This window comes from Drosophila suzukii, chromosome 3 (assembly GCF_043229965.1).
Source record: "Drosophila suzukii chromosome 3, CBGP_Dsuzu_IsoJpt1.0, whole genome shotgun sequence".
NCBI lineage: Eukaryota > Metazoa > Arthropoda > Insecta > Diptera > Drosophilidae > Drosophila > Drosophila suzukii.
In genome coordinates, this window is record NC_092082.1 from 65,086,664 (window position 1) to 65,218,390 (window position 131,727).

The 131,727-nt window shown below is 42.8% G+C and overlaps 28 protein-coding genes, 1 long non-coding RNA gene and 2 other non-coding genes across 52 annotated transcripts; 19 read left to right on the forward strand and 12 right to left on the reverse strand.

The window, feature by feature from the left end:
• Nucleotides 1–7,257: 7,257 nt before the first annotated feature.
• Sodh1 (Sorbitol dehydrogenase 1) lies at nt 7,258–9,116 on the forward strand. The gene is made up of 6 exons (XM_017080137.4): nt 7,258–7,404; nt 7,465–7,498; nt 7,764–8,233; nt 8,434–8,652; nt 8,712–8,833; nt 8,887–9,116. Exons 1-6 carry the CDS (start codon nt 7,351–7,353, stop codon nt 9,068–9,070), a joined length of 1,083 nt encoding a protein of 360 aa, XP_016935626.3. The 5' UTR covers nt 7,258–7,350; the 3' UTR covers nt 9,071–9,116.
• On the forward strand, nt 9,110–13,696 carry LOC108014111 (cylicin-1). The gene is made up of 5 exons (XM_070996800.1): nt 9,110–9,758; nt 9,816–11,821; nt 11,855–12,148; nt 12,284–12,592; nt 13,385–13,696. Exons 1-5 carry the CDS (start codon nt 9,248–9,250, stop codon nt 13,430–13,432), a joined length of 3,168 nt encoding a protein of 1,055 aa, XP_070852901.1. The 5' UTR covers nt 9,110–9,247; the 3' UTR covers nt 13,433–13,696.
• Nucleotides 13,697–15,117: 1,421 nt separating this feature from the next.
• On the forward strand, nt 15,118–16,403 carry dj (don juan). Its single transcript, XM_070996801.1, is given in 3 exon segments — nt 15,118–15,373; nt 15,435–15,815; nt 16,017–16,403. Coding segments are annotated over 3 exon segments (843 nt in total). The 5' UTR covers nt 15,118–15,249; the 3' UTR covers nt 16,355–16,403.
• Nucleotides 16,404–16,814: 411 nt separating this feature from the next.
• Nucleotides 16,815–17,997, forward strand: djl (don juan like). The gene is made up of 3 exons (XM_065865537.2): nt 16,815–17,057; nt 17,113–17,419; nt 17,468–17,997. Exons 1-3 carry the CDS (start codon nt 16,961–16,963, stop codon nt 17,913–17,915), a joined length of 852 nt encoding a protein of 283 aa, XP_065721609.2. The 5' UTR covers nt 16,815–16,960; the 3' UTR covers nt 17,916–17,997.
• A 1,116-nt stretch (nt 17,998–19,113) lies between these two features.
• On the forward strand, nt 19,114–21,318 carry Mst84B (Male-specific transcript 84B). Its single transcript, XM_017080138.4, has 2 exons — nt 19,114–19,424; nt 19,541–21,318. Exons 1-2 carry the CDS (start codon nt 19,235–19,237, stop codon nt 21,211–21,213), a joined length of 1,863 nt encoding a protein of 620 aa, XP_016935627.4. The 5' UTR covers nt 19,114–19,234; the 3' UTR covers nt 21,214–21,318.
• LOC108017132 (arrestin domain-containing protein 17) lies at nt 21,302–25,061 on the reverse strand. The gene is made up of 4 exons (XM_017084110.4): nt 24,846–25,061; nt 24,069–24,224; nt 22,220–23,065; nt 21,302–22,080 (listed from the first exon to the last, which is right to left on the reverse strand). The coding sequence occupies exons 1-4, from the start codon at nt 24,958–24,960 to the stop codon at nt 21,926–21,928; spliced, it is 1,272 nt and encodes a 423-aa protein (XP_016939599.4). The 5' UTR covers nt 24,961–25,061; the 3' UTR covers nt 21,302–21,925.
• A 938-nt stretch (nt 25,062–25,999) lies between these two features.
• On the forward strand, nt 26,000–30,011 carry LOC108017126 (PAX3- and PAX7-binding protein 1). 3 transcript variants are annotated; one of them, XM_036818977.3, is made up of 9 exons: nt 26,005–26,336; nt 26,395–26,696; nt 27,204–27,444; nt 27,505–27,687; nt 27,791–28,444; nt 28,519–29,067; nt 29,129–29,321; nt 29,387–29,710; nt 29,766–30,011. In XM_036818977.3, exons 1-9 carry the CDS (start codon nt 26,117–26,119, stop codon nt 29,815–29,817), a joined length of 2,718 nt encoding a protein of 905 aa, XP_036674872.3. In that variant the 5' UTR covers nt 26,005–26,116; the 3' UTR covers nt 29,818–30,011. The 3 variants fall into 3 exon arrangements, with proteins under 3 accessions (XP_016939581.3, XP_036674872.3, XP_036674873.2); XM_036818978.3 differs by lacking the exon at nt 26,005–26,336 and having other exon boundaries at nt 26,559–26,701; XM_017084092.4 differs by lacking the exons at nt 27,505–27,687; nt 27,791–28,444; nt 28,519–29,067; ... (1 more) ...; nt 29,387–29,710; nt 29,766–30,011 and having other exon boundaries at nt 26,000–26,336; nt 26,395–26,701; nt 27,204–27,342.
• Nucleotides 30,012–30,086: 75 nt separating this feature from the next.
• On the reverse strand, nt 30,087–33,166 carry Ufl1 (UFM1 specific ligase 1). The gene is made up of 5 exons (XM_036818979.3): nt 33,007–33,166; nt 31,935–32,935; nt 31,294–31,765; nt 30,496–31,154; nt 30,087–30,409 (listed from the first exon to the last, which is right to left on the reverse strand). Exons 1-5 carry the CDS (start codon nt 33,081–33,083, stop codon nt 30,270–30,272), a joined length of 2,349 nt encoding a protein of 782 aa, XP_036674874.3. The 5' UTR covers nt 33,084–33,166; the 3' UTR covers nt 30,087–30,269.
• A 1,250-nt stretch (nt 33,167–34,416) lies between these two features.
• On the forward strand, nt 34,417–37,475 carry LOC118878001 (uncharacterized). Of its 3 annotated transcripts, none has more exons than XM_036819004.3 (2): nt 34,417–34,567; nt 36,589–37,475. In XM_036819004.3, exon 2 carries the CDS (start codon nt 36,619–36,621, stop codon nt 36,973–36,975), a length of 357 nt encoding a protein of 118 aa, XP_036674899.3. In that variant the 5' UTR covers nt 34,417–34,567; nt 36,589–36,618; the 3' UTR covers nt 36,976–37,475. The 3 variants fall into 3 exon arrangements, with proteins under 3 accessions (XP_036674899.3, XP_070852899.1, XP_070852900.1); XM_070996798.1 differs by lacking the exon at nt 34,417–34,567 and adding an exon at nt 36,457–36,525; XM_070996799.1 differs by lacking the exon at nt 34,417–34,567 and adding an exon at nt 36,516–36,535.
• A 99-nt stretch (nt 37,476–37,574) lies between these two features.
• Nucleotides 37,575–40,085, reverse strand: Ref1 (RNA and export factor binding protein 1). Of its 2 annotated transcripts, none has more exons than XM_017084116.4 (4): nt 39,661–40,083; nt 38,953–39,154; nt 38,631–38,828; nt 37,575–38,091 (listed from the first exon to the last, which is right to left on the reverse strand). In XM_017084116.4, exons 1-4 carry the CDS (start codon nt 39,904–39,906, stop codon nt 37,934–37,936), a joined length of 804 nt encoding a protein of 267 aa, XP_016939605.4. In that variant the 5' UTR covers nt 39,907–40,083; the 3' UTR covers nt 37,575–37,933. The 2 variants fall into 2 exon arrangements, with proteins under 2 accessions (XP_016939605.4, XP_036674898.3); XM_036819003.3 differs by lacking the exon at nt 37,575–38,091 and adding an exon at nt 38,375–38,535 and having other exon boundaries at nt 39,661–40,085.
• A 438-nt stretch (nt 40,086–40,523) lies between these two features.
• On the forward strand, nt 40,524–41,637 carry Dpck (Dephospho-CoA kinase). Its single transcript, XM_017084120.4, has 3 exons — nt 40,524–40,727; nt 40,812–41,103; nt 41,221–41,637. Exons 1-3 carry the CDS (start codon nt 40,616–40,618, stop codon nt 41,525–41,527), a joined length of 711 nt encoding a protein of 236 aa, XP_016939609.3. The 5' UTR covers nt 40,524–40,615; the 3' UTR covers nt 41,528–41,637.
• Nucleotides 41,633–44,687, reverse strand: Tailor (tailor). Its single transcript, XM_017084118.4, has 9 exons — nt 44,446–44,687; nt 43,985–44,122; nt 43,502–43,934; nt 42,976–43,200; nt 42,811–42,917; nt 42,619–42,754; nt 42,389–42,565; nt 42,131–42,332; nt 41,633–41,980 (listed from the first exon to the last, which is right to left on the reverse strand). Exons 1-9 carry the CDS (start codon nt 44,542–44,544, stop codon nt 41,779–41,781), a joined length of 1,719 nt encoding a protein of 572 aa, XP_016939607.4. The 5' UTR covers nt 44,545–44,687; the 3' UTR covers nt 41,633–41,778.
• Nucleotides 44,688–47,117: 2,430 nt separating this feature from the next.
• Nucleotides 47,118–49,440, forward strand: alphaTub84B (alpha-Tubulin at 84B). The gene is made up of 2 exons (XM_017084112.4): nt 47,118–47,249; nt 47,837–49,440. The coding sequence occupies exons 1-2, from the start codon at nt 47,247–47,249 to the stop codon at nt 49,184–49,186; spliced, it is 1,353 nt and encodes a 450-aa protein (XP_016939601.1). The 5' UTR covers nt 47,118–47,246; the 3' UTR covers nt 49,187–49,440.
• Nucleotides 49,441–54,860: 5,420 nt separating this feature from the next.
• Nucleotides 54,861–55,613, forward strand: e(y)2b (enhancer of yellow 2b). The gene is made up of 3 exons (XM_017068139.4): nt 54,861–55,060; nt 55,129–55,267; nt 55,324–55,613. Exons 1-3 carry the CDS (start codon nt 54,984–54,986, stop codon nt 55,414–55,416), a joined length of 309 nt encoding a protein of 102 aa, XP_016923628.1. The 5' UTR covers nt 54,861–54,983; the 3' UTR covers nt 55,417–55,613.
• On the reverse strand, nt 55,477–87,209 carry Alh (coiled coil domain containing protein Alhambra). 13 transcript variants are annotated; one of them, XM_070996209.1, is made up of 14 exons: nt 86,657–86,810; nt 84,307–84,785; nt 83,980–84,176; nt 82,485–83,920; nt 81,958–82,048; nt 63,652–64,147; nt 62,721–63,072; nt 60,335–61,046; nt 59,984–60,158; nt 59,749–59,913; nt 58,321–58,789; nt 57,134–57,662; nt 56,453–56,698; nt 55,477–56,389 (listed from the first exon to the last, which is right to left on the reverse strand). In XM_070996209.1, the coding sequence occupies exons 2-13, from the start codon at nt 84,659–84,661 to the stop codon at nt 56,657–56,659; spliced, it is 5,019 nt and encodes a 1,672-aa protein (XP_070852310.1). In that variant the 5' UTR covers nt 84,662–84,785; nt 86,657–86,810; the 3' UTR covers nt 55,477–56,389; nt 56,453–56,656. The 13 variants fall into 13 exon arrangements, with proteins under 13 accessions (XP_070852310.1, XP_070852309.1, XP_016923622.4 ...); XM_070996208.1 differs by lacking the exon at nt 86,657–86,810 and having other exon boundaries at nt 58,321–58,693; XM_070996210.1 differs by lacking the exons at nt 55,477–56,389; nt 86,657–86,810 and having other exon boundaries at nt 56,454–56,698; nt 57,358–57,662.
• Nucleotides 76,152–80,661, reverse strand: Mlp84B (Muscle LIM protein at 84B). The gene is made up of 2 exons (XM_017068136.4): nt 80,590–80,661; nt 76,152–78,488 (listed from the first exon to the last, which is right to left on the reverse strand). Exon 2 carries the CDS (start codon nt 78,407–78,409, stop codon nt 76,922–76,924), a length of 1,488 nt encoding a protein of 495 aa, XP_016923625.1. The 5' UTR covers nt 78,410–78,488; nt 80,590–80,661; the 3' UTR covers nt 76,152–76,921.
• Nucleotides 87,210–87,724: 515 nt separating the features above from the next.
• On the forward strand, nt 87,725–90,296 carry LOC139352155 (secernin-3). The gene is made up of 3 exons (XM_070996223.1): nt 87,725–87,999; nt 88,067–88,251; nt 89,208–90,296. The coding sequence occupies exons 1-3, from the start codon at nt 87,853–87,855 to the stop codon at nt 89,932–89,934; spliced, it is 1,059 nt and encodes a 352-aa protein (XP_070852324.1). The 5' UTR covers nt 87,725–87,852; the 3' UTR covers nt 89,935–90,296.
• A 187-nt stretch (nt 90,297–90,483) lies between these two features.
• Nucleotides 90,484–92,147, reverse strand: LOC108017137 (ELMO domain-containing protein 2). The gene is made up of 2 exons (XM_017084114.4): nt 91,684–92,147; nt 90,484–91,213 (listed from the first exon to the last, which is right to left on the reverse strand). The coding sequence occupies exons 1-2, from the start codon at nt 91,931–91,933 to the stop codon at nt 90,513–90,515; spliced, it is 951 nt and encodes a 316-aa protein (XP_016939603.2). The 5' UTR covers nt 91,934–92,147; the 3' UTR covers nt 90,484–90,512.
• Nucleotides 92,148–92,504: 357 nt separating this feature from the next.
• LOC108017113 (uncharacterized) lies at nt 92,505–93,666 on the forward strand. The gene is made up of 4 exons (XM_017084073.4): nt 92,505–92,928; nt 92,987–93,167; nt 93,227–93,398; nt 93,462–93,666. The coding sequence occupies exons 1-4, from the start codon at nt 92,765–92,767 to the stop codon at nt 93,644–93,646; spliced, it is 702 nt and encodes a 233-aa protein (XP_016939562.4). The 5' UTR covers nt 92,505–92,764; the 3' UTR covers nt 93,647–93,666.
• A 281-nt stretch (nt 93,667–93,947) lies between these two features.
• On the forward strand, nt 93,948–96,232 carry LOC108017109 (uncharacterized). Its single transcript, XM_036819072.3, has 4 exons — nt 93,948–94,085; nt 94,151–94,203; nt 95,071–95,259; nt 95,318–96,232. The coding sequence occupies exons 1-4, from the start codon at nt 94,043–94,045 to the stop codon at nt 95,783–95,785; spliced, it is 753 nt and encodes a 250-aa protein (XP_036674967.2). The 5' UTR covers nt 93,948–94,042; the 3' UTR covers nt 95,786–96,232.
• TRNAG-UCC (transfer RNA glycine (anticodon UCC)) lies at nt 94,383–94,454 on the forward strand. The gene has a single exon. It is a non-coding gene; the product is annotated as a tRNA-Gly (tRNA).
• On the reverse strand, nt 96,019–96,090 carry TRNAG-UCC (transfer RNA glycine (anticodon UCC)). The gene has a single exon. It is a non-coding gene; the product is annotated as a tRNA-Gly (tRNA).
• Nucleotides 96,233–98,456: 2,224 nt separating the features above from the next.
• On the forward strand, nt 98,457–99,638 carry LOC108017148 (uncharacterized). Its single transcript, XM_017084145.4, has 3 exons — nt 98,457–98,792; nt 98,843–99,025; nt 99,084–99,638. Exons 1-3 carry the CDS (start codon nt 98,712–98,714, stop codon nt 99,555–99,557), a joined length of 738 nt encoding a protein of 245 aa, XP_016939634.3. The 5' UTR covers nt 98,457–98,711; the 3' UTR covers nt 99,558–99,638.
• Nucleotides 99,399–100,509, reverse strand: LOC136117152 (uncharacterized). 3 transcript variants are annotated; one of them, XR_011604178.1, is made up of 4 exons: nt 100,376–100,509; nt 100,153–100,307; nt 99,790–100,102; nt 99,399–99,536 (listed from the first exon to the last, which is right to left on the reverse strand). It is a non-coding gene; the product is annotated as an uncharacterized lncRNA (long non-coding RNA). The 3 variants fall into 3 exon arrangements; XR_010654469.2 differs by having other exon boundaries at nt 99,790–99,867; nt 99,925–100,307; XR_011604177.1 differs by having other exon boundaries at nt 99,790–100,307.
• Nucleotides 99,928–100,825, forward strand: LOC136117151 (uncharacterized). The gene is made up of 3 exons (XM_065866668.2): nt 99,928–100,058; nt 100,109–100,291; nt 100,352–100,825. The coding sequence occupies exons 1-3, from the start codon at nt 99,978–99,980 to the stop codon at nt 100,823–100,825; spliced, it is 738 nt and encodes a 245-aa protein (XP_065722740.2). The 5' UTR covers nt 99,928–99,977.
• Nucleotides 100,826–103,856: 3,031 nt separating this feature from the next.
• Fer1 (48 related 1) lies at nt 103,857–110,781 on the forward strand. 2 transcript variants are annotated; one of them, XM_036819070.3, is made up of 5 exons: nt 103,857–104,143; nt 105,089–105,494; nt 105,543–105,723; nt 106,694–106,838; nt 110,297–110,781. In XM_036819070.3, the coding sequence occupies exons 2-5, from the start codon at nt 105,304–105,306 to the stop codon at nt 110,545–110,547; spliced, it is 768 nt and encodes a 255-aa protein (XP_036674965.1). In that variant the 5' UTR covers nt 103,857–104,143; nt 105,089–105,303; the 3' UTR covers nt 110,548–110,781. The 2 variants fall into 2 exon arrangements, with proteins under 2 accessions (XP_036674965.1, XP_036674966.1); XM_036819071.3 differs by having other exon boundaries at nt 103,858–104,143; nt 105,558–105,723.
• A 1,314-nt stretch (nt 110,782–112,095) lies between these two features.
• On the reverse strand, nt 112,096–112,969 carry LOC108017101 (uncharacterized). The gene is made up of 2 exons (XM_017084060.4): nt 112,782–112,969; nt 112,096–112,727 (listed from the first exon to the last, which is right to left on the reverse strand). The coding sequence occupies exons 1-2, from the start codon at nt 112,800–112,802 to the stop codon at nt 112,305–112,307; spliced, it is 444 nt and encodes a 147-aa protein (XP_016939549.3). The 5' UTR covers nt 112,803–112,969; the 3' UTR covers nt 112,096–112,304.
• Nucleotides 112,970–119,247: 6,278 nt separating this feature from the next.
• On the forward strand, nt 119,248–126,059 carry LOC108017131 (GPN-loop GTPase 3). Its single transcript, XM_017084109.4, has 3 exons — nt 119,248–119,380; nt 119,444–120,102; nt 125,831–126,059. The coding sequence occupies exons 1-3, from the start codon at nt 119,336–119,338 to the stop codon at nt 125,979–125,981; spliced, it is 855 nt and encodes a 284-aa protein (XP_016939598.3). The 5' UTR covers nt 119,248–119,335; the 3' UTR covers nt 125,982–126,059.
• On the reverse strand, nt 120,731–125,731 carry gfzf (GST-containing FLYWCH zinc-finger protein). 2 transcript variants are annotated; one of them, XM_017084105.4, is made up of 4 exons: nt 124,948–125,731; nt 122,277–124,228; nt 121,465–121,612; nt 120,731–121,402 (listed from the first exon to the last, which is right to left on the reverse strand). In XM_017084105.4, the coding sequence occupies exons 1-4, from the start codon at nt 125,410–125,412 to the stop codon at nt 120,842–120,844; spliced, it is 3,126 nt and encodes a 1,041-aa protein (XP_016939594.4). In that variant the 5' UTR covers nt 125,413–125,731; the 3' UTR covers nt 120,731–120,841. The 2 variants fall into 2 exon arrangements, with proteins under 2 accessions (XP_016939594.4, XP_065722733.2); XM_065866661.2 differs by lacking the exons at nt 122,277–124,228; nt 124,948–125,731 and adding an exon at nt 121,842–121,977.
• Nucleotides 126,060–126,126: 67 nt separating the features above from the next.
• Nucleotides 126,127–129,058, forward strand: Sas-4 (spindle assembly abnormal 4). The gene is made up of 2 exons (XM_017084124.4): nt 126,127–128,068; nt 128,128–129,058. Exons 1-2 carry the CDS (start codon nt 126,203–126,205, stop codon nt 128,983–128,985), a joined length of 2,724 nt encoding a protein of 907 aa, XP_016939613.4. The 5' UTR covers nt 126,127–126,202; the 3' UTR covers nt 128,986–129,058.
• Nucleotides 129,059–129,316: 258 nt separating this feature from the next.
• MAGE (necdin, MAGE family member) lies at nt 129,317–130,294 on the reverse strand. The gene has a single exon (XM_017084070.4). The coding sequence runs from the start codon at nt 130,170–130,172 to the stop codon at nt 129,474–129,476; it is 699 nt and encodes a 232-aa protein (XP_016939559.3). The 5' UTR covers nt 130,173–130,294; the 3' UTR covers nt 129,317–129,473.
• Between the last annotated feature and the right edge of the window lie 1,433 nt (nt 130,295–131,727).

Consider the following 131,727-nt stretch of genomic DNA (forward strand, 5'->3'; position numbering starts at 1 on the left):
ATAAGGAAAATCCTGTAACCTTTAAGCCGGAATTACATTTTTTTTAAATCTGTTCTGAACATTTCACAGTATTTTAAAACAAAATAATCGCTTGCTGAGTACTTCTAGTTTCTGTTATCAAAATTTTAACCTTAATAATTGATCACTTAAATAACCTTTATTTTACTGATTTAAATAGAAGTACCCCAAAAAGTTTTCTAAAAAAAGCTTTTACCCCAGCATCGACACATATTATTTAGGTGGATTGGCACTAAGCTGCTCATTTGAATTGAGAATTCCGGACATGTTTTGGTGCACCTATTGATTTATCTGGCCCGAGAACATATATTTTCCATTTACGTATGCCCCGGCCATGAATGAAACTTTTGCAATTTCAAATAATCGCCAGCGCCCAATAATGAGGCCGGAGAGTGCGCGTTTGTTGGCCAACACACGCACGCATGGCTAAAAAACGGGTGGTATTCCAAGTGGGTGGATGATTTCAGGGGGTCTTTTTGGGATTCTGTTTGGACCACCGTGGAACGACGCCAGTCGAAGTAACCACACCACAAAGAGGGGAAAAGAAAAACTTTCTTATTGCCAAACTGCCAAAGTCAGAAGCTGCCACTCCCACTTCCCCTCCCTTCCACTTCCACTTTTGCAACCCTGCATCCTGGGTCTTGAGAAGGGGCCTTGAGGAGGAGCAGGAGCCGGAGAAGAAGCCAAGACGACGCGGCGATAGCATGAGGGATTACAGCGCGTGATTTATATGGGATTGCGAAGAAATATGGGCGAAATGTGTCGGCAATTTTTATTGGACATTTTAAAAAGGCGAGTAAGATGTTCCTCCTAATGTTGTTGCTGCTGGCTCCTGGGAATACGGAATATAAGGAACTGCGGCAAAAGGAGCTTCTACAAAGGGGGTTTACGGGGAGGTTGGAAAACCCTGGCCGCACACATTTTCCGCGGCAGCTGCTCCCTGAGAAATTTTCCCCACTTGATTTCGTGCGTAGTTAGTAAGGAAGTCGCGTTCATTCGTTCGCAGCTCTAACGAGCCCCGGCGAATATTTATGATCAGCCTGGGCTCACCGCCCCCTTACCAGCCCCTGCCCCCCTTCCTTCTTCATCCCCTCCGGCCATGCCCCGAAAAACAACAACAAGCTGGAGAAGATGGTCCAGCTAAAAGTTTACCCAACAGCTTTTTTGGCATTTTCAGCGGTTTTGCATTAATTTAAATTTCGAATGCAAATGAGCCAATTTCACTGAGTGCCGAGTAGTGAAAATGGCTCTTGCAACCCTTCAAAAAGCGTAGACAAATTGCAAGACGCCTACCAGGATATATACTCCACGGGTAGTATATCTCCCTTTCACATCATCCTCTGACTTCTGAGAGTGTGAATTGTGACGCGACAAAATGATTTAGTTCCCTGTCACTTAATTTAATCGCGGAACTTGGCAACCGAATATTTTAAAATATATATCTTTAGCGCCCTTGAAAATCTGCAACCCATGGCACGTTGTAATGGAAATTAATTAGGCAAGTTCTCCTTTTGTCGGCTCCCCTGACAATGCCCGCGATGACTGTGTAAATTGCCTTCTCTATATCATTTTTAATTTAGTGGGCGCCCCCTCCTCGGGACACTTTATTTAATTTATATCGGCGATGTGTGAATTAACGAGCCAAAGTCACCATGAGTTTATGGGCTTATATGAACTGATGGTTGAAACTGGCTGATTGTTTTGCTAACAGACTATTAAATGTTTTGAAGGAATGTTTTGTGGTTGACACAGCTGTTCAATATGTTCAACTATCCCAAACAATCGCAAAGATTACAGTTGATTACAGAAAAAGCGGTCGCCAAAAAGTGTACTACGATTTTTACCTTTGCTTTTAGATATTCTATCGTCCTTATGTTAGGCTTAAGACAGATTAAAGGCGCTACTTTTCTTTACATTTTCACGGGTTAAACTTACTTTTAGTTGGTGAGAAAACGTGCCGTGACTTTTACCAAATATGTATAAAATTGGTATTACAGGGACAATTAAAATAATGTTATCATTGATAACATATCAACCACTTTTATAAAATGTCTTTGCTATGATCAATTGTTAAAAAGATAGATAACACATGTGTGTACTCCATTATCCAGAATCTTAGGAACACACTTTTGTGTGAGAATGAAGAGTTATTTTGTTGTTTCCTTTCGGTATAACTTATCTGCTTTTTTGGGTATCCCTCTTCTGACAAATTCACAAATTATTTGAATACTTGAGAAAACTTTCGCAAAAACCAAACAGTTACGCAGAAGAAACCCTTCTTGGCTCCCTAAATCAACAAAACTCGGAGACCACAAGCTGAGCTGAGCTCGGAAAAGCTAAACTTAGCTGATACTGAGACTGAGCTGAGAAAGGAAAAACTATTGGCGTCATCGTGTTGTCGTTGGCGAGGCATTCATCTTCCTCGCGCCGGAAGCACCAGAGGAAAACTCAGCAGCAGTGAAAAACTTGGGTGCAGCAAAACGAAAATCATCAGAAGAACCAACAGACAATACAGAGAGGAAAATGTTTATTCTAATCATTTATTAATATGATGGCAGTTTGTAATGAGAACAAACCTGAGAATGCAACCAATTTCTGAACGTATATTCGTTAATAAAAATTAAACTCTTGTCAGACCCAAAATAAAAATTAAGAAATTTGTAATTGATTTATTAAGTTAAAAAGTTTCTAACTTAACCTATCTAAAACGATATCTATGATTGTAGCTTTTAGCCTGTTCTGTTAAACACATGTATTGTTAACAACGTAATATTACATTTTCTTCTCTGTTAAAACATCTAAGCCGAGAGCAACAGTGGACACAGGATCCCAGACGAGGATGTTTTTCTGCCGCCTTGAAATTTAAATAAAAAACGAATATCTCATTTCGCTGCAGTTGCGGCTTGTTTGCAGATTGAATGGAGTACTTCCGACATCCGGTCGCACTTTTTTTGCCATCGCTGCACTTTCGTCTTGAGAGAGATGCAGCGCCAGTGGCTGCGAAAAACTTGACTTACCAATCTTCCCCTTCAGCTGTTATGTCTTGGTTACTTTGACTCACATGTGACCCGGCCAAGTTTCCACCATTGCTCAACTTGTGTGCAGTTTTGGCCGGTCTTGCTGCTCGGCAAACAGTGGGGAAAAGTGCAGTTTGCAACCGAGATGGGACGGACGATACACAAAGGCCCGCAGAATTCGCCTTGAAGGCTCTGACCGAACCGCAGACACTTTGTCTGGCTCCCGGCCATAAATCTAAGGCCCGCGTCCTGTCCTCCACTGTTCTCCCCGAGTGTCCGGCTCCCTTTTCTGCTGCAGCTGGAGTGGAGGATATAGAAAATGAAATAATTTTTGAAACATCAAAGTGTGGCGAGTTTACAGCACACCAGCTGAGAGTAATGACTTTGTATCTCCTGTTATTTTGGGGGCTTCAGGAGCTGACGGGTGTTTAAGAATTAAAGCCGAGTCCTGGCGGAAGTGTATTAGCAGACGAAACGGAAACGTATTTACTGATCGCATATCTCATTCTCCATTGGTCAACACCATCTCCCCGCGCCACAACCAACACCCAATTCCCTCCGTCCGGCAGCTGGCGCCTGGTATCCTTCGCATCCTTCGTATCCTTGGCCCGGGGCCATGGACATGGCGCAGGATGCGCCCTTAATTTATGGCATCGAACTTTTATTGGGCAAATTTCGGTTCATCTCCATGCGTGTATTAAGACTAATGGCCGAGAGCTGCCGGAAGTTCTTCATTGACAAAGACAGTAACGCAGGATATTTCAAAGACAACATCTTTGGCTTATTTATTTTTCATCGCTTGTGGAAAAATACTGCAGAATTGCGACAACATTGCATAGTTTTAGGCTTCCGACGAAAGTAAATGTCTGATCGCAACATTTGCAGAAAAGCTGCACACATTATATTTATATTTCAAATAAATATCTCAAAAACGATTTTTACTGTTTCTTCCTATGAGTACCAACAGAAGTTATCATTTAAAATATATCTTTAACATCTTAGTCATAAACTTAAATAAAATAAAATTTTAAAATTAATGTTTGTATTAAGTACCGTATTTTAACAATTATACAACTTCATTAATTTTGCGCATTTGTCATTGCACAGTTTTCGAAAATTTAAAATGGCAAACGGAATTGCGCCAGCCAAGAGAACAGAAACTGGCATCACATTTTAATAACACTGGTTCGACCTGTAGAGTTCCTCGGATTTGAACAACCATAAGATAAGTCTGGTTTTAATTGCTAATTACCAATTTAAACACTTTACAATACCTTATTTAGAAGCTGTTAAATTCATTATTGAAGAAAATGCAAACATATTTAAAAAAACGTCACAAAATTTTTGTTACGTTTTTTTTATATAAAGTTTTTGGATTTGGACGACTTTTTGTTAGGTTGAATACTAGGCCTAAATAAAAAAAAATATTTTTATCTGGGGTGTCACAAAAATTGTTATAAGGCTTAAGAGAAGGTCGATTTATAAATCAAACAAAAAATCTATCGGGGTCACATAATCTATGGAGTTTAGTATGCGATTCGTTTAAGTCTCCATGATTCTGGTACGGTTTCTGTGACACCCCTGTGAACATTATTATTTAATAATTAAGGCTTGAACATTTAAAGAAGTGAAAACAGTGTTTGGGTGTTTTATATAACCACATATTTTCTCAGTGACCGACCCCCAATAGAAAGAGCACAAAAGGTCGAGAGGATCGGTGCATATAGTGGCCGCTTGGTGTTGGCGCTGCAAGTGCGTTTATGGTTTGATGATTTACAGTCACGCCCATAAATATTCGCACGGCCAGTGTGCACATTATTCGCGATTTATGCCGTTTCGTTCATAACTCATGCAACAGCACATGTAAAATTTATGCAATTATTAATTTAACACGCCTGCAACACTGCCACGCCCGCACCCACGCGACGCCACCCACTCAACCCCAGCCTTCATCGCGCTTATTTGAATCCGATTCCATTCCGGAGGGTTTATCACTGGGCACGGAACTAATATAGATCTAATCTGAGCCGGCTAAACGTTTCGCGGGTATAAACCGGACAGACTGTGGCAGCTGGGGAGAACGATATCGTAAGGGAGGAGTTCCAGAAAAATAAGGCACCAAAGGGTCAGTGATGGGAAAGCTTCTATATTCCATTAAGGTACCAAACCAATATACGATTTGCCATTGAAATATTATATTTAAAATTAATAATTTAGTCTACAGGATTCAATAAATCTGAATTAATTTGCCACTCCATCAATTTTTATTTATTTATTTATTATTTATTTACTTTCATATAGCTAGAACTAAAGGGTTTTAAAAATGAGTACCTACCACAGCAAACCAGGTACTTCCCATCTCTGGTAAGAGCTAAAGCTTTGGTTCTCATCCACCCGCATTGGACCGCCATAATTTACTCGACGAGCAAAAACACTCACGAAAAATAATAAATGTCCAATATGTTAGCCCGTCCTGGCAACACATAGCGAAGCCAAAAGAAAGCAACACCCAAACATCCTGCCTGCACAAAATCGACATCAGTGACAGTGGCAGTAGCAACAACTAAAACAAAAAGACAACAATTCTCAGGGACTGAAAACCTTGAATACCCTAGACTAGAGTAATTAAAATTTTTGACAAATTGCGGGGCTGTGATCCATTTTTTTGCAGAAGATATAACTTTTTATCTTACAATCTCCGAGACATCATGAAACTTATGTTTCAGTTCCCCAACGTAAAGATTGATTACTTTATTTAATGTTTTTATATAAACATAAAAACATTATATTGACAAAAAAATTAAACTATTTTTTATAAAGGAAGAGATTTCTAATGCGTAAAATATTTTGTACAGCGTTGTAAATATTGACCAATACCCTATGTTAGGGTGCTCCATAAAACATGTTTATTCGGCATGTGTGAACCGAAGGTTGATAAGAAGAAGGGAGGCGGACTGCCTCCGAGGGGGTGGATTTGGATGGGGTGGGCAGAAGCTGGGGCCACCTGCTAGGCTCGAGTGCATGGACTGAAGTTCCATTGCGAACATGGGCAGCATGTCGCTCCATTAATTTGCCATAAAACAGAAGTGGACTAAAATTTGTTTGTCGTTGTTTTTGTCCGAGCAAAAAATTACAAATGGTTCAGTACCAGGAGAACCAAACGGATTCTGGTGGGGGTGGACGGGAACTAGTTGTGGGGTCAAAGTTAGGGTCTGCTTATTTATGGCGCAACCACTTTTGATGTTCTGTTAAATGTCCACAATGACACATTGAGGACATCCCCTATTTGTACTAAAGTACATGCCTGACATAGAAGGACATTGGTGGGGTGTTGTGATCTGCTCTTCATTCCTAAATGGATGTGTCAGGACTTGGAAACCATTAGTAATATATCCCTACAATGTCCTCCCGATAAATGTAAATAAATAAATAACAATGCAACATTTTAAAATATATGACTTATACGCAGAGTTATCTTAAGTTAAGAAAAATATGGGTATCTAGTCTGAAGCACCATTATAAATCATATTTAAGAATGTACACTTTCTCATAAAGCATATTTGTTTAAGTTAACTAAAAAAAGTTCCTTTAAATAACAATACCTTCAAATGTTTAGTTATTGTCTACAATATTACTCATACGCCAAGTGGACGTAATGGATTTTAAGTAGGGTCTTGCCATTAAATAAGACCGTACTGGGTAACTTGATAACATACAATAAAATCAACTTACACCTATGTTTTTTCAAGCGCTGTATATATACATAGGTAAGCCCGACCTTAACCTTGCCGCTCCGATGATAGCTTTAATCAAGATTCAAGATTCAATATATGAACACCGGCCACATCTGGTGCTTACAAAATTACATTCAGCCAAATGACAAATCGTATAATAAAATGTAAGTACATGTTACATAACTTACATTTTCAAATAGAACTAGTCAACAAATTAAGTAAGTTATATACAAAGTTAATCTTGATATAGATAACAAATATTATAAAGTGACTAAAATTCTTATCTCTGTCCTAGTCAAATCCAGAGTACCACTTTACTACACTGCACTACAAATGTAAACAAACACATGAAAACAGCTGTGTTCAAGTAGTGATAGTATTTGACCTTAAATGAGGGTGGGTGTTGAGTCGATTAAATTCCTATCGCTATCAGCGTCTCCTACGTCACAGAGACTGATAACTGATAACCGCGAATCGAGAGGTCCACTAGTGTAAGGTTTAAAATGTTTAATTCAGTTGCGAATCTGCTTTTCAAGCGTCTGGTTATTGGTGCGCATATTTAGTTCGATCGAAGCAAGGAAATGGCAAAGGATAATCTTACGGCAGTGCTGCATGGCATTGAGGACATGCGATTGGTAAGCTTAAAAAGGATGATGACGCGTTCATTTTCTCAGCATACCTAATCTTCTAAATAGGAACAACGTCCTATTCCAGAGATAGCCGATGATGGTAAGTTGTGTATGACTGTGATTTAATTTAAGTTACGAAAATAAACTTTCCGTTCGTGTTTTTCACAAGTTACACGTTCAGGTCCATATAGTATTTCTTATCACTGATAAGCTATCAGATTCATGTCCCACTGCCTTAAAAAAACGATTCAAGGTTAAATTTACATGATTACACGAAAATATTTAATAATATTATTTATTAATATATTAGTTATATAAAGTCAACAGTGCTCAACATAGTTTTTCTGTTATTTTCCCCTATCTAGAGGTTCTGCTGGCCATGGACAGTGTCGGCATTTGCGGCTCTGATGTGCACTACCTTGCCCACGGACGAATTGGAGACTTTGTGCTGACCAAGCCGATGATTATTGGCCATGAATCCGCTGGCGTGGTGACGAAGCTGGGCAAGAAGGTGACCACCTTGAAGGTCGGCGATCGTGTGGCCATCGAGCCGGGAGTACCCTGCCGTTACTGCGCCCACTGCAAGGAGGGCAAGTACAACCTTTGTCCCGAGATGGTCTTCTGCGCCACTCCCCCCTACGACGGCAACCTCACCCGCTTCTACAAGCATCCGGCGGACTTTTGCTTCAAGCTGCCTGACCACGTCAGCATGGAGGAGGGCGCCCTGCTCGAACCGCTGTCTGTGGGCGTACATGCCTGCAAACGGGCGGAGGTCACCCTGGGCTCCAAAGTTCTCATCCTGGGAGCAGGACCCATCGGCCTGGTCACACTGATGGTATGTTAACCTTACTTAACTTCCTATTTTGCATCTAAATTTAACAAATTAGGAAATTATTTTGATTATTTAACTACTTTTTTACATTTCTAATTATTTTGTGATTGATTTAAACACTTGGTAAGCTTAAAAGTAATCTGGGCCACGTAACCTAACATTGAGGTCCAATAATGAAATCATACATTCTCTTTCTCTTGCAGGCAGCTCAAGCCATGGGTGCCTCAGAGATCCTGATCACGGATCTGCTGCAACAGCGCCTGGATGTGGCCAAGGAGCTGGGCGCCACCCACACGCTTCTGCTGAAGCGGGACCAAACCGCCGAGGAGACAGCGGAGCTCGTCCGCCAAAAGATGGGCGGTCAGCCGGACAAGTCGGTCGATTGCTGTGGTGCAGAGAGCAGTGCCCGCCTGGCCATCTTTGTAGGTCATCTAGCAGGGTCAAGCTGAACTGTAGAGTTTAATTTGCGATTCCTTTGCAGGCCACTCGATCCGGAGGAATAGTTGTGGTGGTGGGCATGGGAGCTGCTGAGGTCAAGTTGCCTCTGATCAATGCCCTGGCCCGTGAAGTGGATATACGTGGAGTTTTCCGCTACTGCAACGAGTAAGTGTGGAGTTCCTGAAAAAGATCCTTTGATTAACCTTGAATCCTTTCAGCTATGCCGCTGCTCTGGCCCTCGTAGCATCTGGAAGGGTGAACGTGAAGCGACTGGTGACCCATCATTTTGACATTAAGGAAACGGCAAAGGCGTTCGAGACCTCGCGAAAGGGACTGGGTGGCGCCATCAAGGTGATGATCCACGTGCAGCCCAGGGACACCAACAATCTTCAAAAATTCTAAACACTTGTATAAGCCGATAAATATATGTAGCATAGAAAACACAGTACACTGTTGCGACTATATTCAATACACAGGCTCTAGTCAAAATCTAACTTTTGGACACCCAGTATTTTAAAAAAACCAAATTCGTCGAGTTCCCGGTAGTGTATCAGTCGACCCCCTTTTTTCAGCAACCAGATGGCCGGCTTCGTTTTCGGCGGTATCGCGGCCTGTCGCCGAACCACCCACTGCCTCGGTCTGCTGCGCTCCTCCTACCGACCCCTCAGCCTTCATCCGTCCTTGGCGCCACTGCACCAACGACGCCGGCGGCACAGCAGCTCCTCGCGATCCGGAGGTTCCGGCGAGAGGCAGAGCCCGTATGAGGTGAAGGATCAAACCAAAGAGCCAGGCCACAGTGCTGGTGGATTGGAGACGACAGCAGCGCCTCCTGATCGTCCCAAGGCTCCTGGAGAGCAAAGACCCGAGTCGCCCAACGAGGTCCGGCCAAAGGTACTGCCCATCCAGGATCAGCCACATCGCTCACAGCCCTCGCCTGCGGAGGTCAAGCCCCCAAACCCACACACTATTGTCTGCAGCTCAGACAACCAAGATTTATCGGGATCTCCGGACAATGTTTTTGGGAAAAATGAGAGCTTTGAAGACAAGGTGGTTGAGTTAGGGTCTCCCGTTAAGATAACAGAAACTAAAGGTGAGCAATGCTAGGATGAGTATTCAAAAGGCTAAGCCCCAAACCTTTACCCTGCAGACTTCGAAACAAAATCTGAGTCTCAGATTTTTCCAACATCTACCGTAATTGATCTTATAGAAAGCCCCAAGTATCATTCGTTATCAGCCGCTGAATCAAAAGATGATCCCAAATTTGAAAACTTATTGGCAATTGAATCTGAGCTCAAGTCCCTCACAGCATCCATATCTGAAATTATTGAACAGCCTAATCAACAAACCTTTTCTCCAATTAAAGCAGAGCTCAAATCCGTGGACTCGCCCACAACTAATAAAAATTCTCAAGGTGTTACGAGGTCTCCAGAGTTGCTGTCGCAGCGAAGTTCCTTTGTAACTCCATTTGAGATAAAGTCTAAAGACTCGAACCCGTCTAAATCAAAAGATAGGATCCAGTCGAAAGAATCTCAGCCTTCAACCAAGTCAAATCCGAGACCGGCTTCTAAGTCTTCTGATTTAGGTGGGAGCCTTGATCTTAAAGTTATGACCAGTCCATTGGCCAAACCCCAAACTGAAAAGGCAAGTGCTCAGACTGAAAGTTTAAAAGGAAGTTCTGAGCCAAAAAACAGTAAAACAAGAACTTGTGAAGGGGCTACGAGCACCACTTTTAATATGCCTGGGGAAAACAAGATTTCTGGGATCAAAGTCGATTTAGAAACACTTAAAGACAGAAGTGAAGAATTTGGCCAGCTGTTAGATAAAGTTCAAGAAAAGAGATTCGGAAAAGTCGACGCTGTCAAGGAAAAGCCGGCTAACAGAGATGTCATCCAGAAATGGGTGGAGCATTTTAAGTTGGCAGGCAAAAAGGCCGCATCTGCTAACGAAACCAAAACATCAGGGGCTATTTCGGCACCCTCAGAACGTAATAACGAAAGGAAGGTTTATTTCATAGAAACGCTGGTAAAGGAAAATAACATATGGGTACCTAAGAACTCAAGGTCTTCCAATACCATTTCACATCCCTCTGGCAAAAATATTACCGCAATAGAGCCAACCAAAAGCCCAAGATTGCCATTGCCATTAAAAATCGTCCCCGAGAATGAAGCTCCAACTGCGTTTAAGAAAACCGTCAAACCAGTTCCTTCATCCGAACTTAAGTCTAATAAAAATACTCAGTTTGATGTCGCCAGTAAAGCAACTAAGCCCACTGAATTTATTCTAGGTCAGCCTCCTTTAACGAAAAATTCTTCATCGGTCGATTCCAAGAATTCAAATGCAGTACTAAACGCGACGAGTAATAAAAGTAGTGTCATTGATCAGGACAAGCGTAAAGGTCAGACCACAGAGGAAATAGTCGCAATGTTTAAGGAAGACAATGAAAGTGACCAGGCTAAAATTGAGGAAGGCAGAGTCAGAGAATTGTTCAACACACTAGAAAGATTTAATGATGGGCCGGGTTCTTGCAAGACACTGTCAGAACTCTCTTCAGCCACTAAGAATAATCAATCGGATGTTTTGGCCATGCTTTCATCAAGGTCCGATAAAAAAGGAGGAGGTACCATAAATGAGAAAGGACACCTCGATAGCACTGACTCGGGCAACAAAACAGAAGATACCTTTACTAAACTTGGCGACTTAGACTCGACGATCCGAGAAGAGGAATATGTTGATGCTCAGAGAACGAAAGACAAGCACAACGAAGATTATTTCGCAAAACTTAGTAACTTGGATTCGACTATTCGAGATGAAAGCAGTGACAAACAGAATAAGCAGGGCGAGTCAAAAGAAAGCGAAAACAAGAATGAGAAGAATGATGAACAGAAAAAATTTGATCTAGCACAGAAAGTTTCGTCTTTCATGAAGTCTGCCCAAAAACCACAAAGATTTGAAAAAATGGATTCAAAGACCAAAAGCAAAGTAGAAACGACATCTGAGCTAACACCCAGTGATTTGTACGACCCAATAGCCCCGGAGGTTTCCTCCCCAGCTCCTGTGGAATCGGGCAAAGCCGATCTTGAAGATATCGAGGAGCCCAGTCCTAGCTTAGAGGCTCCAGAGGTCAAGCCCAAGAAGGAGGAAGCCAAAGTCAAGGCACCCACGGCAGCGGATGAAAACAAAGTCAAGGCACCCACGGCAATGGATGAAACCAAAACTAAGGTCGACGAAAAACCTCCACTGGAACAAAGTCAGCCGAAAAAAGAAAAGCCGCAGCTGGATGATGGGGAACTGGCCCTCAAGTTGCTAGACAAAGCTACAGGGGAGATACCAGCGACGGCGCAACCGACGCTAAAACCGCAAGCCGAGAAGAGTTTCTTTCAACACCTCTTCGACAAGATCTTGGGCAGGGGCAAGAGCAACGAGGGCAAGCGCCAAATGTCCTCCTATACAGGTCGACGTCACCTGAGCACCAGCTCAATGGTTACATCTCCAATGCAGACCTATCACAATAAAACCAAGGTTCTAAGGACAAAAGTTGGGTATAGGACATTCGTCAGTCGGGAATCGGCCAACGAAATACTAAGTGAAGTGCATGAAGATAAAATGGATCCACAGGAAGAATCCCCTGTAGTAATTTGCCTGCAACAACCCGTGCTGGAACCCCCGACACTTGAACTTTTTGCCAAGAATGATGACACTGAGATAAAAGGAGGCTCGCCCGAATGCTCTTCACCCAAAAAGTCGCCGCGAGAGCTTCTGCGGGAAAAGCAACAGACCAGGAAGATCAAGATCCTGGGCGGATCCGAGGAGTGTGCCAAGAAGATGAAACGACTCAAGGAGCTCACGAAGGAAAAGGACGACGACGACGACTGCGGCAGTCGTCACTTCTCCAACAGCGTATCGCGCTTTTGCCGCCATCTCTGGGTAAGTTTTGGGTTCGCTGAACCGATAGCGCTTGACGACAGTCTTCAGCATATAGATGTGAAACTATCAGACCTAGCCAAACTAGGGTACACTCAAATTAATTAATTGGTTATAAGGTGTAGATACCTTAGTAGGTTATTTGTTCGTATATTGTTTGTTTAACCCCGTGTGTTTTTAGCCGCCTTATATACTGAGCACTTTCCGAATAAACAGCTGGGAATTTTTAGAGTTGATCGTTATTTAAATCCAAATTGTGCTCAATTTAAAAACTTTCCAGTAAGAACGATCTTAAAATGTTAAGCATGAATCGTTCTTAGATGAAAATTGTTTGTAATTGATTTAAGCACGGTGTTTTTTCCGAGTGTGGCAATAAAATATCAATTTTACTTTACTTTTAATACTTGGTAGTGCTAAAAGTGCCACCGAACTTAATTCTTCTACCAATTTTGGGAGCAATCGGAACGGAAATATACAGCGTACTATTATCAGAGACCTTTTTGAATGTCATATCGAGGTGATTGACGCCCAGCTAACTGTAGTATATATTGTAGATTAGCTCCATTTCGCACGACATCGTAAGAAACGAGGGAATTATTCAGAGTCAATTAAAATTTTATACCACCCTGGGGTCTGATAAGGTGTCGCAAATCAGCGTCGGCTCAACTTTGATAGTAACAATTTAGCGACTACACAACCATGCAATGAAAGCATTCAGAAGTATAAACAAAACTCTGGGAGGCGACCTAGGTTGTTTGTAGGTCAAGACTAAAATCTCTAACCGATGGGGCACAGTTTTCTATTATTCCAGAGGCGGCAAACAACTCGAACAAAGTCAAATAATCTGCCAATCTTGCCAATATGAGCACGGAGATGTCGATACGATAACTGGATACCAGGTTTGACTGAATCTTGAGACCACATGAAAGGGGGTTGATCTGATGACTTTCTGGAATTTAACATAGTACTGGATCTGGTCAAATCAATGCGGAGCTACTAATAATATAGAAACATCTTCTAGTAAAGGATTTAGGACTTGGTTAACTAATATAATTTATTGGCAATAAAATGACTTATTGAACAAATAAAATAAATGGGTATTGAACATGGAGATGGTCTTATTTCAATAATTTACAGTGTTGAGAATTCTTATATTTATACCCGTTACTCGAACTTTATGCGGGTAAAAAGTATAAAACAGGTAGTAGAAAGCGAATCCCTATAAAGTATATATGTTCTTGATGAAGACCGCCAGCAAAATGGATCTAGCCATGTCAGTCAGTGTAAGCGCTGTGATCTCAGAAACTATATGAGCTAGATGGTTGACATTTTATATTTATTCGATTTTATTCGGCGTTCCCACTCTAACGTCCACAATCCACCCAAAACTAACTGTCCGTACGTCCGTATGAATGCCGAGATCCCAGAAACCATAAAAGCTACCCATTTCGGATTAGGCATGCAGATTCTCGCACGTTTTTATAAACAAGGTGACGACTAAATATAACAAACCTTCAAAAACGGTGGTGCCCACAGTATTGATTGTAGAATACAACTTTTTAATGAAATTAATTGGTTCCACAAATACCGATCGATTGGCGTAAAAAAAATTTGACTTGCCCACTTAAATATATACCAAAATTATGTAAAAAGCATTTGCGCTGCAAGTGTGTTAATATGTATGTTTAATCAATACCATGCCCGGACCCATGGGAGGGATTAGGGGATAGATCCCCCCACCAAATCCGTAATATCAAATATTACCTTCAATTATTAACACAGTGAGTGTTTTGAGTTGTTGCGAAAAAAACCGATGTCCAATAAAGTTTGTCGAACAGAATAAAGATATTTTATCAAATGTGACATTGATGTCAATTGATGGCGTTAAAAAATCAAATTGTTACTGTCGCCCCCTAGTGTTCTAAGTTATCTTCACTTAAAGCCGTTTAGTCGCTAGGGTCACAAACTATCCTTGCCCCTTAAGATAGGATCCGAACGAGATAGGAACGAATACAATATAACTTTTTTTAATCATTGGCCATGTTCTCTTTGCAATTACTTAAAATTAATTTCTCATATAAATAACACTACATTTTTAGGTGTACTCATAAAGAAGTTTGAAAGGTCAAATGCTATAGCGAAAAAAGTGACTCAGCACAAAAGACTGTTGCACAATCTAATTAGGTAATCAAGACATTTCAATTAAGTACAACTTTTGTCCTGCTGTTTTTTATTTTTTAAATTTGGCTGACCACTTTTTTTTCGTTTTTTGATAAGTTCTGCTTTTAAGTTGGTTGCCAGAGTGCTAATAGGAGTAGGATTACTCAAGGATCTCTGTTTACAAGGACCTACTGATTGCAATTGAGGATCGATACCCTGTTTCAGTCGGTCTCAACTGACCATCACTAAACTCAACTATGGATTTTCAATGGACACGTTAAGGACACTAACATGATTTCTTACTCTGTTTCGATCTTTGATATCCCCGGGTTATCTTCGATATTAATGTCAGTGAAATTTCAAATATATTGGGAGATATGTAACATATAAAATTCAGTTTAGGCCTTGTTTTCACAGTCTAAGCAGCATACATTTTTTGAGGTGTTTTTTTCAAAATTCCGTGTTAACTTTTTTCTAGAAAAGTATAAAATTGTATCAAAATGTTTAAAAGATCCGCGTTAATTCTAGGTCGATGTGCGAAGGACTGCTTTTGCAGGAGATGCGTAAAGCCCACCTTTATACGGTCTCACCATCTCAATGTTCTTGCAAACTTAAAAAAGGAAGGTTGGTATTGAGCTTACGTTTCTGATTACAATAATGGTAAAACCCTTTGTTTCTGTCATAGGCATCTCCAATCCCGATGGCCTTTTTAATCGGAGTCGCAAAAGATTCGGTAACGGTTCGATAATTAACGTCCAGGAGAAAGATTTTTCTGAACTTGCAACCACGATGCAACGACAATTCCTAGAGGATCTGAATCAAAAATCCCAAAGGATCGAATCGAATCAGTGCCTTAAAGAAGAAAAGCAAGAGGATCTCGAAAAGTTGAAAAAGGAATGTCTGAGGCTAGCGAAAGAAATCTCCATAGCTGGTAAAGATGGCGACATTGAAGAGGCTTGCAAGAAACTAGCTGAAAAAGAGAAGTGCAAGAAGAAAGAATTAAAGAAAAGGTGCAAGGAGCTGGCAGAAAGGGAAAAATGTGAGAAGAGGAAACTAAAAAAGAAGTGTAAGGAAATGGCGAAAAAGGGAAAAGACGATCCTTGCAAAAAGAAAAAGGATCCTTGCAAGAAAAAAGAGGATCCCTGTAAAAAGAAAAAAGAGGATCCTTGCAAGAAAAAAGAGGATCCCTGTAAAAAGAAAAAAGAGGATCCTTGCAAAAAGAAAGAGGATCCTTGCAAAAAGAAAGAGGATCCTTGCAAAAAGAAAGAGGATCCCTGCAAAAAGAAAGAGGATCCATGCAAAAAGAAGAAAGATCCTTGCAAGAAGAAGGATCCATGCAAAAAGAAAAAAGAGGATCCATGCAAAAAGAAAAAAGATCCTTGCAAGAAAAAGGAAGATCCATGCAAAAAGAAAAAGGAGGATCCCTGCAAGAAAAAGGACGGCGGTGATCTAAAAAAGAAGTGCAAGAAAATGGCTCAAAAGGAAAAGTGCAAAAAACTGGCAAAGAAAGAAAAAATGAAGAAAATGATGAAAAAGTGCAAAAAGATGGCTGAGAAAGAAAAATGCAAGAAGTTGGCGAAAAAAGATAAATGCAAGAAAAAGTAAATGACCGATCTCAGTTAACGCGGATTAAACGATTATATTGACAAACGTTTTTAAATAGTTTTGAATCGGTGTGGTGGGGTTTTATTTCTAAAATCCATTGGCTATTGTGGTCAATTGAGCGAAGTGAACTGAAGGGAAGTGAACTTAATGCTTGTTATACCCTTAGTTTGGCATTAAAAAGTCTTACAATTTAAACGCAATGTTGTACTGGTTAATAAACTAATCATTTTAACCGATTATTGAAATACTTAGCATAAGGTCAAACCGACGAGTGTCTTGGCTAGCCTGATAAAACGCTTCCTACCTGTAATATTAAAATATAAATACTCAATTATTGAGTTTTGGGAATATTATTTCTCCATATATCAGTATCCGTGAACTTCGATATGATGCATTGCATTAGCATTCATTCTGTTATTGGATATTTTTAAATATTAGAAATTTACCTTTGGTGTTAACGTCAGACTGATTCCCAAGTAATATGAGTTCTTCGATTTATAATTCAGTTAAGTCCCTTTACCTATAGTCTAAACATCAAATATTTGTAGTTCCTTTTTCAAAATTTCATGTGACTTTTGGCTACAAACGTTAAAAATTTTCCTTGAAATGTTTAAGAAATCCGCGTTAATTCTAAGTCGGTGCACACACTCTTCCTTTTTTCGCACCCACCACCTCAAGGTCCTTGCAAATATACAAAATGAAGGTATGTCCTGATCTTATAACTCTCGTAACAATGGTAATAATATTTCATGGCTTAGACATCTGTAATCCCGATGGACTTTTTAGTCAGAGGCCTAAAAGATTCGGCGACGGCTCGATCGGTGTCATCCACGTCCAGGAACAAGAATGTTCTGAACTCGCCAACCCGATGCAACGACATTTCCTAGACGATCTGGAGCGACAAAAGGACCAACGGATCGGCTTAAACCGATGGTTAAAAGAAGAAAAGAATGTAGATTTCGAAAAGATGAAAAGAGAGTGTCAGAAGCTGGTCAAAGAGATCACCATGAAAGGTCATGATAGCGATGTAAAGAAGGTCTGCAAGGAACTGGCCCAAAAAGAGAAGTCCGAAAAGGAAAAAATAAAAAAGAAGTGCAGGGAACTGGCGGCAAGGGAAAAGTGTGAAAAAGATAAACTTAAAAAGATGTGCAAGGAACTGAACAAAAAAGATAAGGGCAAGAAAAAGGATAAATGCGAGAAAAAAGATCCTTGTGAGGAGGAAGATCCTTGCGCGGAAAAAGATCCCTGCCCAAAAAAAGATCCTTGCGCTAAGAAACCAAAAAAAAAGGATCCTTGCGAGAAGGAAGATCCCTGTAAAAAAGTGGATCCGTGTGATGTAAAGAAAATTGATTGGGATAAAAAGTGCAAGAAAATAGCCAAAAAAGAAAAATGCAAGAAAATGGCCGAGAAGGCAAAGATGAAAAAAATGATAAAAAAGTGCAAAAAATTTGCCGAGAAGGAAAAATGCAGAAAACTGGCCGAGAAAGAGAAATGCAGGAAGAAGGCTCAAAAAGCACAAAAGTCCAAAACACCTCAAAAGGACAATCGCAAGAAAAAGTAATCAACCGAACTCAACGCGGACTTAACGGCAAATTCAATCAATATTTTTAAACACCTATTTCTGGATATTTCAGCTCGAAAAAAGGCAGAAGTATGCAGAAAGAAATTTTTTTTTTTTTACTTTTAGGTTCTGTTGTAAATAAAGTATTCTAAAAGTATTTACACTCGGTATAACCTTAACCTCATTTAGGCATTCAGAGGGATATTCGAGCACCCTGAACCCTGGACTGAGAGCAGTCAAGGAGTGCGAGGGAAATAGGGATATATGTACAAGTTATAAGCGTCCGTTCCCAAGATTGCACACTTAATGTGCTTATAACTGTTTAGTGAATAGACCGAATTGAAAAATTTTTGACATGCAGTTGGACATTGATAATCAAAGCATTTAAGATCAAGAATCTACATGCAAAACCCCAACTTTATAGCCTTTATGGTATCTGAGATATCAGCGTTAATACGGACGGACAGACAGAAGGACATGACTATATCGACTCGGCTGGTGAGCCTGATCAAGAATATATAGACTTTATGGGGTCTGGCAAATAATTTAACAAAAGAGATCGTACCTGTTTTAAATTTCAATTAAAAATACAATTTCGCAGCATCTCATTTGCGAAGGGTAGTGGTACCTTTAACCATGCCAAAGCCTGTTTTACTTAGTAAAAACTTTTAAAATAATAATGGGATTGGTACTATTCTCACCACTTTGAAAAGTATTGATCAATAAAACCAGTTTAAATTTCTGAAACAACCCCTAGAGTCTATATGCTTAATCCCAACATTCTAGTGTCCGAGATCGACTCGGCTAGGGACCCCGATCAAGAATCTAAATACAACAGTTGCGGATCCGGGATTTGGTTGTGAGGGGAAAAACAAGAATGAATGCTATAGTCGACGGTCTCGACTATCAGATACCCGTTACTCAGCTAAGATCAGTGCGACGGAGATGGAGATATGCACGCAGCAAAGCAAATTTTACCAAGATTGCAACATCGTCCCCTAAATGAGTCTTTTTTTTAACCTGAAGATCAATCGTTACATTGAATTATATCAGTAAGGCAATTTTCGGCATCAGCAAAAAGTGCTTGGAATTGGGTAACCCCAAAGCCAACTGACTCTATGAAACCCACGGGTAAAATCTGATTTGTAAATTCCACAGGCTCACTGTGATAATAACGTCAAATACAGGCCCATTTTTTACAGGCCCAGTTTATGGAGTATAATGGCGCAGATCGGGTCAGAATTTGTATAGCTTTTGCGTTTTAACTCTTTTGGCTTTAAAATTATCCGTTGACTTTTAGGACTTAAATTAAGGAAAGTATGTTAAAACGAGCCTCACTGGCTTTGTGCCACTACCCGGATGCTTGCTTCCGTGCCTGCAATTGTTGCAGATGCATGCAGATATATCACGTGGCTAAGCTAAATGACGACCTGAAAGCTGTGCAAAAATCAAATCAGGACTTTAGGAGAGCACTGCTGAAGCTGCGAAACGAGTTGATCTCCCAGGAAGGTGGGTTATTAATAGGAAAGCTTTTATATTTCAAGTTAACCATTACCAATATATGGCGACATAATACTCATAGTTTTGGTTTTATATCGCACTTTAAACGTGTTCTATATTTTTAGGTACTTGTAATATTCCTTGCCCACGACCCGATCAGCCGTTGCGATGTGCGTTCCTGGCAGATCTCGAGCAGCAGCTGAAGCAGAGGATCCTAAGAAACGAGTGTTTCGACCTTGACATGTCCTTGAAGCGGAAAGTTTATCCGGAAACAGCCTCCTCCGCCGACGGGTGCGGTGCTGTATGTGGGGAAGGCAAGAGCGTCGGTAAAAAAAATCGGAAAAAGTGTGGCAAAGGTGGTGGAAAAAAAGGTGATGATGGAGAAGACGATACGGAGAAGCTTAAGAAGCAGTGTAAGCAGTTCAAAGCCGAGAAAAAGCTTAAAAAGTGCAGGGAAATGGCTGCGATGAAAAAATGCAAAAAAGAGGCCAAGGCGAAGAAATGCCAGAAAATGGCGGCTATGGAGCAGTGCCTGAAGTGCATTAAAAAAGAAAGAGGAGAAAGTGAAGTGGAAGAGAAGGAGGAGCAGAAAGTGGAGGAGGAAGAGGAAGGTGGCGAGGACGAAGGCGGCGAGAAGAAAAAGAAATGCCCAGATGAGGACGAAGAGCTGGAAAAGCTGAACAAACAAATCCAGAAATTGGCCGATCAAATGAACTGTGAAAAGTTGGCCAAAATAGAGGCCATCAAAAAAGCCTGTCGCGAGCAGAAAGAAAGGGAAGAGTGCGCCAGAAGAGCCGAAGAGGCCAGAAAGAGAGCCGAGGAAGAAAGAAAGCGGGCTGAAGAGGAGGCCAGAAGACGGGCCGAGGAGGAGGCCAACAAATCGCCCGAGGAAGATATATGTGAGCTAAGGAGACAGTGCGCTAAAATGGCCAAGGAGCAAAGAATGAAAGCGCAGGCCGCTCAGAAAAGACTCAAGGCTATTGCCGAAAAAGCCAAGTTCAGGAAAATGAAAGAGGAGTGCAAGAGAATTGCAGCAATCCAAAAGTGCCGCCAACAGGCCAAAAAGGACGAGGCCGCCAAGGCGAAGGCAGAATGCGAAAAGGCCCAAAAGGAAGAAGCCGCCAGGCTTAAAGCTTGTCGAGAGGCTCAGGAGGCAAAAAGAAGAGCCGAAAGCGAGTTGAATGCCCGAAAGAAAATGTGCGAAAAAATAAATAAACAGGAAAAACCAAAGGAAGTCGACGTATGTGCTAAATACAAGTTCGAGTTCAAGAAAAAAGATTTGAACAAAGCCTCCGCAGTAGGAAAAGCGGAGGTTAAACAAGAAATCAAAAAGGGGGTAGAAAAAGAGATCAAAAAGGACGTCAAGGAACTAAAGAAAGGGGTCGAAAAAGAGATCAAAAAAGACGTCAAGGCGATCAAAAAAGAGGTCGAAAAAGAGGTCAAAAAGGACGTCAATGAGATCAAAAAAGAGATAGAAAAAGAGGTCAAAAAGGACGTCAAGGAGATCAAAAGTGAGGTCCAAAAAGAGATCAAAAAGGAGGTCAGTGGAACACCTGCTCCTCCGCCTCCGCCAGCACCCAAAGCTACACCCCCACCCCCTCCACCACCCAAGGCCGATCCCAAGCGACTCTTCCAGATATGCAAGAAGATAGCCGAAAACAAGATAAGACAAAAGAAAAAGAAGATCAAGGCACTAAAGGCCAAATGCATAAAAATAGCCCTTAAGGAGCAGTGCAAGTGCGAGAAAAAAGCAAAGAAGGCCAAGGAACTGGAGGAGTACTGCAAGAAAAAGAAGTAGAGGTTCAACAAGTACCGTGGATCTAAACTCTCAGATCTCCAGATATAAATTAAGCTCCTCAAAGTTAAAGTCTTTGGCTGTGCCCTCGTAACAATTCTTCATCAATTTGTGTGTTTTATTACGATTATAGTCGTACATCAGTTTCAGGCACTATTGCAGGCTTATAAAATGAGAAAAAATAATTTTGAGCAGCGCAATTGCATTTTTAAATCGGAATTGACTAAATTGTGCGTGTATATACGATTATTTATTCAGATGCAGTCAAAACAATAGAGATTAAAATCTCCTTTTAACGCGCAAAAGTTTTTTGGATATACAAAAACAAGTTTACATGATATAACCGAAATGTCACCTTTGGTTTTGATTTAAGAAAGATTAATTAAAATCTTCTTATTAAACATTTTATGTATTTAATTATCAAAAATGTATACTATAACGAAATTAACAAAGAAATCTGAATTGCAATAACGTATTAAGCACTGTTGAAACTTTGTATTATTTTGACTGCAACTATTGTATTTGGGCTTTCGTTTTGGACGGAAAGCTATCATTTAATAAATGCAAGCCGATCAAAATTACGAAAGAAAAGGATCCCCTTCAATATCATAAATCTAACATCACCTAGGGGTAGCTAGAAAAAAATGAGTACAACTCTTGTTGTTCGAGTTATTAGAGTTAAACTATTGTAGAATATCATTGTTCAGAGATTCGTTCACTGGTTCGCTGGCGGTGCAGTGGCATTATTGAACTGGAAGGTCGGATAGCGGGGAGCGAAGGCTCCGTCACCCATTATCTGCGTATGCTCGGAGTCGTCGCGTCCAGCGATGGTTGGCGCCTTGTACTGGGTCTCCACAAACTGCGGTGGCGCTAAAAAGTAATACAAAATTTTATAAGTCTTTAGAAAATAACAAATAAAAATGGAATTAGCCTGCTTGATTTAATTTTCAGACATAAGAAGATTCCACTGTCTTTTTGTTCATAGACTGAATCATAGATTCATACTCACGTATATTGGGATACAGGGAGCCACCACCACCAGTGCTGTCAGCCACGTTCCAGCCCAGTGCACCGCCCACGCCATCGCCGCCCGGAGGACTGGCCGGACTTACTGGCTGTGTGGGCGCCAGCGATGGATCCTCGGACTGGCCGGTCGACGGAGCATCCGTGAACTGCGTGGGAGGCCTTACGCCCGCCAATGGAATGGTGCCCAAGGTAATTGGGACCTTGCCGGTAAGATTGCGGTGCGGACCGCTGACATCGCACTCCACGTGCAGGTCGTAGCCCAAAGCGATAATACCGCAGTTGAGAAGGTTGGTCGGTGGCAGCGCCGGTATTTCCATTTGCTGCGTAAACGTGTGCGACTCGCCGCCGTTGACTGGACCAACACTCAGGTTGGCTATGATCACCTTGGACTCGCGCTTCTCGCTCCGTGGCTGATTCGTGTGGAAGGTGACTAACTTGCGCAGTTCAAACTTCACTGCGGTGAGATTCACGTTGCTGGTGTTGTCCACCTCGCAGGTGATAGGCAGCACCTGCCCAGAAACGAATCCTGTTTGCGGTATGCTCGTGATCACTGCCAGCGGCCCCGAGCGACAGCAAAAACAGCAGAAGGACTTTTCCAGCTCAAGCTTGAACGGTTCCTTGACGCGTGGATTCAGATTCAGATCAACAGGTGCTATAACTGTAAAAGCCATTTTCATGTCCTGATCGAATTTCCAGGGACGATCGAGCGTAACCTTTATGGTGAAGCGCACGTGTCCGAATTCACCCTCAAAAGAAGAGGGAAGATTAGGCGGCAGGGCGCAGGTGAATGGATAAGTGTGTGTGCCAGGCGGCAGCTCCGTTTCAGAACCTAAATAATTAAAATTTATAATTAACGTCTTTAAGTGAGCATTCAAAACTTTAAGCTACCTATTTATTTAAAAGAGAGGAAGATTTTTAGAAGATTAATGCATTTCAAACTTTTTATTTAAACTTTCTTAAACTTTAAATTGCATTCGTTGCTAAACTTACAGATAAGTTAATTATAATTTGTTTAGTTATGGGCATACATTTTTAATGCTATTTGAAATGCCCAAAAAAGGAAAAGACCGCTTAACGTTTATAATAATTTTCAATCCATTTTAATTAGAAGTTTATTTACTTTCATTTTCCATTACATTTTATGCGTTTAACTTAATAGCCTATCTTCAAATTTAGTTTCAACAATTTTAGGGTTTTGGAATGTAACCACAGTTTGAATTTCAAGTTCTGTTTGCACTAATCGAAACGAGTAAGACCAATACTTTAGATACGCTCGCATTTGGATTTAAAAGCGATGTAAAAATCCCAATTACGATTATGATGTTTAATAAGAAATGCTCAAGGACACCGGTAAAAATTAGTACAATAGCTTTTTCCCCTTTCAAACTATGGCTTTAAGTAATTTTGATCCTAAAACCAGAATACATATATTTTATTAGCTTGGGAACGCTACCTTTTACCTGTTATATATTTTTTGACGAACACAATGTAACCTTTTAGTCTAGGGGTATTATAAATGCAAACCTATCCAGTTCTGTATTTCTATAGCTTCCAATCTAAGGTTTCTAAGAAAGTATCGCTTTTTAATTTGTAAGACTAAGACGGTCCCAAGCTTAGTTTGGAAAGTTGTAAGAAACAGCACTACTACGATGTCTTACAGCATTGGATCTTGTATTTTTCTATAATCTTTACTAGATCTTTGTAACGCAAATATACATTAAAAAAAGAGACATCTGAATTACAAAGTGTCAATTCGCAAGTCCGACGTCTACACCTCCTAGCCGCCTTAAGAAATATCTGAGAAAATCACCGATCAGTTTTTGTGTACTTACTGTTCTTTCCGCCCAGCAGATAGTACTGGATCTTGAAGTATTCTTCATGCCCCTTTAACTGAGTCACCTCGTTCTCCGTCTTTCCCTCGCTGGTGGTCACACTCTTCTCCTCTGTCCACTCGGTGTTGGCTTCTCCCAGGAACCGGATGATGATTCCTACGGGAATCAAGTAGCTGTATTTACTGAATGACAATCTACGACGTCACCGTCGCGTTTTAAATTTAGCTATAAATAATATGAAAAGCTCGCCACGGCATATTCAACGGATGACATCATCGCCACCAGACAGCATCGCTCGCCCGTGTTTGGTGGCCTCAAAATTTGAGTGTTGTGGAATGTTTGTCACATTCATAGGTTACATACTCCCCCTCCCTTTAGATCTATTTATTTACTTTCTTTTGTGTTCACACTTGCAGCTATTTATAGTTTGTTATCGCCGAACTGGGGAGAGGAGAAAGTGCATTTCTTGGAAGGGTCAATAACCACAACTTATGTGAAAACAAGGTCGTTTGGAAACTAAAGGGCCAACACACATTTGTGGGTGGGTACCGGCTTTTTGTAAAAGGATTTCTAGAACTTACAAAAATAACAACAACTGCACATCATAAACAATATATGTGTGTAGATGAATGTGGTTATATATATATCTCAAACTCCAATTAATCACTGACCCAAACAGAGGTGTCGTCACTTCTATGAGTAATACATAGAACGCAGCTGGGTTTTTAATTAACATTTACTTGCACTGCCCTCTAAGGTGATTTAACTCGCACTTACCTCGTACTTTTTTGGGCGAGTCAAATGTGAATATCACCTGGCCGTTGACCGTCTGACCGGCGTAGTAGGTGTTCCATGGGTTGTCCAATTGTATTTCACAACCTTTAAGGCCCATTTTTGAGATTCTGTGGCTCAAAGCACCGACAAATTAACGACAATTTCGGTCTGTTTTTAAACGCCGAATTCAGAGATTAGAGATGGGCGTTGCTGGTCTCTAGGGATGAGGAAATAAAATAAATATTGTCCGATATTTTAGTATTACCAGTTCCAAATGCTGCAGCCCTGGTAAAACTAACTAACTTGATTGATATGTAAATTTATAAACATTTGTATAATTGAGCAATTTGAGTCTTTGAATGCACAGTTTTACTGCTTTAAAAGATTAGGTCTTCGCACAAAAAAACTTATGCTTACTCTTGATTCGATAAAACGCGCAACTTTGCCCATTTTCATTGCCAATGTATTATAATTCAGTTTTATAACTTTAAAAAATAAAATAAATTTTAGAAGATGAATTCGATGAAAAGGACTCAGAAAAATTAGTATGGAAAGGCTAGTTCTCAGATACATGTTCGCTCCTGGAAAAATTGGTGTACTGGCGTGGATCCAGGGGAGGGAATGCAGGATGTCCCACGCCCCCAAATAAACTCGATTTCCATACAAAATTGTTAAATTAATTTAATATTTTCAAAAAGTTTCCTTTCAGAAACGAATATTTTTCGCAAAGAGTTGCTCCACAAGAGAGTTCATAAACCTGACCTTATTTTTAATATACTGGGCTTGTTAACAATCAATCTGTTGCAGAAGCGACGTCCGTTTGAACGAGGTATAAACATTAATGGGTCATGGCAACACTGTAACATTTTAGCATGACCAGTATTTATTTTAAAATCATATTAGAATATATATTTTAATTCTTATGCTTACTTATACTCTGAAAAAATAATTTTAAAAACTACTCACATCTCTTCGAAAATTTAACAGGAACCATTTAGAACCTTTTCCTCAATTGCAAAAATTATTTTTGAATATTAAACCATTCGACTGGGGAATACCCAGAATATTTACGAATGCCATCTTTATAAAATTGTATCAGAAGTAGCAGTTTTGCCCTCCCACCACTACTCGTGACTCACGGGACACAAGCACGACATCCAGTTCCAGCACTATTACAATAAGACAGGAAGAAGAAGAAGTTTTGCGAAAATTCTCTTTTTTTTCCGAGTTTTCATTGATTAAACAAATTCAAAAGTAGCATTACCCACTTGGAAATGTCGCTCTTTCGCAAACCGAAGAAGATCCAACGACGCGTGTTCTCCAGCAACGCGGACGAGGAGGAGGACGGGACATCCTTGGACCCGGACGCCGAAATGGAGGCCCCTCCGCCTCCCATAATTTCCGGCAAACGGGAAAAGGAGAAGAGAGGGAAGGCCATTAAGCCGCAGGAGGACAGCAGCAAACCGAAGGCGCTGCTCAGCTTCGCGGATGATGGTGAGCTATGGCGGAATACGAAAATCAGAAGGGTTAGTAATTCGCAATTCCCTTGCAGAGGACGACGGCGAGGTCTTCCAGGTGCGGAAATCGTCGCACAGCAAGAAAGTGATGCGCATGCTGGACAAGGAACGCCGCAAGAAGAAGCGCGAGGAGCGGGCGGAAAACAGCGGACATCCCGGTGGCGAAAATGGTAGTACACAGCATTTAGAGTCGTCCGGTGGCCCATCTTCGGGCCCAGCCAATTCCAACTCGAATCCTGCCAATGCTGGCAGATATAAAAGTGCCAGCGATCAGAGTAAAAGTAAAAAAAGTGATAATCATATGATCCAAACCGAAATACGCACAGACGACTTTGTGGTAAGGTTATTATTATTCAATTTCTTCTACCATAATACCGTTTAACGAAATTTCAACATCAAAAATTAAAATTAAATTATCGTAGAATAATTAGGAGCAAAGATTACACACGACTAGCATAAATGAGTTTAATTGTGTATTTAGAGTTTACAGTTTAATTTTATGATCTTTAAGCGCCATTTTTAAAAAGAAGTAGCTTAGACTTTGCTTTGTTTGCCGTTTAAATTAATCAGTGATGGGAAGTATCTAGGTAGTAGACAACCACAGTCAATCACTTTAGAATAGGGAATTTTGAATGTATTCTTAATCGACAAAATCTACAAATTTATTTTACAAAAATACCAATAACAAAACCTTAATCTACCTAGTTATAAATCTGGTACTTTTCCCACCATTGACTATGATCGCATGTTTTCTTTCCTACAAGCAGCATGAAAACTTGAGCCTCACTTTAAACAAAATCCTCTTGAGATCCCCAATAACATAGTTTTTATTCATTGTCCCCAGCTAGTGGTAAAGAAATCTGAGACCCCCGAGGGAATTCTGAATGGTCGAGCTGCCCTCTGTGCTGGACGAGATGATATGGACGACGAAGACGACCAGCAATCCGAAGATGGTGGCCACGACAAGACGCGCCACCGCTTCTCAAAGCCGGAGCATTTGAAACAGATGCTGGAGAGCGGTTCCATTCCGGATGCAGCAATGATACATGCTGCCCGAAAGCGTCGGCAGAGAGCCAGAGAACAGGGTAAGATCGTTGGTTTTGCACTTTAAACATCGACTCATCTATTCCTGTTTCTAAATTTAGGAGCAGGCGACTACATACCCGTTGAGGAGCCTAAGGAGCCGGCCAAACTGAGCACCCGCCTTCCCTGCGAAGACGTTGAGGGGGATCAATCGGATGACGAGGAGCGCATGGATATGAACGACATAACAGGACGCAAAGAGCGCGAAGAGCGGCGCGAGCAGTTCTATGCCGTCGAGAATGATTGTATGTAGAGGGGGCCCAGTCCGATTTGCGGCCAGAAACCGAGCCAGGCCAAACACAGGTGAAATTTGTTAACTATTGCTAACCCTTGTTCAATCCTCTGCAGCCACCGACGAAGACTCTGACCGCGAGATGAACGAATGGGAGAACCAACAAATCCGCAAGGGTGTCACGGCTGCTCAGTTGGTGCATTCCCAGCACGAAACTGTGCTCTCCCGTTTCATGATCAAGCCTGCTACACCAGGAGGTGGGTCTGGAATGGACGACGGAGATTTAACGACGCAACAGTCCACGTCCACGCTGCTAGAGCAGGCCTATGCTAAAAATGCCCTCGACCGCAGCAATTTGGCGGCAGCAGTTCGCTCATCTGCGAAGTCCAAAAAGGAGAAAGCCAAAGCTACTGCATTAAGAACTCCGCAAGAAATCGTTGCCGCTATTCAGTCGCGTCTAAGCGAGCTCAAAGAGCGATCGGCGGATCACACCGCCAGTATGGCGAGGATCAGTATCGAACTGAAGTCACTAAAGCTCCAGCAACTGGAATGCCAGCAGAACGCACCAACAGCGGCGGCAAAGTACAAGTTCTACCAGGAAGTAAAGTGCTATGTAAACGACCTTGTAGACTGCCTCTCCGAAAAGACGCCAGTGATCAATGAACTTGAAAAAAGGGCACTGCAACAGTACGGAAAAAACCAGCGCTATCTGGTGAATAGACGGCGGCAGGATGTTCGGGATCAGGCCAAAGAAATTGCCGAAGCAGCAAGTATGAATCGTTTTTTATTATTGCCAACAATAAGTTCAAGACTTACCGAATCTCAATACATTTTTTTCCTTCAGAGCCCGCATCAGCAGCATCCCGTCGTGCACCAGAATACGAAGAGCAAGTACGTCGTGCCGCGGAAAGGGAGGGTCGAAGGACACGTCGCCGATGCGAACGCGAGCGAAACGATCTACTCTCCTCCCACCTGGATGGCATGTCCAGTGACGATGAGATCGCCGACCAGCAGCAGGAGCAGAGCGTAGTGTCCACGGCCCAGATAGAATCCGAGTCTGTGGAGGCGTTTGACGATGTTACCGAGGACTTCAGCAAGATTGAGCTGATCCTGATGAAGTTTTATGCATGGCGAAAGACGGACATGTCTTCGTATCAAGATGCATTCGTAAGTCTGTGCCTTCCAAAACTCTTGGCGCCACTGGTGCGCCACGAACTGATTCTTTGGTCGCCTCTGCTGGATGAGTACGCGGATATTGAGAATATGCGGTGGTATCAGGCCTGCATGCTTTATGCCTACCAGCCAGATGAAACTGTCGAGCAGCTAAAGAACGACCCGGATGTCAATTTGGTGCCGGCGCTCATCGAGAAGATTGTCCTTCCCAAGGTTACAGGTGAGTTTTAGTCATTTCTACGACGAGGGTGGGGTCTTAAAAATATTCAACTATTTCGTAGCTCTGGTCACGGAATGCTGGGATCCCTTGTCGACCACGCAGACCCTCAGATTGGTGGGATTCATCAATCGGTTAGGCCGCGAGTTTCCGTTAAGCGGGACCAATAAGCAACTTAACAAACTTTTCGAATCCATCATGGAACGGATGCGGCTAGCCCTAGAAAACGATGTTTTTATACCCATCTTTCCCAAACAGTAAGATATACTTTTCTATAAATGTGAACTTGTAGTTGTTTAACCTTTCCTTTCCTTAAATTCAGAGTGCAAGAAGCAAAGACGTCGTTCTTTCAGCGACAATTCTGCAGCGGCCTGAAGCTGTTCCGCAACTTCCTAAGTTGGCAGGGCATCCTGGCTGATAAACTGCTGCGGGAGCTGGCCATTGGAGCGCTGTTAAACCGCTACCTTCTGTTAGCTATGAGAGTCTGCACACCAAACGATGCCATCAATAAGGCTTATATAATTGTGAATACTTTGCCGACGGTCTGGTTAGTGCCCAACAGCGAGACCCTCAAGAACTTGGAGCTTTTCATAGGATACATTAAACAAACTATAGAGAGCTGTGATGCCACCAATCCAGTCTTCATGTAATGAAACAATTTTTTATAGTTAACCACCACTAATTTCATGTTCTTTCTTCAGGCAATCCAGCGATAAGGCCAAACAAATTCTACAAAGACTACATAGTATATAAAGTGCAGGGACTACCATTTACAGCTCACATCAATCTAACAATCAAATACTCGTTGTAGAACGCATGGAAAGCACAACTATCTGTTTTGTTAGCAATCTTGTAACTATAAGACTTCAAACAATGTAAATAAATAGCAAGTGCTCAGTAAAACATTTTCTAAATGCAAGCTTGAGCTTACCAAACTTAATTGAGAATCGCCCAATCCAATCAATTTTTAATCGTTTTCCTATAAATATAAAACCTTGAAAGTGATAAAGTTTGGAACTCTGTTTAAGGCTCATCGTTTTGTATCTTTACTGATTGTATTTAGGCGACTCGCATGCATAGCAATAATAAAAACAGTTTATAAACTATGAAAATTTAACAATTTCGAAATCTATTATGGACCAGAACCAATTAAAATAAAGATACAAAGAAATGCTTTGGGAAGCTTAAGCGATGCGGGAGCATCATCAATCAGCCTTGGAAACCGAAGCGCGTGTAAAATTTTGCGCCAACTCGACGACTTCCGTTTGCATGGCTTGCAGTTGTTCGTAGGCGATCTTTGACTCGCTGCTGTCCGGCGTTGCCTGAAGTACTTGTAGGACCAAATCTAAAAATATTTAATAACAAACAATTATTTAAGAAACAGGTGAGTTTTTGTACATTTTTTTAAATCGCAATACAATAGAAACTCACCGTGATATCGGAGCAGCAGAGCGTTCTGTGACTCATTCAGAGATCCGCGAATGTGCTGCAGGATAGCAGATACGAATTTCCCGGACGCATGCAAAATATTACCACTGATCGTGGTAAAAAGGATCAGTGCGGCCAGATGCAGCAGCAGAGCCGGCTCCCGGCACTCGAGCAGCTGTTCCTGCAGTTTCTTCTTGTGGTCCGCGATCAGCAGGCGATCCTTCTTCTTGTCCACCTTCTTGATGATCATGCTACAGGTCTTGAGCACAGCTTCCGTTGCCAATTCAAAATCGTCAATGGACTTGTTCAGGGCTTTGTTTTGTTCCAGCAATGCAACGCGGTACTGGGCATCGCACTCCTGAGCCAACTTGTTACGCTGGTCCACATTAAGGTTGGTATTTTTCACAGTCAGATTGCACTCGCTGGCCACGTACAGTGAAAGTTCGTTGCAAATATCATTTCCCAAAGATTTGAGCAGATATTTAACCAACTGGATCTGCGTGTCCTGGGGAAAAAGCTTCAAACCCTTTTCGTACAGCCTTATATCTATCAGCAGCGTATTGATTCGATCCTGGATGGCAGCATGGGTCTGGCGGCGATTTGTCTGCGGTGTAGCTTCGAACAACTCCTGGGCACGAGTTAAAGCCATCTGATTAAATTGGCTATAAAGAAAAAGTAAAGTACACTTGTAGTTGTCAACTCAGGCACCGTATCCGTTCTCTGATATGCATTTTGAATCTAGGACCAAGCGTCTTTGCTTCGATCTGCTTTATTCGATATGGATAAATTTGCTTTACTTACTTCGTATACAGGGCAGCAATAGATCTCGACAAATGCTCCAAACCCTCCTCCTCCAGGCTGGCAGTGATCAATTTAACAATGTCCGCTGTCTTGACCAGTTCCAATGGCTTAACTGTCTTCTTGTTTCCGCCACCGCCACCTCGAGAACCTTGCTGCACATCGTCCTCATCATCACTGTCGTTTTGAGCTGCAGCCTTGCCTCGTTGGTGTTTCTTTGTGGACTTCGTCTTGGTCTCACGCCCCTGAGAACCGCCTCCTGCTTTGCCAGAAGACGCTTTCTTTCTTCGCTCGTCGCGCTTGTCCACCTTACCATCGTCCTCAAGCTCTTGGGTCGAAACGTTTCCCTTCTGGGCCAGAGTCTTCTCCACGATGTACTGCTGGTAGACACCGCTGTCGATGGCCACCTTTGCCTGAGACTCAGCCAATGCTTGACAGGGCTGAACCAGCTGCGCGAGATACGGTTGCGAAAATACTGAAATTAAAATATGAATAAATATATTTTTTATCCATAATTTTCATGCTTCCCATGCTATGGAAACTAATTAAATAATAAAGACTTATGCACAATCATACCATTCGTGTTTTGGTTTCCTTTATATATTTTAGACAAATTAGAACTCGAGCTCGAGCCAATTACTTACCGATGCTGTCCAGGTACACAAAGTTGCTGGGATTGCTGTGCTTTTGGGCCATAATGGCGCCGAAAACCTCCTCAATGTCCTCTTCCGACAGATTGGAAGGGAGGACGGTAGACAGATCCAGGTACTGCTTGGTGGCACTGCACTCGTTCAGCGCCGTGACCACCGTGAGCTCCACAAGTCGAGCGCCAAGAGCCACACGCTTGAGGAAGAGGAACTCTTCGCTGGGGAACTGCTTGCGGATGTAGGACTTCGCATCCGAAATGCCCAGCTTTTGAATGGCATCGTACTCAAGGAAGCTGTTTTGCTTGTAGAACGAGTTCACCCAGTCGGCCTGCGTCTTGGCGTAGATGTGTGGCACATACTGGGAGTTGGCCAGTTTGGAGGTAACCTGGCCCGCTGGCGCGATCTCGTCCAGCAGAGAGTGGAAGATCTTCTCCTGCACTCCGATCTGCTGCAGGATCACAGCCACATTCGTGGGCCTGGTAATGGCAGTCAGTGCTCCACGAATCTTTGCCTTGCAACGTTGGATGTAGGCCTGCGTGAAAAACACACGCGGATTGGTGGCATCCTGGCGACCCTTGATGATTTTGCCAATGTGCTTCTCCACCACGTCGTGTTGCAGGAAGTCCGACGGTAGGTCGAACTGGGAAGCCAATTCCGATATGGAGACCTCTCCTCGAAGCGCGAGCTTCTCGTTAATCTCCTGGGCAATGTGGCTAATGTAGTCCTCGTCGATGAGCTGTCCCAGTACAAGGTGTATGCTCGGGTTCTCTGCCGCTATCCGCTCGGCTAGGCCCACGATTCGGGACAAATCCACATTCAGTGTTTTGCTGACCTCCACCAAGTTGGCACGTCCTCCGTTAACATACAGTTCGTCCTGGATCTCGCGCTCCAGGTGATCTGGGGTGATGTACTCCTTGCCATCGTTGGTGAACACCACCTCCAGCATCTGCTTCTCGAGCAGCAGCGTGACGATCTCCACGCAGTTTCGCTCCGAGAGCCTTCAAGAATGGTAATGTAACAAATGGAAATGGTTAAATTGAAAATGCGTGGGTTTGCAGGCGTAGCTCACTTCTGCAGAGTCGACGTCAGCTGCGCCTTTTGAAAGTCGGCGGCCAAACGCTTGATCTCGTCCCAATCACTGCCCATCTTTGTTATCAATCGGTGAGATAAAGATATGAAATAGACTCTGTTCCAGGTGCAATCAGAAAAAGCTGAAACGTCAACAAAAGTCCAATGTAACCACACCACGGATTTGCTGGTTTTGTTAGCGGTTGCTGTCTTGGCATGGGTTAAACACTTCGCTAATAGTACTATTAGGTCCCGTTTCCTTTACGGATGCGTCGCGTTTGCTTTTACTTAACGTTCAACTTTTTATGGTTATTAGGGACAAATGTTAATCAAAACCGCAATTTATATAAAATATGGTAAAAATAAATTTTTGCTTTTGAAAATTTTAATTGAACCAAGAACGGAAAAATGAAAGCCTTTTATTAATTTTGTTAAAACAAAGAAAAAACATAAGAAGAACTTATTCCAAAGATACGAACTTTTCGTATAGGTCAAGTTTCAGCAGTTGGTTCTGAAAGATTTTCCTTTGGTTTGTCGAATGTTTAACTGTCTCTGCATGTTCATGATCTTGCGTCTTTTTTTTTTGTATTGTGTGATGTTTTTTTTTAAGTTTTCCCTTGTGACCAGAAGAATTTTGGTTTTCTTCTTCATACTTATGAACTTCTTTTGTCAACGTTTTAAAAGCGTTTTAAAAAACTCTCCGGCGTTTACTCTATTATTTACTATTTCTGTAACTTGTTTTTATTACTCGAAAAAAATTTGACTGCATTTTGAAAATTTGAAAATTTTTATTTTTTGTTCGTTTAAACAATCAATCTTGTAGAAATATCGCAAAAAAATTGCAGCTTTCTAACAATACTAGAGAAGAAATCACTGATTTTTGGCCAAATAAACAAACTTTCTGGACCAGTGTTAGACAATCTAAGTCTTCTCTGTACAAAATATAATTTCCAAGACATTTTTAAAGATTTTTTTGCTTTAAACGTGTTACAAGAATGAATGAAGAATGAACATAAAACATCTTAAGAAAGTAGTGGATATTAGTAGAAATATTAATATATTGCTAGATATCCGGATTAATATAATCACAGTGTACCAGGGCTATTGGCGAACCACGTATAAGTAACCTTGACATAAGCTCTACCTGAAGGTGGTATGGAAATGAGGTTTTCAATTTCTTTACAGGTTTATTATGCGAACGAAAGTTCCATACCACCGATTAGAATTAACAAATAAATTAATAATTTTAACAAAGAAACTGTGCATTTCATCAAGATCGATTCATATGATGAAAAATAAACTAAAGAAAGGAAAAGTTTGAATCTTAACAGAGCTGTTAAAAACGGCGTCTCAGAAAATGTTGAGACCCGACAGGTGTGACCAGAGTTAAAAAACTTTGGAAACCAAATAATTTGTTGGCGAAACTCTGAAACTCAGCCACGGCACTCTACATTTTGAAATCAACGTTCGTCGGCGAGTGCGCGTCGTTTTCCACAGCGAATTTCCACAAGATTAGAGCTTGACAAGCTTCGAGTAAAGCCGAATTCCAGAGCCTTTTCAAGGTAAGCGTGACTGTTGGGTCGCCCCAAAAGGTTAGACCCTCCGATAGTTGTCCGATCCCAGGTGCCGAAATAAATCAATAATTTTCACAGACCAGCACTTTTCACTTGTGTCATGGAATTTTATACACCAAGCGCAAGCGCTGTCTGTGTGTGTGAGCGTGCAGCTGCTTTTGAATTTTATTTAGCACAGCTGCCATATGCCTTATAAATAACACATCCTCTGTGGAAGTGGAGAATCGCCTGCCTGGCTGTTTTGGGCCCCACTCCGGTGGATTCTCTTTGCGGCTCTCCTTTTTGGCGGCCATATTAGTCGTGTTTCGCTTTAGTCTGACGATTATTGCATGCACCTAAAAAAAACTAGCTGGAAGCAGTTTAAACCGAATTTTAGTTGCTGCTCTCGAAGTTGTTTTTTCTTTCTGCTCTGCCAGTTTCCGTGTGCATCGCCGTTTAAGTCTAAGTCGAAGATACATTTTAAGTAGGTCTCTGCCGAAACTGGATTTCCGTCTAATGTGTTTTGGCCATATTTACTTAGTCAACAAGTCGGCGAAGGCAAAGGCCCACAGTTTCAAGTTATATCCAGATTGCTCATTACTCATAATTTCAGCACACACACAAGCACACGGGCACAGTTAATGTGATTTACCCGTGTACGTGTGCTTCTGTGAGCCGGCAATCGCCCTAGGGAAGCAAAAACAACAAGTACAGTGGAAAGGGAACACGGCAATCAGCCGCTATTATTGCTTTTATGCACAGTGAGAAAAGAGGTCCAATAACAAAAAATACGGTGCCATTTTTTATATACAAATTAAGTCGTTAGTTGGCCTGAAATTGCTAAAATATCAAAGCGATGAGGAAAGTTGTAAATTGCTATTAAATCGAACTCGGTGTTTCCTGCTGTGTACTCTAGTATTTTATTTGCCCAGGTGGAAAGCGCTCAACTATGGGAATCGGAATCGCTACAGAGCCGTCTAATCTAAAGATCTTTGACTCGCTGCGGTCATTCACTTCGCTTTGTTTTCCCCATGCCCCAACAAAATTGCCAGTGTGTGTGGCCCGGGCTTTTTGTTGTTGCCAACAGCCACCCCAAAGGCGCTACACCCCGGGGGAATTAGGGTGGGGGGAGTTGGGCGGAAAGTGCCTCCCCAGCGGATGACGCATCATTACAAATGCTTTACAGCACTTGCTGCAGATGTCATCGCCTGTAAGGCGACCTCTTTTTCGCTATGAGCGGAGCATAAATAGATGGAAAACACTACACAGATACAGGGAGCAAGTTATAAATACACATGCTTCGCAAAAAAATTGCAAAATGTGTCATTTGCATTTTGGATTCGAAGCATTTAAATAAAATACACCAAAAAACGGGGTTTTTATACATAGTTGGCAAATTAGTCACTATCACTAGAGATTCAACAACAGTAAATATCAACTTTTCAGTTCAACTGCCTTTAAAGATTGAGCATTTCATTAAATTAACTATGTATAATTATACGTTGCTTATGCCTTTTATTAGTAATTGATGTAATTGTGAAGAGTAATCCTATTTTACAAATCGCTATAAGTCATTTTCACATTATCGGTACCCAGCATGTTGGTAACTATAGTCAACAGTCAGCTTTTTCCTAAGTAATAAAATTTCCGCCCCACTGTGCGAATACTTGACACCAAAACGGAGAAATGAACAACGCCAAAAACAACAACGAAAGTGCGACAGCCACAAAACGCGCAATTACAGTTAACGGCAAAGTTAAAAAGTTAAAGAGAACGCAACCAGCAAAAAAGATAGAGGGAGCCGATGAATTTCTATGTGTAGAGAAACAATCAAGAGGGGGCAGAAGGGCAGAGCGAAAGGGTCTCGTTTTCACTCCGCTCCACAAAGAGTTTCCCCAGTGGGGCGATGTCGGATGACGGGCGTCATTGTGCCGGGCGTCACATCCGCATGTGGCGTGACTGAATTTGTATTCTAGGGTACTCGTATTTCCGACCGCATCTGATTCACTTTTCATTGTTATGCATTGCAGCCAGTAAAACCGCAAAAAAGCAGTGACAAAATGACTTCCACCGAGCTGAAAATTGGCCTGACCACCAGTGCCCGTCCCTCCAGCCGAGTGCTGAAGCCACCAGGTGGCGGTCACACCAACATCTTCTCGGAGCCCGATGTGAACGTTCCCGCTCCTCGAGCCAAGTACAACCAACAGAACTCCTCGAACCTCAACGCCTGTATGGGCTCCACCGATCCCAACAAGGTGGTGGAGAAGATTCGCGAAGAAGTCACCACCCAGAAGGATGAAGCCAAGTCCGCCCCGCCCAGCCAGACGAAGGAGTCGGCGAACAAACAGGCGGCCACGAACGGAGAGGCTCGTGGCCGAGTTCCTCCTGGCGGATTCTCGTCGGGCGGATTCTGGTAGAGGGAGTGTGCCCTGGAGCAGAAGCAGCTGCCAAGCATTTAATGACTCACCATCACATCCTCAGACCGACATAAAAACATAAACCTATAAATATAAATCGCTTATAACATACTTATACACACATACTTAGAGGCGCATACCTATATTAATCTGCTGATCAGCCGGAGAAGGGAAACTCTGAATATATTTTGCAAGCAGCACTCCAAGTTGTTCTTCCTTTCGTCGTTTCATTTTCATCCCTCTCACTATGTCCTATCGTCTAAGTAAATCGTTTAACATGTCTAACGCAATTGTTGAAATTAAGTAACTCGTGATTCCGCCCCACAAACTTGGATTATATGGATTAACTTGCTAAACTCTACCACCTACTACCGAAGCCTAACTTAGCATTTGTACTTAAAGTGTCCAATCGAAACTACTTATAGTCTGTACAATTTGTCCAAATCGAATCCCTTATAACCATCGATGTATTATTCAAAAATAAAACATTTAATTATAAATTATCGGTCTTTTATTTATGCAAATTGGTGGAGATTCTTCGGAGTCCGCCTAGTAGCTAAACAGTACTCCTAACTTAGTGAGTCAGTGAAGACAGCTCGTTTTGGTCACGAAATTAATTCTAGTATTTATTACACTTCAGTTTAGAATTACAAGTGTCCATTAATTCATCGTCGATCTTTAAAGCGTATTACTATTTATATTAAATACAGCATCAAATGTATTTCAGTTACTCGACTTATCCCAACAGCCGCCAGATTGATATAATTAACAATTAAATGGATACATGCGCAAATGGGATATACATAATTCTTGATGTTTGAAGTGCTGTTCCTTGGCGCGGCGTTGTCGATCCGGATGCGTTTATTAACCATGCGGAGAGTGTTCATATGGTAGACTTAAGACTAGGGATTGTGTTTTTCTTGTTTTCTTTGTTAGGCTAATTCAGACTATTGGCTATTTAGATCTTCATGTCGTTGATGTACGAGTCCAGTTCGGCGTCCAGCTCCTCGGCAGTGGGTGGGGCCTTGCGCTCCCGTCGGGGGCCGGCTGCCGCCGGTTTGCCTCCGGCCGGACGTTTGAAGCTACCACGACGCGGAGCGCCACCAGCTTGACCACCTAAAAAACAGTTTGGAATGGCAGTGTAAGGATTGGAGCTAGGGATAGCCGTCAGGGACCGTAATCAAAATCATTCTTGGTTCCATTGCAGAAACAATTGTTTGAAAGCTGAGCTTTTGGGTCTGCAAGCATTCGCACAAATCTTTCAAGAGTGAATCTGAACTGTAAAATATGTACACAAGTTATGTTATACTGATCAATGAGAAGAAAAGTTTGAGTAAGTACACAAATAATAATAAATATTGTGTCAAGATGGTGAAGACTCAGTCCAGAGAATGAAGTATTTCGACCGGAAAGAATTTAATTAAAGTAACAAAAACCATTTGGGGTAAAAGTGAAAATAACAATAAATAATAAATAAAATCTTTATCTTTAAAATTCGTTGTTATCGATATAAATATGCATTTAAAAATCTTTGTGGAAGTGCATAGATCCAAAAATGATCTGAAATGGTTTTGAATGAATGATGTTTGAGGTAAAAAAAAAAGAACGAATATGGGCATTATTCACGGTCCCTGGTAAAATATTCGGATACGCACCACCACGCTTGAATGGAGCAGATGCGCCACTACCCACACGACGCTTGACATCGGTGGAGGCTACGGGACGGGTCAAAGCGGTAACGTCGGAGACGGCCAGCTGAATGGTCATAGGGCGTCCGTCTAAAGGCACGCCATGGTACTGCTTAATGGCCTTCATAGCATCGGCGCGACGCTCGAATATAACATCTGCGGTGCCTGCAACGGAAAGCGGAAAACATTAAATGGTGATCGGTCAACGATTTCTATTCTATCCAAAATTCGTATTTCTTTTTTATTAAGTGTCAAAATAAATGCGAAAACTATTGATGAAAAAACTTACCCAATGAGCGACCTGAGCGATCATAGTGCACTGCCGCCTTCTTCATCGGCCCGAAGTCGTTGAAGAGCTCCTTGATGTCCGTGTTGGAGACGCCGTAGTCCAGGTTGCCGACGATGAGGCGGGTGGGCCCGGATCCGCCGCCGACGGCTCCCCTCTTCGGTCCGTCATACATATCGTGCTTCCAAGCGCTGTTCACATCGCCCTAGAGGGGTAGTATTAGGTAGAAGGTAGATGGGTATGTCTGTTGTTGGTTCGAACGCGAGGCGTATCGACTATATGTATTTGGCGGGAGTAGCCGTGGCAGTAGCAGGTGCATCGTATCCTAGCCTCAAGAGGACAGCCATACCGAGCGGAGACACTAGAAATGCTTGTTAACTGGGTAGGGTTCACGGGGAAAACGTGAGACGAGGGGGGAAATAAGTTAAGGCACAGGATTCGTTTGTTTTCGTACTCTGTAAGAACGGGGTTAAAGGAGCTTGAGGCTTGGCTTGGGCTCGAAGAATTGTTCCGTCCGTAGGAAGGCGCAGGGTGGCCATTTTGATTTTGCTTCCCTTCCTTGTACTTTTACTTGCACTGTTTTACTGATGTACTGGTGTGTGTGGGTCATGGCTCGCAAGACACTTGCTTGGTAATATTGTCCTGGTGAGCTGAACACAGGGATATTCTGCTCCGGCTGCTCCGTTTGGCCATTGAAACGCATTGAATTACCCGTGGGAACTTTGCCTTCTGAACGGCTCCACCGGCCACTCCTCCTCGGGGGCCCTTGAGCGCGCTCCCTGGCTTCCTGGGCGATCCGCTGGCACTGGCGCCACCGCGACGAGCTCCGCCGGCAAAACGCTGCTGGCCGCCCGGCCTCCGTGCGCCACCGGGACCTCCGCGGGCGGCTTGCGGCTTTTTTTGCGAGCGAGTGGACTTGATGATGTCGTCGAGGCTCATTTCAATTTTGTCCACCATCCTGCTGATTGCGTGTTTTTCTGACGTCTGTGGAGATCTTTGAAGTGCGTGGAAAGGATGACTATCTGCTGGCTACCGAAAGTTGCGTTGAGAATTGTGTTCGGTTAAAGAAGCGCGTGGAATTTCACAAAACCCTGCAAAAACGACGCACGAAAAATTACAAAGTCGCCATCTTGGATCTGGGAAAAAAGTGTTGAGCAGCGCCGTGCGTCAAGGTAGCGTCGATCGGCCACCAACGAAATGAAACAGTGGAATCGGGTACATGGATGGATTTTTATTTTTTAATTAAGAAGGTAACATTTAAAAACAAGTTATATTAAAAAAAAGCTTTAAAAACACACAGTGCTTTTTTGAGCCTTGCTTAAAATGGAATTCCGTAATTATAAATAATCTATGCCTCCTATTTTTTGCATACTTAAATATTACTTGCAAGTTTTTATTTCATAAATATATGCATTTTAGTAGTTTTTAAAAGTTAATAGCAGCTCCAGTAAACTGATGTATGTTTTAAACAATTTGTACATTTAGTGTTTAAATTTATTTACAGTTTTCACCGGAATGGCCACTGTGCCTAGACACTTTAGTATTTTTAACAACGGTATGTTTAGATTGAGTTAGCCTTGGTCACTCTGCATATTTAGAAAAAATAAACGAATAACGATAAAAAACATTCCAGTCCCTCCCCGAACTAATTTAACTGCCGTAAATAATGTTTATTGTGGCGGTAACTGGTGGCATTGCCACGGGAAAGAGCACCGTCAGCAAGGTGTTCGAACGCCAGGGCATTCCAGTCATCGACGCCGACAAGATCGCCAGGGAGAGTGAGTTCAAAAAGTGGAGCACATCCGCTTTGTGCTCCGTAATTAACGACCATTTCCGCTAATTGTCTGTACCTAATCGCGCAGTTGTGGAACCAGGTCAGCCGTGCTGGAAGCAGATTCGGGAGGTCTTCGGGGATGAAGTCCTACTGCCCAGCAAGGAGATCAACCGCGCCGTCCTGGGCAAGATGATCTTCGAGGACAAGGAGCTGCGCGGAAAGCTGAACAAGATCACCCATCCGACCATCCATCGCAAGATCTTCTGGCAGGTGTGCAAATTGCTGGTCACGGGACATGCGTGGATCGTCCTGGACCTGCCCCTGCTCTTCGAGACCGGTGTCCTGATGGACTTCATACACAAGATCGTCTGTGTATCGTGGTAGGCTGGGTTCCTTTTGGGGTTTCGCATGGGAGTAGTGGAAGGGGTAGAAAAGTGAAAGCATTTAATCCTTTTAATTTCGAGATTATAAAGATTATCCTCATCCTCACATTCCAGCGATTCGGACAAGCAGCTGGAGCGATTGATAGCCCGCAATGAGCTCTCCGAATCCGAGGCGCGGCATCGCGTGGACTCGCAAATGCCGCTGGACAAGAAGTGCGAAAAGTCTCACTTCGTCATCGACAACAACGGCAGCGTGGAGGAGGCGGAGAACTCTGCCATGAGCATTTACAACATGATGCGCGACTCCAAGCAACACTGGCTCAACCGCATAAGCTTCCTGGGGCTGTTCCTAATCGTGGGCTTCACAATATACATGCTGCTGAAGGTGTTCAACCGGTTGCCTGAGTCCTGGCAGATGTAGTCCGTTCAAATGCGTGCCATACGACGCTATCTTACGTGTTAATGCAATTGAAACCAAACCAATTATACAATCTAAACGCTTGTTAGTGAAATATACAAAAGTCACTTATACTTGTATTGTGTATTGTATATTGTCGAGACGTGCCAAACGCTCAAAATGTACAATCAGTCGAAACCCGAATTAGTCTCTCGCACACACAAAGCATAAACCAGCGACGGAAGTGAGATTGGATGGAGGACGGTGATCAGGAATTAAGTACTGCGCTGGCGCCAATTGGTCGACGGCTCCTCCAGCAGCTCAGCTGTCTGCTGGCAGTAGTCCACAAACGTTTGCAGTCCGTATTTGGTGACCGCTTTGGTCACGTTGTGGTTCAGCTGTATGGGATCCTGGACCACCATCGGTTTTCGTAGCTGGAGCAGACAGTCAGGGTTCTCCAAAACATATGCGGAATACCTAAAAAAAATAGCGATCAATTATAAGTCAAGATTTGAAAATTTAGTTGATTAACTATTTACAGTATGCTGACAACTTCTGATCATAAAAACTAATGGCAAGTTACGTTCTTCCTTCTAATTATCACTATTCTGAAATCATAAATCTTACCTAGTAGGCAGTATATTCTCAATGCTTTGTATCTCTGCTCCGGCCTGGCCGAAATATGGGCAGACCAAGAAATGCTCATAGTCAAATCTGGCATAGTACAAAAAGAACGAACGAAGATAGCCCTTCACCACGGGGACAGTCACTACTACTTGCTGCAGTCCCAGCTCGCTGGGCGATTTCTGTGCGAAGTTGACAACCCACGCTGAAATGAAAAAATAATCTGGTGAATCCCCCTAAAAATGGCACAGATAAACTTACGTCCCACGAGCACGCCCTGATTGACTGACTCATCGATTTGCAGCAAGGCTATGGGCGGCAGCAGGTGCTGAAGCTGCAGGAAGTAGATTACCATCAGGGTAATGCTGTACGTCGATATCTGTTCTGTCAGCTTGCAGCGCTCCAGCCAGTTCTTAACATATATGCACATATATTGAGCTGCAGCAAAAACAAAGAGATTATGTGGACCTAGCTCGATCGTTTCTGCTTACTCAGAGGCTGCGATTCGAATATGTATTTCAGCAGATTTGTGTTGCAGAAGCCCAAACTGTTCAGGCAAATATCGCACTCGATGCCAGTGGGCAAATGGCATGTCTTGATGATGGGAACACGGGCCTGCTCAATGACCTGCGAAGGAACATACAGATTGTAATTATGGATCCTTTAGCTAGAGAATCCCTCACATTAATAATGCGCCAGTCGTCGCTGCCGCAGAAGAACTTTCGCATCGCCCGCAGCTTGGTGATGGTCGTATTGGAAGCACGGTGTTCAAAGGTGTGAAAGGTGTTGCCTGTCAATCCGAAAGTCAAGATACAAAGGCTCGCTTTGCGACCAGAGATTCTACTTACCAATATCCACAAAAACATCGAGATCCGAAGACCGGGAACCAATGCCGGTAATGCGAGAGCCAAACTTGTAGACGCGCAGCGGTTGCTTGGGAAAGCCCGGAGATAACAGATTGCAGAGGGCCTGTTCGATGATGTCGTACTCGGGAATCACCTTCAACTTGTCCGCTATGGGGTACTTGTCCTTAAACACATTCGTGATCTCGCCCACAATCATTGCCTTAGCCTCTGAAATAGACAACGTGACAGGGTTAGCCGAGCAAGAATTATTTCGAAGAATGTTTTAGATGGCGAGCTCCAAGAGTTTACCCATTTCTATATGAATGATGCGAAACCCTTTTTTCATACGAACTTTTCAGCTTAGCTGACAAGACAAATTCTATTTTAAATGCAGTTATGTTCTCGGACTATAGTGACATCTGTCAGACCAGAACCGATTTTACCTTCTGGTTTTCACATTAAGCATTAGAAGTATCGAAAACCCAGATATGGTTTACTTATGTCATGTTATAATGAAATAGTGACCTACTCTTGGGCAGCCGAACCGCCATTTGCTGACGGGCCTTCGCCGGGGCCTGCTTCTTCTCCTGCTTGGACAGGGGTGCCGGCTGTGGCTGGACTGGCTGATTGTTGGGATTGGGGTTGGGGTGCTGCTCCGAAAGGTGGGCCACCGCCTTTGCGATGGAGGTGCCCACGATGCGGTTGCTGCAGGCACTGCAGTTGAAGGTGCGCTTGATCGTCTGCAGTTCCCTTGGCTGGACGAAGACCACACCCTCGCCCGGGGCGGCCTTTTCCTGGGGCAGAACGTAGGTGGGATTCCTGTCCATGTAGGTCTCGATGCCCACCATAATACGCTCCAGCAGCTTGGCCAGGTGCGGATCCAGCTGCGGCGGATTGGCCTTCTGGTTCACCGAGTTCAGGGTCTCGAGGAAAAAGTTGGCCTCCATGGTCAGCGGATTCATCTGCAAGATCGCCGGGCTTTAGGCCGGAAATGGCAAGGCACCATACTCACGTAAAGCAGCTTGTTTGGCGGCTCCTTCTCGGCCATCGTCTTGTTTTTCTTCTTGGCCTTCTTCGAGGGGGCGGCGATGTTGGGGGCGGCTATGGTCGGCGCGCAGGCAGGCGTTTTCAGGGGAGCGGGGCCGGGAAGCTGAAAGGTGATCTGAATGCGTGAGCTCTCGCCGCCTTTGTTTGGCTGCCAATAGAAATGTTGATTCGAATAATCGAACCAGCTGATTTTCTTAGGGTAGCCACCTACAAACGAAGCTTGCCGGCTGGTCAAGCGAGCGATTGCTTGAGCAACCAAACCACATCGCGACATATATGAGTGTTCGAATACGTATGTATAGTTGTCGCGCGTTCAATATAAATAAATGCGATCGGAGGGCTCCGGCCCTTCCGTTAAAAAGTTCCCGCCACAAAAACGATTATTGCGAAATTGGCCGAATTCTTCGAAGGTCAGCTCCTACTCACACTGGTTTTCCGCCTACTGAGCGTCTCGTAGTACTGTCTTTCTGCACTGCAGCAGACCGCCTTTTCCAGCCAGAAAGAATCCTCTGCCTCGATTCGCATTGTGAATGTGTCTGAGAGACTGCCTTTGAATAATTGTTGCGCTATAATTAATCGCTAGCGTTAAAAACAGCGTTGAAAACACGTTCAGGGCAAAAACACAAAAACAAGTAGTGATGGCACTGAAAACCATCGGTGGGTGTGTGTACGCGCTATGTTGGTCCCCCTAGTACTCGGATCGGCTAAGAGTTTCACTAGTCGAAAAATCTTATTCTTTGTAGTGTGACCAAAGTTCTCAAAGTTCACCCGCCAAGCATGTGGCATGGTCTTACTGTCAAGCAGCTGGGTTTGTTGACAAACGGAAAACAAATCAAATGGAGCAATTTAAAAAAGAAGAGTCTGCTGGTGCACAAAGATATTAAAATAAAAATAAATGAAATGTTCAACGAATGTTTTTATTTATGTAAATGAGAAGTTTAAGGCTTCCTTCTCGTCCCACGGATGCTTCGCCATCTTTTCCGCGCCACCTTTAGTCCAGCTCCGAGTCCCAATAGGCTGGCCAATAATGGCTGGTGATGGCTCCTCCAGCTGTCCCTTAGCGGGCGACCTTATTTTCTCCTCCCTACAGAAGCCGGCGCGTCCTCCAACTCCGCCTTAGCTGTCAAGTAGCTGGTGGAGGTGGAGTCCTCAATGGAGAGCTGGTCGGAGATCGAACGATGTCCCATATTCCTTCACACTGGGATTCTTTAGTGGATCTCCTCCAGCGCTTCAACTATTCTGCGGATTAGGCCCGTTGTGGTATTGCTTCCTGTCGGTCAAGTCCCACAACAATGGGCAACAGCTTGGAATAGGCGTCCTTTTTCATCTGCACTGACCTCCCTTAGCCGTTTTTGGTGTTTTTCTTCCATTTTTAATTTTTAAATTCCCCACCGCTTCTGCACGAACACCGCCAAAGATTACATTTTTTATTCTTTGGGCCAGCGGCGTTCATCGAAAATTCACTCGCGAAATCTGGTATTTTTTCTGGTATTTCCACGGTCATCTGAGTACCACGCTGAAAAACAGACCCGACGAAAACCTTTAGCCGCCTGTTTGCCTCTCGCTCACTCCTATGGTTAGCTCGCAGTTTTCGTCGATGTGAGTACTAGGCTTTACTATCAATATTCGTTTTTTTTTCTCTCTCAAATTCGGGGGAAGTAAAGATTGAATAACGATTTCTAACTTTAGCTATCACACTTTATCCAATTAGCACACCCAAAAAAAACCATACTTTGTAGTGTAAGTGATCTACCAAAAATTATAACGCGTAAACCTGTAGTGTTATTGTTAAACTAGTCTTATTCGACTATTTAGTTTATTATTTATACTTGTGGTTTCAACAAAAACAAATTAAACAAGGAAGAACGCTATAGTCGAGTACCTCGACTATCAGATACCCGTTACTCAGCTAAATAGAGTTATGCAAGCAGCAAAGCGAGATTAAAATGCGCCACCTACCGGCGGTATACAGATTTAAGCGTTATGGGCGTTAGAGTGGGCGTGGTAAATTTTTTTTTTTAACCAATCGATAGGTATTGACGAGATCAATACATTTCAGTTAAAATTTTTTTATCTAGCATGAAAATTGTGGGCGTCACAGGTTTTCGCGGTTTGTGGGCGTTAAAGTGGGCGTGGCAAACTTTTTTTTGGGTCAATCGATAGGTATTGATGAGAACAATACATTTGAGTTAAAATTTTTATTCTAGCATCAAAATTGTAGGAGCCACAGTTTTGGGCGGTTTGTGGGCGTTAGAGTGGGCGTGGCACTGTGCTGAAACAAACTTGCGCTGCGTAAGAAGCTCAGGAATCTGCACGCCAAATCTGAATAGCCTAGCTCCCATAGTTTCCGAGATCTCAGCGTTCATCCGGACGGACAGACAGACGGACAGACGGACATGGCTAGATCGACTCGGCTAGTGATCCTGATCAAGAATATATATACTTTGTGGGGTCGGAAACGCTTCCTTCTGCCTGTTACATACTTTCCGACGAATCTAGTATACCCTTTTACTCTACGAGTAACGGGTATAAAAATAGTAATAGTAGTAATAGTAAACGTTGCGAGGGGGACACGGCTAAGTTAGCAAGGACATCATTTCAACGTAACCGTTTGCAAACGGTTATAGTTAGAGTCCGCGCTAAATCACACCATCTGACCATTCGCCAACCGCTGCGAAATGTAGAAAACAAAAATACCACACTATCGAGTTAAAAAATTCCACGATATAAGTATTTATTTTTATTCAAAAAATATCGGTATATCGTAAGCCACCGTAAGTGTCAGTGAAAAAGGGAGATAGCCTCAGCGTAAGTGTCAGTGGAAAAGGGAGATGGAAGATGCGAACGTACACAAGGCAAAAACACAAAAACAGTAGTGATGGCACAGAAAACCATCGGTGGGTGTGTGTACGTAGAATGTAGAATGTAGAAAATAAAAACACCCCACTATCGATTGAAAAAATATCACGATATAAGTATTTATTTTTATTCAAAAATATCGGTATAGACTTCGAGATATTTTTCACATCCGGACCTGGCCATCCAGCCCCAGCACCTATATAAAGCAGCCCGCGCCCGGCAGTTCATATCCGATTTACGTTTGTCAAGCCTCATAGCCGGCAATTCGAACGTATTCGCTCTCAGAGTCAGACCTCGATACCGTAGCTCTACACATTTTCTGTGAATTTTCCTTGTCGCGTGTGAAAAACCCCCACTAAAAACTCAATATGGTGAGTACATTTCTGTGAAAAAAAAGTAGCGTAGAAAGTAAGGGGCATAATTTAATGGGCGAACAAAGCGAAGCGTTTTTTTTCTACTCAAAATGGCGGCCGGTCTGCATTTTTTCTCTAAAAGTGATGACGTCATGTTTTTTTTCGCAAAGAGAAAACGCCGTGGAAAGCTATAGAAAATTTCCGTATAATAAGGGGAACAAAGTGAAAAGCGGTAAATGCTTTGCGGAGAAAATTAAGAATGTAAAGTAAAGGGGATTTCAAATACATTTCCGCTACTTCAGTCAAAAAAAGCAACAAAACGAAAATTTCCGTACAAAATAGAAAATAGATAAATAGATTAGAAAGTCTATTTAAAAATTTGACGCATAACACGCATAACTGTAGATTAAGAGAAAATGGCGACTGAGTAAAATTCCGGCATCGGCAAAATAGAGCAAAGCCGCAAAAAATTCTGTATACCATATAGCTATATAGCTATCTCGCTCGCACACAGGGCCGGCTCAAGTTGGGCGCGGCTCTGCGGCTATCGATTTTCTTGGGGCGTGGAACTAATCATCCCTTTCCCTCCTCCCTTTCGCCCACAGCGTGAATGTATCTCTATCCATGTCGGCCAGGCTGGTGTCCAGATTGGAAACGCCTGCTGGGAGCTGTACTGCCTGGAGCACGGCATCCAGCCCGATGGCCAGATGCCCTCCGACAAGACCGTGGGCGGAGGTGATGACTCGTTCAACACCTTCTTCAGCGAGACCGGAGCCGGCAAGCACGTGCCCCGTGCCGTGTTCGTGGATCTGGAGCCCACCGTGGTGGACGAGGTCCGTACCGGAACCTACCGTCAGCTGTTCCACCCCGAGCAGTTGATCACCGGCAAGGAGGATGCGGCGAACAACTACGCCCGTGGTCACTACACCATCGGCAAGGAGATCGTCGATCTGGTCCTGGACAGGATCCGCAAGCTGGCCGATCAGTGCACCGGTCTGCAGGGCTTCCTCATCTTCCACTCCTTCGGTGGAGGTACCGGCTCTGGCTTCACCTCGCTGCTGATGGAGCGTCTCTCCGTGGACTACGGCAAGAAGTCCAAGCTGGAGTTCGCCATCTACCCAGCCCCCCAGGTGTCCACTGCCGTGGTCGAGCCCTACAACTCGATCCTGACCACGCACACCACCCTGGAGCACTCTGACTGCGCATTCATGGTCGACAACGAGGCTATCTACGACATTTGCCGCCGCAACCTGGACATTGAGCGCCCCACGTACACCAACCTGAACCGTCTGATCGGCCAGATCGTGTCCTCGATCACCGCCTCCCTGCGGTTCGATGGTGCCCTCAACGTGGATCTGACTGAATTCCAGACCAACTTGGTGCCCTACCCCCGTATTCACTTCCCGCTGGTGACCTACGCCCCGGTCATCTCCGCCGAGAAGGCCTACCACGAGCAGCTGTCGGTGGCTGAGATCACCAACGCCTGCTTCGAGCCAGCCAACCAGATGGTCAAGTGCGATCCCCGTCACGGCAAGTACATGGCCTGCTGCATGCTGTACCGCGGTGATGTGGTGCCCAAGGACGTGAACGCCGCCATTGCCACCATCAAGACCAAGCGCACCATCCAGTTCGTCGACTGGTGCCCCACTGGCTTCAAGGTCGGTATTAACTACCAGCCACCCACCGTGGTGCCTGGAGGAGATCTGGCCAAGGTGCAGCGTGCCGTGTGCATGTTGTCCAACACCACGGCCATCGCCGAGGCCTGGGCCCGTCTGGATCACAAGTTCGATCTGATGTACGCCAAGCGTGCCTTCGTCCACTGGTACGTCGGTGAGGGTATGGAGGAGGGAGAGTTCTCCGAGGCCCGTGAGGATCTGGCTGCCCTGGAGAAGGATTACGAGGAGGTCGGCATGGACTCCGGAGACGGCGAGGGCGAGGGTGCTGAGGAGTACTAAGCGTGGCGCCACTCCAACGCTCGGTGGGAGCGTCATTGGTGGGCGGGCCAAACCGTCGAAATCAGTGTCCACGCTTCCAATCGCAACAAAAATTCACTGCAACACTGTAAAGCGTACGAAAACAAAATATGTAAGAAGAACCAGATAGTATTTTATCCACAAAGACACGTATAGCAGAAAAGCCAAGCTAACTCGGCGATAAGTTGTGTACAAGAATAAAATCGGCCCGACACAGTGTTGACAGCAAAAAGAAATCCCCAGTTCGTTTTTCTTTGGTTTCCTTCCCCAGCGATCGTTTGTTCCAGCGTGAAAGGGGTCAATGGACGGAGTTTTAGTTGCGGGAAAGCAGAGCAGCCGCTCTCTTGGTCTATAATTAGCGCTTTCTATTTTCCCCCGATTCGGGCCACTGCTGCGCTTTTCCGCTGCTGTTTGTGGCAAGTGCAGGCTGTACCAGGCTGTGTGTGGCGTGCACCTAGCTTTCCACTTTTCTAGTATCGATTCTCTGGTGGCGGTGAGTCATTCCCCAGCATAATCGTTGCCAGCTCGGCAAAATGATGTCATCGTTTCTTAACTGCCGACAAACATGCCACTGCGAATGTGAGTTGACTAAGTATGTATGGAGGTACATATACTTGATTACAGCGAAGGTCAAAATAATAGCAAGACAAATGTGAAGTTCTAGTAGCCATAAATGGGAAGATTTTATTATTATTATTATAAAATGTTCGACTAAAATGTAAAATTTAGAGGCGAACTTAAAAGCTTAAAAGCTAGATAACAAAGGGAAGATTTTAAAATCCTTGTATTGCAGTAAAAATCGTCTTGGTTTAAGTGAGATTTATTTGTAATGAAAGGTCATATGTTGTTTGTAAAAAGGCTTAAATATCCATGTATAAAAAAAGATTAGGGTGCGGCTCAGAGGATTTGCCAACTTTATGACGAGTGTTTTAGTGCTATACGAGTGACCAGTATTGTACATATGTACATATGCATGTCTGTATGTATTCTTTGTTCCGGCCTTTTAAGGGGGTTGATTTGCCCAAAACGAAATCGAAGCCTAGGTAAACCGGCTTGTTGTTGTGTTGTATAAGCCGCCTACTCTGCCTGCGCCCAATGCGGTATTTTCAAGGAACAGGCCGAAGAGGCAGCTGCTGCAGCTGCTATCGAATTTCCAGAAAGACCCAAACAAAAAGGCAGTAAATGCAGTAGAGGGCCATGTGGCCTAAAAATGTGTACTCGAATGTACTGTAATGACAGGAAACGCACTTATATACAAACATACATACATATGTATGTATATATAAATGCATTTAGCGGCACAGACCGGCGCCCTTTATTGAGGTTATGTCTGATGTCATTTACTAGAATTTCCCGAAGAACCAGCTGTATCTTGCCCTCAAACTAGATTAAATATAAAGTTTACTTAATGTCACAGACTTAACCCAAATATGAAAACGTTTTGGAGCTGAATTTAGATTTTTAGGCCGAAAATAAAAACAGTTGGCTTCATGAAATCATAGCTGGCAAACAGATTTGTATGACTATATTTGGACATGGAAGGTGCCAAGCCAACGCATTTTTATATGACGACACTTCGGAACCGGCTCACAGAGACTTTTTCAGACAGTTGTGGGAGGTTTGAGTGGGAGGATTGATGGCTAACGAGCCACACAACCGAGCTCTGATTCATGAGTTATCAAAATACTAATGATTTTTACTTTAAAACTAGTACTCAATTCAATGGAAAGCCTAAAATACAAAATTTGGTTCATAAAGTTTTCGCCTTTTTTTTTTGTATATGCATTTCCATTAAGTTGCCTTGTTGTTTGAGGATAGTATAATGCTTTAGAAATGTTTGATCAATAAAAGTATCTTAAAAAAAAATAATGGCATGCTGACAGACATCTTAAGTACAAATATAACTCTTTGATCATGAATGTTTTTATATGTTTCAGGCTTTTTAAAAATTAAATTTTAATTAAGAACATAGCTTTTGTAACATTATTACCAATCCTCATCAATTAAGGAAACGGGCGGGGAATCGTTATTAAGTCAACTAGACTAATTTTTTCAAATTTTGCTGTTAAGAGTTTCATTTATTGCCTAAATTGGCCGATTGTTTTATATATTTTGGAGTAAAAAGAGTGATATTTATCAAAAATCGTTATGTTCTTAAAATAAAAATCACAAATAACTCTTATCCTTACGGTCCCTGAACCAAATGAGTTCATATGTATGTATATACATAAGTAGTTTTCACTAATGTAGAAAACGAATCGATATGTATTCTACATATGTATGTATAGTATACTAGAGGTGGACGCGTGTCAATATTTTTTAGCACAACACCGGAGGAACACGAATGTCGAATTGCCAGTACGCACGAAAACGAAGCGAATCATTTACGCACAAAATATTATTCAAAATTTGTTATTTTACATTTGATTTTTTGCGATAATTAAACATTTGTTCGTTTTTAAGTTTTTGTTTAAAAATACAAGATTGTCCAAATTAAGGTTTAATAATCCAACAAATCCCAATTGTTTTAGAGTGAGATAATCTAAAACTTTTTGTAGGACTGCTTTCTTGAAAAAATCTGTCATATCAAGTTTGAGCATATGCTCTCCATTTCACATTTATGACGATTGAGGAAGCCCGTTCCCATTTTTTTCTAGAGTTTACAAGCACTGTCTTGCATTTATTGCAGCAAGCGAAGTCCATCATGTTAAACGTCTCCCATAAGATTTGTCACTTTTTACGGTCCCATAGAAATCGAACCGCCCTAATGTATACATTCTACATTTGAATTGACATACATATTTGTACAATGAAAGCCTGCTTTTCAAAAGTCTAGTTGGCTTTTTCCCGTTATTTTTAAAAGACAACGTTTCAGTCTGAGAAAGCGATTCCAATTTATTGAAATAATATAATACCTATTGAACATTTGTCTAAAATTTTTATTTTACAAAACGTCCGCAGTCGACCAGATTTTTGATAAATAAAAGCGTGGTACTTGTGCATAGTGTCCTTTAAGCTGTACAGACGAAATTCTTATAGATACCTTAAAGTCTAAGGCTATATCTATATAATTAATATGAATAGAACAAAACAATTGAAGCGTATAATTAACTGTACTTAAAACATGTTAAACTGATTTAAGATTATTGTTTAGAAACATTATTTCGTCTACAATTCGTTCGCCACCTCCATTGAAACTTGATGCTTCGCTGATCAGACTCCGGCTTGGATCGACATATTTCGGGCGAACGCAATGCTGGCTGGAGTGGCGAAAACTTTGCAGCTGACCTTATAAAGCAGCGGAAACATACATTCGTTGTCCTCCCACCACTGTAGTAGATTGAAATCTGGCCTTAGGACCACTTGCATACTCAGATATCCATTAATTTCGTGGGTTATCATGTCGGTTTTGGTATCACTTAGACGGGGTGTGATGAAATCGCTGAATATACTCGCTGAATTGTAGTCACAGTCCGACCTGATTCTCTTTCTCTGGCTGTCGGACTCCACATAAAATAACTCCATCATCGCCTTGCAATCGGCTAAAATATTTTGCTTTTCGGACTCCTCGAAGAGAAGCAGCTTGTTGGTGGGTGGAAAGAGTAGTAATGCTATCTTGTGGTACTTGGTGATAAAATTTTGGGCAATAAACTCCAAGTGGGGCCTTAATGCGATCTTCAGGCGCAACTCGACCTCAACTTCATCACCTGTTTCATCGGAACAAAGTTTTCGAAGCTTGCGTAAATGGGGGATTACCATGTGTAGTGTTGGTTCTTTGAGGGCCTCCAGCTCCTTTATGGAGCTCTCAAAGTTGGACAAGACTCGAGTCATGGCCATCACTTCAGTCAGCGTATTGCTTTCAGCATCCTGCACTGCGATTTCCATCGAAACCGTACCCCAATGCTTCTCCACGTTCCTAAACGCACCGATTATCCTGTCCAACGGCGTGTAATAAGCAGATCTAGGACTGTGGCAGGCTTTCAAATACTCAACGCATTTTTCGTACAGAAACTGCAGCTGTGGTGTCTCACTAAAAACCTTGTCAACCGCTTGGTTCAGCTGTGTATTGATGCACACGATGTGTTGTTGACCAAAGACAGTTTTCATACTCTCATCATTTTCCGTAACAATCACCGGATCATCCCCACTGACGTTGAATTTTTTAAGAGTTGACGCTACCGTATCAAGTATGGTTTTATCTAAAAATCGAATAAATGTACGATTAGAAAAAGTATATAAAAGTCTTCAAATTTTCAGCTACTCTAAGTTTCTTTGAGTTTATAAATCGTTTTAGAACTAACCCTACCTCCAGCAGGCAAGTCTCCGCCCATGGTGGCTACGCTCAGCAAGCGATTGATCACAGCGGATTCTTGAATGTAGTGCATGGTGAGCACGGCGTGGCGCTCCCGGAATTTATCGGTATATATGTACATGGACATGGTGTAACCAGTGGCACGTATGGCTACTAGCTCCTCTAACAAGCTCCTCTGCTGTCTTTCGTATATGTCGGATATGTTGCGGGCCACAGCTGTTGGCTGAGGAAGAAGTTCCTTGATCTTGACATTCTCGCCGTAGGTAGCACCAATATTCAGAAGGATGGCCACCAGATTTTCGAACTCCGAGTCCTCAACTATGCTAGGTGGTCGGCAGTTGTAAACAGACCAGGCGGTTACAGCTCCTAGAACCTTCTTTATAGTGTCTTCGTCCATAGGAACACCTGGAGCTGTCTTCGCCTCCGAATTGCTGACCAGGGACTCCAGCTTCAGGGCGCATTTGTGCTTCATCAGGTTGGATGTGCTCAAATGGAACTTGTGGACATTGTAGCAGTTGCGGCAGGCCACGAAGTTCTCGATGTCATCTCCGTTCTCGTCCACAATCACGGCGAACAGCTGCCACACCTTGCTCCTACCGCGCTTGTCGCGTAGCGTGTACTGTCCGCTGGACAGCCTCTGTTTGAGATCGGCGATGTGGGCATAGGTGGCCGGAGTAGTTACATCCGGAGTGGCGCATCGCGAACGGGTAATCGGCGTGAACTGCAAGGATGCGTCACTAAAATCAATAAACCGACAGGTGGAGTTCCGACTTCTTATCTCGAAGAAGGCTTTGGTTCCAGATTGGAGAACCCATGGGCCGTGGGCAGGAGTCCACTGGGCCCAATATATTACCCACCTGCTCCTGTTCAAGGCCATCAAAGCTAAGTTCGTGCTTTATGTCGAATTCTCGCAGCAAGTCCATTGCAGAATTAGCAAATCAAAACAAAAAACATAAATATCTAGAGATGGGATTTCGTTCAGTCACTGTCACGCAGCACGAAGTACATATTTCAGATATCTGTCACGGGATCAAAGGTTACTGGGATTAATAGGGAAACATTTCAAAAAAGGGGGGTTAACTTAAATTTGGTGCTCATTAGACATCCTTTAAAGTTTTAATTATTGGATTTGCAAAGTATTATCTTCAATATTATATATTATGATTTGGTTGCATGTTTTATATGATAGGTTGGTATTCCACCTAAAGGATCCTATATCTGTACAACATCCAAAAATGTACAATGTCCATTTTCATTGAAAACAATGGTTAATTCGAAGGCGGAACCGTGACCAGCAATCACGTCCGTTCGTCCAATTCGGAACTAGTTCCAACTATTCAAGTTCCAAACTATAAGTTCATCGTCAAAACACTGCGTTGGGTTTCCAAAAAAATTCCTACGTCTCGCGCTTAAAATTTGTAATAAAATATAGGAAACATAGAACTGTTGAAATATACCTCTGAAACTATGCCAAACAGCAAGGAAACAGGAACAGATGCCGATCGTGGAGATGATGTCAAATTAACCAGCCGCGATAGCGTCGCGTAAGTGCCTTACTTTATACGAGGATTCGATTGCAATAAACTCTGGTTATCTACTGGTACCCCAACAGATTGAAGGACCTGCTGCAGAAGCGGCTGTCGGAGTGCGGTTGGCGCAAGGACATCGAGGATATGATACGCCACACCATCGAGGAGCGCGGTGTGTCCAACTTGACCCACGATCAGCTGGCTGCCGAGATAGTCCCTCATGTAGGTTAATGTGAACTCCTGTGGGCACCTCATTAACCCACATTTCATCTAAATAGGCTCGCGCTTTGGTTCCCGACGTCATTCGAAAGGAGATGCTGATGCGCGTGCGCGCTGCCCTGGACTCCTCTTTGCCACCGGAGCAGAACTGACTGCCCATCCAGAACTCCGAATCCACCCAAGCATTTACCATAGTCACACTGCCCGCACAATTTAAATTCTAGCACATCTGTTTGTGGTTTATTATCTCGTATTTAAGTAGATATTTACATTCTTACGCTAGTTATGAATTGCGCCATTAGTTAAACAATATGCATGTAATAAATAAACAACCTAATTATAGTTATAATACGTTGTTGCTATGTTCATGTTATGGGTACTCGATTGGCTAAACAAAATCTGTGGTGGCTTTGTTGGGAGGGGAACTAGGAACGCGACTTGGGCTCTGCTGGTACTTGTTTAATTATGCTACAAATAATAAGGCTAGGGTGTAACTGCTAATCCGCTAGTGCTTTACGTTTACTTATTCAATAGCGAGTCGATTGAAAAGTCTTTGAATTTGGCGTTGGAATCATCGTTGAACAGCTGCGGCTGCTGCAGTTGCTCCTGTTGCTTGGGAGCGGTTGCCGCTGAAGTCGCCGTTGCTGTTGGCAGCATTTTCAACAGTTTGTTGCGTGGTTTGCGCAGAAACTTGGTGTTAATTTGAAACTTGGTTGGTTTGTGGTTTGCACTTGACTGGGCTTGAAACATTGGTGTATTTGCGGCAGTGCTATCCGCTAAGGTTGTCGCTGTGGCCTGCGATGTTGCTGTTGTGGTGGCTACTTGAACTGTATTGATTGGGGGGCAATAATTCTGGCGCCAGGCACGCAGCTCTGCTCCTTCACCCGGCGACTTGACGAAGGCTAATGATTTTGTAGCGGTTGCAGGAGGAGGTGCCTTTGCCGATGCGTAGGCATTGGGCCCAAAGCACTTGAGAAAATTCTGTACATGCAGCAAGCTGTCGTTCTCGTTCTTGTGCAGTGGCCTGCGTTGTTTGTCCTCGTTCTCGTCCTCCGCCTCGTAGTCCACCGAAGACTGCTGCTGCGAGGAGGACGAAAAGGTGGAAGAGCTGCTATGGCTGCTGAGCTGTAGTAAGAGAATTGGGTCAGTGTTTGCACAAACAATAAAAGTAGAACTTCTAACACCTACATCATCATCATTTTTGTCGATCAGCTGCTGAAAGCCAAGCTGCGCCGTCTTCAGCTTGACGTGTTTGCTTTGCTGGGCCAGTTTTTTATTGCCATGATTGCTGCTACTGCTGCTGCTGCTGTTGTGACGTCCTCCTCGTTTGCTCACGGATTGCTTTTTCTTCAGCTGCTGCGGCTGCTGAAGCACTTGCTCACGGTACGACTTTCAGCTAGTTTTGGCGATGTTATCGTCGCGCCTTAGTTGGGACTGAAAGTAGAAATTCATCATTGAGTAGGGACTTAACAGGATTGACGATGTTAAGTTGGTTTTGGGAGTATTTATTCAACCACATGGGTTCGCTTTCAGCCTGACACACAAAAACAACAAACAATTTCGGGGTTATCTGCCAACAGCAATGGGATATTAACAATGAACTAGATGGCCGCAAAAGCAGATGAATTCGAAATCGAGGCGTGTGTGTTTTACAAATTTCTTGGGCTTTTCCGATTGATTGGCTGATTGAATGATTGGTGGGTAGTGAGTGGTGCGTAGATGAGACATGGAGCTGACACAAAATGAAAAGGTGAGAATGCACGAATAACAGGCACTGGCATATGGATTATGGATTCTCATGTGGCAAGGACATGCACCCACAATCACACTGACACACACACAGGAACTCGTTCGCACGCACTCTACTACCTGGTGATGCGTGCTGTAGAGAGCCGCGTGGTGCACCGCATAGGAGGAGGAGGTGCTACTTAAACCGTCAACGCCAACGCCGCCGCCACCCACTTGAATCTGAATGCTAGGATGTTGGTGTGGGTGTGGGTGGTGGTGCTGCTGACCCATGCCCGTGCCCGCTGTGGTCGTAAAAGTAGTTGTGGTTGTTGCTGCTGTTGCAGCCATGGCTGTCGCTGACCCACCTCGTCCAATGCCAGCAGCAGACCCACCTCCAGCGCCCAGGCCCATTCCCACGCCCAGCATGTGGGCGGCTGCCACAGCAGCGCTGGTGTGGTGCGACTGGTGCAGATGCTGCTGCACTTGTTGCGCGTGCTGCTGCTGTTGCTGCTGCTGCGAAGGATGCGACTGGTGTTGTGCCTGTTGCTGCTGCAGCTGCGACGGATGCTGGTGATGCAAGCTGTTGCTGTTGACGGCGCTGTTGGCATTCAAGGTCCCAACGCTGCTGTTGCTGTTTCCGGCGTTGTTGTACGAATGGGCCGAAACGTGTCTGGAAATATAGAATATTAAGAAAATAAATTTAATAAAATCTTTACATGGATAAACTTAAAGTTTTTCTCTGCGGAAGGCTACGACCATATATACGCAAACAAATACGAATCGCTTGTGATAGTGCGTTTCTTCCTCGAAGAGAAGAATTTTGATGGTGGGTGGAATGGATTAAATGGTTATTGAATGGATATTGCTAATAACAAAAAGGGCAAATGTGGCTTTTAAATACTTGTTCAACGCTGTTGCAACACTTAAATTATGATTTTATGACACAGGGAAGCTGTAAAAAATGTATGGTAGCGCCAAAACTTAAAAAAGGTAAACGATTTTTTCGAAAGTAGTAATATCGGTTCTCTGTATTTCTAAACCCGTTAAAGCTACTCCGATTTGGCCGGAATCTGTTTGCTCTCCTTTTACAGTTAACCACTTCCGTTGGGCAGTTATAACCTGAAGTAGGTTTTTAAACTGCAGTCGATTACTCGTCACTAACTACTCATTAGCTACAATAGCTAATTCAAATTTTTGTTAATCGCTGGAGGTAACTAATAACAATAAAACTTTACAAATAGTAGCTCCTTCTACGTCATTTGGCCAATATGTTGTTAAAAACACAGCTGTATAGCCAATATTTTTCTGTCTGAGGGGACAAAACTCACCTCATTCCCAAATTGGCTGCACTGGTCATGTTCATGCCGGAGATGGACATCGATGTTGCAGCGGGCCCGCTGGCATTCGAAGAGGTCGCAGGGTTACTGTTGCTGCTGTTCACGCTGTTGCTTGTTGCATTGTTGCCACTGGTGCTGTTGCTGCCACTGCTGTTACTTGTGGCACCTGGTCCGCGATAGTCCAACACTACTCCGGTGGAACTTGCCGCTGCCACCGTGGGTCGACTGTTGGCCATCGTCGGGATGGTGGTATTGATGGCAGTGGTGGCCAGCGAAACCGCTGCTGCGATTGTTGTGGCCGCATTTAGGGCGCTGATGTTGCTGCCGAGTCCGATGCTGCTGCTGCCGCTGTTGCTGCTGGAAGCTAGTGTGGAAATGACAGAAGTTGTACAAGTTGATGTTGCTGTTGTTGTTGAGGTTGTTGTGGTGGTTGTTGGAGCTGCCGTTGTTGATATGGCGGCTGTAAGCATTTTGTTAGATTGTGAGTACCCCGTTGTAGCTGTTCCATCTCCACGAAATTTGTGTGTTTGTGCGGTATTAGTTTGTGATTGGTGAGGGGGTGTGGTTGGGTTGTGTTCAAATATGTGTGCGGGTGTGTGGGCTTTCTTCACTGCATGCAACATACAGCAACACAAGAAACTTAGGCTTAACTAAAAGTACAGCACTTAACCCAGAGTTAACCTTCAACCCAATGCCTTCTCTGGCCTAGCAGCCATTTAAAACTCTAGGTGCAAATCATGAAAACTTAATGAAATAAATTTAGAAGTTGTGTTCGTTTTTGTGTTTAATAATTAAACATTTTATTCATTTTTAAAATAAATAAAATCGAAAAATAAAAGCTTTCAGATATCAAAAGAACTTAACTGTTAACTTGGCCAAGGAAGTAATTTTTCGATACAAGAGTAAGTATAATTAGGTTTTGTATTTAACCGTAAATACATATGACTAACTTAAAAGTCTAAATTAAGGAAAAGTATTCTAATCGGGGGATGGACTAATGATAAAGATAGAGAGGCATTCCGTATTAAAAAAGTGACGAGCTGTCAATGTGGCCGATAAATGCAATAAGTAATTTGTACCATCACTGCTTAAGTTTGTCAAACAGAATTTCATTGACAGAATGTGGGTGTGTATATTATGTACATATTTTGTTTATAAAGATGACCACTTGTAACCAGTTTAGTTGTTAACTTAACATAAGTCGCTTAAGACTACGACACGAACTGGACTCGAATTCCATTTGTATGTACAACGAACACCAAACAAAAAATTGTAAGTACGAAAAACTAAACGCAAAATTTGGTCTGTGAGCAATGGCTGTGTAAGTGGGTGGATGTGGGGCTCCTCCAGTGCCACGTGGTGGGAGCGAGCGAGTGCCGACACCAAGAACAATAGAGAATAGGCGCCTTCTCTACTTACCGTGCGCCTCGGCCTTGGCACCACTTGTAATGCTGTTCAGCGGGATCTGCAGGCGCGCATTGACCGCCAGCAGGTGATCTCGTCGCGCTATCAGGCTGGTCACGTGCTCCTCCAGCCGGAGGTTCTCGCTCTGCAGCTGGTGCAGGCAATTAAGCAGCGAGGCAACTGCAACAGAAATACCAAGTGTTAGTTTCCGAAGACCGCAGTAAGCTCCCGATATGCGACTCATACTCACTGTCAAAGTGCTGCGCCTGCTCCATGAGAAACTGCGAGCCCTGCTCCCACTGGCGCTCGAGCAGCTGCTCCAGACTCTGCGGAATGGGCATGTTGCCGTTCATACCACCGCTGAACATCGACTGCAGCGGATTTGGAGCTGGTGCCGCGTTACTTGGGACAATGCTCGAATTGCGCTGAAAGCCAAAGAACAAATTAGTTAGCTTTTATTAGGCAATCAATCTACCTCAGGCTATTTATAAAGACTTTAAAGAGCGAGTGACTAGTGATCTTTCTGAAATCATTAATTGCACAGACTTGGACAAAAAGAATCACTAATATTGTAGCTTATTAAATGCATACTGCTCCTCACCTGCTTGCCGGGGAACGGAACTCCGGTATACTGCGAGCTCATGGAGTCGGAAGTGTAGATCGAGTGATCCTGCACCTCCATGTGCAACTGCTCGGACAGCTTCTGGGCCACGCTGCTGTTTGGGTTGATCTGGTTGCCCAACATATGGGCAGCCGTGTGCGTGATAATCGAACTGGCTGAACTGGCAGTCGTGGAGGCAGCAGGCGTGGCTGGGGGCGTGGGAGTGCTGCTGGCTGGATTGCTCGAGCCACTGGCCACCCCATTCTGCAGTATGCGCACATCCTTGAGATCCTGTTGAGCATTGTTGATAGCTGCTGCTGCTGCTGCCGCAGCCGCCGCCGCCGCCGCTGCTGCTATCGTCGAGTCCTTTGCCTTGCGTCCACGTTTCCGGACATTTCCAGGCTGAGCCGCCGCCGATGTTGGAGCTGCGGCGGTCAGGGAACCGGATGCTGCCGTCGCCGAATGCATGGCCGATCCAATCTCTGAGCCGGGCGAGCTGGGTGGCGAGTCCTTTATGGCGCTCACAGGCATCATGGGCACGTCCAGCTGCGTCTGACTCTCGTAGGTGAACTTGAGGCCGCCGGAAGAGCTACCACCCGCCATCGAGTTAAGTGGCAACTGGTTGCTCAGCATGACCAAAGGAGTTGTTGTTGTTGCGGGCACTGCAGATGCTGATGACGATGAGTTGCTGGCCGTGCTGAGATCGGGCGTTCTGTTGTTGGGTTTCGACGTGGGCGTATTGGAAGAGGGAGTGGTATTAGTATTAGTGAATTGCAATATCTCTAGATCTTCATGTTGCTGCTGTGGTTGTTGCTGTTGCTGTTGTTGCAAGTGCGTAAAGCTAGCGGAGTTGGAAGCTGAGGCTGAGCTAAGATTTGTGGGGGAGTTGGATCTAGCGGGGGGTGCATACTGCTGCTGCTGCTGTTGTTGTTGTTGCTGCTGCTGTTGTTGCTGATACAGCTGCGTTTGCTGCGCACGCAACATTTTCTTGTTCAGGGGCTTGGCTTGGCTGCTGCCGTTGCTGCTCGGCGGCAACACAGTGCTGGTGGAATTGCTGCTGCCGCGATAGTTTCCGGATGCTGACATATTAACCGGCGAGTCTAGCAGATTAACCACATTGGCCACACCACTGGAGCCGCCACTCGAGGAGGAGGACGAAGTGGACGAACAGGACGAGGACGTCGGCTCGCCATTGTGATTGGTGTTGCTACTGCTACTGTTGTTGCGCGTGTTGCGATTAGTTGCAGTCGCTGCAGCCACTGTTACTGGCGGGGAATCGACCGAGGACGACGACAGGGATTGCAACATCACCACCGGCGAGGAGACCACCGGTGGTGGCGCAGTCGACGGTGGCGGGGTGGGCGTGGCACTGTAGTGGGGCGAACTGTGGCGACTCTGCTTCTCGGCTGGTGTGGCGGCAACTGGTGCTGGTGCTGCCGTTGTCGCCACCGAAGTTCCCTCATTCTTACTCTGCGCAGCCCCACGCTTTTTGCCCGATCTCGAGGGACCCTTGGAATTGGAGGAGGATGTGGCTGTGACTGAGGCGGAGGCAGAGCCACCAGCCAGGGAGGACGAGGAGGTAGATGTGGTGGAGGATGAGGACGAGTTGGTGGAGGAGTGCAGCGCATGTGGCTGCTGTGATGACGCGTTCTGTGGCTGCTGTTGGTGTAATTGTTGCTGCTGCTGTGGATTTTGTTGGTGATGGCTATTGTGGTGGGTGGGGTGATGGTGGTGGTGGTGGGCATGGTGGTGACTACTGCCACTCTCACCGGAGCGCGATCTACGTGTGACGGGTGGGTGGTTGGGTGATCATATCGTGTATAGTGTGGGAAGACATTAAGCAAACGAGAGAGAGAGATAAAGAGAAAAAGAGTGGTTTTTATAGATCGCGCTTTTTTACTTTGAGTTTTTCAACTTCGCTGGGTCCGAAAATCAATTGAACGAAATAATGAAATGAAGTGTATTGTGTCTAATTCAGCCTTAGCTGTGAAAGGTAAAAACTAAATGAAAGGGAATTCAAATCGGATAATTTTGTAAGAAATCGGAATTGACACAATTAAACGTCTTAAATCAGGGAAAATTATCATAACTAAGCATAAGAATCTTTTAAGAATCCAACCACTAACGTTTACTTTACACTTTTCTGAAGTACCATTTACGATTTCTTTGAAATTATACAAAATGAAATTTCATCGAATGATAAACTTAGGACGTTTCACAATCTACACACGCAGAGCAACACAACAACAAAAACGCTTTAAAAAGGATTTGAAAATATAAATCTACGATCAAGTATAAACTAAAACCACGAGCAAGCACAGGCAACAAATATGAAATTATAAAGTCAGTCGGGGTGCTGACTTCCAGACGAACAGCTTCCGCATACCTGCTCCGTCGTGCCGGTGGCGCCTCCTGCTCCTGCAACTGCTGCACTCTGGTCGTTTGCTTCTCAAAGCTGATCTTCAAGTTCCCGCTCTCCGTGGTCGTGGCAGTGAGGTTGCCGCTGGCTAGTGGGACGCCACTGGCGGAGATTATACTGCCACCACTGTTCCCGCTGACTAGGGTGCCCAAGGCCGGCGATGACTTGCCGCTCTGGTGCTGGATGACCGACGAGGAGCCACCGCTGGGTCCACCGCTGCTCGCACCACCGTGAAACGCTCCAGTTGATCCACCCATGGGCGGTAGATTGCTCTGCTGCGATTGGGCGCTACTTCCACGCGATGAAGCTGAATGGGATTCTGCAAGAAAATAAATGCAATTATTAGAATTGATTACGAAAATTCCAAACCATCATTCAATTAAATCCATGATGTGCATAAATCTAAACATAAAGTTAATCATCTAGTAAGGCAAACAATTGCTGTGAATGAATCCCTGTTTAATTCTTGTAAATTACAAGTTGTAATGCTAATACTTTTAATCTTGTAAAAATACTATTTTGATACCAAATCAAAATAATATGTATATTTATTCGTTAAAAAGTGTGTAAGCCATAGCTCTAAAATCTATTTGTTGGCCAAATTTTTTAAGATTTTGTAAAAGTTTAAATAGGATATTTATTTGTTTAGGAGTACCTACCTAAAAAAAATTGTTAGGTGCAGATTTTATTAAGGCGTTAGGTAATGTTTGTTTTGTCAATACCCATCTAAATGAAAAATATCGGACAATTGATTAAAGTTATAAGCTATTCATGTAACCGTAGTGTAATGTAGGTGAAACTCTTGGTCAATCTCAAAAACAGTCACTTTGCTTCTGCATATCTCTCTTAAACTCTTTTCTGCTATTTCTTGTATACCCAATATTAGCTAGAAACTCACCGCTGGTGGTGTTACTGCTACTGCTGCTGGTGGGCAGATTGATTCCAGGTACATTGGCCGTGGACAGCGGCACAGACACATACAGGCTGGGTGCATTGCTGCTGCTCCCAGTCGTCGGCTGCTGACTGCTGCTACTGCTGCTGATGTCCTTGATGTTGCTGCCGTGCTTGCTGCCGCTGGTACTGCTGCTGCTGCCACCGCCTGTACTTCCTGAGCCACTCGACTTGCTCGACTCTGTCTTTGGATAGCCGCCAGATCCCGCGACGGATGGTGCTCCTCCGGTCGCCGATCCTCCGGTACTGCTGCCGCTGGAGGTTGAGCCTGCATTGCCGCTGGAGGTGGAGCCTGAGGTAGTGCTGCCCGTTGCCGGAGGGACTGAGGCCGCTGTCGCACTCGCCGTTACCGCAATGGACGCACTCGTGGAGCTGGCCAGAGGTGCATTTACTTCGGCGGTGGCGGATGTTTGGTGGGTCGGCGGGCTGAGTTCGGTACGTTGCTGCAAGCGACAAGAACGCAGGAAGTGGTAAATTAGTATGTGAATGTTTGGTTTGTGATTCACAAGTATATGAAACTAGCTGATAAAAACCTAAGCAAATGATAACAACTAGCAACTAGCATGTAGTTGGCTCAAGTTTATATTTCGTATTACACAATCAAAGAGGAAGACTTTATCAAACAGTTGAACGCCTTTGTTATAGGTTTAGTATAAGTGGTGTAAGTACACTGACAGATAATCAGGTTTTATATTCAAGAAACTAATACTTTGATAAAGAAAATAAGTGAAGAAATTACTCATATATTGACGTCATAGCTGGAATTTCCTACAGTCATCATGTTTGGGATAAATCTGATATATAATTACTCAACTCCTTTGGGTAACAAGCCATTACTTGATTATTTAGGGTAAGTCATGAAACTTACTTCAATAAAAAAGGCAGCGAAAGAAAACGAACAAAATGTTACGAAAAAAATATTGAATAAAGATTTTTGTTTCATAGGATTTTTTATTAAAATGAGTACTGTGCTCTTTTTGCTCAAAATGTTATGAAAGTATAACAACTTTTAGATTCATTTCTAATTTTGTTTCTTAATGAGTTTGTAAAAATAAACAGCTTGTATGAACGTTGTATAAAACAAACTTTGTCAATCTATATTTTCCATAAAAACAAAACATTTATGCATCATCAACTAAATTTCATTCATTGAACTTTTACTTTTTTAAAGTTTTGCTACAGAGTATGAATTTTAATTCCATTTTTTTTGTTTAATTTATTGTTTGTTCACCTTCCTAAGCTACTTTTCTTCCCCGTATAATATTTTCCATATAAGGACCCCTTTTTTGCATAAAATCGCCCTAAACATGGATCATCGGTAGAGGATCTTTAAAAGATATTAAAAAACATTCCCAAAATCTGTGTTTGAGCTTTCCAAGAGTGCTAGTCATATCGGTGTGAATAATGGTGTTTGTTCCTCGTCTGATTTGCTTTTTAGCTTTGCGGTCATTAGCAACATCCGGTTGGTGGTGAGCCATGTAAACACATGTTTACAACACCATCACCATCGAGGCAGAAGAATAACAAACACACAAAACACAGGAAGGCAGCAGAGAGCGCAGCTCGGTTAACAGGCCAATAACAGGCTGTTAAGCTGTAAAGCTGCTAAACTGAGCCAGCAATCACAGCAGCCCATTGTTGTTGTCGCTGCAAATGCAGCGGGTGGATGGAAGAAAGAGAGGGAGAAATCCACAACGTATGTGTTCCATATAGATAAAAAAAAAGGCTGCCACATTAATGCAACTCAAAAACTCTTATCGCTGATGTTGCTGCACAAAAAAAAGACATCGAAACAAGTACGTGAGTCAGAGTTTTTAAAGAATGCAAGACACCCAGACTGCAGCTGCAACAAATGTTGCTGCAATGCTGGGCGAGTTTTTCTCGTTGTTGTTGTTGTTACGGTTGTATTTTTGTGGTTTTGAGTCGACATATGCTGCCATATGCAGCTCAATTATATATACTAAGTGTATATTTATATATTGGTTTGTGTGGGGCAACAAATGTTACATGCAGCGAATGCACAAAAAACAATAAAGAGCAAGGCCTACCGATTGGGAGAGCAACTCCAACTCCGCTCATTTCACCACCCGCTCTCTCTCTTTTTCTAGCTGCCTCTCCATCGCTCTCTACCTCTCTTTTCCCATCCGACTTCCTCGCTTTTGTTGTTGTTGTTGCTTAATATCGGGGTTGGGGGTGCAACATAACAAACACATACAATGTAGTTTGGTCACGTAGACAAAAAAAACAGACAAAAAGAAAAGCCTAAGAACAGCGTTGCCACCTGATGGATGGTTTTCCCAATTGGAAGTCCCAATCGATTGGGATTTCTCAACAAAACGGTGGCAGCGCGGGCCTGTTGCTCCGAAAACTCTGGTGTCGAATTTCCAAAACCGACAAAAACACCTTCATGCCTCATTAGATTCAGGTCAGGAAGAAAAGGACCGTCAATTGCCCAGAACAACTCAATTCACCATCTGCCACATAAAACATCGAGTTACAATCGTAGGTGTATTGTAATACTTGCTTTTTCCGAAGATACTAACAGATATTTTAAGGTTTTAAGAACATTTTTCCTGTTCGAAACATGTCTTCAACATTTAACAAACAAGTAATCTTTTTTTCTGATCAACTATTTCTAGTTCCTTTGCTTCAAAATTATTCAAATTTAATCAATTTAAGAACAGAATGATTTGCATGAAAGATGTACACTTTAATGAATTTCTACTGTAAGCCAAATTACATTTTTGGTTGCTTGCGATATGTTTTGTAATTGAAAAATAAGTTAATCCTTTTTCATGGTCAAGTTCTGTACGCTTTTGAAAGCTTCCCGCTTCGTTTTCTAACCCCCTTTTTTGTGGTCCGCTGACAGCCAGCTGCCGCAATTGTGATTATCCTGTTGCTGCAGCTAATGGCCTGAAGCAGACGCGGAATCAGGATAGCAAATCAACCCCTATGCCACACAAATATTTTTTTTTCGACAACTTGAGCGTGCTTTGCATTCGGGAATCGCTTCCTGGACACATTTCAATTTTATTTCCATTGTGCGACAAATTCAATTCAATAAAAGGAGCCAGGCCGAGACAGCCGGAAGTAAAACACCAACTATAAATATTGTATTAGCGTGTCTGAGTTTGGATGTGTGTGTGCTCACTCCTGCCCTTCCGCGATGTCCCTCTCTATTTCTAGCAAACAATGGCTGTGGGTTAATGGTCGTATAAAAGGGTTGTCCTTGTCCCCTTTGCGGAAAGAATTCCGCAAACGCGAAGAAAACATTCAGGCAAACAACAAACACGTCGTCAAATAAACGATAGAAATATTTAAATTGAATTGAGCGTTATTTTTGGCAAATGCCAAGAGGGCCGGTAGCTGGTAGAAAGCAAAATCAAAGGAATTGCTCGGATTCCAGGAAATAAACTAAGCGTCTGGTATATCCCTTATTGAATTAAGGCTCAAAACGGAGTAAGGAATGTCTGGCAAAAGGGAAACTACAAATATCTACTTATCTAGGGGATAATTGGGTGATCAAAGGGAACATAGGATGTGATTTTGGTAAGTGCCTTTTGTTTGAATAAAGCGCTTAACTGAGCATCCGTAAATTAAGTTTGGGAATCCCTATTTTTTTTGCGCTTCAAAAACATCACAGAATCTTCTCGATAAGCTGTTAATAAATCGGGTGGCACTTTGCAGTTTAATAGATGGTTATCGAGTGTCAATATGGATTGCTTCCACCACCTAGAAACATAAGACATAGATAATCTAAACCCAGAATCTTTACACGGCCTTTGAATAACAAACCATTAAAAAATTATGCAGTCTTCAAGGCATATGCATACAAGAGAAGAACGAAGTATCATGCTTACATTTTGATTTTTTGAAGTGATAGAAAATAAAACAGTTTTAAGAAGACGCGTTAAGTGTTTTTTAAGGATTACTAAGCGAATTTTGAAATATTCATCAATCCTAGTGTAGGGTCGAAAAGAAAAGAAGAGAAAAACATTTATTCTTTAAGGCCTAATCCTCTGAGCGAAATGCTTGCCAAGTAAAATAACAATTAGAGCAAACGTTGAGGCAAGCAAAAAAAACAAGATGACAGCAAAAAGGAAAGGTGGGTAAACACAGATCCCAAGACAGGACAACGGCCCGCATACCTGGGAACTGAGAACTGAGAACCGGCAACTTAGGCAGCAGCTGTAACAAGATCGAAGCAAGGATCAATCAGCCGCCAGGAAGCAACAGCCAGCAGAAACACAAAAAAGTAAGGGTAGCTCCCAGGAACGAGCCCAAGATATAGCCACGAGGGAGCGAGTAAGATGCTCGGCAGCTGTCGTAAACTAGGCGCAAATGTGGCATGTTTGTTGTGCTGCACAAGGCCAGAAGAAGGAAGCAACCTGGGCCGACCGAGCACAGGATACAATGGGGCGATATCCCAGGGATATGCTCAGGCAGCCAGCGAAGCCGACTTGTTTGCGGGATAAGTTTTTGCACTCTAAAGGGGATTCGGAAAGGATAAGGCGAACAGCTGTCTGCCGGAATCCCCTCTTCTGGCTGGTCACGTAGTCCTGGAAACAGCAGGAGGGGGAGCAGAAGTAGATGCCGCCCTTAATGGCACTTACACTAATCAATATTCGAGCACCATGTGTCACAACTCTGATATATGCGTTTTAGGCCAATTGGAGTGGAAGAAAGGCGGCTAGGGGCGGAACCCGGCGTAATTGAAGGTGTCTTCCCTCTCAGCACTCCTTTTGTCTTCCAGCATTCGTGGCAGGTGGCTCGGTCCCACAGTTGCAGGTGCATGCTGCACGTTGCTTTCTGCACGTTGAAAATGCGGTTAAATTATTGATGGAGTGTCAAAGACATTGGCAATCGAACAGCAACGTAATGGGGGTTGCTTCCCAATAAAGGATCCATAAAGGAATACATTATCGAGGCAATGGAGGGAATTTAAAAAAGAATCCCTAATGGCCGGATCAATATCCTGGCATCATGGGAAACAAAGGGCAATCAATCTTTATAAGTAAAATAAGAAAAAATGGAGTAAAAAACGGATCCATTTCTAAGAGTAAAACTAAAAGGAAAGGGATCAAATATCACATATCAAAGGGATCAGTTCTTCTGAGAACATATTTTGTTCAATAAAGTTCTTAATAAGCAGAGTCTCAGTAGTTTGGGAACATGAGATTCATTCTACCAGTGAATGCCTTTTTTCAAACTATTAGAATTTACTTTTTATAACAATAATTTGCCTAGAATAACAATCTTAACCTTCCTGATTTTGCACCCGTTTTTAATAAACATATTTGAACAAGTCACTTATGTATACAGAGACTTCATGTACTGTCAATTCCTTTACTTAAATAATTTTAAATGTTGCAGTTTTGAAAGGTGGGACACGTAGTGCCCGGTACCAGACCTTTACAATACCAAGAAAACGAATCATTGAAACAGACATAACATTCTTTTAGAACATTCATTCAGAGATACTTCTGAGTTTGCAACCATTTCCTAGTTGACAAACCAGACAGCTTCCATGGACTTCCGAAAATAGATTCGAGGGATTGGCAGGGACAGATGTTTGGATGCACGGATATGACTGGTGCCGCGTTTTCCAATTTGAGGGGAGAGTGGAAAAGTGTCTTGTGGACCGAGGAAAAGTCAGATTCTTACCCCGGAAAGCAGGAAGCGTATTTTTAAATTGTGCGGATATGTGGTGGTGGCTCCTACCGCTCCTCCCGTCCCCGTCGCCCCTCCGCCCAGATAGGAGGGCGAGGCGGAGGCGGAGCCGCCCACATACTCGATGGTGGCCGAGGGCGTGGTGGAGGCGGACGAGGGCGACGACGAGGCGGAGGTCGAGTGCTGGCTGTTGTTGGGGTGGTGGTGCGGTGGGTGGTGGTGGTGCGAACCCGCGGCCTCCCGATCCCGCTCCCGCTCCCGCTCCCTGTCCCGATCCCGATGACGGCGGTGCTCGCGGTGCTCCCGATCCCGGTGCTTGTGGTGCCGGTGCTCCTTGCCCTCCCGCTCCCTCTTCTCGCGCTTCTTCTTCTTGTTCTTTCGATGCTCCTTGTACTCGGCCATGTCGATGTGGTTGTTGTTGCTCTCGGCGGACTCGGCCTCAGCGGTGGCCGCCATGCTCACCATGGCGGCGGTGAAGTCCACCAGAGCGGCGCCCGATGTGGCTGCCACCGCGACGGCCGGAGCCACGTCCATCGGCTGCGACTGCGACTGCGAGGTGTCCATGGTGTCCATCATCATCATTTTGGCCGCTCCTCGCCCCCGTCTTCTTTGCGAGAGAGCCAGGTTGCCGTTGCCGTTCCCGTTGCCCTCTCTCTGTCACCGTCTCTTGGCTCTACCCGATTCCGCTTTGCGCTCTGTAATTAACTGGACAGGCTCTCAGTTCTTCAGTCTTTTTGGATGTTTCTTCTTCGACGGCCTTTGTTGTTGTATCGCTTTCAATATTATTATTTTGTATGCTGCCTGTATTCACGCGCACTCTCACACACACTCGTACACACAATCACAAAATCACGGCGCATACGTGAGAACCACCTCCACCGCTCTCTCCCGTTCTTGTTGTTGTTGTTGTTGTTGGGGTGAATAACTTGCGTGGCGGCGACTGGGCTGCTCACTCTCTCGCTCCCTCTCTCACTTCTTGTATCGTGTCGTATCCCTTTCTCGCGCACACACAGTCGACGTTTAAACTTTTTTCCTCAGCGAAACTTAATTTCTTTTAAATGGAAACTTGGCGTTATTTTTTGTTGGAAAGCCATGTGAGAACGCAGCTGCGGCCACGTGAATATTTTTTTCACAAACACAAAATAATATTAAAGCGGAGGTGTCACCCACACGCACACACACAGACCCGCACGCTAACCGAGTATCAACAAATTATCCACTGTATTTCTGGTTCACATGCACGGAGGCTGCAGCGTCGGCGGTGCTGCATGGCCATAGGTAATCTACAGAGACTATAGTTGCTGCATGGTCGTACGGAGTTCGAAATTCGAATAAACTCGCCAGTTTTCATCCGTGCGCTTAGAAGCTATACTGCACGGCAGAGAGCCGGAGAGAGCGCGCCAGCAGAGAGGGCCGCGCTCTCAGAGAGCCGCGTTGCATTATTGTTGTTGGTTGGCAGCCGGTTTTCCGTGGGGGATTATTGAAACGTCTGTATGTATTGTTGTTGCCCGTGCGCCAGTGTGAGTGTATGTCTGCACGTAGGCCAGACGCACACTCGCACGCACACACCGGTGTGCAGACGGTAAAAAAACAGAAGAACACACGGGGACAGCATAAAAATAAACATTCGTTCGTACAAACATACACGGCAGTAGAGTAGCAAACAGAGGCACAAGAGTTAACTGGAAAAACGTTACCCAGTCAGCATTGGGGGGTGGGATTAAGGTACTTGAGAACAATTAGCCAGGTGCAAATTTATTCAAATTCAGAAGTCCACCGATAACTGTTGAAGGCCTCCGCTAGCCATTCAATCCTATCTCGGCGTCTAAAATGTTGGCTGTGCAACGGTTTAACCAAAATACACAGAAACATATCACTTCTCATTACATTTTTTAACAAACCACTGCATTTTAATTGGATATTACAAAAAAAGGTTGTCAGAATTTATCAACATAAAAGGTTATGCTAAATCTGATAAAATCCATAACAAAGATAACTTCCTTACTAAATATTAACTAATTTGACTATTTTTTCCTGTGTAAAAGTGAATCTTTCAGATAGCAGCCCACTAACTCATCTCTTTCCCTCTCACTCTCTCTCTCCGGGCAACAAATACAGATTCGGATCCAAATGCAGGCACACAACAACAACAACTGCATGTCGTAATGCTGTTGATGTAATAAAAAAGAGCGCAGCAGCAGCAACAACAATGTAATGACCAGGAAGAGCGATGGCAAAAGAAAAGCTTAGCAAAACAGAAATGTGACAAAGAACAATAAATTAAAAGGAGACTGACCAAGTTAGTAGAAGCTGAAATCTAACTGGAATTCCTGGGCCAGGAAAATACCTGTTATTCGATGCAGTAATAGTGCTTCGATTTTATGGGGCCCATTAAATAAGGATAAAGCCACGGCTATAAATTTAGAGCTGCGGGCATAATTATGTTGTTGCTGTTTTTATGGGTTATGAAGTTAATTGGTTTGTTAAATCATTTTCAAAGCTTACACCGAAGACCTTTGCAGGGAACAGTTTGAATTGGACTTACTTTCTTATTAAGATCAGAATTTTTTCATGCTCAACTTTTGTTTTAAATGTTAATTTTAATGTAGAATTTTAAAGTTATTTTGTAATAAAAATGTGTGTAAAGTAAATTAATTTTTTAAGCTTAGTTACTTATGTATCCACATTGCTTCTAGATTTGTTTGCTCCATCTATTTCTTGTTGTTGCTATAATTTCGACCTTTGCTATACTAAAACTGTTCCCAGTAAGTGTTGCCCAAGAACAGTTTCCGTACTGAGAGAGCAACGAGAGAGAGAGCGCAGCGAGAGAGCGTTGCAACATAGATATTTGGTTGTGTGTGCTTTATGCAATACCCATCAACGAGAGAGCGAGACAGTGAGTTAGGGGTGGGGGTGGGTGGCGATTGCTGCATGCAGGTTAATTCTACTCTCACTGCTGTTGTTGTAGCTGTAGTTGTTGTTTTTGTAGTTGCCAGACAGCGATTCAAGAAGACAAAACAGGAAAATGAAAAATAATTGAATTGTAAGGCAATGTTTACAGGAGAGGAGAGCGAGAAGGAGACACAGAGAGAGAGAGAGGGGAATCGCCACCGCAGACATTTGCAATTGGCAATAAATAAAAGAAGTGCAAGAAGAAGAAGCAGATTGTTTGCAGCTGGAGCGGGAAGAGGAAGCAGAATGCCGAGCATAATTTGCGATGCAAATAAAAGCCCAAAAAATCATGGTGCAGAAAAGCAAAAATGAACGTTAAGTGGCATTTACCTGGCGACGGGGCAGCGGGGGAGGGGCTGGGGCTGGGGGCAGGTGAACGTGCCTGTTTTACAAAACAAACAAATCCAACAAAAGCCAAGGGGGAGTCATTGGGGTTTTGGGTTGGGCTGTGGGCACAAATGTTGCCGTTGCAACATCGCGGACGTAATCGAATCACCAGAAAGGTGCCAAAGGAACAATGGCGCCGTCTTCGTCGCCGGCTGGAAAATTAATTTACTACAGGCATAACTCCGCAGCACGAACATTCTAAACAGAACAGTTTCGAAGGTTCGAGATCTGTACATAGTATGTACTACATACCTTACTGCACTCCAAAGATCCTTTCTTATGTTCCTCTTAATGGTAACCCATGTAAGTAATTTTAAACATTTTAAGAATGTATTTAATATCATTATTATAAACTATTTCCTCAACGATTTAAAAGATTTTTCTTTTTTAATGTTTCATTTTAAGAGTAACTAAACACTTTGAAATTCTACTGTAATTTTAATATGCAGCTCAAAGTAGTGCCCCCATTGCGGCTATTAAATGTCTGGTTGGTGAAATATCCTTGTCACTGTGGCAAGGATTTTGGTATCTATAATTAACAGACCCTCGACCGTAAAGCACCTAACATGCATTAATTAGTGCAATCCCTGGGCTCAGACAGGTGATGCTTTTAAGTCTCGACAGTGGCGGGTCGTTCAACCCATAAACAAATTTAAAAAGAAGTTTACCAACAACCGGCAGTGTGTGCAGCACTCAAGGAATCAAATGAATTGTGCAAATATTGATCCAGGCAACGTTTTTAGCTTTGCACACGCCACTAAGCAAACCCATTTAGTACGCACTATTGATCATCAAGAGAAAAACAGCAGGGTAAGTTCAACCGTTTCAAAAATCAAATTAAAACAAAAATGTCAACAGCCAAATATTTGAACAAGTGGCAGTTGAGCAGGCCGTAAGAGTATTATAATAGGGGTGAGACTAACTGAAATTATAACAGCTCTATTAGACCAGAAATATGTGTAAATTTCAGTTTCCTAACGACAGTGTTAAATATGATAAAGATATAAAATGACAAATTTTCTTCTATGTTATAAATACATATTCCCTTTGTAAATGTATGTATTTTGTATCTTCTTTATACTGTTACTCTCAAATCAGAAAACTCTTAACTTAAAATGTAAAATTGAATTTAAATGACAACATTAATAAATAAACGTCAAAAATAAAACCATAATTAATAAATTGATGGTATATGCATGCCTTTAAAACACATTTACGGCTCTGTAACTGTACCGAAAGATAAATCTAGAGACCTTCGTCAAGAGTCACCGAAAAAAGGAATAAAAAGGCGACACGTGTCGCACCCAAGAATTTGTCAAATTCAGGCAACACGCGACTCGGAGGTTCGCTAAAAACTCAACAACCCGCACGCACCCATATAAGGTGTTGTTGCTCGGGTGACCCGGCTTTTTCAAGGAAAGGAACTCGCCAACGAAGCGGGTGAGTTAAATTAATTGCCCCAGGAAAAACGTATTTGTCGATGTGAGTTTTATGGCTATTTAAGAGGAACTGGCCAAATGAAATGCACATCAAACGGCTAACTTACGGAGGCAAGATCATAAAATAAACCCTCAGCCGTGTGAGGGTGTGGTAAAATGTAGTTTTATTGCATGCATATAAGGCAGTCAGCACGTGTAATTCCCAGTTTTTTCCCTCGACATTTGACAACCGCTCATAATTGAAACAGTCAAGAGGAACAAAAATTATAAATTATCACCCGCCCATCAGCGGGTAGATTTTAAAACACAGACTTTCCACCACTATCGAAGGGCAGGGTACCCATACCACCGCAACAATATTGAAAAGCCAGCTTGAGGTCCTTCCGTTTCCTGATTTTTTGTTTGCTTCCCAGTTCTCAGACAACCCCCCATGGTTCAATTTGGACTTCACAATCGGTGGCTAGAATGAAACTAGGCAGTGAGTCGCTCAAAACTGTCAGTCTGTGGCCAAACGGTTCCGTTTCGATGCGGTTCCATTCTAACCCCCGCCGAATTGTGGGACAATTTAGTTCGTAATGTGAAATCAATAAGTTGCCCATTAAATGCATGCCAGTCACGTAATGCAATAGATATCATGTATATTTGATTGCACATTGTGTCATTACCAGAGCAATCGAATGTGTCACTTCCTGATTTAATCAATCAATCGCCTTTTCTGTAACATCTCAAAGCGGTCGAGTAGGTAAACAAACCCCCTGGAAAACCTTGCACTCGTCTTCCGCGAACCGAAAATCAACACAACCACATGTTCTCTATCCCAGTGTTATAGTCATATTCGATCCGGTATACAAATAGTCGCAGACTTCAACAAGGCATAAATCTATTCGCACCATTGAACGCCCGAAATTAAACATTAATAACGTACTAGAAAAGCCATATCGAATAAAATATATCTCCCAGTATATTTAGAGATCATCGGCGTAGTCAGCAAAAAAATATTCGTGCTCTGGTTGCTCGTCAATTCTTGTGTTTTTGAAGTGCCGTGTGTCATATGCGAAACAATTTCAAAAACGAATCACTCGAAAATAGACGCTGACTCTGAAGGTCTATAAATATTCTCGCCAATGCGAAACAAAAACTAACATAAACACACCTGGCAGAAGGCGATTTATTTAATATTTATGAGTGAGAAAAATATATTAAAACAAAAAATAATTCATTTAGTTTGGCAAGCCCCATGGCAACGTATTTTCGTGGTCAACGTCACGGAGCATAAGAGATACCTATAGATCTACGGTTGGGATGCCGGGGAATTAATAGAAATGTGAATAATGCCTGCAAGTGGATGTGGGATGTGTCAAAAAACATATAGTTCCTAAGTGCGCGACTTTATTTTGAGGGGTGGGTTCCTTAAAGTGCATTAGAAATAAGCACTTTGCTTTCGGGTTGTGAAAACACTCTCTTGAGTGACTCACACATTATACAACACTATCAGCAGGCACGTGTTATAAATATTATAATATAACTAAGTATTTTTGTCAACAATATATTGGAATCGAACGATCTCTTAAAATTTTCTCTTGAGTGAGAGTTTTGAGTGGTGTGAAAAGCTTTTGGGTCAGCTGTGTTAGGCATTTTGGCATCATATTTATATTTAGAAAATCATTTGGATACGGTTATGGAACATTTCGAATGTTTTTCTCGAGAGGCCAATACACACATCCAAGGATTTATTCCTGTACGTATGTATATAGAGAACTTTTTGTGCGTATGTTGAGCAATTATTTTTCACGATGTTTGTCGGCCGAACTGGCTATATATAGACCAGATGAGGTGGCTCAATTCGAACCGAATCCCCCGAAACAAACTGAATTGAACTCAACCCAAACACCCACCCACTGGTCATTCCAACCAGGTAGCCATCCATTTAAATGCAGAATTCTCAGGTATGCACACCCAATTAAATCAATTAAAACTACGAAAAACCATTTCGAAATCATTTTGTTTTCATGGAACCCACTGGGGCATATATTATTGGATGTTATGTGTGTGTGTATGCAGAATATGTATGCTGATATATATAAATATTTTATATCTGCCATGGCTCGCATAGGAATCAGAATGCAAGAGATTAGATGGGTGAGAAATCATTCAAACATCATTATAAATAATCAGATTTCATAAGTATAACGTATGAACTAAATCAGCTAAATATACAACATCATATCTTTCATCATTGTTCGTCGTAAGAGTATATAAAATTTGTCAATTTGCACAAGGTATGCTTTTTGGGTATTTCGGTTTGGAGCATATAAGACATACTTGGCTGATCATCGAAAATAGTTAAAAATACAAAAGAGTAATAACGACTTTGGCTCGCAGTAGTCGCTTCCTTCGTTTGTGCGGTGACTGTACCTGCAGAAAGTTTAGCCTTTCTCGCTGTGGTTAATGTCGCTTAGTTCGTTAGTCAGTTTTCGATGGTTAGTTTCGCTTTGAGTCGTAAGTTCTTTTGGTTTCAGTTTTAAGTTTTCAAGTTTTTTTTTTCATTTATTCTTTTTCTTGTTTTCATATTAAACTTATTCTCACATAACCTAAAGAAATATGGTTTGCATTCACTGCATCGTTGATCAAAAATCGTTGGAAGCAAAACGAAGACTAAGTTAGCTAATTTCAGGGATAGTTAGTTAAAACAGACAGGTCATTAGACAAAAGTATCGGAACGGTTCACAGACATGGATGTGGGTTTCGATAAGGTATACATAAACTCGTTTAGAACGTTGTCAAAGCGCCCGCGCCCAGACCGTAGCCCACACCCTTGGGTCCGAAGTTGCGGCCGTAGCAGGCTCGGCAGTAGATGTCGCCGTCGGGTCCATCGTTCAGATTCGTCGAGTCCAGCGATTTGCGGCAGTCCGAGCAGTAGAAGCACCTCTTGTGCCAGATCCTGGTCTTGCTGATCATCTGCTCGGCGGCGAACACGGCGAAACCGCATCGCGGGCATCCGCCTGAGGTCTTCGCTCCGGCCAGAGGACGGCCATCTGGGAACTGAATGGTGCTTTCGCCACTGGTGGACACCAGGGTGGGGGCATGGCCGTAGCCGAAGCCCTTGGGTCCGAAGAGCTTTCCGTAGCAGGCACGGCAGTGGATGTCGCCATCGGGTCCATCGCAGGCCAGAACCGAGTCCAATGGCCGGTGGCAGTCGGTGCAGTTGTAGCACTTCTTGTGCCACACCTTGCCCTTGGACAGCTGCTGCTCGGCGGCGAACACGGCTCCTCCGCATCGGGGGCATCCCTCGCCCTCACGAGCCTTGATCGACGTCGTGTCCGCGTTGTAGAAGGGCCTGTTGGCGCTGATCTGATCCTCGGTCAGGCCATCCGTCTGCAGGAAGCCAGAGCCGCAGGCGAATCCATAGCCGTGGGGTCCCCACTTCTTGCCGTAGCAGGTGCGGCAGTAGACATCCTTATCGGGACCATCGCTGGCATTGATCGAGTCCAGCGTCTTGTGGCAGTCCTTGCAGTTGAAGCACTTCTTGTGCCACTCCCGGCCCTTGGAGAGCTTCTGCTCGGCGGCGTAGACCATGCCACCGCATCGGGGGCAACCCTCACCCGGACGGGCTTGGATCTTGTCCACATCGATGGCGGCACGGATTTGGGGTGCTCCGTCGTCGTGAGCATAGCAATCAGACTGCAGGGCACCACCGCCCTGGCCATAACCATAGCCCTTGGGTCCAAACTTCTTGGCATAGCAGCCCTTGCAGTAGATGTTCTTGTCCGGAGCCTCGCAGCACAGGATCGAGTCCAGACCCTTCTTGCAGGTGCCGCACTTGAAGCACTCCTTGTGCCAGCCGCGTCCACGGGCAAGCATCTGTTCGGCGGCGTACACATAGCCTCCGCAACGGGGACATCCCTCACCTTCGGGGGCACGAGCAATGGCCCTGGGTTCCAGACGGGCTCCGTTCCTCACAGATGGCCCATCGCCGTTCTCGCGCAGGAACTGTGAACCATTGTCCATGGAGAGAGTGCCCGCTCCAGTACCGAATCCGTATCCCTTGGGTCCGTACTTGCGACCGTGACACGTCTTGCAATACAGCTCACGCTCGTGCTCTGTGCAGTTGGTGGAGTCCAGCGATTTGTTGCACATTCCGCACTTGAAGCAGTCCTTGTGGAATGCATATCCGCCAGCCAGACGCTCCTCGGCGGCGTAGACGCTCTTGCCGCAGCGCGGGCACTTGGGGGCCTCGATCGGTTGGAAGGAAGGCATTATGTCTGTTTATCGGTTTAGTTAACGCTATCGAAATGATCTACTCGAGTACAATTACTATACTTATTAAGTTTATTATCTGAAAGTGCAGAAAAAGAACACATAGAGTCGATGGGATCGTGGTGTTAATCCTGCTTTAAAGTGCAGGGCGGAAGTTTCAGTGGTGATAAAAGCGATGGATGTGGCTTTACTTTTAATATTTGGCATTCCTAGAGGTAAACTATATTCTGTTAGAGCATCATAGTAAAAACTTTAAAGTTATACAAACTCTTTGATCGCTTTTACGTTCAGCTATATTTAAAATATTCGAATCCCGACTTTTTAGTTAACCTGGTGGGTTTGTCACTTCATGTGAGTTTCTTTTTGATTTTGTAATTTAAATAGTGACAGAAAACATGACAAAAAGTTTAGGTCAAACATGAACAAGCATTTCTCTGCCTTAATTTGCATAGGCTCTTAGGGATTTTTTATAAAGCACATTTACGAATACCTATCTAATTAGAACGGCTCGTCATTTGCGATTGTTTCTGCTCATGTTTTTAGTATACCATTTAAACTTCAACATGACGGTCGACAATTTTCTCCTCAATTTTCATTATGTAGATCATCTATCAAAATTCTTATCTGTCAGTCGAGACGTCATCGCCTGTGCCAGAAAATTACCCAACCGGACGTATACGTAATACATATATAAGATTTTTATGTTAATGATCAGAAAATAACATCTTTCTCACAACAAAAAATAAAGAAGGAATTTTTGAATCACAGAAAACAGAGGAAAACATGAGCAATAAATGTGTATCTATACAGAATATTTCGATAAAAATAACGCAGACAGGTAGAAAGATTTGGGAAAGCACACACAAAAAATGACCGCCACTATGACAGATATATATCTGGGTGTACTAGAACTGAGTCACAGCTAAAGCAGCACCAATAGATAATCTTTCCTGGCCGGTAATCTGGCTATCTAGCGGTTGCGATGGAGGTCAGGTGTTTTGCAATGGTGGCTGTATGTAATATCGGTTGATAGCTGGCGATGTCTATCTAGCCGATGGGGGTGAAGGTGCACCTATTTGACGGGTTAGAACGGAACCTACAACGCACTTAAACCACACACGGAAGCGCCGAGTACTGAACTGGAAGATTGCTCAAAGCAAACTAGTCTATATAATTGTGAGTGCACACGGCACGGCACGGCGGTCGACTTTTCGCCGCTGCCACCGAGTTTTCCTGCTCAGTTCTGAGTTGAGAAACTTTAGATGCGGCAACACGGAGCAGTTTTCCTTCGATTCATTTCAGTTTTCATCTAATATCGCCAGAGAGTGGGATGGAAATATAATGGTATTGGTTGAGTCTGCGGTTTATCATCTTTTTTTTCGCTTCTTGGTTCGAAAAGTTTTTCATTCCTCGTTCTATATTCGCTTCTTCTTGCCCGTTTTTCACTTCTTTTTTATGTTTGCTATCTTTTGGGGAAAATGTTGTGCGAACATTTTTTCCTCTGGGGGAGCGCATCGCAGATGATCGTAAAGATTGCGTTGCATTTTTTGTTGGGTAGTTCATCAAAGAATAGGACATCTGGGAATTTGTTTGTATCCCCTATTTAATTTAATACTTTAAACAAAAAACTTAAAATTAAACCCTTGCAACGTTTAAGAGTCATTAATTTTGTAGAATTACTAAAAAGGAGCTCTTTTAAAACGATATGTTGCCTTTACGACTGGGTCTTTTTTTTCTAGTATAGCGCATAAAATTGTCTAAAGATAACGACAAAAATAAAGGTAATTCGACTTGTTATGATAAATGATAAAATTCAATCTATCCTGTTCACTATAACGAGGTAAAAAAAAACTCCTTAAAGACAATTTTCATTTCATTGAGTCAAACAGCTGCGGAAAGTTTTTCCACATAAAAAAACGGATTCTATAAATAATAGTGTGTGGGAAAATGCTTCCTCTGTGGAGCCATACATTCCTCTCATTTGTGGGTCAAATTATGGTCCACATTACACACAAGTTCTAAAATTAAACGATCGCTTGACAAACTGTATGTTATTTGCTTCAGTTTATAGCAGCTCTAACCGATATTTTCAGGTGAACACAACACTAAGACTTTGACTTATTGGATTATGTGCGGTTGATGATTAGAGTTTTTCCGTTAGTAGAAGAACTGATATTTACTTTTCGTTCGTAATAATAAGGTTCGCAAGAGAAATATCCTTAATTTTAGTTTAGCTTCGATTAACAACGATTTTCGACTGATCGCGCTGAAAAATTTGTCAAGCGCTTTGAGTCTTCGTCTGCACACGGCACGAAGGCGACGATGTCGCCAGAGAACACGATAGGGATGACTATATAGCCACAACAATAAATATGTTACCGACCAGAACAACAAAACCCAACAAATCACAAAATATCTGCTCTCACGTATATGCCCCTGTATATATAAAATGTGCTTTTATAAATTTTATAAACGAACATTTTCTAGAAGAATATTCCAGGTGGAGGTGCTCATGACAAGGCGAAAATAATGGATGTTGGTGTTTTATTGGATCGACAACATGGTTCAACTGTCTTGTTCAAAGCCACTGTCTGTCTGTCTTTCCGTCCATCGGCACTTCAACAACATCAATAAATTAACATGCGCATTTGCATTTAATTAAAATTCGATAATATTTTACCATGCATTTTTGGTTCAAAAGGAAATTAATGGGGCATGGGTACATCATTGGGCATCAATCAACTAGGAAAAATAGAACCAGACATGGCGAGGACCATATTCGACCAAAAAGTACCCTTCGAGAGAGATACAACATTCATAGAAAGATAGGCAGTACCCAGTAAATTAGTTTTATTACTTAATCGAAGTATCCTTATAAAATTAAATACCTCAAAAAATACATTAGTCCAGCAAAAAATAAATCAAAAAATTTAGATTTTTTAGATTAGATCTAAAATAAATCCGTGTATTTTGTACTCTTACTAAGAGTTTAAAAATAAATCAACCAGGAAACCCCACAATCCAAGAGGTAACATTGAAAAACACGGAATTCTTTGCAAATCCAATCGGGTGTGTAACACCTTTTGTATAATTACCGCGCACCTTGCGCTTTCGACAGAATTTCTTTAAACATTTTTAACATGCATGTGTAATTGCATTTTCCACTTATAAATATGATACGAAAATTGGCAAGGCGCCTGCGTTCAAAACTGTTGATGAGTGAAACAAATATAGTTGTACAAAAACATCTGAATATTCTCTCTATCCTACTCTTTTCGTTAGATCAGAGAACAACTTTATGACATGTTGTACACAAGTGTATAGGATAATGGACAACATCATTCAAGCTGCAACATTGTATTCACGGAAAGAGTGGACGATTTAAGAGATTTTTTAAATAATGAACTCAAGAGATCCCTGAATAAGTGGCTCAAGAGGCAAAAAGCTCATAAATTATTTGACTAATCTTTTGGTACAGTAACAAAATTGTTTATCAGTCTATTTAAAGATTATATTCTTAAAGATAAACAATGAATAATCGAACTCACCCTCTTGGAGCTCTTCTCGATTTCCTTCTCAAAGTCTGTTAGCGGTGTCAGTGCTACATGAACATCTTTGATATCATACCGGGACATTAGGCTGCAGATTCAATGAAAAATGTAATTAGTATAAATAACTTTTTATGAATTTGATGTAAGTAGATAAAGGTCTAATACGAGGTTAGTTTATCATAGTTGTCTACGATTAATCAAAATTAATTTAAATGTGGCTTTTAATTTAAATAAAATTACAAAATATACTCAAAAGGTCGGGTTTCTAAGCAAGATAAAAAAAATGTAAAAGTGCACTGCGAAAACATGTACTAAACATTGTAAAGTTTAGGATTTAATGCCATAAGTTAATTTAGCTCAAACGAAAAATTTAGTTTTATAATATCAACTATGTTAGAAATATGGTTTACAATTTTAACATTGCTATTTCTTTCCTTGAAACCAGACCTCACAACTATTTAACTAACAAATTTTGAAAAATGTGAATTGTATAAGACCTTTTCTTTGCGATTCTCGTTCCCCACCTATTGTTATCGTCAGAGCCAGCTATGGATACATTACTGCTAGACTTGGCAGAGTCTGCCTTTCGTTTTTTCGATGTCGAATTAGAGGAGTTGCCAGAGGAAAGGTTCGTAGATGAGAGATTGCTCGCCGCCGATGACGACGAGCCTCCCTTATTGGTGCTTAAATTAGTGGCTGCACTGGAGGATACGCCACCCAAGCCCTGTGCTACTGCTCCGGTCGAATTGCTCGCAGACGATCCAGCGCCTGATATATTCTCCCTTTCGGAATTCGAGTTATTACCAAATCCGGAGGAATCGTTTAAAGCCGAGTTTGAGGATGTGCTCCCCGTTCTTAATTCCGATCCAAAACCAGAACTACTGGTGCTGAGATGCGGATTGCCCAGACTACTGGCCGACTGTTGCTTTCCGGCTGTGCTTCCACCTCCTGCTCCATTTGTGCTAAGATTATGGGCTTGATTTGAGTGCTCATTGGTTGTGGAGGCAGTGGAGTTAATTCCACTGGCGGCCGAACTGCTCACATGGGTCCCAGTTCCACCCAAGCCACTGCTAGCTGTTGAAGTGGACAAACTGGGCTGGGTGGTTATACTGCTAGTTGTGCTCGTGCTACTGGTGGCACTTGGTACTTGAATAGAGTCTTTGTTCTTCGAAAGCTTTGATGAGGATTTCTCTCGTGTCGACGATGAGTTTGATGATGTTGATGAGGCTGAAGAATTCGAGAAATTGTTATTAGCTGAATGGCTTGCGTTATCTTTTCCATCCTTATCCTTGCTTGAGGTGGATTTGCTTAAACTTTTGCTATGTTTTTCCTTATAGCTACTGCTACTACTGCTCGAACTGCTGGCCGATGATTTTGTGGTGGCTGCTGGCGTCGACGATTGACTGGCCGTCGATTGCGTAGCCCCACTGCTGGAAGCGGCTACGTTTGCTCCACTGGAGCTTCCACCAGCCGCGTTTCCAGCACTGCTGGAAGATCCGCTTCCTACCGCCAGGTTATTGCTTAAATTACTGCTACTATTGCCGATGGTATTACTACCGCCTGGTAGTAAACTGCTTCCAGCTGCCAGATTGCTTGTATTTCCCGAGTGCGCAGAACTCGAGGACGGGTTGGCAGCCACTCCCGTTGAGGACGATGAGCTGCTGCTACTGCTGCTCGACGATTTTCCGGATGTATTGCTCTTGCGCTGCTTGGAGGACGATGAGACGCCACTTCCACTGCCGCTTCCCCCCGAAATTCCAACACTAGAGCTAGCATTCAAAGCACTGCTGCTGCCGCCACCACTGGTACTGCTGCTGGTGATCTTAATGCTCGTCGCTGAAGTCGCTGCAGAGTTCATGGTGGAATCGATTTCCTTCTCGGGCGACGAACACGAATCGGAAGAGGTGTCATGTTGAATGGGTTTATATGGCGGTATGGTTTTGACGTTGCCGCCCTTTTTCTGCAAAGTATCAAGAATTTGAACGGAAAAATCATGAATGCTATCCCTCACATACGCACCAGTTTGCTGTAATGGTGCTGACAGTAGCCGCAGTATTTCACATTATCCAGATAGTTTCCCGCCTCCTCGCAGAGCAAACCAAGGCTCTGGGCACAGGTGACGTGAAACTGCTGCTTGCAGTTTGATTTGTTGCACTGCATACAAGCGCCGACATTGGCACGATTTGGTTTGCCAATCTCCTGGCAAATATAGCAAGCTGAAAAGGTAAAATTTTAGATAACTAAGAGTTGGATCGGGATTATTTTATCGCACTCTAAACCATCACTCACTGGGTAAAGTCAATAAATATAACACAAATTTTACATCATTAAACTTATAACACTCACTCCTTGAATACCGCTCCGTCGGTATTAATGACAATATGATAGGCTCCATGGTGGTCACATTCCCAAATCGCACCTCTGGGATGTATAAAGCGCAGACGACATGGGCCCAGCCACTGTTATCTGTCTTCTTGAGGGCTCCATCCCGCGAGGGGCATAGTTCGCATCGGACCCTAGAGGTTCGCTCCTGGGACTCGCACTTGCGGCAGTACCAGGGTCCCGTGGGAACCGTCACAATGCCGTAGCACGCCTGGTGCACTGCCACCGTACAGTTTTGGCCGTCACAATAGACGAGCGGGTTCTCCGGCCACCCCCGCTCGTCCGAACAAACGCAACATCCGCCCACCATCTCCTTCATATCGTCTAACTTGAACTTTTTAATCTTGACCAGTTTCTTGTTCAAGCTTGTGGAGTGAATGGTGTCGTCTTTGCTGGAGTCAAGCTCCAGTTTTGCATTGAATGAAGACGGAATTTTGTTGGAGCTGTATGGAGTATAAAGAGAGTTAAATTTGATCCACCACTAACAACAGTAACAGTACAAACAATAATCCAAAGTTATTACCATCCCAATATTTTCCGAATTACATTTTCGAGTTTCCCGTTAGGTCATGACTATTAAATAACATTTTTAACTATATGTAAAGTAATCATATAAAACTTCTGTACTTAAGTATTGAGTGGGAGGACAAAACTTGGCGATCCTCTTGGGTCAAGCCGGGTTACAATAAATAGTTGATCTTGGCTGAGAATAGTTTAACTACCGACTGTAACTGTCGATAAGGCAGTAACATTTTCATTCAGACCGTATCTTGACTTTCAGTAATCTCATCCAGCCTAGTTTCAGAACACCCCCAAAGTTGTTTGCTCAAGATGAGGAAGGACGTTCACAATCGAGTAGAGATAAAATGTTTACACCTGAGAAGTCATCGATCTTGAGATTGAGGTTCCAGCCTTTCTCGTTATCGACGATATGCAGCTATCGATGCAGGTGTCAATTGGCAAGGTCATTCGACAATAATAACAACAACAGGCACATAGCTTGTGAAATATTACTTAATAGTGCACATGTATTTACAATTTTACCTTCCCAGTGAGAGCGAGCGAGATGGCACATGGGCTCCATTCGCAAAACATTTACACGCACATACACAATCTCTCAATGTCAAGGTAATTTCGCCGCTGTTTAATAAACCAAGCGAATTTTATGTCGAATCATTTAAATAATGATGACAGTAAACATAAATAGCCGCGATGCCACCGAATATTGATATGATATTTTATCACAGCTATAAAAACCACAAATTCTTTTAGCGTTCCCAAAGCGGGCAACGCACGCACACACACACACTCTCGCAGACGGCATTCCGTGGGCTGGTTCATTGAACTTGAATAAAATGGGCTACCAAAAATAAAACAGGAAAATGCAGCCCTACTCCGACTTCAATTGGAGGCCAATTTGGTCCCACTGTGCGAGCGAGAGCGAATATGTGGGTCGCGGCATCTGCATCTGCCGAGATTTCACAACAATAATAATAATAACAATAATAACGGCATGCGGGTGTTGTTTCTGTTCCATTCATGCATGCGCATCTGTATGCGGGAGAGAAGAGGGCGAAGGAGAGTGTATACCGGGTACCGTTATTGGGTCAGCGTGTTGCCAACTGCCGAAAAACGCAGCCAGCGTGTTGCCAACTGCGCGATAGCTGGAGTTAACGGTGTAAAAGCACACACACTTGGGCACATGAAACGAGGCCGCTCTGCACGTTGCTTTTGTAATGAAGAGCAATGCACTTTCGACGCAAACACACACTCAGACAGAACAGATACATACAGACGCACGCGGGGAGATGCTAGATGTATGTACACAAAAGGCCGGAAAAGGGGGCGCGTTTTTGGGGGGTGGAATGCGGGTGGGTGAACCATGTACTTATACATATACCCCATTTAAAACATCCTTCGGGGGAGTGTTTGGGGACTGGAGGGTGGTTTCTTCCAGTTTCCGCAATTTGCCTCTTAAAGCACTGGTTAAATTTCCGTCAAATTGTGTGTATACACCCGTGGGTTGAATTTATTGATTTTTATGGGCAATTGCTTTAATTTCACTGGCCAGCAGGGCTTTAAAACGTCATCAGCGGTGTGCCACCAAACAAAAAACTAGTTTCACGGCGGGGAAAAATGCGCGCGGTCAAAGTGGTCAAGCAACGCACAACAAAAACAGAAAATATCTCTTTTTTTTCAGGGAGCGGTCCACCGAAAACTTGAAATTCTTCCGACTTTCTTGTTATTTTCACGCAGCGGTTTCTTATTGGCCGCTTACACCCTCACAGAATATTGATTTTCTCAATTTCTTTACCCGAATCGGCACTTGCAATAAACGCTTCTCAGCCCCGCAGCAGTGGCGTTGCGTTTTTCCTGCTTTTCCTTTGGCTTTTCCCAGCACTTTTCACCGCCTCACAGATTTTACAGCCGCCCACGAGTAGCAAACGCACGCAAGTAAAATAATCAACACTCGAAAAAGGCGCTGAACAACACCATCCACCAGCGCAACAACAACACTGAGTGCGCGAGTATTTACAACTACAACAACACCACCAGCACACCACACACCTTGTAACTTGTTTGTTGTTGTTTCGCTCGCACATCGAGAGCGAGCAGTGCGGGCGCGAGAGGGAGACAACACCACCTGCTCTGTATACAAATGCAGCTTAGGTGAAACGAATTTGCTGGCTGCGCGGTTTTTCCAATTGCCCGAATTTCGCGAAAAACATGCAATTCCGAGACGTTGCGCGATTTTAGCTCTCGAAACAGCGATTTTGGAGCATTTTTATGCCGAAACAAGAAAAACCTCGGTTACCAGACGAATAGGTAAATTTCTAGCGATGGGTACTTTCTTAGAGACGGTCAAAAAATGTAGAGATGGGTTAATCTAGGAGCAACTGTATTTTTCCGATTAAAATTATTGGTAAGGCCGTAATTTTAATTAATACACGAAATACAACAAAAGTTTGTATTCTTATTGAATTTTGATTCATATTGCTCTTGATTAAATCTAATAGGCATATTTTACTCCATGTCGTTGTTCTTTTAATGAGTGTAAATTTTTGGTCACACTTGAGTACTTGGCGCAATCTATGAATTGCTTATTTTTTGTTTCAAAACTATTAAAGCGGCTTAGTGCTTCTACTGACTAGATAAACTAAAAATAAACTTGTATTTATTTATGAAAAAAACAATCCTAAAGATATGTCTTCAAACTCAAACCCTCACTAGCTTAAATTATTCCAGTAACAACAAATAGACAATAGCCGTTTAGTAATAAGCAAGGTATAAAATCTATAAAATATATTCAACATTTAAATAATTATAGTTTTGAAAGTATAATTCGAGACCAGCGTTGCCAGATGTGCCAAAGTGCCACCACTATTTTGGCGATACATCGTTCAGTGTTGAACAACGCTCGAGCCCAAACAGCTGTGGGAAAAATCAATTTTGCAACTCCCTCGCATTTTTCTAAAGAAAGTCTTTCTCCGCGAGAAAACCCAGAAAAAAATGACCAACGGAGACTGCTTTGTTGTTTTGCCCGAGAACTGTGCCGAGGGAACGCTGATCATTGGTCGCAATGCAGAAGACGAAAAGAACATAAACGTTGCCTCGGAGGTTTGCTTCTACGACATCGGAGAGGTGTTGGAGGGGAAGGTAAAGAAAGACTCCTCCAAAACGAAGCTCGATCAATGACTCACCACTGAAACACCTCGCCTTTCAGACTGACGGTGGAGCTGCTGTTGAAAGGAGCGGCGATGTCGTGCGCATCATATTGCAGAAACCGCAGCCGGGCCTTTGGGGCGGAGACTTTGGGGCCAACGAACGCGTGGCCGTAGGCCTCACCTGGGCGGCAGGTGAAAATGAGGCCAAGGACAGCGACTGCTTGCTGGGCACGGATATTGTGCGGTACGTTATGAGTTAGCCAATCTCTGGGAGAATCATTGGCAAAACGAATAACTCAATACCTCTAGACTTATGGGAGACAGAACCAGACAGACAGAACCATATACCTGTTAATTGCACTAGTGCATATCAATTAAAATGTTTTTTTTTAAGCACGTTTCGAAACGCAGCTCCGAAGACAGCTCGGTAGCTTAAATAAAACCTAGGAACAATTAATTTTTTTTTAAGTAAAACTAATAAAATACGTTAATAGAATTTTTTTTTTTGGTTCAGGATTAAATTCTCCAACGAGTTCTAAACATATTGTTTTCATAGTAAAATTTTAAGATGCATTCGACAAAACAACGTACAATTTATACAGTACAAATTTTTAATCGAACTGACGACCTTTTATTATCTTTGAAACTTTCTGTTCATCTTTGCTGAATTTCGAAAATTCTGATAATATTTGTGAATATGGCTCTCCTTGTTATTTAATTGATTTTTTATATTTAAATCGTAGAGAGGATCCAAATTTATGGACAATTCTAAGGAATATTGCAAAAGAAACTATATGCCTTGATAAAAAATAATACGAAGAAGAAAAAACCTAGAGAAGAGTATTACCTAGCTAGCGCCCAAATTGTGTAATATATTTATAAAAATTTAAATGGGATTTTGTTTTTATTATCAGTATTATTATCATCTACATGCCAAAAATTATTCAAATCGGACCACTCATTAAAAACTTATGACAAAATATTGTAGACGCTGCTAAGTGGCGACTTGTAATCTCGGAAAAGTCAGTCAGTATGCTTTAGTTGGGTTAGTTTGATTTCTAATAGTAAAGTCTCTCTACTACGGCGTTCTTTTTGGGAACAGAGAGATGCATAACCTTTATTATAATTAGCCTTTCAAGGAACACGGAAGACTAAACATATTATTTTAGACTATACTAATTTTTTAATCTCTATTTTTAGTTTGACTTTGGCTGTGGCCAAAGACGTGGACGATGCTGTAGATCGCATTGGAGCTTTGGTGGCCAGCCACGGCCACGACAACTCCAAACTTAACTTCATAGCTTGTGATGCCGCTGCCGCCTGGTTTGTTAGTTGCTCGGGCAAGGTCTGGGCCGCCGAGAAGTTGGAGGCTAGCTTTATGCGCCTGCCCTCAGGCGGACTGGCGGTGACCACTGTGGTGAACAAGTCAAGCGAGGGACTGGATGAGGCTGCTAGTTTTGCCGCTGCCCACGATGCAGAGGCCCAGGCACCGGCTGAGGATTGGTGTGGACCCAAGCCAGCTGGCGATGGAACATACACCCAGCACGATATGTTTGAGACGCTGCGAGCCGCCAGCAACGCGAGCAGCTCGCGTGCGGCCACCGTTTCGGTGTTGTCGGGCAAAAGAATCTCGTGCCATTGGTTCACCGGCACGCCCAACGCCGCCGAGTCTGTGTTCAAGCCGTTTGTTTTTGCTCCCAAGCCGAGGATCTCGCCGTTGACCCAAGTGCAGGTGGATGCGGACTTGACGCTGCTGCACAAGCTCCACTCGCAACGAAAGCCGGCGGCCTTGGAGCACTTGCGTAGCTTGGAGCGGTCCTGCGTGGACGAGCTGAACAACTACTTCTCTCTGCAGGATCACGCTAGTGACGAGCTGGACGAACTCCTCAAGGACTGTGTCGAGGCGGAGGTCAAGTTCTATCGCTAGACAAACGAATACTATCTATATGGATACTCCAAAAACTAGCTTGCAAGCTCTATTGAGCCTCGGGATTTGACTTGAGCATTCTTATGGCATTACCAAATAGGCTATAGTCGGCAAAACATTTTCTTGTGCAATCTCTTATTGATTTTATTTCCTTTAGTTTTTATGCTTTTGCGTGATATTTAAATTATTATTTATTCTCCTTCAGTGGGCAATCTCTGACTTGAATTTAAAGTATTATTATGTGACATTCCAGGCTTAGTTTAACGATTTACATACTTGCATTAAAATATATATGAATACATACACAAATATACATTATATACTGCTCTCAAATAAACGCATAAAATCTGCATTTATATAAATAGTTCAGATGTTAATCTTTTTTGGATAAATTTTTTTTTGGAATATGATTATTATACGAATAGTAAATTATTTTGAACTAGAGCTCAGTAGAGCCACGTGTAAATAATCTGACTAAGTGCCTGTTTATTCAATTTGTATTTCGCCAGAGTTGAAACACCATCCCAAAGATACAGACACAACAAAAGCTTTCCTTACTAATAGTTATCTGTGTATTTTTAGACGGATTCTACAACCAAATTGGTCTTAAAAATTGTGCTATCATTGTGCAAGGCCTCCAGTTTTGTTATTTCGAAGGCCTGATAGATCTCACGGAAGTCCATGATGTTGCGCGGGTCGCTATCCATCCAAAAGCGGTCAAACTCAAAGAAGAGATAGCAGTACAGCTTGTGGAAATCCTCAACGGTGCTAAAGTCCTGCCTGTGCTGCACCACCAGATTGTAGAAGTGAGTTTTGGCGGCGCCTGTTTTAACTAGATTGAAGGCCATGGAGGTAAGGTTAATGCCAACTATGGCGTAGGTGTAGCCGAGGGTGGGATGCATCGAGTGCAGAAGCACATGCTTGGCGGCGTCGTTATAGGCAGTGGCGAAGTACAGCAAGTTCTCCAGGCCGAGCATGCCCATTCCACGAAAATCAGTCTTGGGGTCGTCGCCCTGAAAGCCGATGTCCTGCCACTGTTTGCTCACGCGTCCGGTGAGAGGAGTCTCCGGCATCAGGAGTTGCCATAGTCGCAGCAACTTCTGCTCGTGGTCCAGGTTATCCGAGTCGTATTTCTCCGCCCGCAGCTCCTCCACCTGATGCATAAGACGCCGGTAACCCCAAATACTTGTCACACAGGTGCCGAATAAGCGCGCAAAGTCCGGATGCACATTGTTCTTTATACGTTTCGCTTGCATCACAATACGAGCAGCGCGAGGAGCTGGAAATATCAGTATTAATTTAAATATTGATTATGCTATAAACATTTTGGGTTTATTTCTTAATAGAAGAATAGAAGAATAGAGGAGCTGGAAATATCAGTATTAATTTAAATATTGATTATGCTATAAACATTTTGGGTTTATTTCTTAATAGAAAACTTCTGCAACATAGTATTACAAAAGAATTATATAAAATATAGTATAACCCAAGATTTCTAAAGCAATTCGCCTGTTAAATTTTGGTCTATAATTCAAATAAAAATAGTATTTTATGACCTTTTTGAGAAACAAAAATAAATTAGGATGAGTAATCTCTAAATTCCATGATGTAACCAATTATTAATTGCTTCACATTTTTGAGTTACAAATTTTTATATAATTTGAAATTTACGATGATACCAAAACATATATTTCCTTTAGTTTGAAAACAAAGCTTAATACAATGATTTAAAAATTTCCTTGGACCTACCGAACTCCAACAGCTCCGCGTTGTCCACATATGGCGCCGCCTCATCAAGGTCAAGTACAAGCCGACGAATCTGCGGTCTTTTGGATAAAGTTAGGGACCTTTCCACCTGGCTAGTCCGGCTGGCGCCTGCTCTGGCACCATAGCAAATCCTCTGGAGCTCTGAAAGCCTGGTGAAGGCGTGAAGGAACCACTTTATAAACGGCCTTATATAGCTAAAAATAAACGGCAGTAGTCTGTCTAAAAGAAACATTTTGCTAATGGTATGACGAGAACTCTTTGTGTTTGTGGGAGATTTCCCGATATTGTTTGTTTGTAGCACGTGTTGCCAGGGCAACACGACAATGTTAGCTTTCGATCACAGCTTAAATTGTATCTATTGCACTTTCTGTTAACTTTTGATTCGCTTGCATTGCAACAATAAACAAAAATCCAATGTTTTTCCTAAAAAAAAACATAAAGCAGCTGATCGGCCAGTGCTGCCTCGTGCCAAAATATTGGCGACATTCTAATTTTTCTACAGTTATTTTTAAATATACATATATATATTTCAAGTACATACATTTTATGTATTGTATATACTTAAGCATTTTTAAGATTAAATTATTTTCAAAATGTTTGTTTTCAATATATATTCATATCCGTAAAAGCCATGAAATAAGCTTTATTTTCCTTATTCTATCGACGTATGCAAATAAAAATACATCTTGATACAATAAGAACTGGTATACTATATCAAAAATTTTAATTTTATTATTAAATAAATATGATTTGTAATAACAGGAAACCCCCTAATATATTTCAGTATTTTTGGCCAAATAAGCTGATTAATAAACGGTCACACTGGTGTTATCATACCAAACAGTTACCAAAATATAAAAATTATTAAAAACCACTACGTTTAGCACACAAAATCTTTAAATCGCTTTTACTAAACTGTTGAAATGATACTACAATTATTGCCTTCGCGTCGAAATAGATAGTTTTGCTGCTAGGCTTATAAACCAATCTAGTGTGGTTTTCACTAATGAAGTAACCAGTAGTAGTTACGGGTACCCTGGGAAATTTATACTGTTCAGACAAAATGAAGCGCAGAGCCACAGTCAAAGACGCAACCCCAAAAACCTTACCATATAAAGTGATACAAAATGAGTTTTCCAAGCCCAGTACTGAGGAAAAAATTAGGATCTTGAACGACAAAATGGACATGGTTCTCCAAAATCAAAAGAAAATGCTTCTTGTCTTACGGTAGTTTTTAAAGATATAAATTTTTCATTTTAATGTAACTCACTTATTTGTTTTTAAGCCAACTGGCTACTCAGGAAACCGATTCATTGGGACCCCAAATAGTTTCGGTGAATAGCATACGACACCTAATGAGTCCTACGTCAGGAGACTGGTCACCTCAAGAATTCCCATTGACGGAACTGGAACAAATAGAGAAAATGGAAGAGGAAATGAATGATCCGATAAAACAATCTATATATGTAAGTACCAATTATTTTCAATAGTAAATATGATATAAATTTCTTTCATTACCTTCCAGATCCGAACCATGCAGGAAATTCTGAAACCCGGAGGAACACTCCGTCCTGGTGGTCTGAAAAAACAATTCCATCTAATACTCGCAAAAGATTTTTTGATTGATTTCAATTTTGATGGCATACACAACAAGATTCCTTTAAAAAAGTTTGGAAATTTTAATAACGCTTTATTCGGTATTCATAATCTTTAGAACATGCCATGTTTTCTTTTATTAATGTGCACAATTTACTTTGCAGAAGTGCAGAAGCGTGATGGATACTTCAGAGACGACTACGTCTCTGAAATCAGACTGGCATTTCGTGTCTATAAAAATCGTAGACATAAAAGTATTTCCGATGCTCGGAAAAAAATCAGAGAAGCAATGGCCGGTATTGAGCCCCAAGTAAAATTTGAAGAGTTTCTGTATCCAGAATCAAATTAGCATTGATTAGCATTGATTAACTAAAAGCCTGTAAAGAGAATTGTATATAAATGAAATTATTTTGTAAATCAGCCAAAAAAGTGTTCTTCTATTAAGTAACATATTATTTGAATGCCCAGATTTTGTACGAAAAACATGTAATATGTAACAAATGGGCGTTGCATATCTTAGATTAGTTTAAAGTGGTCAATTTAGCTACATTGTATTAGCTCAATTAATCCATATCATCTTTAAACCCGCGAGCCATGTCGATTAGATAGAGCTATGTCTATGGGCTCGGGTCAAAAAGCTTTCAGCTCATGTATATATTGCCTAGTCGAAAACCTTTATCGCTCAGTAATATACCGGCTCTGGACGCGGCTGTTTCTATACAGGCTGATCGATAAGACATCCGAAATGCGTGTAGATAATGGAAGACTGTGGGGAAAATTACACGATGGTGGGTGATACAAATACAAGTTTAACGTGCTTATATCTTCCATTATCGATATTCGTATTCTTCAGGCAAATATGAGGTGCGCAGTGTCACCCAATCCGATCTGGATGAGGCGCTAGATGTGAGTAACATTCGGACTAATAAATCTTGGTATTTTAGCCATCAAAAAAGTTATTAGAACTTAAAGAAGGTCCCTTATTCAAATTCAACTGAAAGTATTATCGATAAGCAAGGCAAACGAGTCGTCCGAAGTTGACTGCCCACCACCCAATTAGGTGAACTGCAACGCAAGACGTTATGGCGTCGGTGGTGTAATGGTTAGCATAGTTGCCTTCCAAGCAGTTGACCCGGGTTCGATTCCCGGCCGACGCACTTAAATTTTTTTTAACAAATGTTTTGTAGGCTTTGCATATTAATTGGATGCTATCACATTTATTATTGTTATAGTTCTAACGCAGCCCAAGTTTGTTTTAGCGGATTGCCACGCTCACAATCGTTATAGATTTTGTACAGTGTAAATTGAAATTGCGATAGTTCTGTAAAAGAACTGTTGTGCGCGGTGTTTTTTTGTGATAAGAGAGATAGATACAGGTCGTGTGGTTTCTGCGGCCTTTATAAAATTTGATTTATTTTGGTTTTAAATAATCTAATATATACTAAAGAAATATAGTTAATTTTACCGTTTACTTACTTCTTCCTGAACTTCCGCAATGAGAGCAAGAGAGACATCAAGCTTATCCCAGAAGATGGGCAAAGTCCCCAATTGGGAAATCTAATATAATGTCAAGCGCTTCGGTGAACTAATTAGCCCTTTGCACACATTTTGCGATCATGTTAAACACACATAACATTTAATATAATAGAAATAATGCTAAGTAAAAACGAATAAAAGTTATTTTAAAAGAGTTTATGCAGGTTCAACTCACGGCATAGCTTAGTTTATTCCAAGGTTTTAATAAAAAGTTCAATATATACATTTTTATTTTAGGTTCTTGACCTCTCATTCTTTCTCAATGAATCGGTGTGTGTTGCATGTGAAATTAATTTACCGGAAAATCTACAAGCTCGACAGGAGTTGCGAGAGTTGTGCAGAATAACCGCTCTTGATGGTGTTTCTTTGCTAGTCAAAGAGGTTGAGACTGATCGTGTGGTGTCCGTGTCCTTTAATAAAATTCAGGTGGGTATAATATTTTTAAATATAACATTTATCATACATATATCAAACAAAATTACAGTTCACACCACCACCTGGTGAGGAGCACTTCTTTTTAAAATTCCGCAATGAAGCGGTCAAAAGTCCTCAGGCCAGGCGTCTAATGGACTTCATGATCGAAGTGGACGGAAGAATCGATGTGTGTGCCATGTACAATATGGATTGTTTCTGCGAACTGATGTTTCTGGCCACTTTGCCGGGCCACGAGCGACTGGGATTGGGACGCTCTTTGGCCCAGTTCACGATAGCACTGACTAAGGAGCTGGCTGAGGGAAAGAATCTGGATATTGATGAAAAGCTGAGATCAAAATGCCCAGCTGCTGTCACCGCACTTTGGACCTCGAGTTTTTCTCAGAAAGTGGGAAAAACCACCAACTTTAAAGTTCTTAACGCGGTTTCCTATTCAGAATTTACGTACAACGGCAAGCGTTTTGACGAGCGCATTAGCCCTTTGCACAAATTCTGCGAGCACGTTATATATAAATTTTGAGACAAGAAAAAAATTATGAAATGAAAGGTTACAAAAAAAATTTGGTTGTGCGTCGATCTAGAATTGAGCCCCGGTTAACTGCTTGAAAGGCAACTATGCAAGTACCATGTATAAATACATTTACTTCAAAAACTATTTTTTAAAGTGCTCTTTTAGTTGATTTAATTTTTCCTCTCTGTTAATGGTACTAAAAAATTAATATATGCAAGACATTTGTAAAAAAAAAATTTAAGTGCGTCGGCCGGGAATCGAACCCGGGTCAACTGCTTGGAAGGCAACTATGCTAACCATTACACCACCGACGCCATGACGCCCTGCTTTGCAGTTTACCTAATTGGGTGGTGGGCAGTCAAACACAAACAATTCGTTAGATATTCTGCCTTGCTTTTCGATAGTATTTGTGGTATTTGTAATTATAATAATTAATAAACACTGCGTCTCACAACACACTGTTATTTTTACATTACACTTGCATTTTTACGTCACACTGTTATTTTTACGTCGTTATCGTATGTAATATGTGCCCAAGTCACTTAGCTGGGATAGCTTTATTTTTGAGAGACAGACACAATGAACAAGGCTACAAAAACGAATTTTCTTCTCCAAACTGAGGAAGCTGTGCAGAAGCAGCGGGCTAACTCCAGTGATGCTGGCCACTCTGCTGCACTATTGTGGCAATAAGTGCCGGATGAAGAAAACCATTAAATCATGAAAGCCTAGCACTCAGATCGGCTAAGAGTTTCACTAGTCGAAAAATCGTATTCTTTGTAGTGTTACCGAAGTTGTTCCGCTGATGCTGCAGGAAGTTGCCCAGCATCCTGGCAATGGCTGGAAATAGCTCCACCAGCTCTTAGCGGGCGCCCTTTTTTCCTCCTTCCCATAAAAGCCAGCGCACCATCTCCGCTGTAGGTGCCAAGTAGCTGGTGGACTTTGAGGTCTGTGGTTCCCCAAAGAAGAGCTCATCGGAGATCTTTCTGGGTGTTCTGCTATTAGTACATAGTAACCAAATGGTTTTGGCGAAGTCCCACTCGGCAAGATACTTTTATTAGTACACCGTAACCAAATAACTTTTGGCCAGAACTAACTTTCTTTGGGCTTCCCGATTGGACTATCTCCAGCACTTCCACTATTCCGCTGGTTTGCTCTGTTGTGGTATTGCTTCCTGTGGGTCAAATTCCACAATAATGGGCAACTTGGATAAGGCTTGCACTTGACGTCCTTTTTCATCTGCTCTCTGCAGGCGTTTTGAGTTTAGCTTCCACTTTTAATTTTTCGTTTCAACAGAGGTTTTCCCCGAACTCACCGAAAGTTTACAGTTTTCATTCCTTGCGCGGCGGCTAACGGCGTTCTTCGAAATCCACTCGCGAAATCTGATATTTTTTTAGTATTTCTTTAGCTCATCTGAGTACCGCGAATCCTAACGACTCGTTCGATAGTCTGCCTTGTATATCGATAGAAAGGTGAATCGGTATGCGGACACACTTACAATTTCAGTTAAAATTTGAATTGCGAGGTCAAAGAAATCATAAAGGGCCAGGGAAAAATAAAATATAAAATAAAATGGTCATAAAGTTCCGCGAATTCCATCGGCATGCATTTTAAATAATATTAAAACAAATTAAGAAAAATCGCCTTGACTATCAGATTTGCTTCGACTTGCACTTAAATGGCGCCAAGGAAGGAGCAAACTTCGGCACGCCTACGTTTATAGACATTTTGTCTTATATTGGTGTGAATAATTTGCATGGGTCGGCTGAGGCAGAGGCTGAGCAGACCCTGCAGTACCAATCAACACTTTTTGGGAACTGAATCACTGCAAAAAAGTCATCACCGAGCGCTCAATTTGTATGAAAAGTGTTGATTTTAACATAGGCATGTTCTACGATTCACCACACATTGAGCACCTTTTAAGTGCGTTTCTAAGCACTAAAAAGCGCTAAAAAGCTGCTTTTCAAGAAAACGTATACTCGAACTTATAGTTTCTATGACACCTACATATGTACATTGTACGTACATATGAGTGATTCTTTGTGAAACGTTTCGAGTTTTTCATTATGGTCTCAGCACGATTTCTTATTTTTATCACGAGATTACACCATTTATTAAGGATTTAAAAAAAGAAAAAAATTCCTTTGACAGAAGCAAAGATATTTCGATAATTAATTTTTGTTTACTCTATTTATAACTTTAAGTTAAATTGTGTAAAAAAATTATAATAATACTTAAATTTTAGTACAATAATAATAATACATACTTTTTTTTTATTTTTGCGAATCTTTCAGATAAAACTAACATCCATGTTTAAAATATAGTCCAACGTTAAAATAAATTTTCTGGAAACCGGCATCTAAAATTTTTTTTAAAAAGTGTGATGACATGGTCCTTGTTGAACCCTGAAAATTACGTAATAAAAACAAAAATTCTTTTTGAAACCAGAAAAACTAGATACGTTTCACAAAAAATCAATCATATATTGTAATCGTTTGTTTAAAAAATATTAATTCTAATTCTTCTAATTTATTTCTATTATTTTGTCCGATCCTTTGTATGGGAACCTTTCCGTCTTATATACTTATCCGAATAGCTCACTGGTCATTTCGTTTCATTCAACCAAAGCGACTAAATCAAAGCGGATACAAGTAAATTATCGGGTGTATCCGAAAATGATTTACTCTTTACAATTTTTTTGTTAACGATGTCATAGAATTTCAGGCCCTTTTTGTAACGCTACAGAAGGGTGTAATTATAATTTTTCTGAATAGCTTTTAAATAAAGAGGAATCATACATGGTATTTTCGCTTTAACAAGTTGTATAAAAGAGTAGAAACACATTTTAAAATTGATTCAACTAGTTATTGGATTTTAATTTACGTTTGCGTGTTCATACAAGAAGTTCTTAGGTCAATTCAAGATTGCATATTGAACAATGAAGGATTGCATCAATATTTTGGATGGCGAGTTTCAGATTCTGTCCGTGACTCCAAACATGTATGATGAAGTCGAAGAGGTAGGTAGTTGATAAAGGGTTTTCAATTATGATAACTATGTTCCCTGCAGCTGCTGGTTAATATATCCGTAAACAATGAACTCGGATGCCTGATCACCAGTCTGAGGGAGTGCCCTTTGGCCATTGTCGAGCTGCGTAAATGGATAAGATACATCCTATCCTTAGGAATTTCCTTCGCCATACGCCACGTGGAAAGTGGGAAAATTGTATCGGGAATCGCCAATATAATATTTGTAAGTAGTTAGGGACCACCAAACACATAAGTAACAATATATAAATACGCCCTTACAGAATGTGAAAAGAATGAGCTCATATTATGATATAAGAGCACAGATCAAAAGCCCAAACATGATTAAATATATCAAGTTGTGGGATGCTGTCGATTCTAGCTTCGATATCAATGAGTATTTTCACATGGACACTACTATGGATGTAGAATACATGGCCACTTTGCCGGATTTTAGGCGACGCGGCCTGGCTAAAATTTTGTGCCAGCATTCCATCGATTCCGCGAGGTTAATGGCACGGGGAAAGTTTCCTCCGGAGGTATTTGCCCGGTTGCCTGAGGAGATGCAGATTGAAAGACCAAGGGCCGTAGTCACCGTAGCCACTTCTCCAACTGCTCAAAAAATGGGCCACAGTCTGGGTATGAAAGCTGTCCATAAATGGCACTTTTCTGAGCTAAGAAATTTAGGTAATATAATTACGGAGCCCATTGACGGAGAGTCTATTCAATATGCAGAGCTGCAAGTAATCGAAGTTTAATATGGCTTTAAAGGATTAATAAATCATGTCAAAAATATGTAAAACAAAAAAAACAATATCTAAATAAAGATTAAGAGATAATGCGTCTCTTTTCGTGGTATCTTTTTGAAAATATGATTGAAAATACCAAAATGTATTAGTCTGGGCTGATATTGCAAACTAACATGTGTTAGTTTACTAATTATTTGTTGTCGAAATAGCTTGACAGCTTAGAACACCTACATATACATACTTCAAGATCCCAGTGAATAGAATGTCGCGCAGATACTCTCAAGCATTAGTTACGTCTTACTGCATTCCGTTTTTACTCCTATAAGCTTGATTTATTGTAAAATTATAATTTCACATCTTAATTTTAAGAAAATACCTAAACTATAATGAGCATTCCTCTTCAATGTATTCATCACATCTTGCTCGACAATGAACGACTGCGTCAGCATTTTGGGTGGGGAATTTCAACTTCTCCGGGTGACCCCAGAATTATACAATGAAGCTGAAGAGGTGAGCACAAAAACATCCGAAAAAACTTATGGATCTTATTTTCCCTGTAGATATTAACTGATTTGTCGATAAACGAGGAAGTTTTATGCCTTACCACCAATCTAAAGGATTCGCCAGAGTCGGTTAAAGAGCTCCGGACACTGATTCGACATATACTTTCCTGTGGAATTTCGTTTGTCATTCGGCAGGTGGCAAGTGGAAGAATTGTTGCTGCCCTGGCCGGTATAATATTCGTAAGTTCATCCAGAACTACCAAACATAAAAACTAAATTAGTAATCAATCTCAAAAACAGAACTACAAAAAAGAATCTTCTTACTTTCAAATAATGGCTCAGTTTAAAAGTCCCAGCATGATCAGATACAGACAATTGATGGATGCCATGGAGAACAGCTTTGATATGTACAAGGAGTGGAAGGTGGACAGTATTGTTGAGGTGGAATACTTGGGTACTAAGCCTGAATTCAGAGGACGTGGCTTATCAGGAATGCTAAGCCAGTGTATCATTAGTTTTGGAAAGCTAATGTCGCAGGGAAAACTTCCTCCGGATGTATTCGCCCAACTGTCAAATGAAATGCAAGTTAATAAACCCGGTGCCATATGTACAATTGTCACATCGCCATCATACGTAAAGTACGCACAGAGGAGGGGTCTTAAAGTGGCCCACAGGTGGACTATTTCAGACTTGAGATCCTGGGGAGGAAATACCTTAGGACCTAGTGACGACGAGGCCTTCCAGTATGCAGATCTTTATATGATAAAGTATTGAAACGTGAAAGTCTGGAATATAAATTGTTGCGATCCATAAGAAATGAATCCTCTTTAATGTAAGTTCTGTTGAAATTTGAAATAAATCAACGTGCGAAAATAGTCACCTGTTTAATCCAAAAAATAACGTTGCAGTCCAGCTTTCTGATATTGAACCCCGCCAAGCATGCCCTAACCGTAACATACTTATGTTTAGAATATGTGTGTTTTTGGGCATATTATATAAAAACTTAAAGAACATTTTTTTTAATTTTCCTAACCGCCGTAAACAACAAACCTTTTTACTTTACAAATGAAGTGCACTAAAATCCGAAAACTTCTTCAAAGGAGGTGTTGTAAAATCACTTGATTCGCTTAGGGATTTAAGAAGTCCTGGTCTTATATTAAAGAAATAGTTTATTTTCATTTAGATATCGTATCGCTGAATTAAAAATGGTTCCGGCTCATATAGATTGTTAAAAATAATCAGGAAATTTCCAAAGTTTTAATCCTTGCTGAATCCACTCAACGCTCAGCTCACCCCTTTATAAATGTCTATCCTCATTGTTGATTTCAATTTTTGCACTTTCGAAAAAAAAACTTTTCAAATGGGATTAAAATTTACACAATTCTAAGCTCGGTGAGGCATGCACTCGAAGGGATTTCAATTTCCCGACGTTTCCCTAATGCCCGGTGTCAACACAGCGGATGGACTGCAGGGGCAGAAAATCGGGCGAGCAGTGTGATAAGCATTTCGATCCTACTTTGCCTCTACCTCAACAATGCGCTGGGGTTTTTAATTAGAATTCGAATAACAAAAAATATTGAAAGTACTTTGCGAAAAGGACAAGGGGAGTGGGAAAGCCTGAAACCCCTTGCGGCAGGGGCAATTGTGTGTAATGATATCGTAGATCATACAGGGCTCGTATATAGGGTTGTCTGCCAAAGAGGTGGTTACGCTTGATTGTGCTATATGACGTGTGCATAATTCGCCGAGTGCCGACCAATTTACGGCCAGTTCAGCTAGTGGCAGTTGGTTTGAAAATTACATAGAGTACATTTAATAATAATATAGAACCTGCTACTTATTGCGGTTAGGGCTTTGAGAGACGAAACAACAAAACTTCTTTTGATTTATTTAGCCCGGACGAAGTCCAACGATCAAGTTCAATACAAATGATATTATTTTAATATATGTGCTAAAATAATAATAAAAAAATGTTAGCAATTGGATCTGACAATCAAATTTTTTTTGATGAAAGTACCATGTGAACTAAGTATAGTTGGGTGGTTGTTTTGACATTAGGGTTCCTATTATGGAGCAAGATAGTTGAAATTTATGTTACAAATAATAGAAGTATATAGCTGCTTTCCGAGATGTTTAAATTCCACTCTTAGTGTGGCTAATCGGTAAAATTAAAATTTTCTCCTTATAAGCGTTTTGAATAACAATTTATTGCAATAGCAAAGCATTCTATCTACTATCATGGCTATGATCTCCCGGAAAAACCTCATAGCTTTCGGGCCACAAATATCCGCTGCAAGACAGCTTGATAAAATTGAAAACTAATTTGTTTATACAGCTGCACAAAACGAGCAGCGCCGGCAACGATAACAACGCAGAAACAAAGACGAAGGAATGGGGGTAGGCGGTAGGCTTCTGGCAAAGGCAAAACAATTTGTTTATCATGGTAGCCTTAGTGAGGTTGTCTGATGATGAGGCAACACACACAGAGGACGGGCACGGGAAAAAGGACAACAAACAAACAGAGTTCGGGCGAGGAGCAGGACGAGGATGAGCCCGGCAACGCATCAGGGGAGGGCAGGATACTCGGGATACACAGTAAAAAATAAAACAAATACATTTTTAAAATAAAAATGGGTTTTCCATAGACAAATTCGTTATACCGATATTTTTTTTGTGGTCCCTTTAATCCCTTTTTAATTTTTGTTGATTTAAATAATATTAATTTTGAACATTTTTTTGTTCTGTACTAAAAAAATATAACAGATAAAGTTATAGGTTATTGAAAAACTTGTATTAGTTCAACTATTGAGTTACATTACGAAATCAAAATATTAAACTATGAAGATAAAAAATATAGTAACAAATTGTTTATTATTTTGTTCTGTATTGTACCTTGAAATTGGCATCAATAAATCAACAATTTTACAAAAAATTTTGGTTGCGTTGTTGCTAGCTTACCTTACTTACGAGTATCTCTCTCTATGAATAAATGTTTGTCAAGAATCTAAATACAAAGTTGGTGAAAATTTTCTCTGCAAGTGTAGCCTGTTTTGACACCCCGGTCTCTGCTGAGCCCTGAAAAATATGCAGTATATACTGCAATCGTCTTTTAATGGAGTTGTTAACAAAAAAGGGAAAGGGGTAATCCTAGACAGTGCAAATATTTGAAGTTGTACTCTGCTAATGCTTAAAAATTATGCTGGTTGACAAATTCCGCTGGGGCTTACTTGACAGGCAAACTATTCTGTATATTTTTTACCATGTTTGCTGAGCTCGTCTTGGTTGCAACAAATCATTAATTAGACTTAGGAGTAGTACGAAATAATCCAGACGTTGGAAACGACGCCGGCGAGATACTTATTTCCGCACATCACTGCGGAACTCGTGCAGCTGCCGTCCCAACCCCCTTCATGCACCTCCGCCCCCTGGGGCCAAACACTTGTCTACATCAAACATCAACACCTTCCATTGTCAAGCACTTGGGCAATAATTCCGCTTAAACAGATAAACGAGCGCTCGAATCAAAAAACAATTGAGTGCGCTCACAATGGGAAAATGGTACAGAGCATGGCCGGAAACATCAAGTTTTTCACCCTCCCCAACCTCTGGGTAAACTTAATAAGCTTATAACACCCCGAAATGCAACCCTGTTTGGCTAAAACTTTCAGCTTGCAGCGCTCCGATTGGCGGACACTTGGGCACCGCCCCTTTGGCTGTATCTTTTGATGTGGCGCCGCCATTGAAAGATACAATATATGGCACACTATCCACCCCTCGCAGTACTCTTCCTATCAGACAGGTCCTGTGGAAGTTCGAGGACTGATTTCCAGGTTCAGGCATTCGCTTCCCGGCAGTCTTTGAGTTCGCAACACATCGCGCTTCGGTTTTAGAGTCCGCGGTACCGTTTCATCTATAAGGATTATTGGGGTGTTGATTACTGGGAAATGCAGTAATTGAATTGTGTGTGTGGAAATATTTGGTCCTTGGGTGATGTGCAATTTGAAAGTGTAGTGAACCATTTCTAAGAAATTGGTAACTTTTTTGGAATTAAATCTAGTCAAAGGATTATTTGGATACTTCTTGGTAGTTCTGGTAAGTATATAGTATTAAATAAATATAGGAATTAAAATGTGTTTTGGCTTGTTAAAGAAGAAAGTTATGGAACATTTCCTTTTATAGTTTGTTTTCTTGATTAAAACTATTTATTTCATGTTAAAAATAAGCGTGAATAGCCAAGTGAATTCGTTCATTAAGGCAAAATAATATTCAAAAACTTAATAATAATATTATCCACGTTAATAGACTTAATCAGAAGCAAACAATAATTGTAACTACACAGAGAAAATTCTGACGTTCTAATCTGAGTTGAAAATGTTCTTAAAAATAGAACGACATTTTTAAGTTGAAAATGTTTTTATTTTGCTCCAATCAAGTTGAATTGGCGGTATTTAAGTAAATTGTATGTACAAATAAACTATTAGTTCAGTCCTTAGTGTATACTTATCAAAAAGTTGTTAAATAAACTCAATTTAACTTTTCTCTTCTCACCATTTCGTTCTTATATTGATACCAAAATGTACTTACACGGTTTTTAAGAACGAATGTTCTCAATTCAAGAACAATGTTTTCAATTCAAGAACAATGTGCTCAATTCAAGAACAATGTTCTGAGATAGTTTTCTCTGTGTACCTTAAACCCAAAATAAAGTAGTTAGTTTTGTTCATATGCATATTCATTATGTACATTTTGAGAATAATAATTTTCTAAATCTAAGCTATTGATCTAGAGATTTATTTTTAGATGTTACAATTACTAGGATAATCTGTGGTATCGAGTAAACGCCCTTTAAAATCGTTGTACTGTTTACCAACTCGCTTATAAATTACTTTTGTATACATAAATGTGACACATTTCTTATCTATTAACCACTAAATCTTATCTTATCGAAATAATGTTGGACATGTTTATTACCGATATCAACAACTGAACAAGTTCAGCAAAAGGAAGTAACCCTCTGAATGTTATACCCACTTTTAGAGAGAAGCAAAAGTCAAGGACCCACAGCACGCGTTTCACTTGCCCGACTTGCTGTCCCCCTCCAGAATTTCGAATCTTGTGGCACGTGCTGGTCACGCGTCGTCAATCATCCGATCGGAAGTGTTAGCTTTACCGTTATGCACTTAGCTGGCAATTAGGCAGACAAACAGAAGCGCAACAGATTTTCGAGCTCCGAGTTCCCTGATTGCCTGACAATGTTTTCCATGGACAACTTTGACTTGGAGGCCACGATGGCGCGCCATTTCTTCGAAGGATCGCAGGCCACCAACGCCTCCACCTCCAGCTCCGATTATTTTTTCGGGGACGAGCACAGCTCGGAGAGCGACGACGAGGATGATGCCTACAGCAGCGGTTTTAACAGCGACCAGGAGAACACCGAGAAGACGTAAGCATGGCATCAGTTTCCGCCCGGACCCCAATTAATCGAGTCCAGCTTCTCCCCATTCAGCCGGAGGAGCCACAAGCCTCGGCGCTTGAAGTGCGCCTCCCAAATGGCCCAGCAGAGGCAGGCGGCCAATCTCCGCGAGCGTCGGCGGATGCAGAGCATCAACGAGGCGTTCGAGGGTCTGCGCACCCACATTCCCACGCTGCCCTACGAGAAGCGACTGAGCAAGGTAATTTTTAAAAGCTTAACTCGTTTTTTCTAGATCCATCATCCAAGCTTGGAAAATTAAAAATAAGTTGGGATACAAGTTTTTAAAAATACAATTCAATACAAAACAGGAGACAATGCTATTGTCGAAAAAGGTATACCCTTTTACTCTACAAGTAACGGGTATAAAAATGTGTAGCTATAAAGTACAAAGGAAGCTCACTTCGGCAAGCCGAAGCTATTAAAAACCTACCGTATAAAGGTATTTAAGGTATTTAAATATACCAACAATTCGTATAACAGATTAATGATATAATCGTTCCATTTTTATAATTTAATTTTAAAATATCTTAAAAAAGGCTAAGCACGGAGTAAAAGAGAGTATGATTAAAAACAAAACACTATAATTTGTTTTACAGTATTTTATCATTTCTCATCGTTCTTTTGACGGCTCCATCCTATATCATATAGCTGTCTGATCAAAAAATAACTTGATTTGAAGTTCTGAAATCTTAAGTAAAATTAAATACCCTAGAGTCCAAGATAATATGATTTAAAACAACGAATCTATAATTAGTATAATAGCATTTTCTCAACAACTTTTCGATCGTTTCTGTGCCAGCTACGCGGTATAGTCGTCTGACCAAAAAACAATTTAATACCAAGTTCTGAATTCCTTAGAGAATGCTATATTCCAGAGTAGAAGATAAAAAATAAAAAAAAAAAGCAACATTTTTTTCATTACTTTTCCGATCTGTCCTTGGGAGCTATTGGATATAGTTGTCTGCTGAGTCTCGGTCCACTTTTTTGGATACTTTTGGAAAGTTTCATCCCAATTTCTGAAACAAATGTGCATCATAACGTTTTAAGATACCATCAAGGTTTCTTCAAAAAGAAACGTTGCCACATTGCTCAAATCTACTTTAAAAGGAAACTTGCTTATTAACAGTCTTCTTGTTTAAGTAACCACTTCCATTTGGTTTCTTTCCTAGGTCGACACACTCAAGCTGGCGATCAGCTACATAACCTTCCTAAGCGAGATGGTCAAGAAAGATAAGAATGGCAACGAACCCGGTCTGAGCTTGCAGCGCAATTACCAGAAGGAACCGCCCAAGAAAATCATCCTTAAGGATCGCAGTGAGTTGTCAATTCATATCAATCAATCGCCATACATAGGTGGGCGGACGGTCAGTGAATCTGGTATACATTTAATAACATAATTCATTTAGGGCACTGGCCTTATTCAAAGGTTATCTATGGGTGGACTGGGTTTTGTAGTGAACAGGACACGAACAGGGGATGCTGAGCTGCGTCCTGGCATCGTTTTTGGCTCTGCCGTGTCTGCCTAAGTGTAACTAATTAGAATTTTCACACTTTTCGCGCAGGGTTTTGGGTTCGCATTGCGGGCTTTGCGTGACTGCCAGTCAAGCAAATTGTTTTGCTCATTGCCGTCGCATCGATCATCGAGGATGTGGATATATGGATGCGGATGTGGCATGCCTGGGTTTTCACAAGTTTCACCGGGGATACAATGCCCGGGGATTAGGGGTTTCCGTGTGCCAGCTCATAAAAGTTGCTTTGGTCACGGTTTTTTGGTTAATAATTTTCCTATTCAAAATGTATGACACTGCAGGCTGCAACGAGTTCCCCGGCAAGGGGATCCTTGGAAAGCATCTGCATAACTAATAGTCTGGGCACTTGGAAACCCGAAAGGGTGTCGATTTGGGGTTTTGCGAATAGGAAAGGGCGAGGTTACTTATTGAGTGTTATGTATAGCCCTTAAAAAAGTCATCCTTTTTTTTACATTTTTTATTCATGTTTGTCACAACACAAATTTTAACTGGTTAAAGTTGAGTTAAAACAGGTTTTAGATGAGAGCAGTCTCGTCAGAGAAGCAATTTGTGTTACAATTTACTGCTTTGGGAATTGTGCAATAAAAAATTTGTATTATTTATGTTTAAGTACATATATTCAGAAATGAAATAAATGAAGTAAAAGTTCTTGGTAATTAGTTGTATAGGAAGGATTTTATCGTTAAGTTTTTTTGGTTCCTAAGTGGGATCACATTTCTTTTTAAAATAAAATAATTCAAAGAAATAATCTATTTTAAATATATGATAGATAAGACTTTGAAATGTTTACATATATTTGTAACTCAGTCACATAGTAGATGCAAATTATGATTTAACCTTCGGATGAAATTCAATAATTCTATAATTATTTTATTTTTTGATATTTATAGAAGCATTTTCCAAGTCTCCTTTCTTGAGTAAGTGGATGACCTGACTTATTGATCAATTTTATTCAAGCAACAGTGCTTAAAAATCATATAGATTTTATTTATTGCTGGCCTCCTTCTAGGCTTTTTTATCAGAATATTCGATGTAGTTCCGACCAAATGAACATGCAAGCTCTGATGAGTAATTTGTTTCTACCTGTATGTGTCCCACATGCACCACACCAAACACCTTGCCCGATTCCATCACCCAACCTCTGCCACAGGGGGAGTAAATTTGGGGGTGGAGAAACCGAACCGAACAGAACAGAACCCGAACCAAATAGTAACAATAACAGGAACAACAAAGCCCAATCGACATAATCATAGCGTGAGAAATTCGTTACACTCCAGCAGATGGCTGCTGTCGCCGTCGCCGCTTAAAGGCCAAATGGAAGGCGACCAGGTCAGAACAGAACGGCCCAGAACAGCGAAGCGGGGAGATGGCCATGTTGATGGCGAAAGCGTTTTCATGCTTAACGGGCATTAAAAATGTTGCAGCAAAAACAAAAATACAACGAAACTTCTCCTGGGGGAAGCTCCACGAAACGCCCATTTAAATGGGTGCAAGGATGGTAGAGGGATAGGATGGGGATTTTCGGCACGCGGCTGGCATATGTTCACACCAACTTGCAAAGATGCGGAAGCTGCGCCGGAAAATGGTCGGGGTCGCATATTTGAGCAGCACCCGCATGAGGCACTCGAAAACTGCGAGAGCTACAAATTGCCCGACTTGGGTTGTATGTTGGTTCTGATTGGACATAGTCGTAGGGGGAGGAGGGTGCCGGATAAGGATTCCGGTCCGGGCTTTGCTTTTGGTTTTGGGTTTGTTTGTCCAAGGCAAATGGCGTGGCCCAGCGATGTGGCAGCTGCAACAACAAGCCGGGGTTCCCCGGTTCCCCCGATCAACATCAACCCTTTGCCGTATTTGTTTGCCCTGCGAGATGATGGGCCCGTAATGTGGTCGCTAATGGCATTTGCTTAGTTTTGGCAACAATTTTAATTGTTTGGGCGGCGCTTGACTCTGTAATGGGTGTTGTTGCAGTTCGAGAACACCTCATAACATCGAATGGAACAATCATTGTCCTTAAAACTGAAATAAATATGTAGGGTTTTTGCTGAAGAAAGTTTGGATTTCAAAAATAAGCACTTCTCTTATTTTTAATAAAAGAAAAAGAAAGGAAGCTTACTTCTGCAAGCCGAAGTTCTATACCCTTCCAGGTACAGTTGTCCGATCCGGCTCGTTCCGACTTATATACTTCCTACAATAGAAATTAGACTTTTGTGAAGGTTTCATCCCGATAGTTATACCCGTTACTCGGTATACTAGATTCGTCGGAAAGTATGTAACAGGCAGAATGAAGCGTTTCCGACCCCATAAAGTATATATATTCTTGATCAGGATCACTAGCCTAGTCGATCTAGCCATGTCCGTCTGTCCGTTTGTCTGTCCGGATGAACGCTGAGATCTCGGAAACTATGAGAGCTAGGCTATTGAGATTTGGCGTACAGATTCCTGAGCTTCTTACGCAGCGCAAGTTTGTTTCAGTAGACTGCCACTCTAACGCCCACAAACCGCCCAAAACTGTAACTCCTAGATAGATAACTGCTAGATAGAAAATTTTAACTGAAATGTATTATTCTCATCAATACCTATCGATTGACCTAAAAAAAAATTTGCCACGCCCACTTAAACGCCCACAAACCGCGAAAACCAGTGACGCCCACAATTTGCATGCTAGATAAAAAATTTTAACTGCAATGTATTGGGGTCGTCAATACCTATCGATTGATCCAAAAATAAATTGGCCACGCCCACTCTAACGCCCATAACGCTTAAATCTGTCTACCGCCGGTAGGTGGCGCATTTTAATCTCGCTTTGTTGCTTGCATATCTCCATTTCCCTTTGAGTAACGGGTATCTGATAGTCGAGGTACTCGACTATAGCGTTCTTTCTTGTTTTAAAACTGAGAGACTAGTGTGCGTAGAAACGAACAGACGAACAGATGGACATGGCTAGATCGACTCCTTTAGTGATGCTGATCAAGAATATATATACTTTATGGTGTCGGAAACGTCTCCTTCACTGCGTTGCAAACTTCTGACATAAATCATTATACCATCTGGAAAAGTATAAAAATTATCTCTTTGTTTTTGATTGATGTTACTACGTCATTGCAGCTACGCATAAACAAGTATTAAACAGATAACGAAGTCACGTTCTTAAAGTCCACATGGTTTTTACTTCATGTTGGATATTAATATATAAAACCACAATTTTACTAACCCCATGTTCCATCCTTTATCTACCGCTTGCAGCTGGCGGAGTGGCGCACTCGTTGTCCTGGTACCGCAAGGGCGACCGATATCCCGGCAGTAAGCTCTACGCCCGCACCTGGACACCAGAGGATCCAAGGGGACCCCACTCGCAGCCCCTGCCGCTGTACAACAACAGCAACTCGAATCAGAATCAAAACAGCAACCAGAGCAGCGACGATTTTAGTGGAAGTGCTGATATGTCCGATCCGGGAGCAACGGCCAGTATTTTTAGCAGCGGCAGTGGAATGTGAATTGTGAACTTCAGGGTTCCCAGCATGACCTGGAAATAGTTACAGAGAATGAGATTCAATGGAAATCCTACTAGTCAAGCCTTGCTAGTCATGGCACCTAACACATATTAACCAACTTAATAATTATATGAGGAAAACATGTTCTGTGGTATTTAATTGCTCTAAGTTCGCTAATATCTAAATGTTATACATAGTGGTTTAGTTTAAATCGAATAAACATTTCACACAAATCTACCCAACAATATCTAATTGCAGTTCAAGCGACGAGGGCAAGAGGAACAATTCGAGGATAAATTATATAGTTATCAGCACGAGCGTGTATTGAACACCTGGCCCTGGTTGTCCTCGTGGCCTTTGCACCCTGGCATTTTCGATATCATTAAAAAAGAGGGACAACGGGCGAACAGACAAATATCAAAAACACAAGTGCAGTTCATTTTTTCGTTCGTGGGGGTGGGTGTAAACTGTACACTCTAGAAAAAACCTTTAATTGTTCGGAAACTCAATTGATCTTACAAATGTTTTTTACATTGACTGACATTTATTGATTTTTTTTATGAAAAGTTTTGTCAGGACATGTAAACTATAATTGATGGTTAAATGGTATTTTAGGTGTGGTAAATATTTCCTTTTTTAGACAATATTCCCGCATACTTCCAATTCACGAATTGAATTCTCCCATTGTTGAATGTTACCCAAACATTTTGTTAAGTGTACGCTACGGCTTAAGGGGAACTGCAACTAGAAAATTATTTCCGGTCTTCCGACATGCATGCCCTCACGCTGAATGGAATTTTCTTTAAAAAAATGAAAAATTATTATTTTTAAGCGTTTTTATTTGGCGGTGTGAGCGTGCCATTTAAAACATCATTATGACTGTCAACCGCTGGACGCGCAGATGTTGTCCGTTTGGCTGAGCAATTGAGATGTTTATCAGCAATTAGGATTAGCTCGTGGCAGGGGTGTTTCAATAATGTCGTGATTGAACGTTGCGATTGTGAGCCGATCTACGTTGATATCTCAATTCGATCGTATGTAAATGAATGACTTCTGTTTAGCTTGTTGTGGTCAAAGATTTAATTAACTGCCGGCGGCGACAGCTGCACGGGGTTATCAAAATCTGATTGGTGGCGAACTGAGGGCGAGTGTCCAGACCAAAAATGACAACTCAGCTAATCAAGCTTTAAAAACTTCTGTCACCGAATATATTAATATTATACAGAAGTTGGGATGTGCCAAACAAAAGCCATATCATAAAAAAGCGAGTTTCGAGAATATTATAGACATCCAAAAAATCTCTATTGATTTTTTTATTCAATGAAAACCATAAACCTTCATTTAAAACGGTTTATACATACTGTTCTTATCGCTAATGAATAATCCAGTTGGAATTTAAGCTTATGAGTACAATTATTCAAAACAGGAAGTGTTGTTTTGATTTATACTCAGTTCACTCATTATTTTTTTCAGAATTTTTTTTTTGGTTTTTTTTTTTAAATTGATTTAAAACTTTTGCCGATAAGCCTAATTTAATAATGAATAAGGATAAATGCCTTTTGGGCAAGTATTTTCAAAAAGTGTGCTGTATACTGTTTTATGTTGGTGATCCGTTTACGGTTGTTTAATAATATTAAGCCCAACTTGCCAGACAATGAAAACTAGATAAAAGCATAAAATATTTTATAGAGTGGAAGTTAATATACATATTTTTTCAAGTATTTAATACTAAGAGTGTTTTTAAATTAAAGTAACTGATATTATTCCTGTGGTTCCAGCTTTAGATTTGTTAACTTTTTTGTAATAGAGTCCTTAAAGTCGGTGAAGAATTCCTCTATCTCGTCGCGACAACTTCGCATGATGTTTTTAAGACAGAGGCTAATTGAAATCGGATCACCGTTCTCCAAGCGATACGATAGATTCTGCTTCAGATGGGGGGCCAGTCCCAAACGGGCCAGAATGTCCAACTCGAAGGAATCGTATATGGGGTGTTTCTCCGCAAGGAACTCGGCGCATTTCTCATAAATATCCAGACACTGCAAGGATTTGTTGGCGCTTTCCATGAAGCGCCGTAGCAGCTTACAGGCTTCCGAGTCTTGCAGAGTCTTTTCAACGCTCGACAGCGCGAGGGTCCTTTCCACCTTCTCTACGGCCATGCTCTCTACTAGCTCCTCAAAATGTTCCTAGTGGTTTGAAAAATTAATGATTTGTTTACATTTTGCTAAGTGTCAATGAACCTTTTTTGGACTGGAGGCCATTTCGTATATATTAATCCAGCAATATTTTTAACTTAAGAGTTGCCGTTTTAATGAACGAGCAGGGCCTTTTATAGTCTCGAATGCGACGCTGCTTACTAAGTTCTCAAACCTTTATCTTTCGACTAAAAATTTGTAGGGGCAAACTCATACTTTTTTTTAGAATCTTAATTATAGTTACAATGAATCATCAAATCGTACGAATAAACAAACAGAAAGGAAGCTAACTTCGGCACGCTGAAGTTTCCATACCCTTACAGGGCGTTCCCGTGGTAGCATTGTATATACTGAGGTTTCCGATTATTAGTAAACTAAGAACTAATTACAGAAATTTTAAGATTATTTACCATTTAAATTTACTACCGTGTATGTTTATCGAAAATAAAATATAAGGGTCTATGTATTATTTTGACGTTAATTATATGATCGTCCCTATCGCAGCTATATGATAAGGTCGTCCGATTTGTTTTAAACTTTATTCAAAATTCTGAAATACTATAAGAGTATAAGTTAATATGTCAAAAACACCGAAGTAATAATCTTTTTACACTTTTTTAAATATTTGTTTGATCATTCCCATGGGAGCTATAGGATATAGTTGTCCGATCCGGCTCGTTCCGACTTATTTACTACCTGCAAAAGGAAAAGGACTTTTGAAAAGGTTTCGTCCCGATAACTTTAAAACTTTCCGTAGAAAGGGACAGACGGACATGGCTAGATCGACTCGTCTAGTGATGCTGATCAAGAACATATATACTTTATGGGGTCAGAAACGTCTCCTTCACTGCGTTGCAAACTTCTGACTGAAATTATTATACCCTTTGCAAGAGTATACAAATGTGTAAGCAAATTGTAGTAAAAAATTTGAAAATTTCGCCAATTTAAAATTCAGTTTTAGTTTTCGAAAATATGTTATAGTTTTTATTTATTGCTTAATTTCGTAGACAACTTCCTATCCAATAGCAAGATCAAAGTCAAAGTGAGCACCACATTTTCTGAAGACAGACCACTGTAATTCTCTTCCTAATATCATACAACAAACTATGCCGCACCATTGAAGTCCATAGGGTATTTAGATTCTATTCCTATGGAGACAACTTCATTATTCTGAAGAAAATCCATAAAAATGTTAAGACAATGTGAATAAACAGTCACAATCACAAACAATTCACAGATTTGTTAAACTGGTGCGACTAGTCAGGAGCGAAACTCTCCGTGCAAAAATTCAAACATGTGCATATCTGCCGGAAATCACAATCATACTCTCTTAACCAAGCTAATTCCCTTAAAATCCTTGGCCTTACCATATCAAGAAGTACAGGTAGAAAAAACACATAGACACTCTGGCAGTAGAATTATCAAAAAGACTCAACATAATTAAATGGTTAGGCAATCGTAGATACAACTGCGATACCAGATCTTTAATAAATACAATAAATGATCATGTAGTGTCGAAGATTGAAGTAGCCAATTTTATGGGAATTGCCCTCTCTCCTGTCTATGAAAACTCAAAACTATTTACCATGCAGCTTTAAGACTGAGCTGACCACTGCGCAAATTTTTAAGGTTTTCTCATTCGCCAAAAATTTGCCGCTTCAAACTGTCCTTCAAAGTAAAGAACTCTAAAAGAAAACCCAAAATCCTTTCAATCCTACATAAAGCGTCAGAATTCGCCCTCGAAAATGGAATAATCAGCACTTCAGTTAAACTAAGGAAACAAAAACATCCACCATGGACCTTCATAGAAGATAAAGTAGACTTACACAACTAAATCTAACACTCTTGCAACTGAATTTCAATCAAAATTCCTCTCCCTTAAAGAACACTACAATAACTACAGATTCATATACAAAGATGGATCCAAACATATTTTAGTATCACTACGAACACACGCATAATTAAAACAGCACTCCTACCAGCACATAGGTCTACCTTCACGGTAGAAGTGCGCGAAATGCTCTCGAAGCCTGCAGAGCGCCGACAAGGAACAGCAGACAACGCCTGTCTGGAGGAGAGATTCTGCAGCGCAAACGGAGCCTTGGCGAAGGATAAGCCAGCCGACTGTGGCTGGAGGAACCGTGGTTCAAGTGGCCCCACCATCCACGCGCCCAACGCAGCAGAAAAGTGCCAAAGCTTCCAGGAGCACCCGAAAGAACCCGCCAAAAGGGCCACAAGAGAGAGATGCGACGCACGCTGGCGCCAGTAAGACCGTGAGCCCCGCAATTCCGGTCGCTGAGTGGGAGGTGGTCAAGAAAAAGCCGAGGGCCACGCGTCGCGCCAGACCCGACGCCGTCGTTGTCCAGGCGAGCGGGAAATCGTACAGCGAGGTGTTAGCCATGGTGACTCGAAGGGAAGATAAACAGCTGTCGGACTTGGGAAGCTGTGTATCCAAGGTACGCCGCACCATTAACGGCAACCTACTGCTCGAGGTGGCCAAAGGCAGCGCAGAAAGTGCAGAAGCCATGAAGGAGAGCATTGCGAGGGTGCTAGGCGACGCAGCGTCAGTGCGAGCCATGTCGGATGAGACCAAACTGCTCGTTCTGGAGATACGAGACATCGACTCCATCGCGACGGAGCAGGAAATCTGCGCTGCGATTGCGAGCCAGTATGGTATCGACGCGGAGCGCATCAGAGTTCGGAGTCTGCGTCGAGGCTACGCGGAGTCGCGGCTAGCTGTGATCAGCTTGCCCTACTCCCTGGGGAAAACCGTCCTCCATCGTGGCGAGGTGCGGATTGGATGGACCATCTGCAGGATCCGCGAAAGAACAGGCCCCCCAAGATGTTTTAAATGCTTGGAATCCGGGCATATTGCAGTTAACTGCAAGAGCCTAGTGGACAGGAGCGATTGCTGCATGAGATGTGGTGAAAAAGGGCACAAGGCAGCCAAGTGCAGCAAGGAGCCTTCATGTTTATTCTGCTCTGCGGCAGGTAGAAAGGAGACCAGGCACCAGGCAGGAAGCAGACTCTGCCCAGCCACAACCAGTGGGACAGGGAGACCTCGGCCGTCATGCAATTGATTCAGCTAAATCTGAACCATTGTAGGGCTGCGCAGGACCTCCTGAAGCAGACGGTGCGTGAGCTGGGTTCTGAGGTGGCGATACTCAGTGAGCCATACAGAGTGGAAAGCAGCAGCGATTGGGTCACGGATCGCACAGGCAAAGCTGCACTGTGGCTCTGCGGCGTGAGTGTTCCACCAATGCGGGACACGATGGCAGTAGAGGGATTTGTCCGAGCGAACGTAGGCGGCACATGGATCTACAGCTGCTACCTGGCCCCCAGTCTATCACTGACGTCCTTTAGCAGGATCATGGACGAGCTGATCAGCGACCTAAGAGGAAGGAGCAACGTGGTGATCGGAGGCGACTTTAACGCCTGGGCCGAGGAATGAGGCTCCCTCTATACCAACGCCAGGGGGCGCACCATCCTTGAAGCAATTGCGTCTCTGGACATCGTCCTGTTGAACGAGGGCTCCCAGCACACCTTCAACAGAGCTGGGGCCGGTTCAATCATCGATCTATCGTTCGCGAGCAGCTCGTTATCCCGTAGCACACGCTGGAGGATAGGCGAGGTGTTCACGGCCAGCGACCATGAGGCCATCCTGCTGACAGTTGGCGGTCCACCGTGCCAAAGCCAGCCGATGACCGGGCCAAGAAAAGCCTACCGCCAGGACACCTTTAGGACACAGACCTTCGCCAGCGCACTGGAGGGATTGGCTGTATCTGAGCTGGACTCGGCAGATGTAGCAGCGAACAAATTGGCAGCCAGACTGGAGGAAGCCTGTGACCAAAGCATGCAGCAGCGTAAGACCTTTCGGAAGCACCACGCGCCAGTGTACTGGTGGAGCGAGGAAATCGCTAGCTTGCGCAGGACCTGCGAGAGGCACTGCAAACCTTTCTGCCTGCAACTCTAGCTTTAAGAGCGCAAAGAAGGCACTCAAACTGGCGATTCGGGACAGCAAGAGGGAGAGCTACCTCAAGCTCTGTGACGAGCTGGAAAACGACCCATGGGGAAGAGCCTACAAGACGGTGGTTAAGCGTTTGAGTGCCGGCAACAGGTCGCCTACTGACCCAGCGGTCCTGGAAGGCATTGTCCAAGTGCTGTTTCCAGAGGGTCGCCGCCATTGCATCCCCCGATGGACGCGACAAATTGGGAGCCAGATATGTCCGGTCACGGAGACGGAGCTATTGTCTGCGGCAAGGAACCTAAAGAGCAAGAAGGCACCCGGGCCGGATTTGGTCCCGAACAGGGCAGTGAAGACCCTGCTATCCCTCCATCCGGGCGTGGTAGCATCGCTCTACAACACGTGCATGCTGGAAGGGACCTTCCCCGACAGGTGGAAGCGCCAAAAACTTCTGCTCCTGCCGAAGCCAGGGAAACCAGCGGGCGAAGCTTCTTCCTATAGACCCATCTGCCTGCTGGACACTATAGGCAAGGTCTTCGAAAGGGTCATCGCAACAAGACTTAACGCTGCCATGGAGGACGCCGGTGGACTGTCTTCCAACCAGTACGGTTTCCGTAAAGGAAAATCTACACTGGACGCGATAGAGAGGGTCACCAATATTGCTGATAAAGCAATCGCGGGTACCAGATGGAAAGGTGGGACGAAAAAGTATTGTCTAGTGGTCACGCTGGACATACGGAACGCGTTCAACACAGCCGATTGGGGGAGGACACGAGGCACTACGGTCCTTCAACATCCCGGATTACCTGCTGAATGTAGTGCACAGCTACCTCAGCAAAAGGGAGTTGGTCCTAGATACCTCTGTGGGCCCCAGGACGTACGAGGTGACAGCCGGTGTTCCTCAAGGCTCGGTATTGGGCCCTCTGCTTTGGAACACGATGTATGACGGTGTTTTGAAGCTCCCACTGCCGAACAGCACCGACATTGTGGGCTTTGCGGATGATGTCGCGCTAGTTGTGGTGGCCAAGGAAGTTGCGGCCGTGGAGGCAGCTGCAAACTGCGCAATTCGAGCAGTGGAGGAGTGGCTCGCAGTGGCGGGCCTAGAGCTGGCCTCTCACAAAACTGAGGCGGTGCTGATTTCAAGCAGGAAAGCAGTGGAGTCGGCGCACATACAGATCGGAGGGTCAACGATAACTTCTCAGCGTGCCATAAGGTACCTGGGAGTCATGCTGGACACCCGCCTCTCCTACCGCGAACACCTGGAGTTCGTAAACAAGAAGGCAAGCGAAACCACAGGATCGCTCTGCAGGATCCTGCTGAATACCAGGGGACCGAAGCAGGACAGACGCAGGCTCCTCGCGACTGTTGTCAAGTCGCAGTTGCTGTACGCGGCTCCAGTGTGGGCTGAGGCCACTGCTGTGAGTAGCTACATGCGAGGTGTTAACTCGACGTACCGCCTGTGCGCCGTTAGAATTTCGAGTGCCTTCAGGACGATCTCGGACGACGCAGCCCTTGTCATCGCAGGCCAAGTTCCCCTGTGTGAACTGGTGCGGGAGGCCAAGGAGATTCGCGCGGCTCTAGCAGGCGAACAGGCGGACCGCAGTACCAAGACCGAGGTGAAGAGAAGAGCCAGGATGCAGAGCGTCGTCAACTGGCAGGCAGCCTGGGACATCTCCAGCAAGGGTCGCTGGACGCACAAGCTCATTCCCAGCATAGAGCCATGGCTAAGTAGGAAGCACGGCCAGGTGGATTTTTACCTCACGCAGGCGCTGAGTGGACACGGCTGCTTCCGAAGCTTTCTTAAGCGCTTCGGGCACGACACGGAGGACGGCTGCCCAGAGTGCGGCAGCGGCATTGTCGAGGATGCTCAGCATGTCCTTTTTGAATGTCGCCGCTTTGGCTATGACCGCCAGATACTCACGGAGACCACGGGGGCAAGAGTTCGGCCAGAAACCTTTGTGCCCCTCATGCTGCTGAAGGAGGCGAATTGGGAAGCGACGGCGGCCTACGCAGCGAGCGTACTGCGAACGCTGCGTCGCACCGATAACGAGAGGAGAGAAGTAACAGCCTAGGTGGCTACCATTGCGCGAAGCAATACCTTGCGGTGATACCGCGCAACCACGGCCCCCTACTTCTGTTCTTAAACTCACTTTTAATGTATATAGTTGTATGAAATAAATGAATATAAAAAAAAAAACGGTAGAAGTGGCAGCTAATTATGCAGCGTGCGAATACGCTGTATCACAAAAGAAGAGATTCGTCATTTGGTCGGACTCACTATAGTCACTGCAAAAAACCTTAGGTTATAGATAATTTGTCAATTGCCTTTTAACCTGATAAATAAATATAGTTTTTCGTTATATGTACATTAACTAAAAAGGTACAAATTTAAATAGCGATAAAAAGATTATTAAAAAATTTAACTTCTACATTTTTTGAATTTTTATTCCTTGGCGGGTAAAATTTGAAGTTGGCGCGCTGGTGCTGCCAACCGGCCGGCATCTTAACAGTGCTGTTAGAAAATCGCGGAATCTAACATTTTAGAGCGCCCATACTACAGCTGGCGCACGCTTACTTTGTTTTGTTTGTGTTAGCGTGCGTTTTTATACACAATAAATTCGTGCGAAATACAAGGATGCGGTACGCACAGATAATTGTTGGTCCTGCTGGCAGTGGCAAGGTATGGCCAGTTTAACATCAGGTGCTTCGTCCAGTGTTCTAACCAAATCCCAATCCTTCCCAGTCGACGTACTGCAGCTTAATGCAGCAACATGCCATGGACTCCAAGCGAAACATCCAGGTAGTGAACCTCGATCCGGCGGCGGAGCACTTTAACTACAACCCACTGGCGGATATTCGCGAGCTTATCCACCTGGACGATGCCATGGAGGACGAGGAGCTGCACTACGGACCAAATGGGGGCCTGATCTTCTGCCTGGAGTTCTTGATCGAAAACCAGGAATGGCTGAAGGACCAGCTCTGCGGCGGCGAAGATGAGTTAATGGTGGGCGAGCCGGATGACGACTACATCCTGTTCGACATGCCCGGTCAAATAGAACTATTCACTCACCTGAAGATGGGCAAGCAGCTGGTGCAGCTGCTAGAGTCCTGGAACTTTCGCACCTGCGTCGTCTTCTGCTTGGACTCGCAGTTCATGGTGGACGGGGCCAAGTTTATATCCGGGACCATGGCGGCACTCAGTGTGATGGCCAACATGGAGCAGCCGCACGTCAATGTGCTGACCAAAGTAGATCTGCTGAGCAGTGAGGCGCGGAAGCAGCTGGAGATGTACCTGGAGCCAGATGCGCACAGTCTGATGGGGGAGCTGACCATAGGGACAGGTTTCGGCGAGAAGTACGCCAAGCTGACGGAGGCCATCGGATCGCTGATCGAGGATTTCAGGTGAGCTACTCTAAAAACAGAATTCCTGAATGCGTAGTTTTTAACGACCGTATTCTCTGACGATGGTGTTAAGACCCATCCGATGAACCAGTTTTTGTCCCAAATGATCCTTATTGGCATCAGTAACAAATAACTTATGGGACTTTGATGAAAAATTATCTTTCTGCTCCGCAAATTAAATCATAAAATTTAATTTTTTTTTAATAAACAAATAATTACAAAGGTATTCACTGTTGTGTTACTATTTTAATGTTAATGATACACACGAGGTTGATAGTGTTTACTAGTAAATACAAAAGCTGATTAGTTAATAGATTTCCAAAGACTTTAAATGGTTGACATAAAAGATTATATTGATAAGTTAAGATCACTCTTAAAAAGCCTTTATGTTATTGCTTAGTGTGCATACCATGCCAATTATTTTTAAAATACGACCTTTTCCGTTTCATACCAATACGCTTCAGTACTCTAACTTGAATGAATTGCATTTTACAACGACACAAGTCATCCATAATATTACATTGACTTTTTGCTTTACTTTCTAAGATTTAATTTTTATAATTCAAATATATGTTCTCAAGCATTGAAACTTTTTTCAAAAATATTTTAAGAGTGAAACCAAATAATATTAGTATTTATATCATATATATTCATACCTATATATATATTGAATATTTCACAAGAATTACAAATTAAGGTTTTTACTTCCCCTTGCTGAAAGGGTCTTAAATCTAATGCTTCAGGCTTTAGCCTTGCGCGTCGGGTGGAATGGGTGATGCATTTGGGACAAGTCAGGAGGATTCTGCTCGAATGCACTAATTTCCTGCATGCCACTGTTAGCGATCTCCCACAGCTGCGGGTATTCCTCCTTGAAGGTTTCGTACCACTTGTTCACCAACGGATACTGCATCAAATCAAAGTTAATTGCCTCCAAACAAAGCGTGGCCGAAATAAGCCCGAAATCTGCAATGGTAATATTATCGCCGGCCGCGTATTTAGTGCCCAGACGCTCCAAATATGTTTCGAACACCTCAAGTGCGTTCTGCACCTTCTTTAGCGACATGGGCGTACGTTCGTAGTCAAAGAAGATGGGTGCCATGCTGTGGGCTGAAATGGGGGCGTAGTAGAATCCCATGTTAAAGCAAAGTCGCTGATTAATTATCGCTCTCGTGTTGACCTCCTGTGGGTACAGTGACGAGTCCGGCGCGTATTTGTCGCAAAGATATTGCATAATGGCAATGCTCTCTGATAAGTAGAAACCATCGTCGTCCAGCACGGGAATCTCCTTTTGTGGATTCATCTGAAAGTTCATGCACATTTAAATTTTTATACATCTTCAGGGCTGAATAATGTTGCACATACCTTCGAATAATCCTCAGAACGATGTTCCAAGGAGCAGAAGTCCACATTGATTAGTTGATATTGAATATCCAAGGCCTTCAGGGTCATACGAACGGCCAGGGAAGGCGGCCCATCGGATACGGCGTACAGTTTCATGGTGTATATTGGTCTGTGGGTACAAAGCAACTATTAGTTTTTGATTTGTGCCTCGTTCGACCGGTTTGCTTTTTGCCACTAGCTTGAAAAGTGAAAGCACTTTGCCTCTCTTTAATGAAATATTTCTATTTTTGGTTCCATTTTTGCTATAGCTATTTTTATTATGCATACATTTTTGTGTGTATCAACAAATTTCTGGTCTTTTTAAATATTTTTTTTAAACTGAATAATGTTAAACTCACAATTAATGTAGTGCGCTCGCCCAACTTTCAAATGCTACTGATAATCTCGCTTTACCAAGCTACCAGATAATGCAGGTGTTCATTTCAATGACAATGTAAACCAGTTTCATGAATAGGATTGTAAGACTTGTTCCCCAAATACTTTTAATATAGTGTTTTTTACATATTGCTTGGAGATTTTCGCATTGCGCGGAATAAGTTTTTATGTCACTGCTTGCGAAATTCCTTTGCTTTTTAAAATGAATTTATGTTTTAAAGAAAGTCACGCGGATATCTGTCAAGCGTATAACATATTAAATTAATAGTCGTGTTTGAATATTTTAAAATGAGTTTTAATTTTGTTTGTTGCCATAAAAGTAAAAGTATTTTTCGAAAGAGAATAAAATATTGTATTCCCAAAAGAAAAGCATGTTTTTAACTGATGGTTATACGTACTCAATAGACCCGTAGCCGTCGATATCATCAGCTACTTCCTCCACGACCTCAATGATGCCGTCTGTGTTGTCCATGTCGACGTACTGATGATCGCCATCGAGGGTCATTTCTTCGCCCTCTTGATCTTGGAACTCTTCCTCATCGATGACAACATCCTCATCATCATTATGAGGCTCAACTTTGTGCGAAACGGATAATGCTGCGGAGCTGCTATTATGACTGCCCGGCGCTCGTGGTTTCTTGTGCACCACTATATCGCTACTTATGTTAGACACATTGAGTCGCTCGATGGCCAAATCACCATACTCCTGCTGAATCTGTTCCAGCGATTTTCCGATAAAGTGGAGCGGTCTAAACTTTAGATTCTTGTTATTCTTCTTGTTAATCTCGTTGTACAATCTTCGCTTGATGTCATCCTCGCTGAAAGGATGGCTGTGACTGTTGTACACTCGAAGTACACGAATGGAGCCATCCTTTTGGGTGGCTGTCGAGATGCGACTCTTGCAATTGATGTCCGGATCGCGGCTCTTGATGCACACCCAGTAGTTGCGTGAGATTACGCCTCTATTCTTGGCATGGTAAATATAGCCATCAACGCACAGGAGTTCATGGCCCTTAGCAGACCTTAGGGTACAAATCTTGGTAAGGTCCATATCCGGCTGCGCACCCTTTGTCGGCTCTACCACATCGCGTCGCCGGCGGATGTTCGTGATCTCTGGCTGTCGAACTTTTGGCAAGGGCGTGGACGCGTAAGCAGCGTGAGATTGAGGGTCGAGCTCCTCCAGCGCGTCAGGCAATATCTCGATCTTGGCGCTTATGTTGTCCGCCCCATCCTTGAGGTACTGCACAATCATGTTCGCCTTGGATTCGGGTTCCATTTTGATGGCACCATCGATGCTAATCACCTTCTTCATCACTACATTGCTTGTGTCGATGTGCTCGTAGCTCTCGTCAACGCTCTGTCCCGTTTCATAGGTCTCTGTACCCTGGCTGGCCGATCCCTCGTCGCTTTCGAAACTGACATCTTCTCCATGCTCGCTCTTTGGCAACTTTTGCGGATTCTCCTGGTTGAGCTTGACCTGCTGCTTGAGCCGCCGAGCAATTTCTTTCATATCTGGATTGTGCGTATGCTCCCCGTTGATTCGGATTACTACTGGTCCGTCCTCACCCGGATCCAGGGTAATGCGAACGTGACAAGTGTTGACCTTGTCACGTCGATTTATGCAAGTGAAGAACATGTGTCCATTGGACCTGCTCTGGGAGTCAAAGTGATATAGGTGCTGACTCAAGCACAGTACTTTCCGACCCTTTGCCGAGGGAAGAAATGTAAACTTGGTTAAGTCCGTCTCCGTGAGCGGATTAAAGCCAGGCTGAGGGATATAGTTGGCAATTACATCAAATGCCAGTGGCCACTTTCTGTTGTGGTCCAGTTTTGGGTCCACCAGCAAATTCTCGTCTTCCTCTTCCTGACCCTCGACCTCTTCATCGCCATGAACCTCTTCGCCCTGGCCTTCTTCCGTCCTTACATACACATCGTAGTTATCCTCGCACTCCTCGATAATTATGGATTCCAAATCATCGCACCGCTGGGATGTATGGAAAGTGTTTTCCGGATCGAAGTATTCCAGATTGGGGCATTCTGCCAGCACATCCGAGGTCTGTTCGTCCTCTACCAGAACGATCTGGTGCTTGGAAAACATGTGCATCAGCTTGGCGGCCGAGTAGTGCGGATGAATGTGTGCATCGGAGTCGACGGCGTGCAGTCGATGTGCTCCTGCCAGAGTCGCCTCCGTGCAGATCCTAGCCGTGCACTCGATGTCACGCTTGCGCACACAGGTCCATCGGAAGATGTCCCCTTTGTACGACTTTCCAGCCAGGTAGTACAGATGCCCGTCGATGCAGACCATGACACGGCCATCGCGGCGTCGCAGCATGTACACGCGGTCCTTGTCCTGCCAGAAAGAAAACAATGTTAGTGGTTTATCATTTAAAGAAAACCAACGACTACTTTAAATTAAAATAAATGCCCGCCTACTTACTAATTTTCGAATCATAGTGTTCATTCTAGTAGGAGGTCTTCAAAAAAGTTATATTGAAAATGTTCTTCCTTTCCTTTTCATTTTCTAGCAGTTCTCAATTTATGTTTCACCTTATTCATATGTCATTATAATATGTTTACGCTTTTCTCATATTCAACAAATTGTTAATATTATTAAAACTCTCTTCCCAAAAAATCCCTAATTTTTTGGTCAAGGTAGTCGTATAGTATTTTTATTAATCATCTATGACCAACACTTGGTATTTATAGTCCTTTTAACGGCCCTTCAAGGCGATATTTTTTATAAGCTGATTCTGGTTGAATGGGAAACAATTAAATATGTAAAATAGGGAAATGTTTGCGAATATATTCGTATTAAAAATGGCATCATAACTTAAAATTTCCCCCAGAAATTGTCAGTTTAGGGAAATTAATTGTCCTAGTTAATGGCTGCCATACTTAATTAAAATCAGAGATAAGAAAACATCCGATTTCTAAATGTTTCTAGAGAACGGGATAGTAAACAGTCGAAGGACTATTATAAATATTTACACAACAAGGTTCTTCATATTAAAATGCGCTTAAGGGGAATATCAGGGGCATATGCCAGGTACAGTTGAGCTGCGGCCGTACCTCAAAGTCCAACTGAAAGGAGGCCTCCACGGCAGAGGTGTCGATGCCTCCGTAGATGAACTCCGGCGGATTCATGCCGGCGTTGGCGCGCTCGTACTGACGGGCTCTCTTCGGCTGGGTGGTGCTGTATGCGTCGTTCATCATCATCACGGAGAGCCGCTTGCGCTGGGCAACCTTGTTGACCTCATGATCGCTGCAGCGCGGATGGATGTGGGCTAGGACCACGTCCACGACGACGTGGCGCGTCTTGTCCAGCGGATCGGGCAACACGGTGCAGATGCGGGACTTGCAGGGGGTTGCCTTGTCCTTGCGTCTGTTGCACAGCCATCGGTAGGTGTTGTTGCGCCCGATGCGGTCGAAGTGGTACAGATAGTCGTCCACACAGAGCATATCCACGCCCTTGGCGGACCGCACCACGGACACCTTGGTCAGGTCCATGCCGTGCTCCTCGACAGGCGTCTCCATTTTTGAATTCCTGCGGTGTTTTGCCCGTGCCCGGAATTCAGCGTTTTTCGATTTTCACCCGAAAAGTGTTTTGTATCGTAAATTAGGCGATTTTTGTAGCTGCTGGCTGCCTGGGATTTGTTGGTTGGGATTTTTGGTGGTATTTCGTCAGCTCACTATTTGCGCGCGTTTTTGCAAATGCCGCACTATTACCGCATACGCACTAATTCCATGCAATTAGGTGCACCGAATATGGTTTATTATTAGTTTTCCCGACCGATTTTAATTGCACAAGCACATTTTTCTTTTGCGACGCGTCGAAAATTGCTTTTGTGTGAGATACGAGGGCTGCGAGCGAAGCGGTGGCGTTGCCACTTGTCGCACTCTTTTATTTTGTGTTGTTTGAAAATAATATAACTTCTTTTATTATACTTTACAGTTTGGTGAGATTTTTCCCGTTGGATTCCCAGGACGAGGAGAGCGTGGGCGATCTTCTGCTGCAAATTGACAGTATTTTGCAGTATGGCGAGGATGCCGACGTGAACGTAAAGGACTTTGATGAGCCTGAGGAAGCGGATCCGGATATATAACTTTTCCATTAAAATTAAACTTTAAACTTATACTGTTTATAATGTTGTATTTGAAATAAAAAATTAATTCTAATTAAATTGTCCAATATTATGGTCAATAGTAGTCATCCCTGGTTGCAGAGCTGCCACTTTTGCAGTGTTGGACAGCGGCTGTCATAATTTTAAATTCCACTACGCGTACATCGTTCTTAACAATTAGCGCAAATCGATGTGAAATAGAAATGCAGGAGCCCGACGAAAGTCCCATTGGAATGGCCTTCAACCAGGAGGCCATCGCTCAGCGCCTGGCGGCGTTAACTCGCTGGCAGGACGAGCAGAAGAGACTGCTGCAGGAGCGTCAGACCAACCAGCGCGTTTTGCTCGGCTTAGAACAGCGCAATATGTACAAAATGCTGGGTTTGCTCCACCAGGAGGCGGAAAGCAAGGAGAACAGTGTGCTGGAGGAGTCGCAGTGGGACGATGATCACTCCATACAAATGCCGCGGCTCGCGGCTGATCAGGACGAACATGAGCTCGAGATTCCTTTGACCAGCCCGCAGCCAGCCAAGCCCAAGCGTCCTTTCCTGCGTCGCGGCGAAGGTCTAAAGCAGCGCTTTAAGATCAATCCCGACCAGCTGCGCTTGGAGAACCTGCCGCGATACAAGTACGCCAATGCCCACCCCCAGTTCCGCACGCCCCAGCTGAAGAAGGGCATCCTCAAGAAGCGCAAGTCACCGCCCGCTCAGGCTCCTGCTCCAGCAGCCGCCCCTGTTCCAGCAACCAAACTTCCAGCTCAACTCGATCTCAACGAGCAGCGTTTCCAGCAGATGCTAATCAACTCCAAGAACGTCTGCAACTCCACGCCAGATCTCAAGTCTTCCTACGCATCCTCCACCACTGCCTCCAGCATCTCGCCAAAAGTTCGATTCGTGGAGCAGAAGAGCAGAGCCGGGCAGACCACTCAAGCCGATGATGAAGCCTCCTCGGAGGCCAGTCCTATGACAGGAGTTTGCTGGGCCAAGGTGTTGGACACACAAAGCATAAAGCCAGCTCAAATCCAAAGACGGTCAGCTCAAATCCGAGTGGAAGATGACAGTAATGTGAGCATATTCGAGCTACTCGAACAGAAAGCCACTGAAGGGAACTTTGATATGAACTCCAGCTGCATTCGTACCTTTATGGCACGCAAGGATCAGCGACATGGCACAGCTGATGACTCCGATCATATTGTCGTCACACAGCAGGTGCGTCAGATGCGTTTGCAGCCACATGTAGACCAAGTGCGCATCCAAGAATTGGAGGAGGAAGAAGAGGAGGACGAACAGCAGTCCAGTGACCAGACCCTAACAGCGACACCCATTCAGGTGGGGAAAACCCAAGTGCGAGTGCGCTTCTCCGACTCCAATGACACGAACGAATACTCCGAGGCAACCAGCCTCAACGACGGCTCCAATATTCAGCTCTTCGAACAGTTCAAGTCCGCTCTCTTCCAGGCTTTGGAGCAGAAGAAGAAGTCAAGTCCCAGTCAGCACCCAGAGGAACCTCTCACCCAAGAGCTTCAGGAGAAGGCTAATTTAGTTAAAACTCGTCTCGAGGAACTTGAGGCCGAGATCGCACATTTCAAGGCGCAGAACGCCCAGCTCCTTCGCCTCAAGCAGCAACACGAGTTAGATCAGGCCAAGTGCACACAGGACCACATGGAAGCCATGGAACGCGTCCACGACGAAAAGATTCAAGCGGAGATTTACCTGCATGACGAACGCATGAAGATCGAGGAGGAGCGCCGCAAGTTCGAGCAGCAGATGCGGCTCCAAAAGAGCAATGCAAACACTAAGGAAAAGAAGGAAATAGCCGCCTTGAAGCAGGAGTTGGAGGGACTGCAGCTGCAGCTCAAGCAGAAGGAGCAGACCCACGTCTCCGCACAGGCCCGGCTCCGAGCTCAACTGCGGGCCAGTGAGAAGGAGCAGCGCAATTACCGGGACGAGATCGAGCTGCTTAGCAGAGAAAACAAGCGCTTGGAACAGGAGCTGGTCAAAATAAGTCGCGAGAGTAACAGCAAAATGCTGCAGGAGATCAACCGAAACATTGCTAGACTGGCACCAAAGGTGGTGAGTATGGAATAGTGTGGTTAATTTTGTGTACAACATTAATTGATATCTTCATTCAGTTGCCGTCTGCCTCCACGTCGCAAATCCTTGATGAGAACGGCCGCCGTGCTCAGTCCTTGGATGGCACTGCTGGTAAGCCTGCCAAGCAACGTGAACCGCCAAATCGTCGCCAGAGCAGCGGAAGTGCCCAAGTGAGAAGTCGCAGTCGCTCCCTGGGCAGAAACAAGAAAAAACCAGAGGCTTTGGATGAGAGTTACGCCTCCAGTAGCTCTGCAGACGAGGAAGAAGTTGTGGCACCAGTGACGGCTGCCAAAGTCGATACCCCACCGGCTGCCAACTCTAGCAGCGACTTTAAGCGGGAGATTATGAATGCAGATGGAAGCAAGGACATTTGGTACCCCAATGGCAATCTAAAGAAGATAAGCGCAGATGGCATGACCATTCGCATGCTGTACTTCAATAAAGACATTAAGGAGACTGACATCAGGGAGGGCACAGTGAAGTATTATTACGCCGAGACCAACACCTGGCACACCTCCTACCTTGACGGCTTGGAAATACTCGAGTTTCCCAATGGACAGACTGAGCATCGTCGCAAGGATGGCACCATCGAGATCCACTTTCCCAACAACAGCATTAAGGTGGTTGATCCCAGCGATGCAGAAAAACTGGAGGAGTGGCGTTATGCGGATGGAACTCACCTAGTGCAGCTCCGGAACGGGGACAAGATTCTGAATCTACCCAACGGCCAAAAGGAGATTCATACAAAACTGAACAAGCGAAGGGAGTATCCAGATGGCACTGTTAAGCTGGTCTACCCGGATGGCAGCCAAGAGACTCGATACTCCAACGGCCGCGTTCGCTTAAAGGACAAGGATGGAAAGCTCATCATGGACACAGACTACGCAAAGTATTAGGGACGGGTCTCTGTTTCCGTTGTGAATTATAGTTTTTAAATAAATAGAAAGGCGTGCTGTTTTTGTAACTCTATGATTAAGTGGTAATTTGTTACCTTGGGGTTTTAATTAATGGGATTTTAACTTAATTTTATTAATCTTTGCGAGCCTAGTAGCTACAAAATTCGCTTACCATTTGGCCAAAACTTGGTTGTAGTCAATTATTACATTTTTATAGTTGTATTTATACTGCGTATGCTTTTGAGAGAACGGATACAAATTGAAAAATTAATTTATATCACTTTAATTTCTACTTTTGTTTAATTTTTTTAAATTTCTTCATACACATAAATAGTTATGTTAGACATAGTCTACAAAATGTATTTTACTTCAATTTAACTTTATTGAAAGTCAAATATTTATATTTAAATAAGCTTACTTCTGGAAATTCAGTTAAATGTTTTATCATATTGTAAGTATACCAGAACGATGTTTAAGTGCTGGAGATCCTACTGCTCCGCATGTACCCCCTCCTGGGCCATGGTCAGGTGGTGATCGAAAATCTTGGGATGCTGATTGAGCAGCCTTGAGGCGAACTGCACGATCTGCTCGTAGGTGAACTCTGCCTTGGCTCGCGGTCCCCACAGGAAGAAGGTCTTGGGGTCGTCGTAGGCGCTAAGCTGGGAGCGCTCCCGTTTCAGGTACTGCTGCTTTACGAACGTCTCGTCGATCTGCTTGCGCGGATTGGCTCCGAAGTAGCCGTGCTCTTCGTCCTGGATATTCAGCATCTCCAACATGCCATACAGCTTCGAGTCCTCGATGCGGTTGCCGCGCAGGAAGATATACATGAGGACGATGTACAGCAGCGTGAACTGGGGTCTTTGTGCCGGGGTCAGCTCGTGAATGGAGGCCATCGGCTCCTCCGCAATGCAAACGAACGTCTTTGAGCCCGCATCCAGGGGGGTTAACAAAATACCGAATCTCTTGGCCAGCAATTCAGTGACAAGCGGCAGACGCTTTTTCAGCTCGTTCCTATCGCCAGCCGCCGGCACCAAATCCTTGTCCTTGATAGGAATCTTGTAGGCAGTGTGATCGAGGATGTAGTTTAAAATGGCGCGTACTTTGTCGTCCACCTCTCGAATGGGTTGTTGGGTTGCCTGCGAGAGATTGGCATTCTGGCTTCTTGATGCACGAGAAGTGGTGGCCATTTCCGGTTGAATTGATACTCCTTGTATAGCTTTTACTGATCTTAGTTTTGAAATTTTTTAATTTAAGACATAAAATTAATGTAGGGACAAATATGGATGTTTTTCAACACTGTTGAAGTGATAGAGATGGACCAAAATCGATATCGGGGAAGGTGTATTTGCTAACCGAGGTGGTTGTCGCGGCTAACTATCGATACCAATCAAGCGGCTAAACTATCGTTTGCATGGCGTTGCCACACTATGGCGCCAATTTCAAATGGACACTGCGAAAGTTGTTCAGTATAAAAATACCAAATGGGCGTGCAAGTTTAATTTTTGAAAATTTTAATTAATTACGATAAATACTTAATACACTAACTTTGTCTCCCTTCTACCTTTTCTCACTTGATTGCGCCTTTTATCCCTTTTCAAGTGCAAATTACCACTTAATGAGCTCGTTTAAACGCACAATCTAGGCCAAGTGTAACTGAAGTGTCTTCTTTAGTGGGTTAATATTGATTGATTTTCTAATGCTGGCAGCCTTTTCTCCTCCGACATTTAGTGTAAATTCTGCGTTGATCCGAAAAGTTTGTATATTCTACTATTTATTGAGCAGTTCAGCAGAAAAAACTTTGTGTACCCTTACATTTACTTATAAATTACTATGAGCCTCCAGAGGTGGTGCGTTTTTAATTAAAACGGCAAAATTGCAGCGACGTGAAGCAGCAGGAAGCAAACAACTTTCAAAACTAAATGCGAATGACATGCACGGTCAACATTCCCCACGGAGACTCAAAATAAACAGAGACCGAGTCAAACAAAACGAAATGGAAATGCATTTTGCGCAGACACACGCGCAGGAGTGCACTTCCAGACGTTGGAGAATTACATGGCCAAACATATTTTATTGCCTTGAAATGTGTGCTTTAGGTGGCTGAGGTGAAAACTAGTTACCTGCGTCTGCGCAAAGTGCTCGATCCGTAAGTGATAAATGTACAGGCGGAAGGCAGACAAAAGTTGACTTGCCAGGCGGCAAGCTTTAATTGATTTGCCATTGTTCCGGCCTAAACAAAAGGCGAATATCAGGAATCAGATATTTATGAGAGCCTTTTGTTGGGCCGAAATGGATATCCGCCGGTTTCTGCAATCGTTTCTGCTCGACCAGTGACTCTAATGGCCCCAGAATTTGCATGCCAACAAGTGAAATGTCTCAAAAACAGCAGAAACCGCGAGTGAGTGAGTCAACAAAACGCATTGTCAACGCCTCGACTTTGACTTTCTACACACAGGCAAACAGTTTTGCTTTCAAAATGCGCATTGTAACGTGGAGTTTGTCAACTCCAGCCCTAACTTTTTTACGGCCGGCTAATTGTAGCCAGTCGGAGTCGGAGAAATGTTTCATTTACTAAAAAGAAAGTCAAGGTCTTTGCTGAGCGACGTGAGCGGCGAACTTGCTTTGCAACTTTATCGTTTGGGGCCATAAAAAATTAGCAAATGACATGAGCATGCCATTTAGAATTTTCATGATAAACAAAATCCCATGACCAACCAATAGAGTAGCTACAACGGGTTTTAC

Bases quoted from the DNA above. Each gene is read 5' to 3' on its own strand.
- Sodh1 (XM_017080137.4), top strand. From the start codon at position 7,351: ATGGCAAAGGATAATCTTACGGCAGTGCTGCATGGCATTGAGGACATG. The intron at 7,499-7,763 runs GTAAGTTGTGTA...TCCCCTATCTAG, and splicing joins TCCAGAGATAGCCGATGATG to AGGTTCTGCTGGCCATGGAC. The intron at 8,834-8,886 runs GTAAGTGTGGAG...GAATCCTTTCAG, and splicing joins GTTTTCCGCTACTGCAACGA to CTATGCCGCTGCTCTGGCCC.
- LOC108014111 (XM_070996800.1), top strand. From the start codon at position 9,248: ATGGCCGGCTTCGTTTTCGGCGGTATCGCGGCCTGTCGCCGAACCACC. The intron at 12,149-12,283 runs GTTACATCTCCA...ATGGATCCACAG, and splicing joins ACCTGAGCACCAGCTCAATG to GAAGAATCCCCTGTAGTAAT. The intron at 12,593-13,384 runs GTAAGTTTTGGG...GATGGGGCACAG, and splicing joins GCTTTTGCCGCCATCTCTGG to TTTTCTATTATTCCAGAGGC.
- djl (XM_065865537.2), top strand. From the start codon at position 16,961: ATGTTTAAGAAATCCGCGTTAATTCTAAGTCGGTGCACACACTCTTCC. The intron at 17,058-17,112 runs GTATGTCCTGAT...TTCATGGCTTAG, and splicing joins TGCAAATATACAAAATGAAG to ACATCTGTAATCCCGATGGA. The intron at 17,420-17,467 runs GTCCGAAAAGGA...ACTGGCGGCAAG, and splicing joins GAACTGGCCCAAAAAGAGAA to GGAAAAGTGTGAAAAAGATA.
- Mst84B (XM_017080138.4), top strand. From the start codon at position 19,235: ATGTTAAAACGAGCCTCACTGGCTTTGTGCCACTACCCGGATGCTTGC. The intron at 19,425-19,540 runs GTGGGTTATTAA...CTATATTTTTAG, and splicing joins CGAGTTGATCTCCCAGGAAG to GTACTTGTAATATTCCTTGC.
- LOC108017132 (XM_017084110.4), bottom strand. From the start codon at position 24,960: ATGGGCCTTAAAGGTTGTGAAATACAATTGGACAACCCATGGAACACC. The intron at 23,066-24,068 runs GTAAGTACACAA...TTAATTATTTAG, and splicing joins TCTGCTGGGCGGAAAGAACA to GTTCTGAAACGGAGCTGCCG. The intron at 22,081-22,219 runs GTGAGTATGAAT...ATTACTTTTTAG, and splicing joins CTCCCTGTATCCCAATATAC to CGCCACCGCAGTTTGTGGAG.
- LOC108017126 (XM_036818977.3), top strand. From the start codon at position 26,117: ATGTCGCTCTTTCGCAAACCGAAGAAGATCCAACGACGCGTGTTCTCC. The intron at 27,445-27,504 runs GTAAGATCGTTG...TTCTAAATTTAG, and splicing joins GCAGAGAGCCAGAGAACAGG to GAGCAGGCGACTACATACCC. The intron at 29,711-29,765 runs GTAATGAAACAA...TTCTTTCTTCAG, and splicing joins GCCACCAATCCAGTCTTCAT to GCAATCCAGCGATAAGGCCA.
- Ufl1 (XM_036818979.3), bottom strand. From the start codon at position 33,083: ATGGGCAGTGATTGGGACGAGATCAAGCGTTTGGCCGCCGACTTTCAA. The intron at 31,766-31,934 runs GTAAGTAATTGG...TTTTAATTTCAG, and splicing joins TGTGTACCTGGACAGCATCG to TATTTTCGCAACCGTATCTC. The intron at 30,410-30,495 runs GTGAGTTTCTAT...AAATATTTTTAG, and splicing joins TCTGCTGCTCCGATATCACG to ATTTGGTCCTACAAGTACTT.
- LOC118878001 (XM_070996798.1), top strand. From the start codon at position 36,472: ATGACGGGCGTCATTGTGCCGGGCGTCACATCCGCATGTGGCGTGACT. The intron at 36,526-36,588 runs GTATTCTAGGGT...TATGCATTGCAG, and splicing joins CATGTGGCGTGACTGAATTT to CCAGTAAAACCGCAAAAAAG.
- Ref1 (XM_017084116.4), bottom strand. From the start codon at position 39,906: ATGGTGGACAAAATTGAAATGAGCCTCGACGACATCATCAAGTCCACT. The intron at 39,155-39,660 runs GTAATTCAATGC...CTACCCCTCTAG, and splicing joins AGAAGGCAAAGTTCCCACGG to GGCGATGTGAACAGCGCTTG. The intron at 38,829-38,952 runs GTAAGTTTTTTC...TTTCCGTTGCAG, and splicing joins TCGCTCAGGTCGCTCATTGG to GCACCGCAGATGTTATATTC.
- Dpck (XM_017084120.4), top strand. From the start codon at position 40,616: ATGTTTATTGTGGCGGTAACTGGTGGCATTGCCACGGGAAAGAGCACC. The intron at 40,728-40,811 runs GTGAGTTCAAAA...CTAATCGCGCAG, and splicing joins CGACAAGATCGCCAGGGAGA to TTGTGGAACCAGGTCAGCCG. The intron at 41,104-41,220 runs GTAGGCTGGGTT...CTCACATTCCAG, and splicing joins AAGATCGTCTGTGTATCGTG to CGATTCGGACAAGCAGCTGG.
- Tailor (XM_017084118.4), bottom strand. From the start codon at position 44,544: ATGCGAATCGAGGCAGAGGATTCTTTCTGGCTGGAAAAGGCGGTCTGC. The intron at 43,935-43,984 runs GTGAGTATGGTG...GCGATCTTGCAG, and splicing joins CGCCAAACAAGCTGCTTTAC to ATGAATCCGCTGACCATGGA. The intron at 42,755-42,810 runs GTGAGGGATTCT...GTTCCTTCGCAG, and splicing joins ACGACTGGCGCATTATTAAT to GTCATTGAGCAGGCCCGTGT.
- Mlp84B (XM_017068136.4), bottom strand. From the start codon at position 78,409: ATGCCTTCCTTCCAACCGATCGAGGCCCCCAAGTGCCCGCGCTGCGGC.
- Alh (XM_070996206.1), bottom strand. From the start codon at position 86,945: ATGTGCGAGCGAAACAACAACAAACAAGTTACAAG. The intron at 82,049-82,484 runs GTGGGGAACGAG...TTGAATCTGCAG, and splicing joins GGCTCTGACGATAACAATAG to CCTAATGTCCCGGTATGATA. The intron at 62,115-62,720 runs GTATGCGGAAGC...CGTCACACGTAG, and splicing joins CCACCGGCACGACGGAGCAG to ATCGCGCTCCGGTGAGAGTG.
- LOC139352155 (XM_070996223.1), top strand. From the start codon at position 87,853: ATGACCAACGGAGACTGCTTTGTTGTTTTGCCCGAGAACTGTGCCGAG. The intron at 88,000-88,066 runs GTAAAGAAAGAC...CTCGCCTTTCAG, and splicing joins GAGAGGTGTTGGAGGGGAAG to ACTGACGGTGGAGCTGCTGT. The intron at 88,252-89,207 runs GTACGTTATGAG...CTCTATTTTTAG, and splicing joins CTGGGCACGGATATTGTGCG to TTTGACTTTGGCTGTGGCCA.
- LOC108017137 (XM_017084114.4), bottom strand. From the start codon at position 91,933: ATGTTTCTTTTAGACAGACTACTGCCGTTTATTTTTAGCTATATAAGG. The intron at 91,214-91,683 runs GTAGGTCCAAGG...TGATATTTCCAG, and splicing joins CGCGGAGCTGTTGGAGTTCG to CTCCTCGCGCTGCTCGTATT.
- LOC108017113 (XM_017084073.4), top strand. From the start codon at position 92,765: ATGAAGCGCAGAGCCACAGTCAAAGACGCAACCCCAAAAACCTTACCA. The intron at 93,168-93,226 runs GTAAGTACCAAT...ATTACCTTCCAG, and splicing joins CGATAAAACAATCTATATAT to ATCCGAACCATGCAGGAAAT. The intron at 93,399-93,461 runs GTATTCATAATC...TTTACTTTGCAG, and splicing joins TTTTAATAACGCTTTATTCG to AAGTGCAGAAGCGTGATGGA.
- LOC108017109 (XM_036819072.3), top strand. From the start codon at position 94,043: ATGCGTGTAGATAATGGAAGACTGTGGGGAAAATTACACGATG. The intron at 94,086-94,150 runs GTGGGTGATACA...CGTATTCTTCAG, and splicing joins GTGGGGAAAATTACACGATG to GCAAATATGAGGTGCGCAGT. The intron at 95,260-95,317 runs GTGGGTATAATA...ACAAAATTACAG, and splicing joins TGTCCTTTAATAAAATTCAG to TTCACACCACCACCTGGTGA.
- LOC108017148 (XM_017084145.4), top strand. From the start codon at position 98,712: ATGAAGGATTGCATCAATATTTTGGATGGCGAGTTTCAGATTCTGTCC. The intron at 98,793-98,842 runs GTAGGTAGTTGA...TGTTCCCTGCAG, and splicing joins TGTATGATGAAGTCGAAGAG to CTGCTGGTTAATATATCCGT. The intron at 99,026-99,083 runs GTAAGTAGTTAG...ACGCCCTTACAG, and splicing joins GAATCGCCAATATAATATTT to AATGTGAAAAGAATGAGCTC.
- LOC136117151 (XM_065866668.2), top strand. From the start codon at position 99,978: ATGAACGACTGCGTCAGCATTTTGGGTGGGGAATTTCAACTTCTCCGG. The intron at 100,059-100,108 runs GTGAGCACAAAA...TTTTCCCTGTAG, and splicing joins TATACAATGAAGCTGAAGAG to ATATTAACTGATTTGTCGAT. The intron at 100,292-100,351 runs GTAAGTTCATCC...TCTCAAAAACAG, and splicing joins CCCTGGCCGGTATAATATTC to AACTACAAAAAAGAATCTTC.
- Fer1 (XM_036819070.3), top strand. From the start codon at position 105,304: ATGTTTTCCATGGACAACTTTGACTTGGAGGCCACGATGGCGCGCCAT. The intron at 105,724-106,693 runs GTAATTTTTAAA...TTTCTTTCCTAG, and splicing joins ACGAGAAGCGACTGAGCAAG to GTCGACACACTCAAGCTGGC. The intron at 106,839-110,296 runs GTGAGTTGTCAA...TACCGCTTGCAG, and splicing joins AATCATCCTTAAGGATCGCA to CTGGCGGAGTGGCGCACTCG.
- LOC108017101 (XM_017084060.4), bottom strand. From the start codon at position 112,802: ATGGCCTCCAGTCCAAAAAAG. The intron at 112,728-112,781 runs GTTCATTGACAC...TCAAACCACTAG, and splicing joins TGGCCTCCAGTCCAAAAAAG to GAACATTTTGAGGAGCTAGT.
- LOC108017131 (XM_017084109.4), top strand. From the start codon at position 119,336: ATGCGGTACGCACAGATAATTGTTGGTCCTGCTGGCAGTGGCAAG. The intron at 119,381-119,443 runs GTATGGCCAGTT...AATCCTTCCCAG, and splicing joins GTCCTGCTGGCAGTGGCAAG to TCGACGTACTGCAGCTTAAT. The intron at 120,103-125,830 runs GTGAGCTACTCT...TATACTTTACAG, and splicing joins TCGCTGATCGAGGATTTCAG to TTTGGTGAGATTTTTCCCGT.
- gfzf (XM_017084105.4), bottom strand. From the start codon at position 125,412: ATGGAGACGCCTGTCGAGGAGCACGGCATGGACCTGACCAAGGTGTCC. The intron at 121,613-122,276 runs GTACGTATAACC...TTGTACCCACAG, and splicing joins GACGGCTACGGGTCTATTGA to ACCAATATACACCATGAAAC. The intron at 121,403-121,464 runs GTATGTGCAACA...ATGAACTTTCAG, and splicing joins GTTCTGAGGATTATTCGAAG to ATGAATCCACAAAAGGAGAT.
- Sas-4 (XM_017084124.4), top strand. From the start codon at position 126,203: ATGCAGGAGCCCGACGAAAGTCCCATTGGAATGGCCTTCAACCAGGAG. The intron at 128,069-128,127 runs GTGAGTATGGAA...ATCTTCATTCAG, and splicing joins CTAGACTGGCACCAAAGGTG to TTGCCGTCTGCCTCCACGTC.
- MAGE (XM_017084070.4), bottom strand. From the start codon at position 130,172: ATGGCCACCACTTCTCGTGCATCAAGAAGCCAGAATGCCAATCTCTCG.